This window comes from Taudactylus pleione, unplaced genomic scaffold (genome assembly GCF_031769625.1).
Source record: "Taudactylus pleione unplaced genomic scaffold, aTauple2 ptg000021l, whole genome shotgun sequence".
NCBI classification, from domain to species: domain Eukaryota; kingdom Metazoa; phylum Chordata; class Amphibia; order Anura; family Myobatrachidae; genus Taudactylus; species Taudactylus pleione.
In genome coordinates, this window is record NW_028284423.1 from 8370 (window position 1) to 152548 (window position 144179).

A 144179-nucleotide genomic window follows, 5' to 3' on the forward strand; every position below is an offset into this window, starting at 1 on the left:
GCTACATTGTACATACACTGCACAAGTACCAGCCAACCATTGTTGTTCTTGGTGTATTCAAAAAGACATCCATATTTATACGTTTATAATGCATTTTTTAAAACTATATCTATAAAGTGAACAATATTTCTTCTCCAAATACATATACATTTTTATTAAAGTATCTTTTGTAACCTGGATAAATATTACACTTGCTAGTCACATGCAGAAAACAAGTGAGTACTTGACAGACAGCGGTTCTGAGCTGCTCCTCTCATGGCACCTATCTGGTTCAGTATAGGATAATTGGGCTTCTGTCTCACAATTGCAACACACACACTTCAATTATCTTTAATTTGACTGCTGACACACAACTAACCAAATGACAGGAATGGGGCAGATCAATATGTGATTAATGGAACTGTAAAGAAAGGCTATGCGTTTGGGTAGAAAAGATTATAAAAGATGGGCGTGTGTAGCAAGATGTAATGTTTGGCACCCATAGTCAGATAACATGTCTGTCAGTCTGAACAGGGGATATGATGAATGGTCGCCCACTGCCAGATGTGGATCAGTCGGACATGCTGAAAGATTTTTCATGCCCAACCGTCCAGCCATCGGTCGAGGTCATACATAATGATCGGGATGATAATTGCATAATGTATGCGTGGATTAATGCTGGGCATACATTATACACTTATCTGGCCAATCTGCCAGTTATCAGTCAGATAATTGTACAGTGTATTTCCAGGAACAAAATTATTGGTCTGTCAGACATGACGAATCATCCAGGATGTCCAACAGATGCGATCATTTGAGAGCTGAATGTCGGCCACATCTAGCAGTGTATGTTGCCCCGGGCCGTACGCCCAACATTTCTGGGGTTTCTTTACAGAGGAGGAACAGGGAGATGTCTCCTCCCCAGGGGAGCAAAGCAGATATCGTCTGACTATACACTGACATATCTCACAGTGTATAGCCACAATATCTGCTGGGTGTCAGCTGTCAGACATTTTATTATTATTATTATTATTAACAGTTTCTTATATAGCAAAGCATAGTCCGTTGCGCTTTACAGATGGAAATGTCTGACATTGTATGCCTAGGAAAAGGCATACATAGGAAAAGAAACTCAATCAAAAAGAGATACACATCCTCATAAAAAGACATATTGCATGCCAATAGAATAGTTCGAAAAGCATTTTATTAAACATATCATCACTGGGTCATTCCATATCGAGTGGACTAGGGGTCCCCATTTGACCATCGATTTTTATGAGAAGATTGATATAGATTATATATATATCTATATAGAACTAACTTTGATAAAGTTTCAGGTCACAGTATACAATAGTAGTGGAGTTGTGGTCCTGGTAGTGGAGGTAGGTGAAATTGTCACTGACTCCACGTTGCACAATCAGCAATGTTGAAGTAATTGCTGTGGCAGATCTATGAGAGCAATAGCTGTGAAAGTGCACATGCTTATACAACTTTTCGTGCAGATTTAAACATTTGCTGCCACAAGTCTTACAAAAAAGTACTTTTTTGACAGTATGAGGCCAAAGTAGGCCAAAAAATCATGTGTAAATTTTTTTCTGGCGTTCAGCTGCCCAGATCTCCAAAGAAAAACATTACTTTAGTATGACATTAGTATAGCTAACTATCCAAGAGGACACCATACAATCAGAAAATAACAGACTTTACTTAGTTCCTGTGATAATGTCATCTAAAAATTGTGAGTTCAATTTTCCGCCACCTTTGAAGACCAATAGCAAAAAAGTATAACTGATTTTCTTGAAACAACATTCATTAAAAAGAGCAGACTTTAAACTACAACATATATTTTTTCTGGATAGGCGTATTGCCTCAGAAGGGAGAAAACAGGCTTTAAATTTAGGTAACTTTTGGCTTACGCAGTACTTAATTTCTATGTACAACGAGGCATGTATAAATGGCTCTAACTAGAAGGCAATGAGAGCTTGAATCTTGTAATTAGGCACAGCTACACAACTTTTAGTGCTCATCTTAAAATTATTTGGTCTAATAAAGACTTTTCGTTAAATTAAGATGAAAGTTATCAAAACAAAATCGGTCACAACTACTTTGTCAAGATTTAGTTTAAATTGTTAATTTGCAATAAAAACTTTACAAAGGATTATGGGGTGGATTCAATCAGAGGCGAAAAGTCGCAGGCGGCGAAATGCATTTGCTGCTGCAATCTTGTTGCCTCATTCGCCTGTTTGTACGCAGTTATCGCGCACTTTCACAATGCGCGTTCCCACTTTTCGCCCTATTCAATTGCAAAACAGGTGAAAACAGATGTCCGAATGCAGCAAATGCGAAACTAGCGAAAAGGACAGTCTGTACCCCATAAAAGGCCTGACTGACCCTGGAAATCAATATAGAAGTGTATTAATAGACCTAATAAAATATTTTGTGTTCTTAGGACAGAATTCAATTGTATCGCCCCTCTACCCGTCCAACAGGAGTCTGAGTTGAAATGGGTGAAAAGTGACCTGTTTGGGCGCCTAAACAGCACTTTTAGCGATCACGCCCAGCACTTTGGTTGGGGATAGCCATTCTACGTGGCTAAATCCGACCTTTATGAGCGTGATCACCTCGAAAATGGGCATCAATTGAATAGCGCCCCGCGATCTCCTGTCACTTTAGAAAGAAGATTGGGCGTGCAAAAACAATTGAATACTGCCCTTAAATTGAGTCAATGGGCTGTTATTTGCATAAGTGTGGTAAAAAGATAAAAAGCCATTTCTTTTGAGAAAAATATTTGATGTAGTTAAATTGGGGGTTCATTTAAATGGGTACTAGTTTATTTTTTTGTCTGTAAAGTGCATTATAATGTTTTTTAAAACCACCTGCAGCAGCCACCTGCAATCCTATGAACACCTGTCCCATTCATACAGCTCCCCAAAAGACCAGTCCCAGTACTTTATACCCATTTTCAAACACTTTTTAAATCTTCACCCAAAAATGACATCTTTTTTAGGGTGAATCAAGATAATTTTTTTTTTATGTTTTTGCCAAATTAGTCATTAGGAGGTGGGGGAGGGTTTTCTGTGTCCAAAGGGTTCTGAAACAAGTCCCCACATTTTTAGACAAAAATAGGGATTTCGCACATCTTTTCTCCTGCCTTTGTGTGGTGAAACTTTTTCGCCTGCTTTTACCTATGGAGTTTTCGCACATGCGACATGCAAAAACGTCCTGGAATTGAATAGGGTTATATTTCGAAATGAGGCCAAAACATCACATCGGCGAACGCTTTTTGCCTCTCACTGAATCCGGCCCTAAGGATCAAATAGGGTTGAGGTTACCAGAACATTAAAAAAGGGCAGACTAGATGGGCCAAGTGGTTCTTATGTGCTGTCAAATTGGATATTTCCCACAAAATTATATCACTGCTAATTACTAGTGGTTATTTTGTTTAGATGATGGAAACTGATACACTAGACCAGTGGTTCCCAAACTTTTTTGAATCATGGCAGCCTAGTGCATCAGCACCCCTAAGCCAAAAGTTTGTTATTGAGAAATTCACCAAAAAATATAGTGAAGTAGTACAGTCAAGTAAATGGTGCTTACCGGTCATCCTTAGGTTTTGTTATATAGTGGTGGACAGGTTTGTGCTTCTGTTTGTGCACATATTTACATTACATTGACCATAAAGAATTTGATTTGGTGCTGGACCACCAACCTGAGACACCCCAGGGTGCCATGGCACACAGTTTGGGAACCACTGCACTAGACTATTATGTTAAAATGTAATAACTGTCTGTAGTAGTGTCTTTCCTCTGTGATATGCTATTGTATGATTATTGTGTGCTGGAAATATTGGTATTTTTTTTTCTGTAATTTTATGATGTATGTTTAAAACTGACAATAATGTAATAAAAAAAGACTTTATTAAAAAAAAAATTCTAATAGTGAAAGTTTAAAGAGCAATATACTGTGCAATTCTCACCCTGATCAGCTGATTATTGCAAAATGCATGGCTGCAACCAAGCACCAATTGTCGGGAATTCAAAATCTGCCAGCATACCCAACAAATGCGATAATGTGTGCTTGGATATACTCATCATCAGACAGATCAATTATCTGACAGTGTCTGTTGGTGAATTTTAGCTGACAGTGTATGACTACTTTTACACTGCCATGAGTTCACACATGCACACAAGAGCGCTGATGGGTGCTCAGGGATGTGAATGGATCCATCGTCACACTCTGGAATTCCTTCCAGTAGGGGCCACCGGGAACGAACGTCATATTTTCCTACAAAGCAAGCTCCGAACATTTTCATATACAAATAACTATTAGGGCTGCGCAATCAGAATTTGATGGTTATGTTATCAGAAAGGTATATAACAATAAATAAAATATTTCTGAAAACGCTTTTGGTATTAATATTAAAAATTCTGCAGTTTTAATATCACCAATACAAAATATACAATAAAAACCTACAAAGAAAAATACACATGAATGATGTAAATGATATACAATACAAATGTAACAAAAAATAACTGCTGCTACAAGGTTGCCAAACGGCATAAAATGTAACCAATTATATCTCTTCTACATTTATGGTGCATACACACGGTCAGATTTTTCCTTCAGATCTGAATGATAACGATTTAAAAATCGTTCAGTTGTTCATATCTGAAGGAAAATCTGACATACTTGAACGATGGACGATCAACGATGCGCGTTCCCGTTTGTCAGATAACGATATCTGACATCTGATGTGTTTGCAGTCAGACTTGGACGATTCCATTCATTTTAATGCAAAAATCATTCAAATCTTTGGTAAAATCGTTCACCTGACAAATCTGACCGTGTGTATGCTCCATTACAGCTGAGAAATGTTCAACCTCATTCAATTCCACCAGTTTAATAAGTTGAAAAAAAATGGTTTTAGTCCCTTTGGCGTGCACATAGTGTGATTGCCAAAAATTGGTATATCAAAATGCTACAGTCTACAATAAAGCACTGCGGATTGAAAAAAGTCACTTCTATAGTGCAGTGTCCCCTATGCAACTGGAGCAATGCAATGAAAACAATACCTTTATAGTGGGAGTTACTGCAAGGGTCTTGTGCAAAACTCCAACAGGGACGAGGTGAAACGCTGTCTCCTGAACCATATATGGGAGTGTGCTGGACTCTCCGTGTCAATGCCGCTGCTGTCCTCCTGTGTTGTTGTAAAATTACAGGTGGAGCGATAGGTAGACTTCTATGAGTGTGGCCGGAGCTTCTTTGCTGTATAAACTTTACAGTCTCTTGTTATACTAATCGCTTCAGTCTCCCTCTTTCGTATGTCCGTGGATCATGGAGACAGAACCAAGTCAGCTGTAATTGGGATTTGAATTTTGGCCTCCGGACGTTTTCAGCTTCTGGACTTTTTTTTTTTTTTTTTAAGATGGGCCACTAATGATGAATAGGCCTGTTACTTAAAACAAGGGCAGCCGACAGCTCTGCCGGGTCCAGGTACAGTGAGGGGGCATGGCCAACCCAGGGAGGTGAAGCCAGACCCAGCTCCTTACAAGGGGGCACAATCGCTACCCTCCCCACACGTAATGCAGGGCGAGAGAGGACAGACTGCTACTGCAGCAGCCTCTCTCCCTAGCTCAGCCCACAGCGTGCCAGCAGCGTGCATGTTGGGCTGGGAAGATAGGACGCTGCAACAGCTGTCAGTCCGCTCTCTCCCTGCCCAAAGTAAAGTACTGGCGGCGGTGAAGAGCAAGGGTTTGGGCTTAAGGAGCGGGCTCCTGCCGGGCCCCTTCAACAGGCCTGGGCAAAAAGAATTTGCTCCCCCTCCCTCAGATGGCACTGCTTAAAACATGCTGAAACAAGTGCTTCGGCATGTGTAACGGGCCCATGAGCGATGATGAATAGGCCCCGTAGTGACTATATAATATTATACTGATATGTCATAAATTAACTTTCGGCTGAGTCGTGAAAGGAATAATATGAGATATGGCAAGAACTTACCCTTGTTATCTCTATTTCTACGAAGTCCATAGGGTTCCACAGGATACCTTGGGGGTATAGGTGTGACGTCAGTCGCAGGGCACCAAAGAGTTAAGCTTTCAGCCTCCCAGGATGCACTAGGTCCCCCTCCTATACCCCGCCCCCAGGCCAAGGCACCTCAGTTAGTTACCAAGCCATAGGCCGGAGGAGGAGAAGGAAGAGAGAGAACAAAGATCTGGACACATACAAGAATCACATTCTCACCAGAGGGAGACGGAAAACCGGTGACCAGAGCAAAGCCCATCTGCAGCACAGGTGCGACAGGGCGGGAGTCCTGTGGAACCCTATGGACTTCGTAGAAATAGAGATAACAAGGGTAAGTTCTTACCATATCTCATATTTTCTACTTCAGGGTCCATAGGGTATCCACAGGATACCTTGGGGATGTCCCAAAGCAGTATCCTTTAAGGGTGGGGACGCTCCTGTGCAGAAAGGAGAATCCGCCGCCCGAAGGAAGCATCCTGAGAGGCGAAGGTGTCAAACCTGTAATACCTCACGAAGGTATGGACAGAAGACCACGTAGCAGCCTTGCAGATCTGAACTGCCGAGGCACCACGTCAAGCTGCCCACGAAGGACCCACAGACCTAGTGGAATGAGCCTTCAGAGAAGGAGGGACCGGTAGGCCTTCATGAAGATAAGCTTCAGAAATAGCCATACGGATCCAGGCTGCCAAAGTTTGCTTTGAAGCAGGCCAACCCTTTTTACAGAAGCCATAGAGGACAACAAAGCGTCCGACTTCCTAAACAAAGAAGTGCGGTCCACATAAGTCCTTAAGGCCCGCACAACATCCAAAGAGGCCTCACCCACGGAAAGACCCGGTGAGTTAAAGGCCGGAACAACTATTTCCTCGTTAACCTGAAACTGGGAAACAACTTTGGGGAGAAACTCGGGCCGAGTGCGGAGCACTGCCCTGTTCCCATGAAAAAAACCAAGAAAGGGGGTCTACAAGAAAGAGCCCCTAACTCAGAAACACGTCTGGCTGAAGCAACGGCCAGAAGGAAAACAGTCTTAGCTGTTAGCCATTTAATATCCACTGAGCCCAGTGGTTCAAACGGCGGTCCTTGGAGAGTCCTCAGGACCACAGCCAAATCCCAAGGCGCCACAGGTGGAACAAAGGGCGGCTGAATACGGAGAACACCTTGCATAAAGGTGCGCACATCCGGGATTGTAGCAATCCTACGGTGAAACCAGACAGATAGGGCCGAAACCTGTACCTTCAAAGAAGCAAGGCGAAGCCCATGATCTAGTCCCGCTTGCAGGAAGGCGAGAATCCGAGACAGACGAAACTCCCGCGGTGCATAACCTCTCGGTCGACACCACTGGAAGAACGTATGCCACACGCGATGGTATACCCTCGCGGAAGACGGTTTCCGAGCTCGTAACATGGTACACAGCATAGAGCTGGCAAACCCCCAGGACCTCAGCATGGCCGTCTCAACAGCCACGCCGCCAAAGACAGCCGAGTCAGGTCCGGGTGAAGACAAGGACCCTGAGACAGAAGGTCCGGTCGTAGCGGCAACCGCAGAGGACTGTCCACGGACAGACCCTGAAGGTCTGAGAACCAGTGCCGTCTGGGCCACGCGGGAGCTATCAACAGGAGCGTCCCTCCTTCCTGTTTGAATTTCCGGATTACCCGTGGAAGAAGGGAGACCGGAGGGAACAGGTATGCGAACCTGAACGTCCACCGGACGGACAGAGCATCCACCAGAGACGCCCCTTCGTCTCTTGTGCGAGACCCGTACACCGGCAACTTGTTGTTGTGCCGGGACGCCATGAGGTCGATTTCTGGAAGACCCCACCTGTCCACCAGTAGTTGAAAAACGTCCGGGTGCAGGGACCATTCCCCCGGATGAACGTCCTGGCGACTTAGAAAGTCCGCCTCCCAATTTAGCACTCCCGGGATGAAGACCGCTGATATGGCCGGAAGATTGCGCTCCGCCCAAACCAGGATCCGAGAGACCTCTACGAGAGCCGCCCGACTGCGAGTTCCTCCTTGCCTGTTTATGTAGGCCACGGTGGTAGCATTGTCCGACTGGACCTGCACCGGGTGACCCTGGAGAAACCGCTGTGCCTGCAGGAGAGCATTGAAGACCGCACGGAGTTCCAAGATATTTATTGGAAGCTCCGCTTCTGTCGGTGTCCACCTGCCCTGGAACAAGTGTGGACCCGAAACTGCTCCCCAGCCCCGAAGACTGGCGTCCGTTGTCAACAGGACCCAATTTGGAACCCAGAACGGACGTCCCTTGTTGAGGTGGGTCATCTTTAACCACCACGCAAGGGACAGGCGAACCTCCGGGGTGAGCACAATCGTCTGGAACTTCAGAGACTGAGGCAGCCCGTTCCACTTGGACAGGATCAGGTGCTGCAGAGGTCTAGAGTGAAACTGGGCGTATTCCACCATGTCGAACACCGACACCATGGAGCCCAGTAACCTCATCGCCGAGTGTAAGGACACCCGGCGGCTGTGCAGACAACTGCGCACCCTTGACTGTAAAGCAGAGATCTTGTCCTCCGTCACGAAGATCCTTTGCTGTCCCGAGTCCAATAAGGCTCCAAGATGCAGAATCCTCCGAGACGGGATTAGAGTGGACTTCTGCCAGTTAATTAGCCAGCCGTGCCGTTGCAGCAGTGCAATGGTCAGGTCCAAGTGGTGTAACAGGAGCTCTGGAGATCCTGCCACCAATAACAGGTCGTCCAAGTACGGCAACATGCGGACTCCTTGCAGCCGCAGAGAAGCCGCCATGACCGCCATAGCGTCCTGTATGTCCAATGACACCATGTAGTCCCCAGGTCCAGCGCCAGAATGATGGACCGTAGGGTCTCCATCCGAAACTTCGGGACCCGCAAAGACTTGTTGAGTGCTTTGAGGTTGAGAATCGGACGATATGACCCATTGGGTTTCTGTACCAAAAATAGATTTGAATAGAAACCCTGGCCCCTCTGGGAGAATGGAACAGGCACTATAACTCCAGCCTGGAGCATAGTGTGCAATACCTTCCGCAGCTCCGTAGCCTTGTTCCGGTCTGATGGTAGACCCGTGGTGAAGAATCGAGCCGGGGGTCTGTGCCGGAAGGAGAGGGCGTACCCGTGAGAGACCACCTCCAGAACCCAAGTGTCTGTCGTAGTGAACGACCAACACCGGGAGAACTGCAGCAGGCGGCCTCCCACCCTGGGATCCCCCAAGGGGAGACCCGGACCGTCAGGCCGCAGGCTTGTCATCTGGCTTGGGGGCCGGACGTCTGGTACTCCATGCCTGTTTCCGGGGCTTGCCCGATTTCTTAGGGCCAGCCTGTCGAGGAAACGACTGTGGTTTGGGCCTGCCCTGGGCCCTAGATGACCGAAAGGACGATGGTCCAGAACCAGAAGGAGCAGCGGCCGACGGGAGACAAGCAGATTTGGCTGCCGCCAGCGTGGCCACAATCTTATCCAGATCCGGACCGAAGAGAACTTCTCCGGTAAACGGCAACGCTTCCAGACCTTTCTTGGATCTGCGTCCGCCTTCCAGGATCGCAGCCACAAGGTGCGACGAGCAGCTACCGCTGCTGAAGAAATTCTAGACACCAGAGTACTAATGTCTAGAGCCGCCTCGTTGATGTAGGTGGCCGAATCACGGAGATTGCCAATCAACTCCGCTTGTTCGGCCGGACAGTCGGATTCAAAAGAAGCCTCTAATGAATCCGCCCAGCGCTCCATCGCTCTGGCAACCCAGCAAATGGCCATAGCCGGCCGTGCTGCCCCCCCTGCAAGGGAATAAGCGGACTTCAGGCAGATTTCTACCTTGCGGTCCGTAGCATCCTTAAGGGAGGACATGGATGGCATCGGCAATGTGGCACTACGGACAAGACGGGTCACGTGAGAATCCACCTGTGGAGGGGATTCACACTTAGCAAAATAATTATCCGCGAACGGATAAGCCACCGCCAGGCGTCTCTGCGGCTGGTATCTTTTGCCAGGTTGTTTCCACGCCTCCTCTAAATGGTCCACCAACTGACCCGAAAGAGGAAAGACTGTGGCATCGCCCTTCACATCTTTGAAAAAGGCATACTTAGATTTAGCCGCTGGGGGAACTTCGTCCTCAATCACCAAGGCTGTGCGGACCGCCCGAATAAGTCCAGGAATATATACTTTGGACTTAGCATCAGCGTCCTTAGTATGGAAAGGTTCCTGATCGTAAGGATCCAGAATCTCCCCATCATCAGACGTCCCTTCGTCATCCTCATAAGGAGCGGACAGAGACGCCACCGGCCTTTTATGAGGCCGCATCACAGACTCCCCTTGCAATACATCCGACAAGTGCTGTAAAGAACTCGTCAGGGAGTTAACCCACGCTGGCTCCTGAGAACCCGGGAGCGGGGAAATAGGGAGACTGTGGGGTACCACCAATTGTCGTGGGAACCCCTGCATGGGTGACGACACCACAGACTGCTGGGACAAACCCATCGGAGTAAACGCGGGCTGCGGAGCTAACTGGCCCACTAAAGCTGTTAACGCCTGAGCGAAACAAGCCCAGGGCGGCTCCTGTACCGGTGCTGTAACCGTAATAGGCCGCGCCATGGACAACACTGCCGGCAAAGGCCCTCCGCGCTACCCTCCCCCTCCGCTAACGGTACTTTGCACGTGGTACACTGTAGCCGGAGGGGAAAATCACTTTCAGACATGATGGCACCACGTATGTGACCTCTCTCACCAATTAAGTATTAAATAGGCGAGAGACCACCCTGCAGCACCGCACCGCAAGGGCTTTAGCAGAAAGAACAGGGACAGTAATAAAGCTGACAGTTTAGAGAAGAAAAGATTACAGGCAGCAGCGCTAGCACAGTCACATACAATGCAGAGAAATAACAATTCCTGCACTAACAGCGCTGATCACTCAACTACACAGACACAGGGCCTGGTAGGACACAGCGCTGCATACACAGACCTGAGCCACAGCGGAGGAGAGGTATGCGGGGGGACCCAGACCACGATGCTTCCTTCCAGACTTCCAGCAGCGTTCACCATGCGTTGCAGAGAAGATGGCCGCCGAGGAGCAGAGAGAAGCTGGCCTGGGGGAGGAGCGCTGACACAGGACCAGTCAGCACAGTGCAGAGAGGGCTGTGTGCAGCGGGGGAGGCGCCGGCTGTGAGACAGGGAAGGCGCGCTCCCCTGGCATGCATTTAACCCCTGGGACGCCGCAGCGCTACCGCTCTGCTGCGGTCCGCTGTCCCAGGGGGTAGTGGAAGCGCAGGTTGGTCGCCTGGCTCCACGCTGCAGCCAGTCCCCAGGGAGCCCCCTGCCTGGGGACTTAGGACCATGTGATCAGCGGGGACCCACCGCGGGACCCCGCTGCTTACCTCTGTCCCCCTTGAATCCGGCCATGGTCCGGAGCATCTGGGGTCACCGCTAGCTGTGACCCCAGACGCCCACCAGCATCCCCGGATCAGTACCGGCGTTCTGGTACCGGCGGGGTGTAGGGAAGACAGCATGGACGTCAGGACTGACTGTCCATGCTGTTCATCCAGTTGTGCAGCCACAGCTGCATGAAGAATAAGCTTCAGGGGCTCTTCTAGCCCCCACTCCAACAGGTGCACCCGACTCCGGCCGGGCACCAAACTAAACTGAGGTGCCTTGGCCTGGGGGCGGGGTATAGGAGGGGGACCTAGTGCATCCTGGGAGGCTGAAAGCTTAACTCTTTGGTGCCCTGCGACTGACGTCACACCTATACCCCCAAGGTATCCTGTGGATACCCTATGGACCCTGAAGTAGAAATATAATTATTAGCTATGTATCAGATATCCTGCCCATGCTTAATAATCCCAGCATGGTTTTTGTCTACTAAGACCTCAAAATTGACATTAATTGTACCATAATTTAGAGCAAATCCATTTCTTTGTGGAAAATGTAACAGTGGAATGGTGGCTCAAACACAGGCATGTTGCAACCGTTTTTAGGGCGTAACACAGCCTGTGCCTGCAATCCCGTACGCAGTAAAAATGGCGTCTCAATTCCCAAGGCCATATTATGCGAACATAGGGTTACTCAGCAGGCTGATTATCGACTAATATGTGGCCAAGTCTTTGTACATAGTCACTAGGATTTGCGAAGCCGCCGGTGGCCGTCTCAACAAAAACCCTGGCAGCTGCGGCATTTGCGTATTTTTGCACAGCCACAGCGTACAAATTCACAAAAGTGGTGTCATTAGCGTACATCTGTGAATCAGGCAATATATTTCCTGACAAGTACAAGAATCATGACTGCAACCCATACACATCCATTAACCATATGCTGTGAAGGTGCTAGCTCCGGGACAAGCTTTCACATGCAGCGGCCAGCACCAGCACTCCTCCAATACTTGTCGGATGACAGCTCCTGCACATTTGGAAGACATCCCTTTAAAAGTAAACTAATGCTGCATGTAGATTAGGGGTGGGCAATAAGCAGCCCCCCAGCAGTTGTAGAACTACATATCCCAGCATGCCTGCCGCAGTTTTGCTATTTGACCATGCTAAAACTGTTGCAAGGCATGCTGGGATGTGTAGTTCAACAACAGTTGAAGGGCCGCTTATTGCCACCCCTGATGTAGATGCACCAACACTGAACTTTTACCCTTTTGCTTTCCATTTGACTGCAGGAACCTTGTCATTAGCACCTGCGCGGAAGGGACACAGTACAAATCAGAAGACTTAACTATTCTTTACTCCAACTCAAACATAGACATAGACATTCTCCTTGTAAAAGAAAGACCTTGTCCAAGACAATTACCTTCAACAATATAGGAGGTGAACGATTTAGTGTTCATTTTAGGTCCGGCGTAGGGCAGGGCGTCAAACCATAAAAAGGGCCCTAAAGGGGGAGTAGCCACAATAAAAGGATGCAAATCTTTAAGACATGCCCCCTTTATATCACTCTTGGGGGGGAGGGTGCCCAGCACTTACAGACATGCTGGGCTATCCCCAAGCTCTCCCCTCTCTGTGAATAGATGTTGTGCGCATGGTATCTATTCACCGATGGCGATTGCTGCACTGCAATTTTTACCACCCGCAGAACACTGCAGCCCGTAGCTAGGGACAGCATCCATCCTATTGTTTTAGTAGGGATGCTAGATTAGAAAAGCGCTGTTATGCTGTATTTTATATTATGCAAACTTTAATCTCCTTTAGATAATATTAAGTGTTTTTAGCTACATTGCAGCAGGTTGGGTATGGGAGGCCAGCAGTCAGGAGGCCGGCCATCAAAACACTGACAGTGGCATCCTGATGCTTATGGAGCCCCTGTTGGGATTCTAAGTATACTAACCCTCCCCCCTTCACCCCTAACCTTCCCTTCCTGCATCCTAACCCTCCCCCCAACACCATAACCCTCCCCGTTAGGTTTAAGCACTAACCCTCGTCCCTCAGTGTATAAACATACCCCCCCCCAGTGGTGCCTAAACCCCTTGTACACAGCCTACCCCTCACCTCACTCCCCCCCCCCTTGCAGCCTGACCCCAACTCCCCCCCTGCCCCGGTGGTGGCTAAACTTAACCCCCCGTGGTGTAAAGCTAACCCAGCCCGCTATACTCACGTTCGGGTTGCAGGGATCCACATCTCAACTGATGTCGGTATTCCAGCGCCGGTGTTCTGGCTGCTGGTCGGGATTCCGGCGCCGGGATTTCGACTGATGGTATCCCATGCGGTGGCCAATTAACTACATCCCATTGCAGCTATTTGGGTTGTAATATATGTTAAATTCCCAGCACCATGTCACTTATTCTACTTTTTTTCTTTTAAGTCAGGGAAAAGGTAATCTAACTTTTATACTCTAATAAGTAGTTATTAACAGTCCAGTCTGTAATTTTCAAACTCTGATTTGGAAAAAAAAATAAAGAAAAAGATCAACCAACTGCTACAAGTTAAACAAAATTTGTCCACGCGTTCCATTTTATTAAATAAGCAAAACTATCTTATCGATAGAAGGTGAAGTGCCATTGCTTTCACGGTGGCAATCAGCAGTATAACAGAGTTTGTTTAATCTAGGTCTATCCTGGTTCTTTACGTCACTTCCTTTTCCTTATCTATACTGCAAAACAGAAGTCGTAAACCTGACCGTAATCTATTAAAACACCACAATTTTCAAATAAAAGAAATAAGTTTAAAGTATAACTATAATTAAACCTTAAAACATATGTCTAATTAAAGTACAATCTGCATGCAGACCAGAAACCCTGAAGCGAACACCTTATCTGCCTGTAATACCCCTTTTCCACCTAAATTCCGGGTCTGACCCGGAGTTGGAACAAAGTTCCTATCCGGATCAGACCCGGAATTTTGCTGGCGCTGACTCGGGATATTCCCGAGTCAGCGCCACTCACACCGCAGTCGGGTCTGCATAGACCCGGCTTTTGCGGAGTGAAAGTGGACGCTTGGAGATGATGTCATCTCCAAGCGCCACTGAAGCCGGACCAATCGGCCGGCTAGCAGCGCACTCCAGGTCTTCGTGACCCGAAGTGCGCTGTTCCCATAGCAGGGTTTCACGGGCTACGCCCGTGTTAAACCCTGCTAGTTACCTGGGTTGGATTGCCGGGTCACTCGACCCGGCGATCCAACCCTCTGCCCTTTTACACCAGGGAGCTGCCCGGGTTAACCCTTCAAAAACCCGGGTTTTAGCTCCGGTGTAAAAGGGGTATTAGTGAATTCTTGTATAAAGACATTGCAAGACATGGTCAGACACAATATATCAAACAAAAATGGTTGTTTTTATCTAAAATCCTCAAACTACACTTCAGGGTTTTAAATATAATAAGAATACTCAGACTTTGTTAACAAATAGACTTATCTCCCACCTGCCTAATAAGCTCCTAGTTTTCCTAATTTCTATAGAGAATTAACCAAAAGAAGTGTTTCATTACTCCACCATATTGCTCTGCAATTTGTTATATTGTGATGCTTTGCTATGTACACAGCATGCAGGAACATACTGTATATAAAGGAAAGAACTCTTGCAGGCCGTACCTCTCAGCAGCAATTCCCCAATGCCGATCATCTGTGGACGCCGATGATCAGCGATTTCTCGGGGAGCTACAAAACACAACATGTTAAAAATCCCCAATTTGCCCATTCCGATTATTTCTGGGTTGGAATTGGCAAAGTGAGACTGTCCAAAATATTGGATGTTGCCGATCACCTGACCGGAGCATCGTCAGAACGGGCAATACCTCCAATTGGGTGCAGGGATATGGGCCCAATAACTCTCAATTATTTATTCACTATGATGGTCTGATTGAAGAATGATCGCAATCGAGATTTAGTACAATAAATGCTCATGAAAAAAAAAATTAAGACACAGATCTTTGATTCTAAAAGTAATTTAGAGGATGTAATAAATGTCATGTGCATGGAAGTGCATGAAATTTACCTGTCAACACTAAATTAAAAGTTGTTAACTTATCCAATGGAGAGTGCGCTTCCATTTTCAGTGTGATGCACTGTAAGTAGTTATACAAGCAAAATATTTTTTATACCTCTACACGAAATTAAACAGACATACCAGTTTCATGGTTGGTCATCAGTAAATCCAAAACACAACTAAAAACTATGGACTGATTAATGCATAGATGAGATCCTATGCACAATAAGTACACAGATGAAAAAGTTACACTGCTGTGTTAAGGTTCTCTACTAAATTCAAATCTATAGAATAATTACACTATTGTTCTCTTCAAAGCAGACATCAAGGGGCAGTTGCACTACTGTACCCAGACCGACACAAGAGGTATGTACAGTAATATAAAGGTGTCACATGTACATGGAATAGACACTGCTGTGCCCAGACCCACATGAGAGGTGTGTACAGTAATATATGTGTTCCCTTGGTCACAAGTACATGGAGTGAGACACTGCTGTGCTCAGACCTAACATAACAGGTATGTACAGTGTATGAGTATACAGTAAATGCGGTCCTGGTCACATGTACAGTACATAGAGTAGTGACACTGCTGTGCTCAGACCCCACATGACAGACAGGCATGTACAGTATAGGTAAACCCTTGGTCACATGTACATGTAGTGCCACTGCTAGCAGCAAGCCAGCAACACTTCTGTGTAGCAATACAGTATCAGACACGTGACAGGGAGTCCCACCTTTCGCAAAAGACATTGATCATAGGTATAACCGTGCCTCTCCACACCTGTAGCCCGCACACAGGTGCATCCCGCCTACCTGTTGCGTCACTGTGTGCACATATGGAGTACATGAAACCCCCTCACCTGCTAATTACGGTGTCTCGCTTCCCCCAAGTCTTGCTGCACACACCAGTCTCAACCCCACCCGCGCCTCCACTCCAGCCAGCTGAATGACCCTATTACTCCGGCATAGACAATTCTCACAAGCACCCGGAAGCGGAGCCGCTCTCGCCGCAGCTTACACGTCTATGATCCGGATACCTGTCATTGTAAATGCTACACGAAGCCTGTTTCCCTCTACCAATATGGCGGCGAGTAATACCAGTCAGTACGGGTGTTTGCCCTCTGCTGGGCGGATGAAGTATTGTTTACTGACTGGAGTTTTCAGTGAGTTAGTAATGTTTGAGGTTTTGTCGTCTCTCTTTTTTGTATTTTACCTTTCAGGAAGAGCTGTGTACAGTGTCGGACTGGGGCATGAAGGGCCCACAAGGGAATGCAATGGCAGGGGCCCGGGTAGGTGTGGACATCAAATGGAGGGGTGTGGTCATCCCACATTATTATAATTTTGGATAGGCACTCCTAATAGAAGGTTAAATGCCTGGCTGCCCGTCCACAATAGTAGTAATATGCATACAAGTCAGGGCGGCACATCTGGGACATACATACTCATGTTAAATACACTCAAAGAGCCATAATAAGATCTGAAGTTTCAGGTCTTTAGTAGGGTTGGGCGTCAAGATTCTGAGCGCCGGTATCCCGACAGGGGGAGGTTAGGTTTAGGGAGAGGGGAGGGTTAGGATACTTCCCGACAGGTGTCGGTATCCTAACCTTTCCCCCTCCCTCCCCACTGCCTAAACCTAACCTGCCCCTATTGCCTAAACCTATCCACCCCCACGCACCCTAAACCTAACCCTTCCCCCTTAGTGCCTAATCCACCCGATAGTTCCTAAACCTTAACCTTTAATAACCCGTTTTCAAGGAATGACCTTTACAAAAGATGTCATCTTACCATTAATAGTCCCCAGTGTGATCACATGTCCGGTTGCCCACATCTCCAGCCAGCAGCATCTGACGCACTTCCGGGAAAATAAACTAGAAGTGTGCAACCAATGATGCACCCGTTGTCTGGCGACCAGACAGCGCTGCTAAAAGTGACCCCCACCACCTGAACTGAACAAAAACAAAACATACCATAAAAAACATGACAATAAAATCCCATGAGCAGTCAGAATCACACGAATAAGAAAATCAAGCAATTGCATGTATACATATAAATAATGCTAATTTTATAGCTAGAAAAAAATCAAAACAAAAGAAAACCTGTCTATCAATAAAAAGACAGATAAACAGATAAACCATATATCAAATATAACTCTGACCTAACAGAGACATTTATGAAATACTGTGTCTACATCAGCCAGGCTCACACTCACTGTGACAGAGAGCAGACAGGTAGCTGTGCAGGTGAAGGAAAGCACTGCATTAGTCTGTAGAGAGGAGGGGGCGGATCCTGGCTCCTCTGTGTCACGTGGTCTCTGTGTCTGGGCGCTTCCTGCCTCCTCCACCTCCATCCTGCAGCAGCCCGGGTGCTTCCAGCATCCTGCTCAACCTCCCCCCCTGCAAAAGCCTGTGTGCTTCCAGCATCCTGCTCCACCCCCCCCCCCCCCCCTGCAGCAGCCTGGGCGATCCCACCAACACATCCCTCCCCACAGCAGCTTGGACTTAATCAGCTGCTTCCCAGGCTCTGCTGCTACAGACTCCTCCCCCCCGTTGACGGTGAGTGACGTCACCTGCACCGCTGATCCAGAAAATGGAATCAGTGATGTTGGGCTGATGCAGGGTCAGACAGTGCAGAGAGACTGACGCCCTCTGCCCTCACTCATATAGTAACAATCTTAATGTGCCTACACACTTGTCAATTTTTTACACGATTTGTCCGATTCCAATGAATCGTGACGACAAATTGTGTAAAATATGCCCAAATCGTGAGTTTACACTCACGATTACGATGCCGATGCGCGTCCCCGCTGGTCGTACATCGCATCTTCTGATCTGCCGTGCTGTAGGGCAGATTTGCCAATCTGGGGCACAATGTGCCGATCATGAGTACTTTTTAACTCACGATTCATCGTACATTGCGTACTTGACTGGCAGATCCCTGTACACACCCAATCGCCATGTTGTGCAGCATCATGATTTGATGAAGGAAGGACGCGATTTGAGAGCCTGCACACCCAAGTCTGGACTTATTTTTTTGGTGAGTATATTGCTGCTGCATTGATGCACTACCAGTGTCCACCAATGTGAGCCACCCACTGTCCCCCTATAAATGCATGACCCAGCCACCACACGCTTATATAAGGCAGTGGTGGCTGGGTCATGCATTCTACACCCTGTCCCCCAATGTGAGCCACCCACCTACCCACTGCCCACCAATGTGAGCCACCCACTGTCCCACTATAAATGCATGACCCAGCCATCGCACGCTTATATGAGGCGTGCAGTGGCTGGGTCATGCATTATACACCTTGTCCCCCAATATGAGCCACCCACCTACCCACTACCCACCAATGCGAGCCACCCACTGTCCCCCTATAAATGCATGACCCAACCACCGCATGCTTATATGAGGCGTGCGTTGGCTGGGTCATGCATTATTCACCCTGTCCCCCAATGTGAGCCACCCACCTACCCACTGCCCACCAATGTGAGCCACCCACTGTCCCCCTATAAATGCATGACCCAGCCTCCGCTTGCTTATATGAGGCATGCGTTGGCTGGGTCATGCATTATACACCCTGTCCCCCAATGTGAGCCACCCACTTACCCACCAATGTCACAGCTCACCTATTAAATACCTAGAAAATATGAAAAGACCGCAAACATATTAAAAAACGATAAACAAATATATTACAACACCATAAACAAATATAATAACATCCTGTAAAAAAAACAAAATACCATAGCAAACATATTACAACCCTGTAAAAAAACATATTAAAATACCATAGCAAACAATACAATCCTATAAAAAACAAATATATTACAACACCACAAACAAATATTTTACAACACCACAAACAAATATATTACAACACCATAAACAAATATAACATCCTGTAAAAAAACAAATTAAAATACCATAGCAAAAATATTACAATCCTGTAGAAAAAAACATTAACATACTATAGCAAACATATTACAATCCTATTTAAAAAACAAATTGAAATACCATAGCAAACATATTGCAATCCTGTAAAAACTACATTAAAATACCATAGCAAACATATTACAATCCTATAAAAAAAGACCAGCTCAGTAGTCAAAGAAATGGGGAGCTATTTAAATCTGGCTCCAGGTGAGAGCCAATGAGAAGCTGCCACATGGCAGCTTCTCATTGGCTCACGGCCCGCGATTGGCTGGGGCAACTTGGCAAGTGATTCTATACTGCAGTGCAGCCGGGACCCAACATTCCTGGCTACATGCTAGAGCTTCTGCCGTCGATCGAGATGTGTCCCCAGCGGGACACATCTCTACACAAGTCCGCTGCTGTTCCAGTGAAGTGGCGGCGGAAAGTGACAGATCAGGAGCTGCCTGGATGAGAGGACTGGCCGAGCCGCCGCACTGCCAGGAGGAGTACATGGGGAGACGGCCAGGGACACAGTTTAGTGGCCGCCAGGATGGGAGGGCTGGCTGAGCTGCTGCAGTGCCATGAGGAGCGGTGGGGGGGGGGCACGCTACCCGATAACTGCTGGCCACAGTGATCGGAACAGTGCAGAGGGACCGGGAGTCCAAGCTCCAGAGACACAAGCCCCAGAGAGCTTTCGGCTCTAACAGAGCCGAAAGCACTCCCACTGACATCACTTGTGATGTCAGTGAGGCTGGCCCCAGACGGTAGGCGTTCCCATGGGAACGCCTCCGTCTGGGCAGCCACGCCCCCAGCCCGCCCACCAAAGGTGGCGTGCTGTCACTCAACATCGACAGCACGCCCCCTTTGGTACGAGACCCGGAGCGATGGAGTGCCCGTCGCTATCCAGGTCTCGCGTATGCGCACGACGGAGTCGGCTCCGACGTGCGCATGTGCACTGGCCTACCAACGACCCGGTTGCGAGCGCACAGAGAGGTGTATATCAGTCCTGGAAAGTCCATAAATATAGAATACATTAATAAAATTTTAATATTATTAAAATAGAAGCATAAAAACAAGTGAAATAAATAAGAGACAGACCAAGAAAACAAGGGATTAAATATACAATAAATTACCCAATGAAATATATAAAAAACATTTTTATAAAAAAACTTTTGTGCTCAAATATATCTCAAGTTTGCAGAAAAGCTCATTAGCTCGGAGACGAGACAGCACCTCACAAACATGTTGACAATGACTTGCTATATCTTCAGAGAATATTAGGATATCGTCCAAATACACCACTATGAATTTATAGAACAGATCCTGGAAAATATGATTCCTGTATTTTTGAAATACAACTGGGGCGTTGCTTAATTCGAAAGGCATAACTAAGTATTTGTAGTGGCCATTTCGAGTGTTAAAGGCCGTTTTCCACTTGTCTCCAGGTCGGACTCTGATTAAATTGTAGGCCCTCGCGAAGATCTAGGTTAATGAAAATCTTTGCCCGCTTAATTCGATCAAAGAGTTCTGAAATCAGGGGTAGCGGGAATCAATACTTGATGGTAATTGCATTCAGGCCCTGGTAATCGATGTATGGACTCAAACCCCCATACTTTTTTTTTAACAAAGAAGAGACCCGCTCCAGCAGGAGATTTAGACTCTCTGATAAATCCACGTTCCAGGTTCTCTGTAATGTATTCAGTAACTGCCTGGGATTCGGGAAGTGAGAGGGGAAAAATCCTTCCACGAGGTGGGACCTTTCCAGGCAATAAATCTATAGCGCAATCCCACTCCCGATGGGCAGGAAGCGTCTCAGCGGCCTTTTTGCTGAACACATCTCTGAAGGACTGGTATGGTGCCAGAAGCTGATATTCCGATGAGACAACGGAGGTCCGAATGCAGCAATGAGGTGGTTTGACAGATAATAAACAAGACCCTCAGCATCGAGAACCCCATGACAATTTTTGCGGCTCTCTCCAGTCCAGGACAGGGGCATGCTTGCGAAGCCAAGGAAGACCCAGGATAACAGGACTTTCGGCTGATGGGAGGATATAGAATGTTATTGATTCCCGATGAAGAACTCCTATTTGCATGGTGATTTCTGTCATCTGAGAATGAATGTTAGCCATGGGAAGTTTATTTCCATCCATACCAATGATGCCAAGGGGTTTTTGCAGCGGCATGCTAGCAATACCTCAGTCTTGGACCTTTTTAGCCATGATGAAATTGCCATCGGCACCTGAATCCAAAAAGGCTTTGACTTCTTCACAGGAATCTCCCACGACCAGGGTTACATTGATGGAAAACTGGGAAGTAACTTGATTTTTTGGGGTGTATTTAAACGCACCTATACTGACCACCCCTCAATCATTTAGGCCTTCTCGTTTCCTGGACGCTTTGGACAGCCAAAGAGGAGGTGGCCTGATTCGCCACAGTACAAACAAAGTTTATTCTTGAATCTCCTTTCTCTTTCAGCGTCAGGAAGACGAGATTTTCCAATCTGCATGGGTTCTTCTGGTGACTCAATAGGTGCCGTGAATCGCGGAGCCAGCTTAAAGGTGAAGCGACGAGATTGTCCCTTTTCTCATGCTCTCTCTCTGTGACGAAGGTCTACTCGGATACACAAGGAGATCAAGTCATCCAAGGACGTTGGCAATCCCTGGATGCAAGCACATCTTTAATTTAATCTGACAGTCCCTGCATAAATGCGGCAACCAAGGCTTCATTGTTCCACCCCAATTCTGAAGCAAGGGTTCAGAACTGTACGGCATACTGTCCCGCAGATTGATTCCCCTGCTTCAGTTGCTAGATGGCCGACCCTGCGGAGGATACTCACCCAGGTTCATCAAAGACCTTCCCGAAAGGCTCTCAGGAACTCGGCACTGTTGTTGACAAGTGGATCATTTCTTTCCCATAATGGAGAGGCCCAAGCCAATGTCTGACCTGACAATAGCGAGATTATGTAAGCCACTTTAGTACTGTCTGAAGAGAAACTTGCTGCCTGGACTTCGAACTGGATCGAGCACTGGTTCAGGAAACCTTGACAGCCTGTCTGTTCCATCATACTTTGTTGGATTCGGAATCCGTATTGGTGCGGAAGTCCCTGTGGCTGGTGCCGTAGTAGATGGACCTGGTTGTACCGAAGGTGCTTGAGCGACACCGACTTGCTGCATCAGTGTCTGCAAACACTGCATAATCTGAGCCTGGTCTTGTTCTTGCTTCTCGACTCTAGCAAGTAGGTTCTCGAGCAGGTCCCGTGGTAACGGATTACCAGTAGCATCCATGTTGTTGGCCAGAGTATTCTGTCACAACTCTCGGACAGAATGTGGATGCAGCTTTTATTTAGGGAATTGGCTAGACCTATGCCTGAGGCGCGGAGTCTAATGTGCCGGCAGTATTCACCAGGGACCCTCGCAAGAAGGTATGGGCTTGGCTGCATCTGACACACAGGTTAGGTTCCCCTATACAGGTACTGGTGGATACAGGATCAGGTGCAGAAGAATAAAAGTAGTCGACAGACCGGGTCAGAACCAAACGCACGAGACGGTACAAGGGAGCAGACGTAAACAGGTCACAGGAATCAGCCGAGGTCAGAACCAGATATCAGGAGCAGTACAAGGGGGCAGACAAAATCACAACAAGCCAAGATCAGGATCAGGATAACAGGTAAGTGCAAGGAACACTGGAGTATGGAATGAAGCCTATACTCTGGCACCTGTCTGGTGCCAGAGGCTTCCTCTTATAGAGAAAGTTCAAATTTTGCAGCAAACGTGTACCTTAAATATTTTTGCAGGGCGGTGCGCACGCTCCTAGGAGAGCCGTGGCAGCCTACAATCCAAGCCGGCATGCGGGGGACCAGCACTGGAGTCTGCTGCCCGCCACAGACTCCAGTGCTGCCGGACCCGGTAAGTGGAAGCCGGGGTCCGGCACACTGTGACAATAACCTTGGGATCTATTATAATTTTAGGAGTTCCTTTCTCCTAAATGGGTTTCTTTTGTTCACTTTATATCCCTAAGATTTTTTCTCTTTTAACTTTTATCTATTATCCTTGTTAATATTTCTTACGATATCTGTCTCTGCTTCTTTGAAGTCTTGTAGGTCTTTAAAAGGTTGGATCATAGTTTGTAGGTGTCAATCAAGACACCTAAAGTACTTCTATCTTTGAATATTAATTCAATTAATTGGAAATAACAATTCTTTAAAACGATGTTCCATTCCTTAAAATTTTCATTGGATGTAGTAAATGAAGGCGGTTTGTGATTAATAGATCTCCCTGATACCTTTCTAAAGTAATGATCTCCCACCAAATATGATTTTCTTTTAAAATAGCATTTTCCTATTTATGCAATACAGTACTAAGATCTTCATCATTCACATTATCCCCTTTCGTATTTATAAAAAAAATATCCCTTATTAGGTCCTATTTTCTCTATATGTAAACAGGTGAAATAATTAATACAATATCAGAAAAAAACAAGGATATCTATACATTGCGCAAGCACACCAAATTAGCAGCCTGTAAATCCAAGGAGCCTTCACCAAACCCCTCTAACAAGTGTAGAAAAATAAACTGAATCACAATGGCGCTTATAGGGAATTAGCATACAGAGGTGCAATATAATGTAGTTTCCAAGTCCAATCACCACAGATGGGTAATCAATCAATTCTTACTCTTCAAAGTAGGGGTGTGCATCGGCCACTTTTCGTGTTTTGCTTCTCGGATCTGGATCTTTCTTTGTGTTTTAAATCTGGATTGGTTTTGCCAAAACCACCCTTCCGTGTTTTGGGTTCTGGGTTTTGTGTTTTGGATCTGTATTTTTTTTTTTAAAAAGCATAAAAACAGCTAAAATCACAGAATTTGTGGGTTTTTCTGCTCCTATGCTATTATTAACCTCAATAACATTAATTTCCACTAATTTCCAGTCTATTCTGAACACCTCACAATATTGTTTTTAGTCCAAAAGGTTGCACCGGGGTAGCTGGATGACTAATCTAAGCGACACAAGTGGGCGGCACAAACACGTGGCCCATCTAGGAGTGACACTGCAGTGGCAGACAGGATGGCAGTTTGAAAAACTAGGCCCCAAACAGTACATAATGCAAAGAAAGAAAGAGGTGCAAGATGGAATTGTCCTTGGAAAATTACAACCCACCCTTATGTTGCATAAACAGGACATGCACACTTCAATAAACCAATCATTTCAGCGCCAAGGTCTGCTACACGACTATGGCTGAAATGATTGGTTCGCTGCACCCCATGAGCAGGTCGCGGTCCTTTGGCCAGGTACCCAAGCCCTGTTGGAATAGAGACACAATACCCATGGCCCAGAGAGAATATGCCTGGGTAGGCACTAAACAATATACTGATGCGGTGTAATAGCCCCTTGACACGTAGATCACTAGTAATGTAGATATTCAAGTGGAGATGGACTCACGGTTACACGAGGAAGCACCAGAGACAGGAGGCACACAGGTAGAGATGGTAATACACTGTTGCTATACGGATAATCACCAGAGACGGGAGGCACACAGGTAGAGTTGGTAATACACTGTTGCTGTACAGATAATCACCAGAGACGGGAGGCACACAGGTAGAGATGGTAATACACAGATGCTGTAGCGATGGTATAGGAACCTGGACCGGGAACTCAACTATAAAGCACTAGGAGACAACCATTGTTCAGGCAACTTCCTGTAACCTGTGGGGCAGCTATATATGCAGGGGAACCCTTTGATAGGTGCACAGTGTCAGCTGATCACTCACCTATCCTGGGATGGAGATACTATCACATGGGCCAACTGTCATGGCGGCGCCCAGGTCCGGAGTTGCAATCCCAGACACCGGCCCACCCGGAAGCCACTGCACGTGGGGAGAATGCTCAGCTTTTCCCCCGCCACCGCGCCAGCTGCCTGACCGTCCGGGATGTCAGGGGAAGCCGGCGGGATGGTAAGAGAGAGCCGATCCCCGGCTGAGCCCTGACAGTACCCCCCCCTTTCAGGGTGGGCACCGAACACCCATCAGGCTTATCTGGAAATCTCCTATGAAAGTTCTGAATTAATCGCGGAGCATGTACATCAGAGGCTTTGATCCAGGCCCTTTCCTCGGGGCCATAGCACTTCCTATCAATGAGATATTGAAGGGTGTTAAATCAGTGCCGGGAATCTAGAATACTTTCCACCTCAAATTCAGTACCTTATAACATTTTTACTTGAGGTAACTTGGGAGAACAATTCTGAAAACGGTTAAGCACCAAAGGTCATAAGAGAGAAACGTGAAAAGTATTTGAAATCTTAATTTGAGGAGGAAGTTCCAATTTATAAGCTACCGGACTGATCACCTTGAGGACACAATATGGTTCAATAAAGCGTGGGGCGAGTTTCATAGATGGTACTCTTAACCGAATATTCTTGGAGGATAACCAAACCCTGTCCCCAACTCTCAACAGTGGAACAGCCAATCGTCTCCTGTCCGCAAATTTCTTGTAATTTTTAGAAGATTGTTTTAATGATCTATGAATCTTACTCCACAAAACTTAAAAAGATTGGATATCTTTGTTTACTGCTGGAACATCCATAGATGGGAGCCTTTGGAAATCTGGAACTCGAGGGTGTCTTCCAAAGACGGTAAAAAAAGGAGTGGATTTAGAGGAAGAGTGATACCTATAATTGTGAGAAAACTCTGCCCACGGTAGGAGATCCACCCAATCATCCTGAGAGGATGACACAAAGAGCCTAATGAAGGTCTCCAGCTCTTTATTAACCCTTTCAGTTTGACCATTCGTCTGTGGGTGGTAGGCAGAGGAAAACTTCAGTTTAATTCCACATGTATTGCACAGGGCTCTCCAGAATTTGGCTACAAATTGAACACCTCGGTCTGCAAGGCCGTACAATCTGAAAATATCTCGAATAAAATTTTTTGCTAATTGAGGAGCTGATTGAAGGCCAACCAGTGGAACAAAGTGTGCCATTTTAGAAAAGTGGTCCACGATTACCCATACCGTGTTATGCCCCTTGCACCGAGGTAGTTCAGAAATAAAATCCATTGAAATGTGGGTCCATGGAGCAGCTGGAATTGGTAAGGGGCGTAGAGGACCAATCATCTTCCTACGAGGTGTCTTATGTTGGGCGCATTTAACACAAGATAGGACAAATTCTCTGACATCCTTCTTCATGGTATGCCACCAGTAGGATCGAAGTAGAAATTGATAGGTCTTGGTAATTCCGGTGTGACCAGCAAACAGGGTTGCACGAGCCCAAACCAATAATTTTTTACGTAAATTAGAGGCCACAAAAATTTTCCCAGGTGGTGGAGACACTATTTGAGTAGGAGCAAAAACAATTGGGTCAAAAATGGAGCGAACTTGAGAGTACTCCTCCTCCAACTTGGTCATAAAAGAGCGTGATAATGCGTCGGCTTTTTTGTTTAAGACTCCTGGATGAAACTGAAGTTTTAAATTAAACCTAGAAAAAAAGAGTGACCATTGAGCCTGTCTGGCATTCAACCGATGTGCAGTTTGAAGATAGATCAGATTCTTATGATCTGTAATAATTGTGACTGGAAATTTAGCCCCTTTAAGGAGGTACCGCCATTCCTCCAAGGCTAATCGCATAGCTAAAAGTTCTTGGTTGCCTATAATATAATTCCTCTCTGCAGGAGAAAATTTACGGGAGAAGAATCCACAGGGATGGGTTTTCCCATCTTCGGCAATTTGAGATAATACCGCCCCTACTCCAACAGAGGATGCGTCCACCTCTACAGTGAATGGTTTGTCTATTTGAGGCTGGCAGAGGATTGGGGCTCTGGAGAAAGCAGTTTTTAATTTTTAAAAGGCTTGTACTGCTGGAACAGACCAATTAGATGGGTTGGCTCCTTTTCTCGTAAGGGAGGTAATGGGTGCCACCAACGTAGAAAAGTGTGGGATAAACCTCCTATAATAGTTTGCAAATCCTAAGAACCACTGGGTGGCCTTTAATGAAGTAAGCAGAGGCCAGTCAGAAATTGCTTTTAATATGTCAGGGTCCATCTGAAGACTTTTTCCGGAGATTATATGTCCCAAAAAAGGTACCGATGTTTGATCAAAAATACATTTGGAAAGCTTTCCAAAAAGGTGATGATCACAAAGGCGGGACAATACCTCCCGTACATGATGACGATGGCTCTGTAAATCTCTGGAAAAAATGAAAATATCATCGAGATAAATTACAACAAATTTGTGAAGAATATCCCGGAAGATCTCATTGACATAACCTTGAAATATAGCTGATGCTTTGCAAAGACCGAAAGGCATTACAAGGTACTCGAAGTGCCCATCCTTGGTATTAAACACGGTCTTCCACTCGTCCCCAGCCTTAATTCAAATCAAGTTATAAGCGCCACCTAGATCTAGCTTGGTGAAGACCCGAGCCCCTCAGACTTTGTCAAAAAGTTCGGAAATTAAAGGTAAGGGGTACTGGTTTTTTATGGTGATTTGGTTTAAGCCTCGATAGTCTATGCAAGGACGGAGCCCTCCATCTTTTTTCCCTACAAAAAAGAAACCTGCCCCTGCAGGAGAAGAAGATGGCCGGATAAACCCTTTAGCAAGATTTTCCTTTATGTATTTTGCCATGGCAGCGGTCTCTGGAACGGACAAGGGGTAAACACGACCACGTGGAGGACTTTTCCCAGGAAGTAAATCAATTGCACAATCCCATGGTCGATGCGGAGGAAGTTTATCCGCTGCTTGTTCACAGATACGTCAGCAAAATCTTGATAGATCTCAGGCAAACAAGGTTGAGAGGGGTGTCTTGAAGATTCCGAGCAGAGGAATTTCTCCACAGTGCTAGTAACTGTTGCTTGGTTACATACAGGAATTACCTTAGTCAAACAATTTTGAAAACAATGTGAACCCCAGGGTAGGATTTGCATTTTATCCCAGTGAAAGACAGGATTGTGGCTTTTTAACCAGGGCAATCCTAATACTAGCTCGTAGGAGGATTAGGGCAATACAAAAAATTCCAGCATTTCCTGGTGCAGACAACCAATTTGGACAGCCACAGGATGGGAGAGAGAATAAATGGGGTCCCCACCAGAGTTTTACAATCTAAACCGGAGAGTAGCAACTTATTAGGTAGGGGGACGACTGGGATACCTAAAGTTTGAATCAACTTTTCTGAAATAAAATTACCAGCGGCTCCAGAATCAATTAAGGCTTGGATCCTTCTTGTCCTGGACTTATGGGAAAGCGACACTAGTAAAAGACTATCCGATATTTGGGATGGCTTGAGAATGACCCCCAACTGAATGCTCCCTACTTCAGTCAGGGTCTCGCATTTCCCGCAAGCAGAGGACAATTCTTTAAAATGTGGTTAGGGGCAGCGCAGTAGATACACAATTTATTTTGGAAACGTCTATTGCGTTCTGCCGGAGTGAGTTTGGTCCTATTGACTTGCATCAGTTCCTCCTCACTATAGCCGAAGTGGGCATAGGCGGATTTGCAGATGGAGAATGAGCTGGTAAACGTTCACCTCTTCCCCTACTAGCCCACCGCTCCCGGTGACGAAGGTCAATTTGAGGCAGAGAGAAATAACGTCAGCGAAGGATTCTGGCAAATCCCTGGAGGCAAGTTCATCCTTCATCCTCTCAGAAAGTCCATGAAGGAAGGATGCCTTAAGGGCCTCCTCATTCCATTTTAATTCAGATGCCAGGGTCTGAAACTGGACAATATACTGTCCTACGGATCAAGTACCCTGACGCCAACAAAGTAGATCAGAAGATGCTGACACAGAGCGACCTGGCTCATCAAAAATTCTCTTAAATTCCAAGACAAATTGTTCATAGGTAGATACGATGGGATCGGCCCGTTCCCATAGAGGGGAGACCCAATCTAATGCTGCCCCAGTTAACAAGACATTCAAATTGGATCTCGCATTGTTTAATGAATCCTCGGCGCCGCCTAGGATCGCCGTCAAACCTCTCTGGGGTTGCCAACTGGAGTTGGGGTTTGAGAATTGGAGCCCCCAGAGGAGGAACCGGAGAAGAGGGTGCAGGGACTGCAGCCGGAGGAGCCGGAAGACTAGAAGCCAACGTGGTTTGAATAGAAACCAGCTGCCTCGAAAGCTCCTGTAAGTACTGAGCCACTTGTTGTTGGGCCACCTCTTGGTTGTCTATCTGAGATACAACTCTTGTAGGGACCCAGTACCTTGGGTCCCCGCATCCTCCATTGGGCCTGAACAAACTGGCATGTCTGAGACTGGGATGTGGGATGCGGTGGGCCTTGGTTATGGTGTGGAAGCGGAGACAAGGGGCCTGGATATATGTTCTCCTCATCCACAGGTCTTGAGTGTTGGAGAGACCTGGGCAAAGGTCCGGAGTCTAACCCATGGGATGGTGTTCGTCAGTGACCCCTCCAAGCGGGATTTGGGCTTCCCTGCACCCCGTGAGCAGGTCGCGGTCCTTTGGCCATGTACCCAAGCCCCATGGGAATAGAGACACAATACCCATGGCCCAGAGAGAATATGCCTGGGTAGGCACTACACAATATACTGATAGTGCGGTGTAATAACCCCTTGACACATAGATCACTAGTAATGTACATATTCAAGTGGAGATGGACTCACGATTACACGAGGAATCACCAGAGACAGGAGGCATACAGGTAGAGATGGTAATAAACAGTTGCTGTACAGATAATCACCAGAGACAGGAGGCACACAGGGAGATATGGTAATACACTGTTGCTGTACGGATAATCACCAGAGACGGGAGGCACACAGGTACAGATGGTAATACACTGTTGCTGTAGCGATGGTATAGGAACCTGGAATGGGAACTCAACTATAGCGCACTAGGAGACAACCGTTGTTCAGGCAACTTCCTGTAACCTGTGTAGCAGCTATATACCCAGGGGAACCCTTTGATAGGTGCACAGCATCAGCTGATCACTCACCTATACTGGGATGGAGATACTGTCACATGGGCTGACTGTCATGGTGGCGCCCTGTCCGGAGTTGCGATCCCAGACACCGGCCCATCTGGAAGCCACTGCATGCGGGGAGAATGCTCAGCTTTTCCCCCGCTGCCGCGCCAGCTGCCCGACCGCCCTGGATGTATGGGGAAGCCGGCGGGACGGTAAGAGAGAGCCGATCCTCGGCTGAGCCCTGACACGAATGAAGGGCTTCATCCACAAGTCCCACATGCCAAACGGAATCGCTCCTTCATAGCTCCTCCTTCACTTTCTCCAGCTGCTTCTGCAAAAGCTTGATGAGGGGAATGACCTGACTCAAACTGGCAGTGTCTGAACTGACCACGCGTGGCAAATTCGAAGGGCTGGAGAACCTTGCACAACACGGAAATCATTCTCCACTGCGCTTGAGTCAGGTGCATACCCCTCCTTTGCTTATGTCATAGGTGGATGTATAGGCTTGAATGGCCTTTTGCTGCTCCTCCATCCTCTGAAGCATATAGAGGGTTGAGTTCCACCGCGTCACAACCTCTTGCTTCAGGTGATGGCGGGGCAAGTTCAAGAGTGTTTGCTGGGCTCCAGTCTTCGGCACGCAGTAGTTGAATGGCGAAAGTGGCTAGAAATTTTTTCGGGCCACCCAAAGCATCTCCTGCACGCCCCTGTCGTTTTTCAGAAAATTCTGCACCACCCAAATTATTGTGTGAGCAAAACATGGGACGTGCTGGAATTTGCCCAGATGTAATGCCCGCACAATATTGGTGGCGTTGTCAGATATCACAAATCCCCTGGAGAGTCTAAGTGGGGTAAGCCACTGGGCGATGATTTCCCTCTCTAAGAGGTTGTCGGCGGTGTGCCTCTTACTGAAACCGGTGATGTACAGCGTAGCCTGCCTTGGAACGAGCTGGTGTTTCTGAGCTGCTGCTACTGGTGATGCTGCTGTTGTTGCTTTGTAAGGTGATACATCTACTCAGTGGGCTGTCATAGTCATATAGTCCTAAGTCTGCCCTGTTCCACTTGTCCACATGTCCGTGGTTAAGTGGACATTGGGTACAACCGCATTTTTTAGGACACTGAGGACACTTTTTCTGACGTCTCTGTACAGTCTCGGTATCGCCTGCCTAGTGAAGTGGAATCTGGGATTTGGTACCAGGGACACACTACCTCCATCAATTGTCTAAATCCCACTGCACTAATGGTGGATACCGGATGCACGTCTAACACAAAGGCCCTGATACAGAGCCGGACGCTCTGACCAGAGCGCTCGCTCTGAATCAGGGCCCACCTCCATTAATATGGAGCATCCTCCTGGACGCTCGTATAGCTGTGGGTCACCACCCACAGCATATACGAGCGTGCAACAAGATGGTCGCGATGGTCAAGACCATCGCGACCATCGAAACTGCAAGCAAAAGCCTGCGGTTGGGTTTTTCAACCGCAAGGCCAGGAGTGATTTTGGCTCTATCAGAGCCAAAATCACTCCCACTGACATCACTAGTGATGTCAGTGGGGCCGGCTTCAGACGGTAGGCGTTCCCATGGGAACGCCTCCGTCTGGCAGGCACGCCCCCGGCACGCCCACCAAAGGGGGCTTGCTGTCAGTCACCATCAACAGCACGCCCACTTTGATGAGACACTCCGAGCGAAGGAAAGTCCTTCGCTCATCGGGTCTCGCGCATGCGCATGACGGAGTTCCCTCCGTCGTGCGCATGCGCAGTGGGGACCATCGACCCACTTGCGAGCGGACAGCCGCTCGCGAGTGGGTCTGAATGAGGGCCAAACATAGCAGTCAAGGCCTCAGTTATCCGTTTTGCTTCAGGGTGACTGCTGTCGTACTTCATTCTCCTCGCTAAGGACTGTTGGAGGGTCAATTGTTTAATAAAAGTAGTGGTGTTCCTACTTCCTCTCTGGGATGATGACTCACAGCAGCAGTGGCAGCAGTAGGCGTAGCAATGCATGATCCTCCGGAGGAATCCTGAATAGGAGAGTCAGTCATGCCAGTGACATGGCCTGCAGGACTACTTCCGATCCTGACTAAGGAGGAAATTGATGAGGAGGGAGTTGACGGTGTGGTTTGCAGGCGTTTGGATACAACAGGACAAAGGGATTTAGGTGTCCCTGGACTGCTTACGGTCTTAGCCAAAGTTTTTGAACTTGACAGTAACTTTTTATGAATGTGCTGCAGGTGACGTATAAGTAGGGATGTTCCTAGGTGGTTAACGTCCCTACCCCTAGTTATTTCACCTTTAAATATGGTACATATGGCAAGACAGTTGTCTCTCACGGAGCCTGATTTAAACAAACCACATCACCATCAGAATCCTCCTTGTCAACTTCCTTCTCAGCGCCAGCTACACCAGTATCCTCATCCTGTTGTACTTCAACAGTGACATCTTCAATTTGAATATCAGCAAGTGGACTGTGGGTGCTCCTTTCAGCACTTGCAGAGGGCGTGCAAATGGTGGAAAGAGCCGCCTCTTCATGTCCAATGTTGGGAAGGTCAGGCATTGCAACCACCGCCACACTTGGACTCTCCTTGGGGATTTGTGATTTCTTCTTAGAACGTGCAGTTCTTTGCTGTGCTTTTGCCAGCTTAACTCGTTTCATTTTTGTAGCGGGAGGAGGGCTTCCATCGTCATGTGAAGCTGAACCACTAGTCATGAACATAGGGAAAGACCTTAGCCGTTCCTTGCCAATCCGTGTCATAAATGACATATTGGCAAGTTTACGTTTCTCCTCAGATGATTTAAATGTTTTTTTTAAGGTCATTTTCCTGAACGTTGTCATTTGGGATTTTATATGCCCTCTACTATGAGATTGGGCATCGGCCTTGGCAGACGATGTTGATGGCATTTTATCGTCTATGTTATGACTAGTGGCAGCAGCTTCAGCACTAGGAGGAAGTGGTTCTTGATCTTTCCCTATTTTATTTTTATCGGACAAAGTATGGTCCTCCATTTATGTTATATTGATATATACGTGCGGCTAAGGCGCACACAAACACAGAAAAGAAGAATTTTTTATTTTTTTTGGAGTGCACTTGGGGGTTACACCACCCTTTAACAGACGAGCCAGCCAGCCCTTATCACACAGGCGCACGCTTGGCGCTGCTACTTTGTTGATGCAAGTGCGGCTACTGCGCACACAATTCGCAACACAGAAAAGAAGAATTGTTTGTTTTTTGTGGAGCGCACTTTGGGGGTTACACCACCCTTTAACAGACAAGTCAGCTGGCCCTTTACTTATGACACAGGCGCACGCTTGGCGCTGCTACTTTGTTGATGCATGTGCGGCTACTGCATACACATTTCACACACAAACACAGAAAAAAAGAATTGTTTATTTTATGTGGAGCGCACTTTGGGGGTTACACCACCATTTAATAGATGAGCCAGCTGGCCCTTTACTTATGACACAGACGCACGCTTGGCACTGCTCCTTTGTTGGAGCGCACACAATTCACAAACACAGAAAAGAAGAATTTTTATTTTATTTTGAAGTGCACTTTGGGGGTTACACCACCCTTTAACAGACTTATGACACAGGCGCACGCTTGGCGCTGCTCCTTTGTTGATACACGTGTGGCTACAGCACACAGAGGGCCTGATTCAGAGACAGAGGCTCTGAACGAGCGCTCTCTCTGAATCAGGGCATTTTTTATTTTTTTTGTTCGGCCTCCTGGCCACTCGCATAGCTGTGGGTGACCACCCACAGCTATTGCGAGCGGCCAAGTTGATGGTCGCGATGGTCAATACCATCGCAACTATCGGACTTGCGACGAGACCCTTGCGGTAGCATCTCGTTGGCCACAAGCCCCAATGAGCTTCCGGCTCTAAATAGAGCCGGAAGCTCACCACTGACATCACTAGTGATGTCAGTGGGGCTGCCCCAAAACGGCAGGCATTCCTTCGGGAATGCCAACGTTTGGCCATCCACCCCCCTGCCCGTCTACCAAAGGGGGCAAGCTGCCAATCACCATCGACAGCTCGCCCCCTTTGGTGCGAGACCCAGAGTGACGGAGCACCAGTCGCTAGCCGGGTCTCGCGCATGCGCACGACGGAGCTGGCTCCGTCATGAGCATGCCCATTGGGCAAACATCGAGCACTCAGCGCTTGCGACAGGGTCTGAATCAGGCCCACAATTCACAAACACAGAAAAGAAGAATTTTTTATTTTTTTTGGAGTGCACTTTGGGGGTTACACCACCCTTTAACAGACTTATGACACAGGCGCATGCTTGGTTCTGCTCCTTTGTTGATGCATGTGCGGCTACAGCGCACACAGTGCCTGATTCAGAGCCGCTCGTAAGCGGCCGCTCGTTCGCTCCGAGCGATGTTCGCACATCTGCGCATGCGTATGGGTCGTAATGCACATACGCCAACCAGTCATTGCGGTCGGAAAACGTGTGTTCGCAAAATTGCGAGTGCCTGCTAATTTGAGTGACAGGATGCGACGTTTGTGGGTGGTAACAGGGGAAGGTGCCTGAAAACGGGGAGTGGAGATCCGAACGCAGGCATGCCAAACGGTCAAAACGGGCGTTTTAAGGGTGTGCATAATTAACAAAGCAGCATCATCGACCACGTCACTTGGTTGTTTCTTAGCCTGAACTGTTCGCATGATTGTGGTAGGAAAATCCAACCACAAGCACTGCGAGCAGTTCAGACGCCTTTCGATGTACTCGATTAATCAAATAAATAGCGGAGATGATGTAGGATGCGAGCGGCCAGGGGGCGTCTTTACAATATAGCGAGCGCATGTTTCGTTCGCTCGCTCAGACATAGAGGCGTCAACAGAACGCAAAGAGCGAGCGCTCAATTTAAATAGCCGGCCCCTTTTTCTGAATGAGCGAGCGCAAATAGCGTCCGTGTCTGAATCAGGCCCACAATTCACAAACACAGAAAAGAAGAATTTTAAATTTTTTTTGGAGTGCACTTTGGGGGTTACACCACCCTTTAAGAGATGAGCCTGCCGGCCATTTACTTATGGCACAGGCGCGCTCTTTTGTTGATGCACGTGCAGTTTCAGTGCACACAATTCACAAACACAGAAATAAATTAATTTTTGCACTTGGATGGAGCACCCCTGATGGACAGATCACCCCCTGGACAACACTACAGCACCCCTTTAGGACTACAGCCTTTATGGGACACTGCACAACACAGCCCAGCCAGCCCCTATAGACTTTTGGAGTGGACACAGCCCCTATGGACAACTGACTGCACAAGACAGTCCAGCCAGCCCCTATGGACAATAGCAGCACAACACAGCCCAGCCAGCCCCTATGGACTTTGGAGGAGTGGACACAGCCCCTATGGAAAACAGCAGCACAGCACAACACAGCCCAGCCAGCCCTAACTCCCACCCTCCCTCTTCACTGTCCACAGCCGGAGTGAGAAATGGCGCCAACACGGGGAGCTTTTATAGACTCAAAAACCCGCGAGATCCGGAAGGCGGGATGATGACGTTTTGCCTCGATTTCAGTTCCGAGTCAGGTGGGAAAACCCGAGCCGCACTTGGTTCCTGAATCGGGGGATGCTCGGGGGGGTTCGGATTTCTGAAATCCGAACCCGCTCATACCTAGTTGAAATGTTTTTTAATGTTAGAAACATAATGTCTGCAGCTACTAACAGCATTAAAAGCTTCTGTGATGCCAACCCACATTTGTTTCTTTCTGGCCAGTGGGGTACAGTGTGAACACTGGTACTATAGCATGTACCAGTGCTGGGTTCTCTTCATAGGTGAAGTGAATATTGCGCCCACAGCGCATCTTCCCATGCAAAGGACCAGCAGACTCAGCCTCCTCCACCGCCTCCTCTTTATCCTCCCCCTCTTCATTTTCCTCCTCCTTCTCCACCTGTGTGTCTTCATCCTCCTCCTGTGATTCCTGGTCAGACAATCATTCCTCCTCATGATGTCTGTGGCTCTGCCTGACAAACACCTCCTGATCCTCCTCCTCCAGCCTCTGCTGAGCTCCCCCATCTCTCCTGCTTGCTATGCTGCGTCATTGTGTCTGTAGACCACACCTCTCCTCTCATTCACTCAGCTCCTCACTCCCTATAACAGCACAAAATGGTGGCTCAGGGGTTTATATAGTGTGTGTGATGCCTAAGTCATGGGCCTTTGCCCTGCCAATGGGTGATTCTCTTTGGGTCAATATGCTTACTGAAATGAATCTCACATTCCGGTTGGTCTAAAATTCGCGGCTTTTCCTGGGAGTTTTCTTGCGAGACGTCGCATGTGGCTGAAATATTGCTACTTATTACATACGCGATTTGAGAGTGATACTCGCAACTTTAAAACCTTTGATGAGGTGTGAATCCATATGTGCGAATAAACTCACACCCTATTACATTTGGTCCCATATGTGAGGCAGCCCAAAGCAAAGGTTCAGCAATAGATGGGCAAATAAAGTATAATGGCAGGATCCCATAGAGTGATAAGAGTTCTATCACTAGAATATAAATGCAATAGTAATAAGGACCGGAGAACTATGATAGTATAGGTCATCATATAATGCCAGGCTTTATAGCATGATCAGGTGTACCTTACTTATATTGGCTCATAGTGGCATGCATTGGCTCAGGGGCATGATGCAGGAACTGGTGTGTATGCGCCTATACACACAGGAGAACAGCAAATTTGTTTACTGACACTTTATGGTAACAAAGATCAATAGATGAACCTACAGCACTGAACTGAGAATGAATCCTGGTATAAATCTAGAAGTAAACACAAAATAGGGGGATTCTGAGCTAAGTTATAGAAAAGCTGCTTAATCAGGGAACAAGTGGAGGAACAGTTGCTAACCTGCAGGCAATACATATAGTCTAGAAACAATTCACATGTATATTTATTAAGAAAAATGCTCAAATGCAATAAACATGTTGCAGTAATCTAATGAAACAGTAAAAACAACATAATTTAGCTTTTTGAAAGCAATGACAATCAACAAGTACACAAGACAATAGTTAATAAAGTATGTTAAAATATATATTTAGATTAATTGATCTCAATTCTAGAAATAAATGTAGACCGCGGAGTTCTTTACCCAGGTTATCAAGTATTACTGATGGATATGTGTCAATGGCATTTTAACTTAAACATTAATTTATAAGTAATGGATTTCCGGTTACAAGTAAACTTTTCGAATCACAGGATTCAAAAGATGTGATAAATTTTTACTCTAATGGTGCATCTGTAGATGTACACAATTATGATTAGTTCAAGGAGGATATTTATAAAAGCTTGGAGAGAGATAGAGTGGAGAGAGATAAAGTATGAGCCAATCAGCTCCTGTCATTTTACACAGATAGGAGCTGATTGGTTGGTGCTTTATCTCTCTCCACTCTATTCGATACAGCTCCACCTTAATATCAATCAATAGTATTTGTCCAAAACACTCTAGCGGCATCTCGCTGAATGAGTGGGATGGTCAGTGCTGTTGTCTTCTCCTCGCTGTTCCCGGCAAGCAGGGAAGAGGCAGACTAATTATGAACCCAAGATGGCCGATGTGAATTTGCTCTATTCCAATACAGCAGTTTGACATAGGCTGCCACCAGGGCCGGCAGTACCATTAGGCAGCTTAAAGCAGGTGCCTAGGGTGCCGGGACCTGTGGGGGCATCACTGAGGCTGATTAACACTAGCATCTTATTGTACTGAATGTTGGCCACGGATACTGTAGGTCGCTGTGGCCCCGCCCCCTTACTTCACTAGTTCTGGGTCCGGCTGTTCTTATGAGACAGTGACATGGGATTTGTATCAAACCTCGGAGGGAGATAAAGTGGAGAGAGATAAAGGGGCATATGTACTAAGCCTTGAAGAGTGATAAAGTGGAGAGTGATAAACTACCAACCAATGAGCTTCTAACTGTCATTTTTTAAACACAGCCTGTCACATGGCAGTCAACAGCTGATTGGCTGGTAATTTATCACTTTCCACTTTATCACTCTTCAGATTAGTACATCTCCCCCAAAGTACCAACCAATCAGCTCCTAACTGACATTTTACAGGCTATGGTTGGAAAATGACAGTTAGGAGCTAATTGGTTGGTATTTTATCTCTCCACTTTATTATCTCTCCAAGCTTTGACACATCACTCCCAGTGTCACTGAAAGTGCTGTGCAGCAACAGGAAGCCAGTCAGTCTGTGTCACAACCAGGGTTTCTCGGCATGGTGGTTGACAGGTATTACCTGTGAGGTCACTGTGGCGGGGGCATCTGGCGGTGATGCTGGTGTGTGTGAGGGGCATTGGCTGTGTGTGGCTCTGCGCGGGCATGCTGTCATGTTGGGCTGGTGAGGCCTCGCAGTGCTTCCGTTCCGTTTGGCATTGCCTCCGGCAATATGTGATTTGCTCGCCCAATCCTGGTTTCTCACATGCTCTCTCTGGCCAGTCATGGCACAGCACTTGGTATTTAGGGAGGTTCAGAGCCTCACTTCATTACCAGTGCAACGTGTTTCTCAGCATAGCTGAGAGAGAGTTCCCTGTGCTCACCACCTGTTACCTGTGAAACGCTACCTGACTGCCTGCTTGTCTGCTTCAACCCCACTGGACTACCCTGCATCCTCCATTACCTTCCCCTTGCCTGAGTACCTGAGTCCTGCTGTTCACCCTGCACCTTGCCTCCACTGATACTCTGCTGGCTATTTCTTCCTCAGTCTGCATTCTTCATTAACCAGTCACTACCTGGACATTTTCCATTGCCTGTCACTAGCTGGACTTTTTCCTATTTGCCTCACTACAGCTCCCAAGTGCACTTTAGTGCTATACCCAGACTTTCTGTTTTACCACATTCATGTCTGTTAAGCCACTCATTTACTTTTAAATCTGCTTCAGTGTCTGCTCCTATTACCACGCCGGGTCCACAACAAAACCAGAACCTCACAGTTTGCACTGGCCCCATGGATCTGGCCACGGAACAGGAGTCTGGAGTAGATTTATTTTGGTGCATTCCTGGCCGTCTGGAAAACCTGCAGACTCCTCAACTTTTAAAAAGAAGTTACCGGTGGCCATCCATGAAGGCTGATGTGCTGGAGTTTATTTCCTCATGTACCTCATGTGCTCAGCATAAGTCTTCGCATCAAGCCCCAGCTGGCGAATTGTTGCCCCTGCCTATTCCATCACGTCCATGGACGCATCTCTCCATGGACTTTGTAATGGATTTACTGAACTCTCAGGGTTACACCACCATCTGGGTTGTGGTAAACTGATTTTCGAAAATGGTCCATTATGTACCTCTAAAGAAACTGCCTACTGCTCCTGACTTGGCTCATCTGTTCATCCAGCACATATTCCACCTCCATGGACTTCCTACCGAAATAATTTCTGGTCGTGGTACGCAATTTGTGGCAAAATTCTGGAGAGCCTTATGTTCTGTTCTACAAGTAAAGTTGAACTTTTCCACGGCCTATCACCCTCAAAGCAATGGATCCACAGAGAGGGTCAATCAAGACCTTGAGACCTTCCTAAGGATCTTCATGTCATCATCCCAAGACAATTGGTCTGAGTTGCTACCATGGGCGGAATTTGCACATAATGCCTCCTACCATTCCTCTACTAATCAAACCCCATTTCTGACTGTCTACGGTCTTCATCCTCGGATTCCTGAATTCTGAAGCCTGCCTGTCTTTGATGTTCCTGCTGTGGAGGATACGAAGATTTGCATCTCATTGGTCACAAGTACGTATTGATTTGGAGAAGGCGTCCTCTTGCTACAAACTTCAGGCAGATAGGAGACGTAGGAAGGTACCTTACATGCAAGTTGGAGACCAAGGGCCTGATTCAGAGCCGCTCGTAAGCGGCCGCTCGTTCGTTCTGACCGATGTTCGCTCATCTGCGCATGCGTACGGATTGTAATACGCATGCGCGAACCAGTCAGTGCGGCCGAAAATCGTTTGTTCACTATATAGCGAATGCCTGCTACTTTGAGTGACAGGAGGAGGCATATGTGGGTGGTAACAGGGGAAGGTGCTTGAAAACAGGGAGTGGAGATCAGAACGCAGGCGTGCTTAAAGGTCAAAACGGGCGTTTTAAGGGAGTGCATAATTAAAACAGCAGCGTCATTGACCACGTCACCTGGTTGTTTTATAGTCAGAACTGCTCGCAATATAGCGGTAGGAAAAACCAACCACAAGAATAGCGAGCAGTTCATACGCTGTTCGATGTACTCGATTAATCTAATAAATAGCGGACATGACGTATGGTGCGAGCGGCCAGGGGGCGTATTTTTCTAAATTACAACCGCAAGTTTTGCTCGCTCGTTCAGACTTAGAGGCGTGAACAGACCGCAATGAGCGAACGGTTCATTTGAATAGCCACCCCTTGTTTCGGAACGAATGACCGCAAATAGCGAGCGGCTCTGAATCAGGGCCCAAGTCTGGTTGTCCACCCGGAACCTCTGCCTTAGAGTACCTTTGATGAAATTTGTTCCCCGGTTCATCGGACCCTTCTCCATCACAGAAATCATCAAAAATGTGGCGTATCGCCTTCAGTTATCCGCTTACCTAAAAATTCCTAACTCATTCCACATCTCCCTCCTGAAACCCCTAATCTTGAACAAATTTCGTAAGGTCCTTCCTGTTCCTCCCCGCATCCAGACTGAGAGAGGCTTGGAGTACGAGGTCTCTCAGGTCCTGGATACTCGTATCCGCAGGGGACGACTACAGTATCTCCTATTTTGGAGACACACACAAAATAATGGGGCACTGGGGGATGTGCTCTGCAACCAAACCAATGGGCGAGAGTCAATTCAGCGCAAAGCTGAATAGCCCCGGGAGGGAGCTTTGGGAGCTATTCAATCCAGGGTTGCCAACATTTGGCTTCCTCCTTCCAGGAGGGAGTGGTCGGGCAACCACATGGGGGGGCATGTCACGGTGAAAATGGTGCGTGGCCTGGAGCATACCACGCCCCCTCTTCACAATGCAAGATTATTGCCATTGTGAAGCAAGGGGACGGGGCTAGGATGACGCAATTCAGCGCAAATTGTGTCACCGCCCCCCCCCCCCCCCGCTGCCGGGGTTTATACAGCTGGCTCGCCTGTCTTTCCCGGGGTGCCGGGAGCGGCACCTGATTTTTGGGAGGCTCCCGGACGAATCGGGAAGGTAGGCAAGTATGATTCAATCAGAACGCTGTTAAGTCGGAGAATGACGTTTCTTGCGACTTAACCTGGGTGTTTATTTATGAGAACCGACATTCTCCGACTAAAGTGTTGTCCACGAGGCTGTTAGTGTTTCGCTAAGCCGACAAACAGATGCGTGGCCAGCACTTTTGTTGGATTTCTCTTGAGCACCTCCAGGAGGGGTGCAAGAAATCTTCTTGCACCAAACATTGCGCTGAATTGAATAGCTCCGGGAGCTCCCTCCCGTGGCTATTCATCATCACTTTGAATTGAATCACGGTCAATGACAGCTGAGATGCACTGTAGATAATATAGCATCCGGCTGCTATGCACTGTGGGCAAATAAATCCTGTCCTGTGTCCCTCTCCAATAGACAGCAAAAATTTAATGCGCTCATATGGGCCTTAGGCGCGCAAATATTTTTCCCTTGTCTATGTGTGTGTATATTTTTGGGGTGGGGGGGCGCCGTTCTTCTTCTTGCCTAGGAACATCCTCCCTTATACGTCACCTGCAGCGCATTCATAAAAAGTTACTATCAAGTTCAGAAACTGTGGCTAAGACCATAAGCAGTCCAGGGACACCTAAATCCCTTTTTCCTGTTGTGTCCAAGCGCCTGCAAACCACACCATCAACTCCCTCCTCGTCAATTTCCTCCTCAGTCAGGATCGGAAGTAGTCCTGCAGGCCATGTCACTGGCATGACTGACTCTCCTATCCGGGATTCCTCGGGAGGATCCTGCATTGCTACGCCTACTGCTGCCGCTGCTGCTGTTGCTGCTGGGAGTCGTTCATCATCCCAGAGAGGAAGTAGGAACACCACTACTTCTTTTACTAAGCAATTGACCCTCCAACAGTCCTTAGCGAGGAGGATGAAGTACGGCAGCAGTCATCCTGAAACAAAGTGGATAACTGAGGCTTTGACAGCTATGTTGGTGTTAGACGTGCGTCCGGTATCCACCATTAGTGCAGTGGGATTTAGACAACTGATGGAGGTAGTGTGTCCCCGGTACCAAATCCCATCTAGATTCCACTTCACTAGGCAGGCGATACCGAGAATGTACAGAGACGTCAGAAAAAGTGTCCTCAGTGTCCTAAAAAATGCGGTTGTACCCAATGTCCACTTAACCATGGACATGTGGACAAGTGGAACAGGGCAGACTAAGGACTATATGACTGTGACAGCCCACTGGGTAGATGTATGGCCTTATGCAGCAACAACAGCAGCGTCACCAGTAGCAGCATCTCAGAAACGTAAGCTTGTTCCAAGACAGGCTACACTGTGTATCACCGGTTTCAGTAAGAGGCACACCACCGACAACCTCTTAGAGAAACTGAGGGAAATTATCGCCCAATGGCTTACCCCACTTAGACTCTCCTGGAGATTTGTGATATCTGACAACGCCACCAATATTGTGCGGGCATTACATCTGGTCAAATTCCAGCACGTCCCATGTTTTGCTCACACAATAAATTTGGTGGTGCAGAATTTTCTGAAAAACAACAGGAGAGTGCAGGAGATGCTTTGGGTGACCCGAAAAATTTCTGGCCACTTTCGCCATTCAGCGACTGCATGCCGAAGACTGGAGAGCCAGCAAACACTCTTGAACCTGCCCCGCCATCACCTGAAGCAAGAGATTGTGACGTGGTGGAACTCAACCCTCTATATGCTTCAGAGGATGGAGGAGCAGCAAAAGGCCATTCAAGCCTATACCTCCACCTATGACATATGCAAAGGAGGGGGTATGCACCTGACTCAAGTGCAGTGGAGAATGACTTCCGTGTTGTGCAAGGTTCTCCAGCCCTTCGAACTTGCCACACGTGAAGTCAGGCCCTGATTCAGAGCCGGACGCTCTGACAGAGCGCTCACTCTGAATCAGGGCCGTCCCTCTGGTTTTTTTTAGCGAGCGGCCATGATGATGGTCGCGATGGTCAAGACCATCGCGACCATCGGGTTTGCGACGAGACCCTTGTGGTAGGGTCTTGTTGCCGCAAGCCCTAAAGTGCTTTCGGCTCTACCAGAGCCGAAAGCACTCCCACTGACATCACTTGTGATGTCAGTGGGGCTGGCCCCAGATGGTAGGCGTTCCCATGGGAACGCCTCCGTTTGGGCAGCCACGCCTCCGGCCCACCCACCAAAGGGGGCGTGCTGTCACTCAACATCGACAGCATGCCCCCTTTGGTATGAGACCCGGAGCGACGGCTAGCCCGTCGCTATCCGGGTCTTTCGCATGCGCATGACGGAGCCGGCTCCATCGTGCTCATGCGCACTGGGCCAACATCAACCCGCCTGTGAGCGCTCGGCGCTCGCGAGCGCGTCTGAATCAGGCCCTCAGTTCAGCAACTGCCAGCTTGAGTCAGGTCATTCCCCTCATCAGGCTTTTGCAGAAGCAGCTGGAGAAAGTGAAGAAGGAGCTAAGACGGAGCGATTCCACTCGACATGTGAGACTTGTGGATGAAGCCCTACACTCACTTTGCCAGGATTCGAGGGTGGTCAATCTATTGAAATCAGACCACTACATTTTGGCCACCGTGCTCGATCCTAGGTTTAAAGCCTACGTGGTGTCTCTCTTTCCGGCCGACACAAGCCTGCAGAGGTGCAAAGACCTGCTGGTGAAAACACTGTCAGCTGAAGCAGAACATGACACGTCAACAGCTCCTTCTTCATTTTCTCCCGCAACTGGGGCTGCCAGGAAACAACTTAGGTATCCTAAGCATCCCGCTGGCTGTGATGCAGGGCAGACAGGACAGGACCAAGTTTGGACATCTGGTTCGGACTGAAGGACCTGGCAACAATTTCTGACATGTCTACTGTCACTGCATATGATACTGTCACCACTAACAGAATGGTGGAGAATTACATCGGTGACAGTATCCAAGTAGGCATGTCAGAAAGTCCGTATCTGTACTGGCAGGAAAAAGAGGCAATTTGGAGACCCCTGTACAAGCTGGCTCTATTTTACCTAAGTTGCCCCCCCTCCAGTGTGTACTCCTAAAGAGTGTTTAGTGCAGCTGGGAACCTTGTCAGCGAAATACGTAGGAGGTTGCTTCCACAAAATGTGGAGAAGATGATGTTCATCAAAATGAATTATCAATTCTTTCAGGGAGACCAGCCTCCAGAAAGTACAGAGGGACTTGTGGTGGTGGATTCCAGTGGGGATAAATTAATACTCTGTGAGGATGAGGATGTACACAACAATGAAGAGGGTGAGGAATCGGTGGATGAGGAGGATGAGGATGACATCTTGCCTCCGTAGAGCCAGTTTGTGCAGGGACAGATTAATTGCCAGCTTGTTTTGTGGGGGCCCAAACGAACCAATAATTTCAGCCACAGTTGTGGCAGACCCTGGCGCTGAAATGATTGGTTTGTTAAAGTGTGCATGTCCTGTTTATACAACATAAGGGTGGGTGGTAGGTCCCAAGGACAATTCCATCTTGCACCTCTTTTTTTTCTTTGCATTATGTACTGTTTGGGGCCTAGTTTTTCAAACTGCCATCCTGTCTGCCACTGCTGATGAGAGTCTACGAATGCTGCACTCGGAATGCAATTGCTGTCAGGAGGCGTCCTGCTCCCTAATATTTGCTGGACGATATTGCACAGGCTTCCTTGCGCCAGTACAATACCATCCACATCTGAATCAAGCTCTTAGTGAATCTTTTACCTTACAATGGTCTAATAAAATGTAGGCTATAAATCCAGGGGAAATTTCACGCTCCATCATTTTCCATTGCAAATGTGCTTAGACTGCAGCACAATGAAATGGCAACAACACATAAATGGCAATGTAATCATTCTGAGTGTGAAATTTACAGCAAAATAGCTGAGAACTACAGAAGTCTGTGAGGACTGAAATCTCTCTTATAAATGAACCTGAATAAAGTATTGATTGTTTGATCGGTTCCATAGCAAGCTGCTAGTCGTCAGTAATAAGTCTGGCATTGATCAATATAATAGTTCTTAAAACACTAGCAGAAAACATACCGTACAGTTCCAAAAGCTCTGCGCTTCATCCATGAGTAGTTACATTAGCTTATTAACCACTTAACTGGCAATTTTTTTTTTTTTCAAAAGACGCCCCCAAAATTGTCAGTTTTTTTTTTTAGCAAATTATGTAAATAAGAACTATTTAAAGTTAAACATGATTCAATATAATATTTTTAACAAAAATGTAAAATTACATTTAAATAGTGAATAATTACATAGGGGCCTATTCATCATCATTTTCCCCTGCAATTGTTAAAATTTAGTATTCGGGCCATTCATTAAGAAGGTGAAGCACGAGATATCACAGATATCTCCTACTTACCTTCTGTTTTCGGAATGGCCCGCTGTCCCCATACACTAGTATGGGGACAGTGGGGCTGATTCAGACCCGCTGGCGAGCGCAGGACGCTCGCAAGCGGGTCGATGGTGCCCTACTGCGCATGCGCACGATGGAGGGAGCTCCGTCGTGCGCATGCGCGAGACCTGGCTAGCGACGGAGTAGCCGTCGCTCCGGGTCTCGCACCAAAGGGGGTGTGCTGTCGATGTTGATTGACAGCACGCCCCCTTTGGTGGGCGTGCTGGGGGCGTTGCTGCCAGATAGAGGTGTTCCCATGGGAACGCCTACCGTCTGAAGCCGGCCCCACTGACATCAGTAGTGATGTCAGTGGGAGTGATTTTGGCTCTGATAGAGCCAAAATCACTACAGGGCTTGCAGCAGCGAGACCCTACCGCAGGGTCTCCATCGCAAGCCCGATGGTCGCGATGGTCTTGACCTTCGCGACCATTATCATGGACGCTTGCTATAGCTGTGGGTGGTCACCCACAGCTATGCGAGCGTCCAAGAGGCCGCTCCATTTTCAGGTAGGAGGGCCCTGATTCAGAGCGAGCGCTCTGGTCAGAGCGTCCGGCTCTGAATCAGGCCCAGAATTCATCAAGCTCCGAAAATATGATATTTTCGGAGCTTGACTGCGGGGGCATTCGCCAGGCAGTGGATGAATCCGGCTTCACAATCACAGTTGGCCGCTGCTGCTGCTACTATGGATGTCACGGCTAGTGCCTTGCTAGTGCACTGCTGAACGCAGCGTAGGACCCATTCTGCGAGTGTGCAGAATGGGTCCTGCTAACTCGCTTGCAGACTGTCATTGATTGACAGTCTGCTACTGTTTGTGGGCGGGGAGGGATGCGGCGATGCCCTCTGTTTCTCAACTGAGATTTCCTGGCCTATTCCTCTAAACTGCGGCGGCCCCCCATGTGTCACCGCAGCCGGCCGATGTTACGCAGATTATCCAATGCTGCGTTGGACAACACAGCTCAGATAAGTAATGCACAGGAGACGTGATGCCTCCTGCTACATTACCATATCTGCAAGGGTCGCAATTGCAAAGCTGCCTGTGTGCTGCTTTGCAATAACAATCCTTGCAGAATCAGGCCCTGTGTTTGTGCATCTGAAAAACTTCATGGTTCATGGTTTACTGCCTTAGGTGTGACCCTCAGTCCCTCCCCTCCCTCCCCTCTCTCTAGGCGGCTGCAAGGCAACAGGGTATTTTGCTACCTCTGATTGGCTCTCACTGTCTCAGAGAGCCAATCAGTGTGTAGCCCTGGCCATGCAGCAGCAGTCACCAGTGACGTAGAGAGGCCGGCCGTAGCCAGGCGAAGGGAGGTGTAGCCACACCCCCTTAAGATTTTTTATTTACTTATTTTTATATTTTTGCAGCGCCAGTGCGCTTTGGAGGGGCCGCTGTGAGCCCCTCAGCCAGGTGCAAAGCAAGGGGGAGCGCGATCAGTGTGATTGCCCCCCCATAGGCATAGGAGACTGCTGCGGCTGCTCCTCAGTAGCCACGAGCAGTCTCGCACTGCAGCCCAGCACACAGCAGCATGTGCTGGGATGCTGTAATTTAAGAGGGAGGCGGGGGCGGTGCCGGACTCGGCCCCCTGCCGGGCCCTCCCCAGCAGCCCAGGCCCTCCCCAGCAGCCAGGGCCCAGGTAATTAGTACTCGCTCTCCCTCCTCTCTGCACCCCTGGCAGTCACTTACAGACACACACAGACAGTGAGCAGGTCCCAGTGTCAGCTGTGACACAGCAGCAGCAGCAGCGCAGCTGTGGTAGTATTTCTATCTCCTCCTTGTCCCTAGCTCTGCCTGTCTGGCTCAGCTGTTTATTGTTATTGCTCTGGCTCCGAGCCCTGCCCCTGTGCCCTGCCCCCAATCCCGCCCCTTGACTATTCATATAAATATAAGTTAGTTACCATCGCATCAAAGATTCAATGCTGGAAGCCCTGCCATCATTTAATGGTGATCTTCCGATGTCCATACCTTCCTCCCTTTCCTTGACAGCCGGCCAGCCCAGGGTTCAAATACCGGGCAATGTATTATATATGGCAACGCAGTAGAAGGCTTCAAGCCCTCCCTGCACTGCCCAGTTTCTTGGTGACTCCTCTGCACTGTGTGATGTCATGCTGCACCAAAGTGGCCAACAGCCGCCTAGCAGCATCAGCTCCGTGAACTTCAGCACGGGAGATCGTGACAGGGCTATCCTGCTGCTGTCTTCAGATCGGGGATGACCTGCTAGCTGCCGCTACTAATCAAGGATTGGGTGTCCATGTCCTGCAGCCTGTCCATGTCTGTGTCTCAGTGCACTGTCACTGAATGAATATTTTAATAATTATATGTATTTTTCAATTAGTGATATATGTATTGTGATATATATATATATATATATATATACACATATAGTATACAGCGGGTAAAATAAGTATTGAACACATCAACATTTTTCTCAGTAAATACTCGTATTTGTAATGGGGCTATTCAGGGGCTGGTTGGCAACTTTTAGCCTGGGGGGCAAATGCAGTCAATTGGCCCCAGCTTTTCTACCAACTTGCGGCAATGGCAAAACAGATATGGCATAATAAAACTGCAGGCTTGGTTTATCTGATTACCTCCTCCATTGCATCTAATTGCCTTTGCATAACTTTCTGATTGCCCTCTCCATTGCCCCCTGCATAGCTCTCTGATTGCCACTTCATGGCTGTCTCATCAAGTCTTTAATGCATATCTCCCTGATTGCCCCCTTCATAGCTGCCTCGAGTGTTTCCTGCATATAATACTGAAACCCTCACTATAAACACTGACCCCATCACAGCTCACTTACTGACCCCCTTACTACCCCCTCACAGCTTACACTGACCCTCTCACTGCCTCCCTAACAGCACTCATTGTCAACCTCGAAGCACTCAAAATACATTGGTCCCGACAGGAAAAAAATAATACATTGGCCCCCACAGAAAAAACAAACACATTGCCTCCTACAAGAAAAAAACAAGCAAACAAACACATGGCCCCACACAGGAAATAATGACACAATGACAGGAAAAAATAAAACATATTGGTCTCCACAGAAAAAACCACATTGGCCCCCACAGGAAACCTTACAAGATAAAAAAACAAACACTTTGGCCACCACATGAAAAAAAAAACACAGATTGGCACCCACAGGATAAAAAGCATATTGGTCCCCACAGGAAAAGAAACAAACACATTGGCCCCCCCACAGAAAAACAAACACATTGGCCCCCCACAGAAAAACAAACACATTGCTACCTAGAAGAAAAAAAACAAACACATGGACCACATATGAAAAAATAAAACACATTGGCCCCCATGAAAAAAAGAAAATAAAAAACAAACATATTGGCCCTGACAGGAAAAAGAACAAATACATTGGCCCCCACTGAAAAAAACACAGATTGGCCCTCACAGGAACAAAATAAAACACATTGGCCCCCACAGGAAAAAAATAAAACACACATTAATTGCCAAAAGCCCTCCACAGAAGACTGTCAGTAGCAAGAGAGCGATGCTCCCAGTACCTCCCTCACCATCAGTCGTGGACGGCACCGTTCCATTCTTCTTTTATAGTGGCAGCGGCACTAGCTGCAGCCTCAGTGTCTGCAAGAACAGGTATGGTATTTTGCCGTGTGAGAGAGTCTGTGGTTACAGGTCTAGTGGGTGATAGGGTGAGAAAATCTGTGCTGCAGGTCTGGTGGGTGATGGCAGGGGCTGATTGGGAAGCAGAACCAGCCCGTGAAATTTCTGAAGCAGCCCTTAATGAGGGAAAACCCATGGAAACCAATCAGCTTCTACCTATAACTTTATAGAAAGAATTTGATAAACGCAACCTCAAAGCTGATTGGTTGCCATGGGCAACTTCTCCACTGGCTCACTTCTCCACGCTTTTCACTGCTTTATACATCTACCCCATTATGCCAAATCCACCACTTCCCTCCAGAAGAGAGAAGGTTCCAAGCTGGTACAACACCCACCCACAGCTGTATGGGTGTTAATGCTACACAGCTATAAGCGCAGTACACACAAAGTTCCTCCAATTAATTTACCACAATAGTCTTGATTTTCAACAACCTACACACAGTGCTGCTGTCACAAGAGGATAGGAGTCTCCGGAATTTGTTGAGGAGCGCTGTAACTGAAGTTACCTCAGTGCATTCACTCAGAGTTCCACCCCAGGAGTGGGCCACACTCCTGCTTTGATTGTGTGATGGACACAGAGGGGGAGCAGGTCTAAGATACATGGTCTGAGCAGAGAATGAGGCTCCTTGCAATTGGTGGAGGAACAGGGTGCTGTCGCCATTATTGCTTTGGTGGCGGGAGACTGAGACAATGGGGAGAGATGTGGGGGGGAGAGAGAGAGAGACATGGAGCAGGAAGACATGTGGGGAGAGAGAGGGACATGGAGCAGAAAGACGTGTGGGGAGAGAGAGAGATGTGGAGGTGAAAGACACATTTGGGAGAGAGGAAAGTTGAGAAGAAAGACGTGTGGGGAGAGAGACATGGGGGAGAAAGAGATGTATGAGGGACAGAGAGAGAGAGGGACTGAGGATGGGGGGGAGGTATATTTCCCCTTGTGTTTATGTACCTGGAAGTGACGTGAATTGAGGGTGGAAGTGCGGTTTCCTGCCCATGCAGTCCACCAATAAAAGAAAGTTGTCTGCTCGCCACGCCTTGGGCTCGGTGGCTTGCTACAACATTATATTCCCCCTCTATGCCCACGTGGATAATAGGGAATGACGTTGGACAGTGACTGATGGCGTTGGGGTACAACGACTGAAGGGGATCTATCCACTTCCGGGGGGGTGGGAGTGGGGGTTAGAGAGGAAAAAAACTGCAAAAGCTAGAGACCCAGCAGGTCCAGAATACTAGTATAATAAATCATAACCCAAAATATCAGTGTGTGCTGTGAACTGTTATTTGTCATTATTTATCAAAGTACAGTCCCCTCTCCTCTATATAATAATACCACATATCAGTGCTGAGGGCTGTGTCATTCCTCTTCATACAGTATACTGTATCACTGTACAGTCACCTTTACTCCATATAACACTACAAATCAGCAGAGGTGTAACTAGAGTTAATGGCGCCCATGGCAACTGAAAAAAACGGTTCCCCTTGAAACTTGTGCTTTCAAATTCTTAAATTTTTTGCTCCAATAAACATGCTGTACACTGGAATGGGAATAGGACAGGGAGGCATACCACATGCCACTCAGACCTCCCACCCACTCACTTTTCTCATGTCTCTCTGTATATCACACGGAATGCCACCACAGGCCTTCCCACAAGCATGTAACAGATCTCCCCACATGTAACAGAGGCATTTAACACATGTACTCCACACATCATGTAACACAAATGCCACAGATCTCCCCACATGTAACAGAGGCATTTAACACATGTACTCCACACATCATGTAACACAAATGCCACATGACTCCGCCCCCCCTCCCCATAGCAATATCAGCAGCCCCCTTAGCCCCCATTATCAATGTCTCTGCTCCCCCCCAAGCTGTGTCATCAGCCCCCTCTTTTCAGATTTATCTGCCCCCCCCCCTCAAGTTCTTACCTGTATCCTGTGTGGCTGGGGCAGGTCCTCCTACTCATGTAGCGCTGCACTCTGGCTGTCTGCTTCCTCTGCAGATGCTCTGCCTCAGACAGGAAGTGAAAGTAAACAACATACTCTCTGTCTGAGGCTGAGCACGGGGTCTCTGGTGTGCTGCGGCCTCACGATGTCTCCTCCTGGCTGGTTCAGAGGAGCGCTAAGCATGAGGAGGAGCCAGTCACCAGTAAGTAAGTAGGGGATGTGCTGCTGTGGCCATACAGGCTGTGCCGCCCAATTAAGATGGATCTTCATCCTTAGCCTGCACAGCAGCTCACACATGTGACCACGGTACACAGCTCAGCTTCCGCGACCAGTGCCCACTGCCCTAAGCACGGCCGCATCACTGTAGCTATACCCGCTCCTCCCCATCTTGGCGCCCCTGGGTCTGCATGGATAGGTGTGGTGGGTGACAGGGTGAGAGTCTGCAGGGACAGATGTAGTGGGTGATAGGGTAGAGTCTGCATGGTCAGATGTGGTGAGTGACAGGTTAAAGTCTGTGGGGACAGGTGTGGTGGGTGACAGGTTAGAGTCTGCATGGACAGATGTGGTGGGTTACAGGGTAGAGTCTGTGGGGCAGGTCTGATCACAGTCCCCGTCCACCCCAGCCCCTTCAATGTCCACCTCTGACAGCACTCCCCCCTTAAATACACTCTCCCCCCTTCAATAACCACATCACAGTACCCCCCCTTTCAATAACCACAGGATGGCACCCCCCTCCTTCAATAACCACATCAGAACAACCTACCCCGCTTCTATAATCTCCTCACAATATCCATCCTCCCCTTCAATATTCACCTCCCAGCAGCCCCACCACCGCCACAAGTAAACTTACCTTCTTTACTTTGGAGACTGACACCCCTGCAGTGGTGCGGCCGCAGACCAGCCTGTCCTGATGTGACATATTGGCAGGATGCGCTATTGATCGCAAAATTAATGCGCTGAATAACAGCCCCTATCTGAGCGTTCTAAAGAAAAATTTGCCGGAATGCATCAATCAGTTTATGTCAGAGAGGTATAAGCGGTAATTGTATCTTTTTGCGATTGTCACCTGGCTGATGGTCAGAAGCTAGTGCGCATGCACGAGGTTGGGCTTTACAGTCACTCTATTTATCGGCACAGTGTGGTCAGCTGTGGCATTAAGGCAATAGTACATCCCATCACGCACCTGAGGTCTGAGAGAGAGAGAGGAGCTCAGGGAGGCGGAGCTTCCTGACTGCTCAGATAGAGCAAGAGCGGCTAGAGCTCCCTGCCTGCCTCCCGCAGCAAACTATGTACAAGCGGGGCGGCCCTTGAGCACTTAAATTGTACCGACTTGGGGGGCATATGGCACCCTGCCCCCAAGCCCAGCCCGCACCTGGTACCAGCCCTTGGCTAGGTGCAAGAGATCCGTCAGAAACAGACTTCCCTTCCCTGTACGTACAACTCACAGAGCTTTAGTTACATGCCTATGACACTACCATGAAACTCCCACAAATCAGGGCAGTTATGTCACCACCCAGTTCCCGCCCCAAAACACCCTACTTCACTGAAAGACAGATCCAGCAAAGTTTTGTCAGACTCAGAATAGGATGGGGATAAGCACATTTTTTTTAATTTACATCTGTGCATGCACTACATGTAATAACTCACCATCTATGCTTGTGAACAGTGGCCCTGATTCAGAGCCGGACGCTCTGACAGAGCACTCGCCCTGAATCAGGGCCGTCCTTATCTTTTTTACGAGCGGCCTCCTGGCCGCTCGCATATCTGTGGGTGACCACCCACAGCTACAGCGAGCGGCCAAAATGATGGTCGCGATGGTCAAGACCATCGCGACCATCGGGCTTGCGACGAGACCTTTGCGGTAGGGTCTCGTTGCCGCAAGCCCTGGAGTGCTTTTGGCTCTATCAGAGCCAAAATCACTCCCACTGACATCACTACTGATGTCAGTGGGGCCGGCTTCAGACGGTAGGCGTTCCCATGGGAACACCTCTATCTGGCAGCAACGCCCCCAGCACGCCCCTGGCATGCCCATCAAAGGGGGCGTGCTGTCACTCACCATCTACAGCACGCCCCCTTTGGTGCGAGGCCCATAACGACGGCTCGGCCGTCGTTATTCGGGTCTTGCGCATGCGCACGACGGAGCCACTCAGCACTCGCGAGCGGGTCTGAATTAGGCCCAGAGGCCCTGATTCAGAGCCGGACGCTCTGACAGAGCGCTCACTCTGAATCAGGGCTGTCCTTCTCTTTTTTTAAAGCGGCCTCCTGGCCGCTCGCATAGCTGTGGGTGACCACCCACAGCTATAGCAAGTGGACAAAAAGATGGTCGCGATGGTCAAGACCATCGCAACCATCAGGCTTGCGACGAGACCCTTGTGGTAGGGTCTCGTTGCCGCAAACCCTAGAGTGCTTTTGGCTCTATCAGAGCCGAAAGCACTCCCACTGACATCACTTGTGATGTCAGTGGGGCCGGCCCCAGACGGTAGGCGTTCCCATGGGAACGCCTCCATCTGGCCAGCCACGCCCCCGGCATGCCCACCAAAGGGGGCGTGTTGTCACTCACCATCGACAGCATGCCCCCTTTGTAGCGAGACCCATAGCGATGGCTTGCCCGTTGCTATCCGGGTCTCGCGCATGCACTCGACGGAGCCGGGTCCGTCGTGCTCATGCGCACTGGGCCAACATCGACCCGATGCGAGCGCTCAGCGCTCGCGAGCAGGTCTGAATCAGGCCCAGAGATCCATCTGCCTCAGAATCAGGCCCATTATGTAGATAGATTAGATCAGAGCTCTACACACAGCCTCAGGTTAAGATCACAACAGACAGAACAGCACCAGATATTACACGGGCCTATAGATGCACATGACAGCTGCCCTTTGTATGCACAATAAGTGGGCATGACCACACATCAAAGGGGTGTGGTCAGTGCTAGTTGTCGGACCAGAATTTTTCAAGTTGTTTTTAAAAATCAACTGAAGAAGTCTGTAACTGAGACAGGTCACAGGGAACACAGGAGAGATGGGTGGAGATTACATGAGAAAACAAGGCTTAGTAAGAGAAAGTGACAATCTGGAGAGAAGTTAATGATTAGAAGTAAAAAGGAGTCAGATGAAGAGCATAGGTGAATCAATGCTGGAGTATGTGGTATTTCATATAGAGAATCAGTGGTGGGCACTAAGTATAAGGATTAACATAGTAGTCTCTCATGTAACAAATATAAGATCAATGTACTTCACTTAAAACATGGTCATATAAGTTGCTACAGTGATCATGCCACATGTGGTGTAAGATGTATCCTGCTTCCTTGTTCTCCCCAACATTTCAACAAATATAGAAGATGTGGTAAAAGCTCTGATGCTGGTTACATTGACTCAGAAATAAATTAATCATATTGCAGGAGAATGAAATGCTACTCTGCGTCTGATGCTGACCCACATGAATATACTGTTTCAAACCTAGCAGTAAGATGACTTGCTTCTTAAAGTGGCAGTAGACTGTTTAGCCAAAATACTTGATGTGTCAACATGAAACAAGAAGTCTGTCCAGACCAGCCTCTGGTTTGGAAAGATTATGTAATCCAATGATTTGGACCCAAGAGAGTTGCTGGAGGGACAGTGTGTAAGCATCCTGACACCCACCGCTTTTAGGTGGAGATGCAAGCTTCCCTAGGTAAAAATAATGTGATAAATTATGGTGCGTACACACGGGACGATCGACAACGATAACGATATCGTTGTTCGATCTCCTGGGTGTGGTGGATGATCGATATCGATCATCCAGCACACCATGTACCTACCAACCACTATAACGACCCGCGATCAATGATTGTGGGTCCCTATAGTAACTTGCTCGATATTGAGCAAGTTGACCTGCGTGCAAGGCCGATGGACGATATCGCTATTGTCCATACGTGGCCGCGCATCATTGGTTGTCTGTGAATTTGTAGGGACGTAAAAATGAACGATTTAAACAATGATGCTAATGATATCGTTATCGCTCAAAACGCGCATATATATCGCTCCGTGTGTACGCACCTTAAGAGTGCAAAAAAACGGTATTGTGTGTAATATTGTCAGTTACTATTCAGTGAGTGCTATTCCTAGGCTTACTGCATACCTCCCAACATTTTACAGTCCCATGTAGGGAATATTTGTGCGTGACGAAGGCATGGCCTCGTACCAGTAAGGCGATGCCCCCTTGTGTGTGATGTTTTGGGGGCATGATTGCATGTCTCTGATTTAGAAAGATTATGTAATTCAATGATTTGGACCCAAGAGAAGTGGCTGGAAGGACAGTATACAAGCATCCTGACGCCCACCGCTTTTAGGTGGAGGTGCAAGCATACCTAGCCCTAGGTTTAAAAATAAATAAATAAATAAGGGCCTGATTCAGATTTGGGAATAGAGTAAGATAGAGCAAGTAATAACTGTGGACCCAGACAAACCATGTCGCAATGCAAGTGGTGCAAATACATAAACATTTATGCATGTGGGGTGAATACTGGCTGCTTTTGCATGTATCCCACAAATGCTGGGCAGCTTTATTATTACACTGCAATTTAGATTTAAGTTTGGACACACCTCACAAATCTAAATATCTGCACATTTTACATCTACCACAACCTGCAGTACAAAATGGTTTTACCAAGATGCACAGTTACTTGCTCTTTTTACTCAAACCTGAATCAGGCCCTAAGAGTGCAAAAACCAGAATAAAGTGTGTAATATTGTCAGTTACTATACAGTGAGTGCTATTCCTAGGCTTACTGCATACCTCCCAACAGTTTACAGTCTCACGTTGGGAATCCTTGTGCGTGACAAAGGCATGGCCTCGTACCAGTAAGGCCATGCCCCTTTCTGTATAATGTTTTAGAGGTAAGACTGTATGACACCCCCATTTCTCGTCATGCCTGGCTGCTTGCCTAGCACTCTGGGAATTGCTGGGCAGCCTCCAACTTCTTCATGCACAGAGGGCCTGATTCAGAAATGGATGCAATGCTGATATTGACGCAGAGTGATCGTTAGCCATTGCGCATGCCTGTAAGCTGCACTGCGAACGCGCAGCAATTGAATTACGATTATGCTTACACAGTGGATTCAGTCGCAAAGTAGGTAACAATATTAGAAATGAACCTCTATATACCCCTGCCTGTACCTTCTAAAATCCTTCCTATAAACCTCTAAGGATGATGCTAATTTGCATACGCAGTCACACCATAAATAAAGACTTAGACATAGAACCTGTGGTTCCAAAGCACAAGTGATATTCAGGTAAAAGTTCAGACAGTTACACGCAATTGATCAAGACACAATTTAGGCGCAAAAGTAAATCATACAGACCACAAGTACAGTATACGTACGCAGGCGCTTCTGGACCCAGAGATAGGCTTCAGCAAGAGACCCCTCGTCATTCAGCATTCAGCACGAAGACTCCCAAATAGTGTCCGTGCACCCATACTTATACCCCCCCAGTATAAACAAGACAAAAGGTATGTCTGTTGCTGATGTCATTGGTTCTCAGAGGTGAAGCATCTGTTACAGTGCATCTAACAGGCTGGTTCAAACAGACTTTCCCTGCCTCTAACAGCTAGGGGTCTTCCTCCTCACGCCTTCGTCAGCATCCTAACAGTTGAATCTAAAATATACATTTTGGTTGCTTGTAGGTTCTGCGGTCCATAACTCAAGAATGCATGATGCGATCTCCTCATCGATAACACCAGAATACTGTGGAAAGAGTACGCATCAGAACAACTCCAAGAATGAAGTGTTTATCTTGTATAATTCCTTAGTTAACAAATATCTTTATTTCTTAGCATTTAAACTAATTGAACCTTCTTGAATCATACACTTTAAAGCTTATTGAACCTTATGTATGAATATGAAATGTGTGGGTATTCGGGGTTTGATATAAAGACATATTAATGTGTGTATGAAGATGGGTGCATTTGATTCTAACATTTTAGCAGCGTGGCATGCTGGGCTGGGTAGTTCTACATGTCCTGTCAGCAAGCCCCCCCATCTTTCCTGTGTTCAAAGGAAAGATACCTCTTTTGTCCTCCTAGACTCTTCTGTGAAATACAAATGTATTATCACCTCAAGCTGTGAAGTTTTTGGGACCATCCTGTCTAGAGTTCAGACAGATCCAATTGTGTATATCAATGCCTGGATTATACTACAATTGTCACAACTGTACTTTATCTGCATCAAGGGATTCCCAATTTGTATGTAAAACTACCCATTGTCTATTTCTATTTACTTTTACTCAGAAAGCTTGTTTTTCCAGTTGCCCTTGGTCTTAGCTCCTGAGTTATAACTTGAAATGACGTTGGTCATAAAATGGCGTCTTGCAGATTCTTGTTTCTAAAATGGAGTCTAGCTGCCATTTCCAAGATGGTGTCGCGCACGCTTCAATTTTAAACTGATCTTGTCTCAGCTAATAATCCAGCTTTGACATAGGTGACAGGTAATCAGTGTTTGGGGGAAGTAATTGGGGGTGGTTAGAAAAATGCAGGCATGTCAGACTGTTTAAACACTGTTTTCAGGGCATGCATATGTAATGTCCCTATTACCTCTGTAAAGGGTCACCAGGTTACCAACTCCTATATAGTCTACTGTACCCCCCCTTAACCTCCCTCTAAGTGGTGTACCTTTATTTTATCAGTGTCTCCACCCAAGTATTGGTTGTCGGTATGGGCCTACTTGGGAAAACCCATAGTACATATATATAGGACTTGCCTATGTAAGCCCAAGGATACACTCAAGTATTAATATTACTCCCTATAGTGTAGTGTGTAGAAGGGGCATGTTAGTTAAAAACAATATTATAACACAAATACATCTGTTCTTTATTCTGTTGTGATACTTGCATCACACCTCCAGGTAAGTAAACACAATTACATATAGATATAAAGTTCTTTATATTGACAAAATTCCAAGTAAATAAGAACATACATTCACCTCATTATATGACATAACAGTGTACTGTGTTATATATTGACATACATGTTTATCTGAACAATGCAGTAACATCATGCATAAATAATAACAAAATATCAATGTAGATATCTTCCTAAATACTAAGGCCCTGATTCAGAGGCACTCGCTATTTGCGAACACTCGCTCTGAATCAGGGTGGGTCGTTTTTCTTTTTCCCCCGGGCCTCCAGGCCGCTCGCTAAGCTGTGGGTGACCATCCCCACCAAAGAAAGAAGTACCATATAAACTTCCTGTAAATACACGAAATAGATATACCTGTATACATATATTATAGAAGAGCCATGTCATGAATACAATTAATACATATACTTTACATCACAAATTGTACATTTATAAATATTACAATCATTTATAAGTACATTACTTATTTTAACGCTTAGCCAGGGTTACACATAAATTAGCCATCCTAGCTTGCAGCAGCAGAGCCCTCTGCGTGTCTGGAGACCCCTTATGTCTGCGACACCTTAGACTTACTCAGAAGTCTAATGGCCGCCTGGTCTGCATTCGATGTTTCCGGTTTTGTACGTGAGCGGCGGATGTGAGATGAGTTCAATGGGCGTCTCTAAGCACTGGGCGGAGAGTGTCATTAGCATATATTCACAATTGCGATCTGTGATAGATCGCTGCTGTGATGGCATTAGTGTCCATTTGTGTGCATAGCAGCATGTTACAGTGTCCCCCCCCCCGCCAGTGGGGCACTGCGCTCATGGGTGGGACAAGTGAACAGTGAATGAGAGCTGAGGTGGCCCATCTTCCTTGTCAAAGTTACATGTGTTTTATACATTTTTCACCTTTGGGTGGTACATAGGGGCCATTACAACTTTTGCTATGGGGCCTTCAAATACCTAGTTACACTCCTGGTTTGGAGGTACAGTCAGGTGCATAAATATTGGGACATGGACAGAATTTTCATATTTTGGCCTCTATTCACCACCACAATGGCTTTGAAATTAAACAAACAAGATGTGCTTTAACTGCAGACTTTCAGATTTAATTTGAGGGTAATTACATTCAAATCAGGTGAACGGTGTAGGAATTACAACGGTTTCTATATGTGCCTCCCACTTTTTAAGGGGCCAAAAGTAATGGGACAAACTAAACAATCCTAAATCAAACTTTCACTTTTTAATACTTTGTTGCAAATCCTTTGCAGGCAATTACAGCCTGAAGTCTGAAACGCATAGACATCACCGGCGCTGGGTTTCATCCCTGGTGATGCTCTGCCAGGCCTCTACTGCAAATGTCTTCAGTTCCTGCTTGTTCTTGGGGCATTTTCCCTTCAGTTTTGTCTTCAGGTCAGGGGATTGACTTGGCCATTGCATAACATTCCACTTTTTAGCCTTAAAAAACTCTTTGGTTGCTTTTGCAGTATGCTTCGGGTCATTGTCCATCTGCACTGTGAAGCGCCATCCAATTAGTTCTGAAGCATTTGACTGAATATGAGCATATAATATTGCCCGAAACACTTCAGAATTAATTCTGCTGCTTTTGTCAGCAGTCATCATCATCAATAAATACAAGGGAACCAGTTCCATTGGCAGCCATACATGCTTCGCTGATGAGGTGGTATGTTTTGGATCATGAGCAGTTCCTTTCCTTCTGCATACTCTTCTCTTCCCATCACTCTGGTACAAGTTGATCTTTGTCTCATCTGTCCATAGGATGTTGTTCTGGAACTGTAATGGCTTTTATAGATGTTGTTTGGCAAACTCTAATCTGGTCTTCCTGTTTTTGAGGCTCACCAATGGTTTACATCTTGTGGTGAACCCTCTATATTCACTCTTGTGAAGTCTTCTCTTGATTGTTGACTTTGACACATACCTCCTGGAGAGTGTTCTTGATTTGGCCAACTGTTGTGAAGGGGTTTTTCTTCACCAGGGAAATAATTCTTCTGTCATCCACCAGTTGTTTTCCGTGGTCTTCCGGGTCTTTTGGTGTTGCTGAGCTCTCCAATGCGTTCTCTCTTTTTAAGAATGTTCCAAACAGTTGATTTGGCCACACCTAATGTTTTTGCTATCTCTCTGATGGATTTGTTTTGATTTTTCAGCCTAATGATGGCTTGCTTCACTGATAGTGACAGCTCTTTGGATCTCATATTGAGAGTCGACAGCAACTGATTCCAAATGCAAATGTCACACCTAGAATCAACTCCAGACCTTTTACCTGCTTAATTGATAATGAAATAATGAGGGAATAGCCCACACCTGTCCATGAAATAGCTTTTGAGTTGATAGTCCCATTACTTTTGGCCCCTTAAAAAGTGGGAGGCACATATAGAAACCGTTGTAATTCCTACACCGTTCACCAGATTTTGATGAAATTACCCTCAAATTAAATCTGAAAGTCTGCAGGTAAAGCACATCTTGTTTGTTTCATTTCAAAGCCATTGTGGTGGTGAATAGAGGACAAAATATGAAAATTCTGTCAATGTCCCAATATTTATGCACCTGACTGTATGTTGCTGGTGTTGAACATAAGAAAATTTTATATAGAATTCAAAAATATATATATAGTCAGTAAACCGGCGCTCCATAAACAACTTAGGTATACTTGCCTAGGTGTCTTCCAGAGTAAACCAAACTCCTTTATAATGTATGCAAGTCGGCACTCCAAGGACTCAAACAAGGAATAAACGACAAGTGGTGTCAAGTTTATATATTATATAAAAAGATTAAATTCTATATACGAGTAAGAGGGGTTTAGTTGAGTCATACGCAACTCCGGCATATCTCCACATGTGACTGAAAGATTGTAACTGGGTATAACAGAATGTCTGCAAATAAACAAAGTTCAGAGAGTGCAGGTCAACAGCAGATCTATGCAGAGTTGTGAATCCGAATAAATACATCCTATTTTGTTACACAGAGATAGAGCTAGTGCCATTGTGCTCTAATAATTATGATAGCGATAAAACCAAGAATATGGATAGGGGCAGGGCAGTGGCATAGCATACAACTCTGCATATCTACACATTTAGTTGTGTCTTTGCAAAGTGAGTGTTAAGGTGGGTACACATCTGACAGATGGGGTAGGGGGTAGGTAGGGGGCGTGACCTAATCACGGAAGGCATGGTCATGCCCCCTTAAAAAAAAAATTGCGGCGCTGGGGTGGGTGGCGCTGTGTGCCCCTCAGCCCAGCGCACAGCCAATGGGTGGCGCGAGCAGCGTGATCGCTCCCCCCTTTGGCATAGGAGACTGCTTGGGATGTTGCTTTGCAGCTTCGGACAGTCTCCCAGTGCAGCCCAGCACACAGCAGCGTGTGCTGGGCTGCTGTGGATGGGGAGCTGTGCTGGACCCGGGTAAGTAGTACCCGCTTGCCCCTCCTCCCATCTCTGCACCCCTATGTACGGGCGATCGGCTGATCGCCCGTACACACTTGCCGATGGACAGATATGTCTGCAGACATATCTGTTCATTGGCTGTGCAGCACAGCCAATGCAATATATCTGTGAACAACATTGTTCACAGACATATCGTCTTTACACACTGGCCGACAGGGGCACGATATATTGGATGATCAATTGATTGTCCAATATATCGGCCAGTGTGTACCCAGCTTAATTGTGGACGACTTGCATTAAACTCTGCATCGACCTCAAATGTTTAAACATTAGGATTTATTTTTCACTGATTTATATAGACTGGATATAGGATTTCTGAGGACTGTCGATAGGTTTTCTTCCACCACTCTAATTAAATGTCCAGCATAAATCAATTGATTTTTCTTCTCCCTAATATTTCCTCCTTGGTGGGCAGAGAGTGATATTGCACCCACTGGGATAGGCATCAGGGAGATTGCTAGACTCTCAGGTAGTCAGGTTGATCATCCACTATTATATGGGGTATCCCTGACATACAGGTATGTTTTTCAGGCTGCAGTTTGTCTCCAAGGTGTGTATGCAAATAGCAAGCAGTGCGGGGCTCACAAGCAGTGCGGGGCTCACAAGCAGTGGGCCTCCTTAGCTCCCCTGTGGGCCTGTTCAAGCTTAAGAACGACGGCAATGGTGGGGGCTAGGTGCAGGTATTGCCATTGCTATTATGACTGTACCACCTGTGTTCTAAAAATAAAAGATGGACTTGCTTCATTTCAAACGTGATCAGATCAGAGTGCATACTGAAGTGAGTCTGCCACATTTCACTATGGGCCTGAATCCTTGATTTACACTACACAACTGCATACTGTCATGGGTCACAGTTACTAAGATAAGCTAATGTCTTCCAAAGCATAGCCGAATATAGGGACGCCCACTGCTGCCTTCTCATATCCATCCGATGACGTGCAACAGCATAAACATCGGTACTATCAATGCACATCGGCCAGTTATGAAGCTCCTACGTCAAGTCTGACCAGCCGCAAAAACTGCAGCTCTCCTGACATGCAGAGAGCTCTCATGTTGCAAAGGAGAACGCAACGGCTAATTTATGCACGCGTATGAAACGGCGTTTAAACATACATGCCTGCGTTCTTCTAACCACCCTCGTTACCACCCCCATACACTGACTACCTGTCATTTTGCGAGTGGTTCCTCTATATGGCCATAATCGCATCGCAATCGTTACGCATGCACAGTGCAGCATTCACACATACGCAATAGCAAACAATCACTTCATCTATGACAACTGCGGCATTGCATCTGTCTCTAAATCAGGCCCTCTGTACACAATGTCGAAATATACGCAGTTGAGTGATTATCAGAGTTAGCCGCAATGCACGGTGATTGAATTGCTTTCAAATATGACGATGTAGTAAGGATTTATTCGCAAGTAATTGACAGACAGGCAGTTTTGTGGCAAGTAACGGAGTGGCGGCAATAACTTGGATGGGTCGTGACCGTTTTTGGGGCGTGTATCTGCCTACATCTGTAATCCCATATGCAGAAAATATGGCGTCAGCGGCCATTCTGCACGACCATAGGATTACTGAGATGGTCAATTATCAAAGGATCTGTGATTACCCTGCGCTTCTGTACACACTTGATTGGATCTATGATGCCGCCGGTAGACCTCTCAATACATTTCCGGGGGGTTGCATGCATTAGCATATTTTCGCACAGCAGCTGCGCACAGGATAGCATCTACGATGCATTAGCATTAACCACCAAAGGTACAAATGCATCCCACTAAAAGTATAGAATGAGGCGTGGTTTACACCACTTCTGAGCAGATGGAAGAATCGGGTCTCTATGCCCATCAGCTTTTTTCCATTTGGGTGCAAAAATCACCTGTCTGTATTAAGCTAAGCATCCTCTGATTTGGCCAACACCTTCCATTGCCAAGTTCACAATTTTGAATCCCGCAAGCACCACCATTTCGGTCTATATAGGCAAGCAGATATCCAGAAAACCAGGTGTACAAGTGTTGTCACAAATAGCACTGTGGATTTGCACAATTGCAAAAGAGCATTTTTTGGAGGTATTCACAATTATATATCAGAAGCAAAAGACATTTGTATGAGAAGGGTAATAGGGGGATTCAGTTTCAATAGAGGGCAACTGGTAAATATGATATTGCCTACAGCTGGCGACATTTTATAATAGTTTCAGGGGAAACTATGCTGTGGTTGGAGATGATAATCCTAAACCCATCACATATGCAAACCTGTCAGCAGACCACTAAATCCCTGTTAAGTTTACTAAATTTCATTAAAACATAGTTTATGTCAATAATTATTAGCCTCTAAAGTCCAGAGAAAAGGGTGAATGATGAGAGGGGATTAAGGGAATCATGAGTCAAATAAATGACATACTATTACATTAAATAGAAGGTAAAAATGACCCTGTCCAAATGAGTTTACAGTCTAAAGCTGGGTACACATTTAACGATGTGTACCCAGCCAACCTATTGTGCGACGGGACCTGGCGAGGGTCCCAGTATCAGCAAGTGCATGCACACTTGCCAATGTCAGGAGCGACATCGCGACGATGGGGGCTGCTTTCAGAAGCATGGCCCTAGCTGACGATGTCGCCCAGATGGGACAACATATCGTCTAGTATGTACCGGCCATAAGAGGTGTGGGGAACTGCAATTAGCATACAGAAAAAAGGAATTGTATTGTGCTAATCACCAGTAATGTAGATGTGGGACTTGTCAGGGAAAAAAACTTTCAATCCTGCGACCTTACCTGGAAATTGGAACATCTCCTACAATGGAAGAAAACAAGGTACAGTAAGTAAAAATGTTGTTTAAAAATACCTAATGACAAACACTTTAAAAATACAGAATTATCAGGTTTTTAAACTAATGAAACAAATATTGGTGTTATTTTAAACTACTGTATGCCAATACCACCTGGAGGTAAATGAAGAAAAGCAGCCATAAAAAAATAGACCAAGTTATACTTTATTTAGTCTTTATATAAACATAACTAAAGTTTTTTCTTTTCTTTTTATTCTTTTTATGGGCGGGGGTGGAGGATTTAAAATAAAATAGAAAAGCAAAAATACAGCGCATATTGAAACAATTTTTATTGTTACTTTTTTTGTATTGTAATATTTAGGATATATGGGAGAATTCTCTTTCAAATTAGAAATGCATCTGTATTTATTTTTTGTAATATGCACATACTTTAGTATACTACAATATGATTTTATATAAGTGTCTCTGTGTGTGCCCAGTCTATAAAGGAGCAGTGAGACATACAGTATGCGATGAGGATCGTAGAAGGTGGACAAGACATAAAAATGCTAAAGACAAAAGTATTTATAACCAGTAATCCAGGTGCTACAAAATTTCTTTTGCATGTAGCTGTTTCAACAAGCCCAGAATGAATTACATCACTTCCTAAACACACACATGAATATATCTCCTAGATGAGAAAAAGTTCACAGATAAATTGAAAGGAAACAGGAAATGTTGAAGCTGCCTTGAGAAAGACTTGCAGACAAATAAAAGAAAGTACAGAGGATCAGGGATCAGAATTGGACAGTGATATGCAGAGAAACATTTGCAGTATTTCCTTTGCCCTCTTACTTTCTGCTGGAGTATTCAATGATGGTAAGTGCTTGTGCAGTCTCATTGTGTAGACCTATGTCTTAACCTGTGGGGACTGGCAGATTGCTTAAACAGAATTTAATTAGGTTTCCAGACTATACATTTACATGTGGGATTGTTCTTCTAAACATTCTCTGTAAACAGTTAAAACAAAACTGTATCAGTATAGTATTTTTACCAAAGCACACTTCCTCCCTGCCTCCCTACTTGGAAGCACTGGTAGTAGGGAGGGGCACATATATTAGGTTTACATGTGTGTCAGGACACTTGTGGGTCACAGATACAAATATGTCAAAATTGTATGTGATTTGCAAATGGTGCCCCTGTTCTAAATATATTTAATTTTATTTTATTTTGGAGCAATTTAATACATTTAAATGTCAATGTCCTGTTAAGGACAGTGTTACAAGGCTCTTTGTATGACTGTGTTTTTAAACATACAATCATACATATTTTAATCTTAATTTACTGACCAATAACAATCATTGCAATATCCTGTATAAATTTCATATAGCCACTCCAGCCACACAAAGCATTAGTGGGCTATTATCCTAATATTGATATGTCTTATCCAAATTAATTTGTTCCAGTGCTTTAAAAATATAAAATTAAGGATCTTTCTTGTTGACTGTGTGTTAAATTCGCAATGTAACATTTTTAATAACCTTTGATCTCCTTTTCCCTGCACTCATTTACGGGATGCAATCAGGAAGCCGACGGTCGAAATGCCGACCGTCGGCTTCCCGACTGTCTGATCCCGGTAGAGGTCTAATGATAGACGTTGAAATCCCGACGCCTATCAATATCCCTACAGCGGGAGCCCAGCGCCCGGCATACCGAACAAAGGTAAGGCAGGCGCGGACAGCTGCGGGGGGAACTTAGGGGTAGGTACCCCCCGGGAGAGCTAGGGTTAGGCTAGGGGAAGGGGGGGTTAGGGTTAGGCACCCCTGGGGGGAGGTTAGGGATAGGCACCTCCTCAAGAGACTTAGGTTTAGGCTGCGGGGAGGAAGGGGGTTAGGGTTAGGCACTGGGGGGGCTGTAATAAATACTGATACCCTCATTTACATGCAGTACACTCACATAGGTAGTGGTAAGTGTAAATATAAGTAGTGTCGTTTTTGTGTGTGGATTAAGAAACATAAATATTGGTGCTAGTTCTACTTTAATGTCTACATGCAATATTATCACCATTTTAAGTGTAATAGCAGTTGATTTATATCTAGTTAAAGCTGATAAGCATGTCTTCACATTTATATGTTGCCAGTCTACTGAATATATACATACTATATATATAATACATGCAACAATGTCTATGGGCCTGATTCAGCAAGGACTGCAGTTGCTAATACGCAGGCAATCGGACAATTGTTGCATTCTGCGCATGCATATACATTGCAGTGCGCGTGCATGAACTGGAAACTGCGATTGGGATTGGCAGTGATTACGCAGACCCATCGCAGAGTGATTGACAGGAAGCGCCGTTTGTGGGTGGTGACGGGGGGCGGTCGGAGAAACGCCAGCATGTCAGTGCATTTCAACGCCATTGCAGGGGCATGCATAATTAGCCACTGCAAATCCGTATGCAGCTTGAGGCCTCATAGCTTGTGATGAAGTAAGCAATTTCTGAGTAATGTGCAAGTGTGCATGAAGGTGCGATGGTTCTTGATTGTACCAATGTTTTTGCAGTCTTGCTAAACATTAGGAATGTGTGTATTTCTGTAGTGATTACACTACACTTCCTGGCGCTGGTTTTATATAATAAATAATATTTTGTACACCACCAGCTGCAAGTAAAGGGTCTAGTTAGGACCCAAAAAATGTCAAAAATGAAAAGGTCTTTTATTTACTGTGCATAGTGGTATGCAAATAACATTTGATAATCAAATTGATACACAGATCTGGTGTTTGCTTGCTAATAATACACAGGAGGCTTACACATATAAAATTAAAATAGTTTAATCAAATCTGGATAATAGACACCTAAATTGAATACAATTCTATAATCACATTGGTATAAAAGAATATAGATTCTAGTGCAATAAATAGCCTGGTGAAATAGTATATTGAACTTGTATGCATACAAAGCTAGTCAATTCTCACTCTTGGGATAAATAAATTGATGTTCCCAACTAAAATGCAACAATGTTAATGTGGTAAAAAGCAAATGAGTTGCAATAAAAACAAAAATGTAGCAACAATATTGTTCTCACAAATCAGCCTGTGAATAATACTCCGCAGCAGTGAGTAATCAACTGGTGCCCCAGTGATACTCACAATGTCTCTGCCTTTGAATAATAGGTTACCTCGATCCAATAGCCATCCTATAACTTCTGGTACTGGTTCACTCACATCTAATTTGTCACATTTTGTAGATGCTCACTTACAGAATCACGTCACTAATTTACAATCTCACATCAAAGATCACATCAAAGATACTAAACATATATTGCAAAAAGTCTCTGAAATGCGCTGGACAAGAGGTGGGGTGGGGGTTTCTCACCCTTGATGTCCAGGCACTTTATACTAACATTCCACATCAAGCAGGTATTGAATCAGTAAGATACTATCTGGAAACTGATGTCAACTTGGTAGTAGAACGACGGGAATTTTCTTTTTAGGCCATTTTGTTCATCCTAACACACAATTATTTTCTTTTTGACAACAATTATTATTTACAAGCACTTGGAATGGCCATGGGGACCAGGTACGCACCTAGTTTTGCGAACCTCTACATGGGCCGCCTTGAAGAACAACTTATATGGGCGGGTCCATTTAGAGAGAACCTGATCCTTTATGGCTGTTTTATTGATGATTTGTTTATTATATGGGAAGGGGGTCACTCACGAGCACTGGAGTTTGTCAATTATTTAAACACCAACACGTTTAATCTTTCCTTTGCCCACACTTTTAGTTATGAATCAGTCAATTTTTTAGATATCGCATTCTCAGTACAAGATTATACTATTGTTCCATCTAATTATATAAAACCTGTTGGAGCAAATAATTATTTGCACTACCAAAGTGGTCACTACAGACCGTGGATTAAGAACATCCCAAAAAAATCAAATTCTGAGACTTAGGCGCAATTGTGCTAGAGATGATGATTTTCTTTTACAAATGGGGAAGATGATCATCCATTTCAGAAGGAGAGGTTATCCAGAACAATTGTTGGAAAACGCAAAAGATGATGCTCAATCGATCAATAGATCGAATCTCCTTAAAAAGGAAAAGAAAAAAGGAAACAACATGTATAGTAAAAGGGATGAGGACGGCAGTGTCAAAGTATTTTTATTGCAATTTAAATTGGATATAATTATTATTTAGAATTATATTTATTATTATTTATAGTTAGAATTTGTATTATTTACTTGGTTAATTTTTATTTGCTATATTTTTAGTTTGTATATTATTAATGAATATCAGTTTATTATAAACATTTTAATGTGATTATAAATATAGATATTTTCATGAGATTGTAGTATTCTAACTAGAGTGCTAATGCACAATAGAATGGATTCAGGTGCAATACATTAAACAGTCAATTAAGGTGATTTGGGAGAAATATAAGGAGACAGTATGGACTTGAGTCTCCAGTCTTGAGAAAGTCCCGGTAATCGACGGGACGAAACGGGTTGGCCCTTGTCCTCCTATCACGCATCACTCCAGATCAGCCTGTTGCCGGTTATTCGATCCGGTCACCCGATCCAGCCTTGGCTCACATGATTCACACCGACGGTGCTGAGCCTACTATTTCCCCATTGCTGCGGACCATTATATCCTGCACGGACACATTGCAGGATCACCAGCGGCACTTGCCGCCTTACTACTGTAGCTGATTTCAGCCACGATTACCGGCTGCCTGCTCCTGGTCGGACGCTGTCCTCCAGTCCACGTGAATGCTGGTTGTCAGAAACTGCTTATTATTACCGCGTCCACCTCCTCCAGTGATACCAGCTACCCGCTCCTGTCACGGACATTCCCCTTGGTCCACAGGATCAATTACCACAGCGGCATTGATTATTGTTCATACACAGAGGAAGGTACCAGGATTTGGATACTTTGTGGGGCCGTGTCCATTGCAGTGAATTGAGATCCACAGGTGGAAACCTGCATGGCTATTGTATCGAGGTAACCTATTATTCAAAGGCAGAGACATTGTGAGTATCACTGGGATGCCAGTTGATTACTCACTGCTGCGGAGTATTATTCACAGGCTGATTTGTGAGAACAATATTGTTGCTACATTTTTGTTTTTATTGCAACTCATTTGCTTTTTACCACAGTAAGAGAGTAACATTGTTGCATTTTAGTTGGGAACATCAATCTATTTATCCCAAGAGTGAGTTGACTAGCTTTGTATGCATACAAGTTCAATATACTATTTCACCGGGCTATTTATTGCACTAGAATCTATATTCTTTTTATACCAATGTGATTATAGAATTGTATTCAGTTTAGATGTCTATTATCCAGATTTGATTAAACTATTTTAGTTTTATATGTGTAAGCCTCCTGTGTATTATTAGCAAGCAAACACCAGATCTGTGTATCAATTTGATTATCAAATGTTATTTGCATACCACTATGCACAGTAAACAAAAAAGACCTTTTCATATTACGAATGTGTGTGTAAGATAAGTGGGCGTCCTTATGTATTGCGGCGGCATTGCGATTGCAATGGATTAGCAGACTATCGCAGTTGAACTGCGTGCGTAATCGCTATTGCATTCACAGTTGCGATCCGTAATGAATCAGGCCCTATGTACGAGTTTAAAGCTTTGACTTATGCTGAGCATACACTAGCAGACATTTTATCTGGCAGCCTGACACCATGCAGATATCACAGGCATATACTGGGCTCTATTTATTAACATTATTTTTACTAAAAGAAAGTGAAAAAGGGTGTTTTCACACCCTTTTCACATTATTTTAGTATCACCTATAGTTATTACAGGGCAATTGGAGTAGAATTCGTAAAATTCTACTCCAACCCCTAAGTATCACTTATTTTTAGTAAGCAGATTGCATTTCCCATAATTGTAATGGGAAATGTGATCCGACCAAAGTTACTAAAAATAAATTGTAAAAAAATACCGGGGAAAGCCCTGTGAGGTGGCGTTATCCAGGGTCTCCCCCGGTTACCGGACTCCTACTCTGCTCTAACAGGGAGAGCAGAGCTGGGAATTGGTCCCTGTGATCAGCTGTGTGGTCTAAACAGACCGCAAGCTGATTACTGTAAAAAAAAGAAAAAAAAAAATTTTTTTACTTACCTGACTCCAATGACCAGTGATCGGGCCTCCGGTGATGTCTCCCCTCTGGTCAGCTGGTCTCCCATAGTGCACTGCGGCCCGATCATCAGGTGATCGGGTCCCAGTGCAGTATGGGAGATCACCTGATCGGAGGCATGGAGGACATCACCGGAGACCCGGATCATGCAGGTAAGTGTAATTAAGGGACAGGGGGGTCGCGGGGGGTGGGGCTTAGTGCCATGGGCGGAGCTTACTGCCTGGGGGGGTGTAACAGTGGCGGCCGGTCGGCGCATGCGCGGGCACTTTGTTACGGTATTTTTTGGGACAATACTGTGACTAGTGTGCGGAGGGGATTCGCAGGGACAGAGCTTTATCACAAGCTCTGTCCCTGCAAGGGATTTGTAGTAAATCCCTGTGACATTGCCTGCATTCGCAATGCGAATTCAGTCGATAATATCACACTACAATCTGCATTCAATATGCGGATTGTAGTAAATAGAGCCCACTGTGAGATATCTCAGTGTATTGGCCCCGAACTCTGCGCTCCTCCCCTGGGGAGGAGAAATGTTCCTGTTCGTTCCCTGCGAAGGAACAGGGAAAATGTCCGTGCACCCTTCACCCATATTTTTAATACTTACCACCCCGCTGCTGGAATCTCAGGTCGGCGCCAGTATCAGCTCTTTCAAAATCACCTGGAAAATGGCCGCCAATTTCCCGGGTGTTTTGTGCATGTGTAGTAGGGAAAACACCGGGAAAATGGCCACACGGGCCCCTGGGTCAAGGGGGGGGGCACACGGCACACCCTGCACCCATATCTTTAACACTTAGCACTCTGCTGCTGGAATCTCACATAGGCGCCAGTATCAGCTCTGTCAAAATCGCCTGGAAAATGGCCGCCATTTTCCCGGGCATTTTGCGTATGTACAGTAGGGAGAACACTGGAAAAATGGCCGCGGCGCCATCTTCCCGGTGACCTGCGCATGCGCATTAGACTCTGGACACACTCCAGGTTCGCTTCCCGGGTGACTGGAACATACTTGCCAACTCTCCCTGATTGACAGGGAGACTTCCTGAAATAGTAGCAGTCTCCCTGACTCTCTGAAGCGTCTACCAATCTTCCTGATTGCACCTTACCCCCATTGTTTTTTATATATATAACAGCTAAATGGAGTTATATGCATTCAAATGGGATCATTAGTATAATTTCCCTGCATTAGATATAAGGCACAATGATCCCTATGGCTACAGGCATTTTCTGAAAAGTGTCAGTGTGTTTTCAACAAATAGATCTTACTAACTGCTTTGGGGCTTGTTTATATTTTTTTATGATGTAAGTCACTTTTATGACACACTTCTCAGAAGTAGCAGTACAGTCCACTTTACCACCGCGCTCATAGGTGCTGCTTTCACAATCTCCCTGAAATGCTTTTTCAAAAGTAGGCAAGTATGGACTGGACCCGGGTCAAGCCGTTTCCACTTACCAAAATTCAGAATAGAAGCGTGCTCATGTGCAATAACCCGGGATTTTGAGTCTAGTGGAAAAGGGGTATTATAGTCGAGACCCCAGCATTAGAGTACCACAACTTTAGTCACGTCAGGAAAAAGATCCATTATAATTTCACAGCGATTTCCACCTTGTGATAGTATTCTGCTCCTCTTTTCCCCATTGATTTTTCCACTCAAAACTGTTTGAGATTAATGTTTTAATTATTGTTAAAGTAATTTTTTTTCATATCTCATTCAGCCCAGGTTATCCAATTTAGAAAGTTAATTAAGGGACAGAATGGAAGGATAATGAAGAAACAGAATGGAAGGATAATTAAGGGACAGAATGGAAGTATAACATTTGTACATGGTGGAATCTATATATGACCCATTAGGCTGTCACCTGTAAATGATTAAATTATTGAACCACAGTCTTAAACTGGCCATACATCTAAAGGCACCCATACATCAGCAATTGATTGCAGCAATTCTGCAATTTGCAATCGATTGTGTATAAAAAAATCTTTCCCTTTTTCAATCGATTGTGGCAATTCTGCAATCAGTAATCGATTGAAAAAGGGAAAGATTTTTATACACAATCGATGGGGGCCTTAGGTCTTATCTTTCCAACCACCCAACCCCACAATAATACATGGGGGAGAAACAATATCAGTGCACATAACGTGCGCTGATACCACTTCTCCCCCATATCGCCAGGTCATACATCAAAGCGTATGCAGCAAATGTCAATTTCTAGTTAATGTTGTTAAGAATCACTTTTATAAAATAAAAATCATTACTTTGTTTCTGCACCTGTCATAGGTGCATTAATGTTTACAGATGCAGAGACAACCGGGACATTACTGGACAGTACATACCTTCCTTCTACACCTGATACTGACCAAACTCTATTTCCCCCCACTGAGGGGGATTGGAATGACACAGATATTGAAGTGACTGTACCACCTGAAGATTCCCCATTAGATGTAACTACTATCCTGATGTATGCTTCCCCAGCTGTTATATTGGTCCTGCTAATACCACTAATTATTTTTATTGTTATAAAGAAGAGACGGAAAAAGGATAAAGAAGGTAAAATGTATTATAAACTTATTGAATACTTTTGGAGTGTGGTGGCAGATCCTTATGACTTTATGTTGAGATGTGTAACATGCCTGCATAGGAACTGAAAGTTAATCCAACTCACCTGCAACATACTGAGGTGAAGAGAGTGTTGAGACATGCCATAGTAGTTCTATAGAAAGGTTCTGCATGCGTATCTGTGGGATTAAAAAAAATAAGGGAATTTCTTCATTGGCTTTTGGAAATAGTGGGGGGGCAGATGTACTAAGCTCTGGAAAGTGATAAACTGGAGAGTGATAAACTACCAACCAATTAGCTCCTAACTGTCATTTTTGAAACAGCGTCTGTAACATGCCAATTAGGAGCTGAGTGGCTGGTAGTTAATTACTTTCCAATTTAACATTTTCCAGAGCTTAGTACATCTCCACCAGAGAGAGAGGTAGCTGGTTTGTGTATAGTGTGCTGTAACCATATAGGGGTCTATTTACTGAGCAGTGTTAGGAGACAGAGTGAAAAGTGATAAGAAAGTGATAAGGTGCCAGCCAATCAGCTCCCAACTGTCATTTTTCAAACACAGCTTGTGAGAATATAGTTGGGAGCTGATTGGCTGGCACCTTATCACTTTCTTATCATTTTTCACTCTTTCTCCTAACACTGATTAGTAAATAGACCCCATAATGTGTTTCACACCGCTGTTACTCCCAGCGGCACGAGCATGCTGCCGAACACTTAATTTTGGGGCCTACAGGTAGCAGTCATCCATCTCTGCCACCTCACAGATGCAACTCTGAAATCCTCATTGTTATAACACGAGCCCGTATGCCTTCCCCAAGCTTGACACAGCAAAACATTGGAACCACTATAGTCCACCAGTGATATGCAGTCGCGATGCTACAGGGATTCCCCAAAACTGGACCTAAATTTGCTTACAAACAACAGACTGGCATTTGTGGCGCACACACATAACATAACCGAATAGCCGGCATATAGATGTAACTCTATTGTTGCTGGAGTGTGTTATAAAGTGAAGAAAGAGATTACAGATTATTTAATGAAACACATAAAATGAAAACAGAATCTCTTAATGGAGAATCAGACCTAATACCAGAGTCACGCCGCCTCTCTCCAATCCCGGGCTGGCGAGGAGTCAGTCCTGAAGTCCCAGAATGCATCAACACGTTTCGAAGTAGTCTCCTTTCTAAAGGAAAGGTTAATTTCTAACAAAATAAAAGTCTAGTTAAAGGGTAAAGTAATTCTATTTTTAAATAAATAAACAACAAAACAGAAAACCTTGTCCCCATTAATCGCATACCAAAACAAAACATCTCTATCTTATGAAGGACACTTAAAGCTGATAGAGGCAAAACATATTATTTTTTACTGAAACTGGCCACTAATTGTTGTTTTACATATCTCAACCCGTGTTTGAAAGTGGCAATAATGCTGGTAAAATGCTTGCAAGATCAATTCCCCTCCAGTGTTATCCTTGCAATTAATGATCAGTTGGGTTCAAAGCCATAACAGGTCTTAACAGTGCCCTGTGCTGGCCCTACCCCCTTTGTGCATGACATTCTGGCAGCTGTACACACAGCAGGGTGACTGCCTGTAACATCCAAAGGATGCTACTGCCAGCACTGTCACATTGATACTGGCTACAGGGTGCCACTTTGGCTCTAACTGGGTCAGTCGTTAACCAATCCTAGCAAAAATGAGAAATGTGTTGCTGGGTTTTACTTGGCACTTTACACTAAGGAGTCTATTTACTAAGCAGTGTTAGGAGAAGTGAAAAGTGAAGAGCGAAAAGTGATAAAGTGCCAGCCAAACAGGCTGTGTTTGAAAAATGACAGTTGGGAGCTGATTGGCTGGCACCTTATCACTTTTCACTCTTCACTTTTCACTTCTCCTAACACTGCTTAGTAAATAGACCCCTAAGTCAGTCATAGGGCTCGATCCTATTAAGTGTTAAGGGGCAAATCGCCATTGCAACAGTGTGGAAGGGATGGCAACGGCACCACAACTCGTCCCCTCGCGATTCAGTCTTACCTCAAACTCCCAGATGTTTGGACGCAGTCCAATGAGTACTGCATATATCCACACTTACTTGCGCCACAAACTTATTCGCGGTTAATAGGATTGAGTCCATAGATGCTTGGGACTCCATTTCATACCGAAACTTACTGCCAGCTGCTTACTGAGTTTAGTTAAATGCCTGTGGCCAGGGCTGCAACTAGGGGGGGCTGGAGGTGCACGTGCACCGGGTGCGCCGCTGTACCCGGTGCCAGGCTCCAAGCCGGACGTCCGCTGGTAATATTTATTACCAGCGGGCGCCCGGCTCCTTCTTTGCAGCGACGCGGTGTAGCCGGAGGCTGGAGTTCTCTCCCGAACTCCAGCTTTCAGCTCTCTCCACGGGCACTATGGGGGAGACATCATGACGTCTCCCCCATAGTTCCGAGGAGCAGCCGGCGGACCGGACTGGACGCTGGATGCAGGAGCAGGGTTCAAGGTAAGTATTTTTTTTTTAATAAGCTGCACTACAGGGGCATTATTATGGGGGCATGGGCATTATCACAGGGGCATTACTATGGGGCCATGGGCATTACCACAGGGGCATTACTATGGGGGCATGGCCATTACCACAGGGGCATTACTATGGGGGCATGGGCATTACCACAGGGACATTACTATGGGGGCATGGGCATTACCACAGTAGCATTATTTTGGGGGCATAGGCATTACCACAGGGGCATTACTATGGGGGCATAGGCATTACCACAGGGGCATTATTATGGGGGCATGGGCAATAAGGGGCATTACTAATGGGGCACAAGCACTACAGGGGCATTATTATGGGGGCATGGGAATTACCACAGGGACATTACTATGGGGGCATGGGCATTACCACAGGGGCATTACTATTGGGGCATGGGCACTACAGGGGCATGAGCACTACAGGAGCATTACTATTGGGGCATGAGCACTACAGGGGCATGAGCACTACAGGGGCATTACTATTGGGGCATGGGCACTACAGAGGCATTACCACAGGGGCATTATTATGGGGCATGGGCATTACTACAGGGGCATTATTATGGGGGCATGGGCATTACAAGGGCATTAATATGGGAGCATGGGCTCTACAGGGACATTACTATGGGGGTATAACATATGGGCATTACTATGGGGGCATTACAATATGGGCACTACTACAGGGGCATTGCTATGGGGCATTACTATGGGGGCATTATCATATGGGCACTATTACAGGGGCATTACCTCAGGGGACATTACTATAGGGGCACTGCTGCAGGGGGAATTACCAGGGGGGGATGCCAAATTACTGTCATGTCCCTGGTGACAAAAATCCTAGTTTCGGCCCTGCTGTGGCATATTCCTTAGTATCGGCATTTAAGAAGACTACTCTGCGAGATCCAACGACGTCCTACTCCTTAGAGGTATAGAGGATTGTACAGTTAATGCAATCTATAGATGGTGTAAGTGTTACAGTGATAAACATCAGTAAGCTAAGCTTACTGATGTTTGTTAAATACGGAATGGAGGACATAACCTCTTTTCTTAAATGGAACCCTCAATATGATATTAAGGAATATCTATGTTCTACTCGCATGCTTAGAGGTGGAGAGCTTTAATCTATTACAATGGGTTTTCAAGTTATACTGTAATCTCTCACTGCCAAGCTACCCAGTACTTTTGGGTTACCAGCAGAGTGGTATATATCCCAAATAGAGTTATCCCCACCCCTTGAACTATTAAATAGGTATAAAGTAGGGGTGAGCGGGTTCGGATTTCTGAAATCCGAACCCCCCCGAGCCCCCCCGATCCGAGTCCGATCCGAATCAGGCTCGACTTTTCCCGCCTGACTCGGATCTGAAATCGAGGCAAAACGTCATCATCCCGCCTTCCGAGTCTCGCGGGTTTTGGATCCTATATAAGGTACCCACGTCGGCGCCATTTTCTCACTCGGCTGTGGACAGTGAAGAGGGAGGGTGGGAGTTAGGGCTGTGTAGTGTAGTGTAGTGTAGTGCTGCTGTTGTCCACTACTTCAAAGTCCATAGGGGCTGGCTGTGTTGTGCTGTGCTGCTGTTGTTAATAGGGGCTGTGTCCACTACTTCAAAGTCCATAGGGGCTGGCTGGACTGTGTTGTGCAGTCAGTTCTCCATAGGGGCTGTGTCCACTCCAAAGTCCTGTGCAGTGTCCCAGTCCTAAAGAGGTGCTGTAGTGTTGTCCAGGGGGTGCTCTGTCCAACAGGGGTGCTCCCCCCAAGTGCTAAAAAAATAATATATTTTCTGTGTTTGTGAATTGTGTGCGCAGTAGCCGCACGTGCATCAACAAAGTAGTGCCAAGCGTGCGCCTGTGTCATAAGTAAAGGGCCGGCTGGCTTGACCGTTAAAGGGTGCTGTAACCCCCAAAAGTACACTCCAGTCCAAACCTAAAAAAAATTATTTTCTGTGTTTGTGAATTGTGTGCGCAGTAGCCGCACGTGCATCAACAAAGTAGTGCCAAGCGTGCGCCTGTGTCATAAGTAAAGGGCCAGCTGGCTTGACCGTTAAGGGTGCTGTAACCCCCGAAAGTACACTCCAGTCCAAACCAAAAAAAAAATTATTTTCTGTGTTTGTGAATTGTGTGCGCAGTAGCCGCACGTGCATCAACAAAGTAGTGCCAAGCGTGCGCCTGTGTCATAAGTAAAGGGCCGGCTGGCTTGACCGTTAAGGGTGCTGTAACCCCCGAAAGTACACTCCAGTCCAAACCAAAAAAAAAATTATTTTCTGTGTTTGTGAATTGTGTGCGCAGTAGCCGCACGTGCATCAACAAAGTAGTGCCAAGCGTGCGCCTGTGTCATAAGTAAAGGGCCGGCTGGCTTGACCGTTAAGGGTGCTGTAACCCCCGAAAGTACACTCCAGTCCAAACCAAAAAAAAAATTATTTTCTGTGTTTGTGAATTGTGTGCGCAGTAGCCGCACGTGCATCAACAAAGTAGTGCCAAGCGTGCGCCTGTGTCATAAGTAAAGGGCCGGCTGGCTTGACCGTTAAAGGGTGCTGTAACCCCCAAAGTACACTCCAGTCCAAACCAAAAAAAAAATTATTTTCTGTGTTTGTGAATTGTGTGCGCAGTAGCCCCATGTGCATCAACAAAGTAGTGCCAAGCGTGCGCCTGTGTCATAAGTAAAGGGCCAGCTGGCTTGACCGTTAAAGGGTGCTGTAACCCCCAAAGTACACTCCAGTCCAAACCAAAAAAAAATTTATTTTCTGTGTTTGTGAATTGTGTGCGCAGTAGCCGCACGTGCATCAACAAAGTAGTGCCAAGCGTGCGCCTGTGTCATAAGTAAAGGGCCGGCTGGCTTGACCGTTAAAGGGTGCTGTAACCCCCGAAAGTACACTCCAGTCCAAACCAAAAAAAAAATTATTTTCTGTGTTTGTGAATTGTGTGCGCAGTAGCCGCACGTGCATCAACAAAGTAGTGCCAAGCGTGCGCCTGTGTCATAAGTAAAGGGCCGGCTGGCTTGACCGTTAAAGGGTGCTGTAACCCCCAAAGTACACTCCAGTCCAAACCGAAAAAAAATTATTTTCTGTGTTTGTGAATTGTGTGCGCAGTAGCCGCACGTGCATCAACAAAGTAGTGCCAAGTGTGCGCCTGTGTCATAAGTAAAGGGCCGGCTGGCTTGACCGTTAAAGGGTGCTGTAACCCCCGAAAGTACACTCCAGTCCAAACCAAAAAAAAAATTATTTTCTGTGTTTGTGAATTGTGTGCGCAGTAGCCGCACGTGCATCAACAAAGTAGTGCCAAGTGTGCGCCTGTGTCATAAGTAAAGGGCCGGCTGGCTTGACCGTTAAAGGGTGCTGTAACCCCCGAAAGTACACTCCAGTCCAAACCAAAAAAAAAATTATTTTCTGTGTTTGTGAATTGTGTGCGCAGTAGCCGCACGTGCATCAACAAAGTAGTGCCAAGCGTGCGCCTGTGTCATAAGTAAAGGGCCGGCTGGCTTGACCGTTAAAGGGTTCTGTAACCCCCAAAGTACACTCCAAACCAAAAAAATATATATTTTCTGTGTTTGTGACTTGTGTGCACTGTGGCTGCACGTGCATCAACAAAGGAGCAGCGCCAAGCGTGCGCCTGTGTCCCATAAGTAAAGAGCCGGCTGGCTCATTTCTTAAAGGGTGGTGTAACCCACAAAGTGCACTACTCTCCAGCAAAAATAAAAAAATATTTTCTGTGTTTGTGTGCGCCTTAGCCGCACGTATATATATCAATATAACATAAATGGAGGACCAAACTTTCTCTGATAAAAATAAAATAGGGAAAGATCAAGAACCACTTCCTACTAGTGCTGTTGCTGCTGCTGGGAGTTGTTCATCATCCCAGAGAGGAAGTAGGAACATCACTACTTTTACTAAACAATTGACCCTCCAACAGTCCCTAGCGATGAGGATGAAGTACGACAGCAGTCATCCTGAAGCAAAACGTATAACTGAGGCCTTGACTGCTATGTTGGTGTTAGACGTGCGTCCGGTATCCGACATTAGTGCAGTGGGATTTAGACAATTGATGGAGGTAGTGTGTCCTCGGTTCCAAATCCCGTCTAGATTCCACCTGCATCCTCAAAGCAGCAGCGACAAGCGTGCGTCTGTCTGTTAAAGGGTGGTGACACCCTCAAAGTGTGCTACACAAACAATTAAAATATTGTTCTTTTTTTTTCTGTCTTTGTGAAATGTGTGGGCTGTAGCCGCACCTGCATCCTTAAAGCAGCAGCGACAAGCGTGCGTCTGTCTGTTAAAGGGTGGTGACACCCTCAAAGTGTGCTACACAAACAATTAAAATATTGTTCTTTTTTTTTCTGTCTTTGTGAATTGTGTGGGCTGTAGCCGCACTTGCATCCTCAAAGCAGCAGCGACAAGCGTGCGTCTGTCTGTTAAAGGGTGTTGTAACTCTCAAAGTGCTCCAAAAAATCAAATAATTTTTTTTAATGTGTTTGTGACTTGTGTGCGATGTAGCCACACTTGCATCCTCAAAGCAGCAGCGACAAGCGTGCGTCTGTCTGTTAAAGGGTGGTGACACCCTCAAAGTGTGCTACACAAACAATAAAAATATTCTTTTTTCTGTCTTTGTGAATTGTGTGGGCTGTAGCCGCACCTGCATCCTTAAAGCAGCAGCGACAAGCGTGCGTCTGTCTGTTAAAGGGTGGTGACACCCTCACAGTGTGCTACACAAACAATTAAAATATTGTTCTTTTTTTTTCGGTCTTTGTGAAATGTGTGGGCTGTAGCCGCACCTGCATCCTTAAAGCAGCAGCGACAAGCGTGCGTCTGTCTGTTAAAGGGTGGTGACACCCTCAAAGTGTGCTACACAAACAATTAAAATATTGTTCTTTTTTTTTCTGTCTTTGTGAATTGTGTGGGCTGTAGCCGCACTTGCATCCTCAAAGCAGCAGCGACAAGCGTGCGTCTGTCTGTTAAAGGGTGTTGTAACTCTCAAAGTGCTCCAAAAAATCAAAAAAATTTTTTTAATGTGTTTGTGACTTGTGTGCGATGTAGCCACACTTGCATCCTCAAAGCAGCAGCGACAAGCGTGCGTCTGTCTGTTAAAGGGTGGTGACACCCTCAAAGTGTGCTCCACAAACAATAAAAATATTCTTTTTTTTTCTGTCTTTGTGAATTGTGTGGGCTGTAGCCGCACTTGAATCCTCAAAGCAGCAGCGACAAGCGTGCGTCTGTCTGTTAAAGGATTACATCGGTGACAGCATCCAAGTAGGCATGTCAGACAGTCCGTACCTGTACTGGCAGGAAAAAGAAGCAATTTGGAGGTCCCTGTACAAACTGGCTCTATTTTACCTGAGTTGCCCCCCCTCCAGTGTGTACTCCGAAAGAGTGTTTAGTGCAGCCGGGAACCTTGTTAGCGAAAGGCGTAGGAGGTTGCTTCCACAAAATGTGGAGAAGATGATGTTCATAAAATGAATGATCAACTCTTCCAGGGAGACCAGCCTCCAGAACGTACAGAGGGACCTGTGGTTCCAGCAGGGACGAATTAATACTCTGTGAGGATGAGGATGTACATAACACTGAAGAGGGTGAGGAATCTGTGGATGAGGAGGATGAGGACGACTTCTTGCCTCCGTAGAGCCAGTTTGTGCAGGGACAGATTAATTGCCAGCTTGTTTTGTGGGGGCCCAAACGAACCAATCATTTCAGCCACAGTTGTGTGGCAGACCCTGGCGCTGAAATGATTGGTTTGTTAAAGTGTGCATGTCCTGTTTATACAACATAAGGGTGGGTGGGAGGGCCCAAGGACAATTCCATCTTGCACCTCTTTTTTTTCTTTGCATTATGTACAGTTTGGGGCCTAGTTTTTCAATGCCATCCTTTCTGCCACTGCAGTTTCACGCCTAGATGGGTCACGTGTTTGTGCCGCCCACTCGTGTCGCTTAGCATAGTCATCCAGCTACCTCGGTGCAACCTTTTGGACATAAAAACACTATTGTGAGGTGTGAGGTATTCAGAATAGACTGGAAATGAGTGGAAATTAAGGTTATTGAGGTTAATAATAGCATAGGAGCAGAAAAACCTACAAATTCTGTGATTTTAGCTGTTTTTATGCTTTTTTTCAAAAAAATACAGATCCAAAACACAAAACCCAGAACCCAAAACACGGAAGGGTGGTTTTGGCAAAACCAATCCAGATCCAAAACACGAAGAAAGATCCAGATCCAAAACCAAAACACAAAACACGAAAAGTGGCCGGTGCACACCCCTAGTATAAAGATACTTTTCAGAGAAATATTTTGCCTGCTTTAATGAGAGAAGCTTTAAAACTAATACTAAAACCCTAAAACTGTAGAAGACCTACAAAAGGTAAGTCTTATTGTTCATTGCTATAAGTAAGATGAATGCTAAGATACTTGCAAAAGACAAGTAATCTATATATTAATAGCAGAAGGATGACTATTATGAGTGACATATTTCTATGATGTCATTGTCTGAGCAGGGCACATCATATACCAAATTACAGGTCTTATCTGTAGATTTGCAGAAAAATGTTGACGTTGTAATTGGTTGCTTTGTTTTGGAGTTTCGCCATTTAAAATGTATCACCTTTGTGCGCTGGAAAATGTGACAGTTGATGAACTCTCCCTGTGCACCTGCTGGATGACCTGGAACATCGGACCTGCTGGGTGGCCTGGAAACTGTGTCAGTTACTGAATTCTCCCTGTGCACTTGCTGGGTAACCTGGAACATGCCTAGAGGCCGACCTTGAGGACATCGACATGGTGGAAACCTTACAGGTCGCCCAAAGGGTGCAGTTCAAAGATTTTAAACAACGTATAACAAGATTAACTGATATGATGCTTGCATTGGACATGACCTATTCGCCACAATACTAATTTTGGGGTCCTATGGACATGCAAATGTGTGAACTGTGGTGCCTTGCACTTCTTGGTAATAGAGATCTATGGCTATTTTTCAGAGTGCTGTCACAATGGAAAGGTTTTGTTGCCCAATGTGGTTGTTAGACAATATTTAGCAGAACTCTTCATGACAAATACCCTCAAATTATGGACACATTATCTCCATAATATCCATAGTAACTAATATCCATAATATCCTCCACAACTAAGGCGGATAGAAGATGATCTTAACCAGGGCCAGATTAACAATGGGGCGGATGGAGCTACAGCTCCAGGCCTCCACATAAAAATAGGCCCATTGTCCTGACAACATGATGTTGACTGGCCATCTGCTCTCCACACGGTCAGCCCTAAATCATAAGTAGTAAAATTGTATTTCTTTTTACCTCACAAAATGAAGGATTTTTTTTCCTTTACATATTTAGGGAGACATTGGAGCAGAGAGTATAGGGGGTACACGCCCACATGGCACTGGACACACCCACACAGCACTGGTCACGCCTCCTCTGCTTCTCATAATAGGCCCTTGGCCATTTTCAGCTCCAGGCCCATGTGGCCATCAATCCGGCCCTGATCTTAAAACAAAAATGAAACTATATTTTTTCACATTTCCCACTTATACACCCGCGGAAAAGTTTTGCCTGCACGACTTGACGCCAACATCGCGTGCTTTGGACGTGGAAACTTATTGTGCATGTCCCCGCTGTTCGCCATAGGGAAATCAGCCTGAACCCGCCAAAAAGATGCACTAACATTGGGTATCAATGTAGATGTGTCCGAAAAGCCCTAATAAAACCGTTTGGGGTACTTTAGTTATTTCAACAGCTTCTTATTAGCGTCTTTGCACAAGTGGTGAAGAATGGCATTAAGCAGTATATTTTGGTGAAAATAAGTAGTCCTGTCAAGTTTGGGGTACTTGAAAATGGGTGCAAGCATATTTTATATGTCTCAAAAGTGAACTTTTAAAAAACATGAAAAACCACCCTCATAAATACACCTGCAATCCCAAAAACACTTGGCCCCTCCTTACATCACCCCAAATAGGCAATATCACTAGTTTTTACGCTTGTCCGACCACTTTTTACTTTTTTGGGGGTATTCTTATGTTTTTCCTAGGGATTTTTTTTACATAGTTGTCCTTTGGGGGCTGTCCCAAGGGTTCTGAGTGGTTTCCCCACCTTTGCACCCCAAAAAAAAATGTTGCATTTCTTTTCTCCTGCTGTTCTTAGGCAAAACTTTTTCGCCTATTACATTGCATAGACTTTCCGTGTAGGTGAAAACCCGCTGGAATTGAATTTGGAGATAAGTTCTGACCATGGCAAAATCCTCCGATCCGCGTTACTTTTCTGTGGAAAATGTTTTTTCGCTTCTAATTGAATACGGCCCATAGTAGGAATTGGCACTCCCTAGTTTCTGGCTGCTCAAATTCAACATTCATAGCACTAGTAACAGGATCAAGGTGGCTGGCTAACTTCCAAGTTTAGCAAAATCCCCAGCTTTATGGCAATATATAAACATTCCACCACCGAAATTGGGGTCATTTTCAGTGCATGGAGGGACACCTATAAACTAGTATGTGGTAATCAATCTTATTCCACTTTACCTCTAACATGAGATAATGGAGTTAAATTCACTTGCAAATTGATGCTGTATTAATGTTTTCGCACAGCTACTCTTTCAGAGAGCTACTTTCATGACTCCTTACATCTGAATTTCATGTTTCCCCCACAGCCTTTTACAATATTCTCAAATCAATCATGCATTGAAAGCACAATTCATAAATTTCGCGCCCTTGACTCAAACATATTGGAAGACTCTTAGGCTGCAATTCAAATGTTACAGATGTCCTTTGCTGGGCGTCTATACTAATAGGACCTTTGACTGAGCAAATCAATTGTTTCTCTGTTTGCACGCCCATTAGTAGTTATCGCGGCCACAAGCACCAGGTTTATCTGCGCACATCGGCTAAACCCATCTAAAGAAGTGGTTTGGGTGCCCAAACTACTATCAGGGCCCCCACAAAACCAGGCTTTGGACACATTTCTTCTCACACCTCAGGAATTTGCAAGAAATGTGTGTCTCCGTATCTTTAGGTGTCCGAATGGAGCAACAATTGAAATGCTCCATCGGATGCCTATTCATATAGACCCCAGCAGGGGGCGTCTATAACAATTAAATTCCCCCTTATTGTCTCTTTGGTCAGACTAAACCATTATCTGTCACTTATTGTTGACTAATAAAGTCCAGTAAGCTTCTTATTTTCAAAACCAGATCACAATGGGTAAGTTATCAAGAACTGGAACAAATGTTTGAGTTACCCATTAAATAAGTTATAAGTACAAGAATTGACACAAGTGTTTATTATACTTCAAAATGTTTATTTCATGAAACTCCTGGACAACCCAACATGTCAGTGTTGTTCTACAGAACCTGACAAATTTATACATAATATCTGAGATTTTGTCCAAATCCAAACATATTGGAGAACATGCTACACACCTTTTATCTAACATTAGACAGAAAGGTTCCATTTACTCACTATGTTTTCTAGAATTAGAAATGATGATCTAGTGACATTAAACTTTTCCCGTGAACCTTTGATACAGTCTTTGTTTTATGTATGGCTAAATTTAGGCAGAAACTTGAAACCTGCATCTAAACCATTTAGCTCCCAATATAATTATTTAATAAGGAATCTCCAGTGCATGAGATCACATATTACTGTAGAGCAGTGTTGATGATTTGTTTTGGTCCATTTAACTGTGCTTGCCATCAGGTGAGGGTCTGTAGTGGAACTGCAGGTTTCTGCTTGCTTTTTCAGGGTGCAGAGTTTGCTTGGGGTGGAACCTCTCCACATAGTCAGAGCCACTTCTTGCAAACCTCTTTTGCTAAGATGAGGCTTCCTTCCTGGGACCCTTAGACTGCAGCGAAGCTGTAGCTCAATTTACTACCTCATCCTAATGCAGGAATCTGTAGTGCTAATGTGGGGGTTTGTGCCTCTGCAAGCATAAATCTGTGCGACCCATTGATTTTACACCAGCCGACATCACGTCGTCTTAAGTATCTGCACTTACATCAGCCCAAAGGAGATCCTTCAGAAACAGGGTTCCTTTCTACATGCACCCAACTCAGAATCACATGCAGTATTACATACACGTCGATGACACTCCCACGAGAACCCATGTGCTTGCATAGTCGCTGCCCAGTTGCTGCTCCAAAAAGCCCAAATTTACAGAAAGACAGATCCAGCTAAGTTCTGCCCATCTCAGAGTATTTCGGACATACACAAAGATGGGTGAATTTGCATCTGCACATGTGCTGTATGCAAAAACTTGCTATTGGCACCAATGCAGAGAGATCCGTCAGACACTGAGCGGTCTATTTACTAAGCAGTATTAGGAGACAGAGTGAAAAGTGATAAGGAAGTGATAAGGTGCCAGCCAATCAGCTCCCAACTGTCATTTTTCAAACACAGCCTGTGAGATGACAGTTGGGATTTGATTGGCTGGCACATTATCACTTTCTTATCACTTTTCACTCTGTCTCCTAACACTGCTTAGTAAATAGACCCCTGAATCAGGCTTAGAGTCAGAAACTAAAGTTACAGTATCTGCTTTCTGAAGTGCAATCTTATTACTTGTACTTCTAGAGAGGGGATTCCATATATATATGGGGTTCTGAAGAAATATTCAACATTATTTGGTTATTGTAGATTTGTAAGCCCAAGCAGTGAAGCCCAAGCAGTGGGGAAAGCAAGACATATCTAAGACAGGGACTCACAACGTAGACAACATAATTGCAGACATGAAAACAAAGGGTTGGGAGGGCTCTTCTCATGACTGAGTTAACAGTCTAATAGGAAGAGAACACAGCTGAAGTAAGAGGAGCGAGTTTGGCTCAGTGGAGATTGGGACAGTTATGTGGTTGCATTAGTGAATGTAATATAGGTCTAAGTAGGTTGAGCTCCAATAAAGAGAGCTTTTTTCAGAGAGTGTTTAAAGAGTTGAATGCTGTGAGAAAGTGTTATAGGGCGTGGTAGGGATTTCCAGAAATGGGTAGTGCCACAGGAGATAGTTACCAAAGACGAGGCAAAAGTCAAGGTAGATTTAAGAGAGGAAGGGTATTTTCATAGGAGATTAGAGATGTATGAAGGATGGTGGTTGTCACACGCTGCCCTGGAGACCCCAGAATCAGACCCCGCCGCTTACCTTTACGGGTGCTGACCCGCGCTGTCTTCCGGCTCCCGTGCTGTACTCCTCTCTCAGGACGGTCTCCTCTGTTGTCCTCTGAAGGGTCCCGCTGCTGTGCTGCTTCCACGCCGGCTCCTGCTGATCGCTGGTCTCCGCTGGTTGCATCTGGGAAGCGCTGTCCTCTGGTCCATGGGTGCGGCCATCTTGGATTGCCCATGTGACTCCGTTCCACCAATGAGGAATCTTCTCCCTCTTTCTCAGCCTGTCAGCTCTCAGCGTCTACTATAAAAGGATCCCCAACGCTGACACAAATTGCCAGTGCAACTACTTTCTTAGTTCTACTAAGTGAGCCTTCCCACTGCGCTCCAAAGGTGTTCCCTGCTAGTATTCACCTCCCAGCTATCAACGTCTCCACACGGCTATCCAGCCGCTCCACGTAGCCACTCAGCTACCAACGCCTACCCACGGCTATCCAGCCACTCCACGTAGCCACCCAGCTACCAACATCTCCACACGGCTACCCAGCCACTCCACGTAGCCACCCAGCTACCAACGTCTCCACACGGCTATCCAGCCGCTCCACGTAGCCACCCAGCTACCAACGTCTCCACACGGCTATCCAGCCGCTCCACGTAGCCACCCAGCTACCAACATCTCCACACGGCTATCCAGCCGCTCCACGTAGCCACCCAGCTACCAACGTCTCCACATGGCTATCCAGCCGCTCCACGTAGCCACCCAGCTACCAACGTCTCCACACGGCTACCCAGCCGCTCCACGTAGCCACTCAGCTACCAACGCCTACCCACGGCTATCCAGCCGCTCCACGTAGCCACCCAGCTACCAACATCTCCACACGGCTATCCAGCCACTCCACGTAGCCACTCAGCTACCAACGTCTACCCACGGCTATCCAGCCGCTCCACGTAGCCACCCAGCTACCAACATCTATCCACGGCTGTCCAGCCGCTCCACGTAGTTTCCAAGTTATCACGCTACCTCTCCATTCCTCAAACTCCTATCAGTTCGCTGCACCCTCTAATGCGGAGAAACTTTATTAGGCCAAGTCTCCTCCAGCGAGCGTCTGCGCCAAGTAATACAGGTCCAAGGCCCAGTCCGGGAACACAGCTTCCAAATCCCACGATTGTGACAGTTTGCACTGGCCAGATGGACTCGGCAAGTGGTCAAGGATCTGGGGTAGATCCTTCGCAGGATGTACTATCTCGTCTGGAAAGACAGGAGACCTCTCAGGCCCAGTTGATCCAGTTCATCCAAGATATGTCGTCACGCTTGGACAACATTCAGTCCTTATTGGCTCATCCCGCTCTCGCTGGCTCCCAAGCCGCCTCTCCTCCTGTGGTGTCACCTGTTCCCCCGCTTCTACCTCCTGCTCGTCTTCAGCTTTCCCCTCCGAGCAAGTTCAATGGCAACCCAAAATTATGCAGGGGTTTTTTAAACCAATGCAAAATCCAGTTCGAGCTACAATCCGCCAATTTTCTGACAGCCAGAACCAGGGTGGCATATATTATCTATCTGCTCTCTGGCCAAGCACTTGACTGGGTCTCGCCCCTTTGGGAAAAGTCGGATCCTCTGCTCTCCAACTATTCCGAATTTATTTCCACATTTTGCAAGATTTCTGACGAACCGGGACGAACCACTTCTGCATCAGCTGATATTCTACACCTCCGTCAGGGTAGCAGGACCGTCGGTCAATATGTAGTCCAGTTCCAAACTCTGGCCTCAGAACTCAATTGGAACGAGGATGCTCTCATCACTGCCTTCTGGAGTGGCCTTTCAGAAAGACTCAAAGACGACTTAGCTTCCCGTGACCTCCCAACCAACTTGGACGGTTTGATTTCCCTTTGCAACAAGGTGGATCTTCGTCATAGGGAGCGTGCCTTGGAAAGAGGCAGACTTGATCGCAGAAGGCCACGTCCAGCTTCCCGTTTACCCTCTCCTCCTATGGGCAAGGAACCCATGCAGGTCAACCGCTCTCGTCTATCAGCTGAGGAACGACAGAAAAGGCAGAGACAGAACCTCTGTATGTACTGCGGATCTTCTCAGCATTTAGTTAGATCCTGTCCCATCCGTCCAATTCGTCCGGGAAACGCCTCCTCCTAACTTATGACAGAGACGTTAAGTTAGGAGTTGCCATTGAATCACATAGGAAGTCTGATTCCACCATCCAGGCTCATTTAAACTTCCTCGAGGTTCCAAAGCTGTATTAGCTCTTCTAGATTCTGGAGCAGCAGAGAACTTTGTCACTACGGACTTTGCCCAGAAACATCAAATCCCCATAGAAGCGTTGCCTCGAGTCATCACTTTAACCGCCATCGATGGTAGTCGCATTACTAGTGGAATCATCACCCATCGTACAGCACCACTTAGACTTACCATTGGAGTGCTCCATACCGAACAACTGTCCTTCCTAGTGATTCCCAAAGCCTCTCATTCTTTAGTCCTCGGACTACCCTGGCTACAGAGACATTCACCACAAATCGATTGGACCACCATGCAAATAACCTCTTGGGGTCCCAATTGTTTCAAAGGCTGCCTTCAGCGGGTAGTACCTGTCTGATCTTCCGTCTTACAGGATTCTAATAATCTGCCCAAAGCTTATGGTGGTTTTTTTGATGTCTTTAGCAAACAGAGCAAGGATCTATTACCTCCCTATCGTGATTGGGACTGTCCCATAGATCTCATTTTCGGAAAGAATCCTCCTAGAGGCCGACCCTACCCTCTATCTCTCCCTGAGACTCAAGCCATGTCAGAGTACATCAAGAAAAACTTAAGTAAAGGCTTCATTCGACCTTCCACGTCTCCAGCCGGGACTGGATTCTTCTTCGTAAAAAAGAAAGACGGGGGGCTGCGCCCGTGCATTGACTACCGGGGCCTTAATGAAATAACTATTAAGAATCGCTACCCTCTTCCTCTCATAACGGAGTTATTCGATAGAGTCAAGGGATCCACAGTTTTTACCAAACTCGACCTAAGAGGGGCCTATAATTTAATTTGTATCCGTCCAGGTGATGAATGGAAAACGGCCTTCAACACCAGGGATGGGCACTACGAATACCTCGTTATGCCCTTCGGCCTCTGTAACGCTCCAGCCGTCTTCCAGTTTTTCGTCAACGAAATCTTCCGGGATCTTTTGTACAAGTGTGTGGTCGTTTACTTGGACGACATTTTGATTTTTTCTCAAGACCTCCAAACTCATCGAGACCAGGTGAAAGAAGTCCTTCTGAGGTTGTGGTCCAATCAACTTTTTTGCAAATTAGAGAAGTGTCTCTTTGAAGGCTCTACTGTACCATTCCTGGGGTACATCATCTCCGGAACAGGCCTTCAAATGGATTCTTCAAAGCTACAAGCCATTCTTGATTGGTCTCTTCCTTCTTCCTTAAAAGCCATACAAAGGTTCTTAGGATTTGCCAACTATTATCGCAAGTTTGTGAAAGGTTTTTCTACACTGGTAGCTCCTATTACCGCCCTCACCCGTAAGGGAGCAGGTCCAACTAAGTGGCCCGTCGAAGCTACCTCGGCATTTCAGCTCCTTAAGCAAGCCTTCATCTCCGCTCCCATCTTAAAGCAACCGGATTCCACCCGGCCATTTATCCTGGAGGTGGACGCATCCTCTGAAGGTGTCGGTGCTGTGCTCTCCCAGCGGTTTGAAGATGAAAAACTTCTTCCTTGTGGTTTCTTTTCCTGGAAGATTTTGCCTGCAGAAAACTACACCATCGGAGATCAAGAGCTACTCACCATGAAACTAGCCCTCGAAGAATGGCGATATCTTCTAGAAGGAGCTCACTACCCCATTACCATTTTTACAGATCACAAGAACCTTCTTTATCTTAAATCTGCAAATTGCTTGAACCCTCGTCAAGCCCGGTGGGCAATGTTTTTCTCCAGATTTAACTTCAAACTCTCCTATCGCCCCGGCTCACAAAATCTCAAAGCCGACGCACTCTCCCGTTCCATGACAAGCAACCCTGATCTACCCATGGAACAGCCCCAACCAATCCTAAATCCCGCTTTCTTCGCCTCTACCAAATTATCTTCTATACCCCCGGTTGGGAAGACTTTTGTTGCTCCAGAACTCCGCAAGAGGTTGCTGCATTGGGCCCATGCTTCCCGGTTCTCTGGACACTTGGGTATGTATAAAACCCTTGAATTCATCCAGCGGTCCTATTGGTGGCCTTCGATGAAAAAGGACATCAGGTCTTACGTATCGTCATGCATCAAGTGTGCCCAACACAAAATACCTCGGCGGGTTCCACACGGTCAACTCCAGCCTCTAGCAATTCCATTTAAGCCATGGACTCATCTCTCTATGGATTTCATCTCTGATCTTCCTCCATCTCAGGGCCACAACACCATTTGGGTTATCGTGGATCGCTTTTCCAAAATGGCTCATTTTGTACCTCTTACTGGGCTTCCGCCTGCACCTCTACTCGCCCAGAGTTTTATAAAAGAGATCTTCAAGCTCCACGGCCTTCCTCAACAGATCATCTCCGACAGGGGAGTACAGTTCGTAGCGAAATTTTGGAGGTCACTCTGCTCAGCCCTTCAAAGAAAACTCAAATTTTCTACCGCTTATCACCCCCAGACCAATGGTCAGACCGAAAGGGTCAATCAAGACCTGGAACAGTTCCTGCGCACTTTTGTCTCCTCCTCCCAAGATGACTGGATTGAACTTCTTCCTTGTGCCGAATTTGCTCACAATAATCATTTTCACATGTCCACCAACTCAACTCCTTTTTTTTACAGTTTTTGGTCATCATCCTCGAGTGCCAGATTTCCCTCTTCTTCCAACATTAGATGTCCCTGCGGCCAAGATGTCTCTTCAACGGTTCTCCAACATCTGGGAAAAGATTTGTTCCTCTCTGACTAAAACCTCAGCTCGGTACAAGAGATTTGCTGACCGCCATAGACGAGCAGTTCCCAAGTTCCAACCTGGGGATATGGTCTGGCTCTCAACCCGAAATCTAAGACTCCGAGTACCCTCAATGAAATTTGCCCCGCGGTACATTGGTCCATTCCCAATCGTCAAAGTCTTGAATCCTGTGACCTACAAGCTAAAACTTCCTCCATTCCTTCGAATTCGAAGCTCTTTCCATATTTCTCTTCTAAAACCACTGGTCTTAAACCGATTTCAGAAGGTCCTTCCCAAAGCTTCTAGTGTTCAAACACAGCAAGGAGAGGAGTTCGAAGTTGTCAGAATCTTAGATTCCTGTTGTCAATACAATCGTCTTCAATACCTCATCGACTGGAAAAATTATGGTCCGGAAGAACGAATCTGGATAAATGCCTCCGACGTCCATGCGCCCTGTCTGGTCAAAGCGTTCCATATGAAATTTCCTCATAAACCAAGGAAGTGTCCGGTGGCCACTCTTGAAGAAGGGGGTACTGTCACATGCTGCCCTGGAGACCCCAGAATCAGACCCCGCCGCTTACCTTTGCGGGTGCTGGCCTGCGCTGTCTTCCGGCTCCCGTGCTGTACTCCTCTCTCAGGGCGGTCTCCTCTGTTGTCCTCTGGAGGGTCCGGCTGCTGTGCTGCTTCCACGCCGGCTCCTGCTGATCGCTGGTCTCCGCTGGTTGCATCCGGGAAGCGCTGTACCCCCAGGCCATGGATTTGGCCATCTTGGATTGCCCATGTGATTCTTCCGTTCCACCAATGAGGAATCTTCTCCTTCTTTCTCAGCCTGTCAGCTCTCAGCGTCTACTATAAAAGGATCCCCAATGCTGACACAAATTGCCAGTGCAACTACTTTCTTAGTTCTACTAAGTGAGCCTTCCCACTGCGCTCCAAAGGTGTTCCCTGCTAGTATTCGCCTCCCAGCTACCAATGTCTCCACACGGCTATCCAGCCGCTCCACGTAGCCACTCAGCTACCAACGCCTACCCACGGCTATCCAGCTGCTCCACGTAGCCACCCAGCTACCAACATCTCCACACAGCTACCCAGCCACTCCACGTAGCCACCCAGCTACCAACGTCCCCACACGGCTATCCAGCCGCTCCACGTAGCCACCCAGCTACCAACGTCTCCACACAGCTATCCAGCCGCTCCACGTAGCCACCCAGCTACCAACGTCACCACATGGCTATCCAGCCGCTCCACGTAGCCACCCAGCTACCAACGTCTCCACACGGCTATCCAGCCGCTCCACGTAGCCACCCAGCTACCAACGTCTCCACACGGCTATCCAGCCACTCCACGTAGTCACTCAGCTACCAACGTCTACCCACGGCTATCCAGCCGCTCCACATAGCCGCCCAGCTACCAACATCTATCCACGGCTGTCCAGCCGCTCCACGTAGTTTCCAAGTTATCACGCTACCTCTCCATTCCTCAAACTCCTATCAGTTCACTGCACCCTCTCATGTGGAGAAACTTTATTAGGCCAAGTCTCCTCCAGCGAGTGTCTGCGCCAAGTAATACAGGTCCAAGGCCCAGTCCGGGAACACAGCTTCCAAATCCCACGATTGTGACAGTGGTGTTGCGGGATTTGTTGGTAACAGTGAGTAAGTTGAATTGGATTCTGGAGGACATAAGGAACCAGTGTAGTGATTTTTTAAGTGGTGCAGCAGTAGAGGAGTGGCGTGAGGTACAAAACAGAGGACAGAGTTCAGTGTGATACCAGGGTATTAGGCTAAGGAGAATGAGAAAATTGTGGAATTAATGACAGTGAGGGAGACTTCAAGGGAAAGGGTCACATTGGAAGGAGGGAAAATTATAGTTTGAGCTTTAGGTAGCGTTGGGACATCCAAGTGGACTGGGCAAATAGACAGTTGGTTACAGAATACAGTACAGTAGGGGAAAGGTCAGGGAAGGAGAGGTAGAGTTGGGTATCATCAGGGTAGAGGTGGTACTGAATGAGAAAGTTATCCCCCAAGAGAAAAGGTTTACAGTAAGAAAAGCACAGAGCCAAGTAAAAAGCTTTATTGAACTCCAAAAGTGGGAGTGTAAGGAAGAATGTTTCAGTGACAGCCACTTAATAGGTAGAAAGTGAACCATGAAAGAATTAAGGGAGAGATTTATCAAGGCTTGGAGAGAGATAAAATGTAGATCGTTCTTGTGACTATACCATGGAATGTGATCTTGGATTGTGGCCAACTGTAACCGAAGAGATACGGGATTACCGGTATAGGAAAGGGAGTGATGAGCGCTGCTATGAAATGTTACCATCATAATCTCTACTCAAGTGGATGAAAAGCAGAAGCGATATATTTGCACTTCCATATTTCACTGTTGTCAGCCAAATGGAGAGATGAAATAGAAAAACTGTCTGTGCTATTCACCAAGCAAAGGTAAGGCATTTTGTTTTCTGCGTAGACTGTTTTTATCAGATGATAATGCCTTTGCAGCAAATGGTCACTCTGATTGGAAAAGTGCAGCACAACGAATGTCAGCACATAAAACCAGCAAGGCCCACAGAGAAGCTACTATCACCTTTTGCCACAGAACAAAGGATTCTGGCAGTGTAAATACCCTTCTGGTTAAGCAATGCCAAGCTGAACGGGCTTCTGCAAAAGTTGACCTTCAAATAATGAAAATTGTGATCACTTCAAAATATTACAGTAACAATTATACCTCCAAAATGTGTTTTCTTGAAAAATTCTACTCCTGCAATAAAAATTATGAACATAATTCTTCAGGAAACCCTCAACATGGATATAGGGCTATGTACTATTGTCTAGTACCTAACGTACCAGGCAGTGGCGTAACTATAGATTTTTATGTCCACCTCCAAAAAAATTTCTGGCACCTCCCCGCCCGCCATGGTATTTTGGTAAAACTAATACAGGCCTGTTTCTAGGCAATTTGGCTGCCAGTGCAAACAGTTAAAAATGCGCCCCCACCTCTCATAGACACTTTACATTATTTGTCATGTTCCTCCTTATAGTAATACCCCTTACACATTATGCCACACACCGTAATGCCCCTTACACATTATGCCACACTCCGTAATGCCCATTACACATTATGCCACACGCCGTGATACCCATTACACATTATGCCACACACCGTAATGCCCACACATTACGCCACACACCATAATGCTCATTACACAATATGCCACATACATTTTTGCCCCTGACACCATTTTATGCCTGACAGTAAGACTACTAATTTCTTTTAAATTTCCTGCTCTTTGGGGTTCCATGCTCGTTTCCAGGGATTTCATGCTCGTTGTCAAGGGTCTGATACTTGTTGTCAGGAGTTTTATGCTCTGGGTTTCATGGATTTTATGCTCATTGTCAGGGGTTCCATGCTAGTTGCCAGAGGTTTCATGCTCATTGTCAGGGGTCTCATGCTCATTGTCAGGGGTTTCACGGGAGAAGGTGCAACTTTCTGAATCTTTTCCAGGCATCGCTAGCATTCCCGGAACTTCCGGGTAACGATATGAGCTATGTGCTGCCCTGACAGATGCTAGGGGTCCAGTAGGATTTCTAGAATTGTCTCCTCCTAGGTGGTGGCCATTTTTGGAGGGATGTTTTCAGCAGATTCCATGCAGACGGTTAGTCCGCATGGAATCTGCAGCCCCGAAGCAACTGCGTCCCCCAAGCCACCACAGGGTCTGCGGGTGGCTAATGTTACACCCCTGGTATTAGGATCAAGCTGTCAGTTGTAGTGGGTTGAAAGACTGAAGTACCGGAGGAGGCCCAAACACCTGAAAGCCTAGGGCCTTGCAAGAGTGAGTGAAGCACCATCTATGACTGGACTGGTAAGAGTTCTGATTTAGAATACCATGACCCAGATTCAGATTTTCACAAAATCTTAAGACTTTCATTTCTTATGCAATAAATAATAAAAATATATATTTTTTTATTTTCAGATGCGCCAATAAGTGAAGATATTAAAAGGTAAATTTTTGCTATACAAGTTATTTTTTATGCATAATGATTTTATGCAGTGTATCATTGTGCCTTTTGTATTCCACATAACAGAACAGGAATTGTTCATTTACCCGAGGGATCTGTATCAGGTTACAGTGCACATATTCATTCAACATAATCTCCCTGAGTATCCCTCCAGCCTTCCGTTGCTGTAACATTTACCATTCCTCTCCTACTTAGCTCAGTGCTTATTACGGAGACCTGACAAAGAAATATTACTCCTCTGTAAAGCAAAAATTAAATCTTTAATAGAAAAACTGAGCAGATTTAATAAGCTGCTATTAATGATACATGTGTGGTAGTAACACAGTACAGCAAATATTAGATGTTATGGCATCATCAGCATCATGGCTACTGGTGACTGATGACAATGGACCTGATTCAGTTTGGATCACAATTGCAAACATCAATGCAGCAGAGTGATATTTATCCTGTGTGCATGCGTGTATGCAGCATAGCGCATGCTCACGATCGCACTGCAATCGCATTGCGATGACACTTGAAAGCCAGCGAACACACAGAAATGATTGACAGCTAGCGAGCATTTGGAGGAGGTGACAGGAGGTGGTCTTAAAAATGCAGGTGTGTCTTGCCGTTTGCACCCCATTTAATAGGTGTCCATAATTTAGCCAGTGCGATCACATCCGCAGCACAGGAGCTCAGTGCGTATGCAGAGACTCGCAGAATTAGAGACAGGCCAGACTAGCCACAAGTGGTTGACGGTGGCCGATGTTCCTGATGAGTACGCTGGTCTGCATGTGCATGGGCGTCTCAATGCACGGATAAGGTTGTGGCTACATTAGCATATATTAGCAACTGTGTTCTGTTAGGATTCGCAGATGCAATTGCAATTCAAGCTAAATTGGGCCCAATGTCTTTATTTCAATTACAACCAGAGTCGTAACCAGTGGTCCTGGCGGCCGGCGCAGGCCACACCCACCTGTGTGACATCATACGGATGGGACGAGGCCACAAATGCCGGAAAGTACAGCAATGCCCTGAGCATCCTGTAATGGCACTGGTGTGCACGCCTGAAGCGTCCTAAGGACGCTTCAGGTGGCACTGCTGCAAAGGCAGGGGCCGTGGGTGAGCGGCAGTGCCGCCTACAGAGCTCTGCGCTCTGTGCAGCAGCACTGCTCGCACACCCTTAGTTACGGCCTTACTTACAATTACCCTGAGGTTTACACAGACATAAATGCCTATTGATAGTTTTAAAGACCAGCATTTAGTTACTAATAATTAACATTTATTTATATAGCACCAGATATTAAGCAGCGCATTACAATCATAACAGGTAATACTGGTCGATCCTCCACAAGTGGCAAATAATTATTATTATTGACTGGTGATATTATTTAAGGCAGCACAGTGCTCTGCTGTGCCAGACAGCGCATACAAACTGCAAGGACAAAATAAGTACAAAAATAAAAAATAAAGAAAAGGGTAGAGAGATGTATTAGGACATTTTGTGGTATTAATGGATAAAATCAAAGTCCGATTTGGATATAATGCAAGCATTTTGGTATTGTGTCTAGTTGCCAAATAATGCAATGAGATGGCAACATACAGATCATATTATCACCACATTTAACATGTCTGAATCCATTGGATTATTATGAAACATTAGGCAAATTTTTGTGGTTTTTATGGAACATTATGGACATTTTCGGGATTTTTATGAAACATTTAAGCTAATACAAGATATGTTATTATGCTAATTATGTTAATATGTCTGTACTACTGTGTACTATTTTGTGGTATAAACAGCTATTAAATAGTAGACACAAGCGGAAAGTATTCTTGTAGACACCCCACCGGGATATACCAGGAGCTTGGGTTTATTGCAGTGAAGCAGTTTAGTACAGCCATACTCACAGCTACATGCATACGCAGAGGAGATTGTGTGGAGCACGCAGCGGACCATCCAGTCATGTATGAAGGCGGTGCAGCTGAATATAACAGGTCCCCTACGGAGCTAACTACTACATGTCTGTGTAGTACAGTGGCGCTCAAACACAGTGATCCAAGATGGCGCCGCACATGTACCTAATGGTGGCCATCTTGGTGAAGGATAGAAGTTTCAAGTATGGAGCATCATGGTGGTAGCGCAGTAGCAGGTGCATGGTCATCTTACACCCCTGACTAATATGTGCATAGACAGAGATAATTATGTTAATCTTGTCAAGTAGCATTTCTGTTCAAGATATACAGGTCCTCATAAATCTGTCCTGTCCTTTTCTCCTGTATTGTCTGATTGCAGGGACTGGTGAGCCATTAGTCAGAGCAGTCAGGCAGCATATCAGGATGAATGAGCTGCACTCTGATTTGTTGCCAGAGTGCCACACACTGTAATGTGTTGCTTACTTGATCCATGCCTCATTCCGTGAGACAACATGTCACTGCTGCTGTCCAGGAGCCATTTTGTCTTCTGCACAGGATAGGCAAGTAGAGACTCTCTAGTGATGTGTTTGTATGTGTGTTAGGTGATTATTAACATTGCTCTGGGTTACACATATTGGTGTTAAAATAGGTCCAACCTTTATCTGGGGGAGAATCAGCTGTTGGTCAATCATGAACTTCAAGAGTGCTGGGGGTCATACATGATCTGGAGGAGAATAAGGCACTTCCCCTCTATGATCTGGCTGCTCCTCCATTGGCATGCTGCCACTTTGCGTGGGTACAAGTTATCAACTTGATACATGACTGGTAATAACTATGTTTTGTAATATACACTTACTGTGCATGGTGCTATGGGCCTGATCCATCTTGGATCGCAGTTGCAAAGATGCACGCAATTGGTCGATTGTTGCGGTCTGCACATGCGTATGCATCCCAGTGCGCGAACTAGCAATTGCAAACAAAATTGTGTTTGCAGAGGCTACACAGACCCAGAGCAGAGTAATTGACAGGAAGTGCCGTTTGTGGATGGTGACGGGGGGGAACTGTGGTGGTCGGCCAAACGCACGTGTGCCAGTGCATTTCAATGCCGTTGCAGGGGCTAGCATAAATTATCCACTGCGTGGCCATAAGCAGCCATAGCACTGATAGCATGCGTGGCTGGTAGCAATTTCTGAGTAAGGTTATAGATTGTTTTGCTATGTTCCCCTAGTATACGGATGTGAGTAAGGGGAAGTGGGCGTCCTTATGTAAGGATGCAATCGCAATGTGAATGCAATCATTTAAATGGCACCGCTGGTATTAGCAACTGCGGTGCGTGTGTATAAGCAGAATTGCGATCAGTAGTGAATCAGGTCCAATGTCTTTTATTACACTACCAACCACTGGCGGCTCCAGAGGGGGGGCTGCAGCGCAGTTCAAAATTCAAATAGGGGAGTCACACCAACTGTCATTTCAAACAAAGCTAAATATCGCTGGCTGGGACTTACTGGCAGTTGGTATGACTCCCCTATTTGAATTTTGAACTGTGCGCAGCCACTGGTTGGTAGTGTAATAAAAGACATTGGACCTGATTCACTATGGATCGCAATTCTGCTTATACGCAGGCACAGCAGTTGCCAATATCAGCGGTGCTCTCTGGAACCTCCAATGCTACCAACCCTTTGGTTATCTCCATTAACAATAGCATAATATAATTTGTGCACCGTATTCACTCTAGATAAACACATACTTGCTTGATTTATTGATCATTAGTGCTACTATTGTAAAGGTTGCTTGTAGTAGAGGACAAAAGTTATTAAATTTTCACACTTTACTTTTCCTTTGCCTTTAGCATAAATGAAAACCAGTTATGTTTTATTGGATTGTGCCATAAGACTCCTGACTCTAATATTCCTGGCACTCAAAATATTAAGAAGGTGATAACTATGCAGCAAATATGGAAGGCTTCTTCCAGTTAGGTGAATTGCTCTGCAATTTACTATGCTTGCAGAGCTTCTTATATATTTATGGAACATGAGGTCCTGAAGACACGACATTTTCACTGCATGTTTATAGGGGATGGAGTTATCAGAACGGCGGACGCAGGGGCAGAAGTATGGGAGACAATGGAGAAGCCTTCCACCGGCGCCAGCACTGAAGTGGCACCTCCTCCATCACCCATAATATATTCACTCCACTTAGGGCTGTAAATATGGGGGATAGGGGGGCACAAAATGATTGCTTGCCTCCGGGCATCTGGGATGAACTTATGCCACTGGGCGGATGGCATGCCACCGTTCTGAATCCCGACGCTGAAAGTCAGACACGGGACTTAAGATAGACATCGAAATACCGACGCCTATCTTAATCCTGAAGACGGAATCCAGAAGGACACCAGCCCGAACTAGGTAAGTGCGGGGCGCCCTTAGCATTAGCTGTGGGGGGGAGTGTTAGGTTTAGGCAGCGTCGCGGTGTTAGGTTTTGTGGAGGGAGGTTAGGGTTAGACAACCCTAGGGGAGTGGGTTAGGGTTAGGCACCACTGGGGGGGTTAGGGTTAGGCACTAAAGGATTAGGTTTAGGCACGAAAGGGGGAGATTTAGGTTTAGGCAGTAACGGGGAGGATTAGGGTGCGGGGTGGGGAGGGTTAGGATTAGGCTACCTGATGGGAGGGTTAGGGTTAGGTAGAGAAGGGGGAAGGGTAAGTATACTTACCCGACCCCTGCCGGCATACCAACCATCGGGGTGCCGCTGTCGGTATTTTGACAGGAGGCATCCCGACAGCCGGCATTACATACCGATTCCGTTTATAGACCTGTGGTCAGTGCTATGAATTATTGACAATGTACCTTTTCTGCTTTTCTTTTTGTCAGTCCTATATTTGAAGAGGATACCCCATCAGTAATGGAAATCGAGATGGATGATCTTGACAAATGGATGAGCTATATGAGGAAAGGAAGTATGTATTATGTTCCAGCTACTTTTAATTTGCCGTCATCATGTCCTATTTATCTGGCCTCCTCATCCTAACTTGCATACATACATAATTTCTATAATTGCCTCTTTATGATGTCCTTTTACAGCCCTTATATACCCAGGGGGTGTAATCCTGCCTCATCAGATAGTAGGATAACATTGTCACGGCCAGGGTATTTCAGCATGGTGCAAGGCGGGTGTTACCTGTGAGGTCGTTGTGGCGCGGGCTGTCTGGTGGGGGGCTTTGGCTGCGCGCGTTGTTGTGCGGGCCTGTTGTCACTCTGCGCTGGTAAGGCCTGGCGGCGTCTCCGTTCCGTTTGGCATGGGCGCCGCCATTTTGCCTTCTGGCCATGTGATGCGGCTGGCCAATCCTGGTGAGTCACATGTTCCCTCCGGCCAGTAACAGCACGGCATGGGGTATTTAGGAAGGTTCAGTGCCTTCCTTCTTTGCCAGTGCAACGTGTATCTCAGCTTAGCTGAGAGGGAGTTCTCTGTGCTTATCCTGTTCCTGTGAAATTCGCAGTCTGCCAGTCTGCCTGTCAGCTCCTAGCTTCCGCTGGACTACCCAGCTTCCTCCACCACCCTTGCCCATACCTGAGTGCCTGAGCCTACTGACATCCTGCTCATTTGCCTTAGTTCACTACCTACATACCTGGCTTATTATTGTCCTGCATCACTACCTGCATACCTGGTTGATTATTCCAGTCTCACTACCTGCACACCTGGACAGTTCTAATTGTTTCTGCTTGGACATTAACCCATTACTCCCACCACAGAACTCTAGTGCATGTTTATATATACCTGGACTTTTATTTACTGCCATATTTTATGTCTACTCAAGCACATATTAAAAAACCTAGTATTATATTCAAACCCACTTCTGTGATCGCTCCTGCTACCACTCCGGGTCCACAAACAACCCAGAACGTAACAAACATGCTATGCTGCAGTTCATTTGCTTTGCTGTTTGATAATTTTTTGCTGAGTGATATTATCTTGTATGAATCTGTCAGAAATGTTGCTAAACTATAATGATTCATAACCGTAACTTTGTTGAAGAAATGTGCCAATATATGTTTCGTTTTACTAATATCAAATTGCCAATCACCACATACCACATCCGGTATCATTTTATTTTTAACTGAAGTACTGAAATAAAAGACAGCATGACTGGTGATGCACTAAGTGATTACACCCTGTGGTATATTGCATGTTGCTAGCATAAATATAATGTAAAAATTATACCTATATCTATACTGAATTCATATTTTTATAGTTTAACTCATTAACAAAACTCATAAAAACTATTGCACATAAAAATAAATACTAATTTCCTTATTTAAATATATATACATTTTTGTGTGCATAATGTATATACAATTTAATACACAAATGGCCAATGGTGTCCATAAACGCCTCACATTTTGACACTAATTTACAATTGAGCACTATTTTGTGAAATATGTGCCGCAAGATTGCACTCTTGTGAGTCGTTTGTGGCTTAACATACTGTATTGTGACAAAAGCACTGGGGAAGTTGTTGATGGGAGTTATATATACCCCAGTTTCCTAGCTTCTGTATGGTAATTATCTCGGTAATGAGCAGCCTCAGTTGCCAGACCACCTATGAGTGGCTGATAAAAAGGTGTCAGTTTCCCTGGGCAGCCTCTCACTACCTGGGGAGCAGGCTGACAGACCTGTTGAGAGACACTGCTATAGCTTTATAAATTTTAGGGGTGAGCGGGTTCGGATTTCTGAAATCCGAACCCCCCCGAGCCCCCCCGATCCGAGGCCGATCCGAGTCAGGCTCGACTTTTCCCGCCTGACTCGGATCTGAAATCGAGGCAAAACGTCATCATCCTGCCTTCCGGGTCTCGCAGGTTTTGGATCCTACATAACGTACCCGCGTCGGCGCCATTTTCTCACTCGGCTGTGGACAGTGAAGAGGGAGGGTGGGAGTTAGGGCTGGCTGGGATGTGTAGTGTAGTGTAGTGTAGTGCAGAGTAGTGTTGTGCTGTGCTGCGCTGTGCTGCTGTTGTCCATAGGGGCTGTGTCCACTACTTCAAAGTCCATAGGGGCTGGCTGTGTTGTGCTGTGCTGCTGTTGTCCATAGGGGCTGTGTCCACTCCTCCAAAGTCCATAGGGGCTGGCTGTGTTGTGCTGTGCTGCTGTTGTCCATAGGGGCTGTGTCCACTCCTCCAAAGTCCATAGGGGCTGCCTGTGTTGTGCTGTGCTGCTGTTGTTCATAGGGGCTGTGTCCACTCCTCCAAAGTCCATAGGGGCTGGCTGTGTTGTGCTGTGCTGCTGTTGTCCATAGGGGCTGTGTCCACTCCTCCAAAGTCCATAGGGTCTGGCTGGACTGTGTTGTGCAGTGAGTTGTCCATAGGGGCTGTGTCCACTCCAAAGTCCTGTGCAGAGTCCCAGTCCTAAAGGGGTGCTGTAGTGTTGTCCAGGGGGTGCTCTGTCCATCAGGGGTGCTCCCCCCAAGTGCAAAAACCCCCCACATATTTTCTGTGTTTGGGAATTGTGTGCGCAGTAGCCGCACGTGCATCAACAAAGTAGTGCCAAGCATGCGCCTGTGTCATAAGTAAAGAGCGGGCTGGCTTGACCGTTAAAGGGTGCTGTAACCCCCAAAGTACACTCCAAACAAAATAAAAAAATATTTTCTGTGTTTGTGAATTGTGTGCGCAGTAGCCGCACGTGCATCAACAAAGTAGTGCCAAGCGTGCGCCTGTGTCATAAGTAAAGGGCGGGCTGGCTTGACCGTTAAAGGGTGCTGTAACCCCCAAAGTACACTCCAAACAAAATAAAAAAATATTTTCTGTGTTTGTGAATTGTGTGCGCAGTAGCCGCACGTGCATCAACAAAGTAGTGCCAAGCGTGCACCTGTGTCATAAGTAAAGGGCCGGCTGGCTTGACCGTTAAAGGGTGCTGTAACCCCCAAAGTATACTTCAAACAAAATAAAAAAACATTTTCTGTGTTTGTGAATTGTGTGCGCAGTAGCCGCACGTGCATCAACAAAGTAGTGCCAAGCGTGCGCCTGTGTCATAAGTAAAGGGCCGGCTGGCTTGACCATTAAAGGGTGCTGTAACCCCCAAAGTACACTCCAAACAAAAAAAATATATATTTTCTGTGTTTGTGAATTGTGTGCACTGTGGCTGCACGTGCATCAACAAAGGAGCATCGCCAAGCGTGCGCCTGTGTCCCTTAAGTAAAGAGCCGGCTGGCTCATTTCTTAAAGGGTGGTGTAACCCACAAAGTGCACTACTCTCCAGCAAAAATTTAAAAAATATTTTCTGTGTTTGTGTGCGCCTTAGCCGCACGTATATATCAATAGAACATAAATGGAGGACCAAACTTTCTCCGATAAAAATAAAATAGGGAAAGATCAAGAACCACTTCCTCCTAGTGCTGTTGCTGCTGATGGGAGTTGTTCATCATCCCAGAGAGGAAGTAGGAACACCACTACTTTACTAAACAATTGACCCTCCAACAGTCCCTAGCGAGGAGGATGAAGTACGACAGCAGTCATCCTGAAACAAAACGTATAACTGAGGCCTTGACTGCTATGTTGGTGTTAGACGTGCGTCCGGTATCCGCCATTAGTGCAGTGGGATTTAGACAATTGATGGAGGTAGTGTGTCCCCGGCTCCAAATCCCGTCTAGATTCCACCTGCATCCTCAAAGCAGCAGCGACAAGCGTGCGTCTGTCTGTTAAAGGGTGGTGTAACCCTCAAATTGCGCTCCACAAACAATAAAAAAATTCTTCATTTTTTTCTGTCTTTGTGAATTGTGTGGGCTGTAGCCGCACCTGCATCCTCAAAGCAGCAGCGACAAGCGTGCGTCTGTCTGTTAAAGGGTGGTGTAACCCTCAAAGTGCTCCAAAAAATAAAAAACTATTTTTTATGTGTTTGTGACTTGTGTGCGATGTAGCCACACGTGCATCAGCACAGTAGCAGTGCCAAGCGTGCGCCTGTGTCATAAGTCAAGGGCCGGTTTGGACATCTGGTCCCGACTGAAGGACGTTCCAACTATTTCTGACAAGTCTACTGTCACTGCATATGATACTGTCCTCAAAGCAGCAGCGACAAGCGTGCGACTGTCTGTTAAAGGGTGGTGTAACCCTCAAAGTGCGCTCCACAAACAATAAAAAAATTCTTCATTTTTTCTGTCTTTGTGAATTGAGTGAGCTGTAGCCGCACCTGCATCCTCAAAGCAGCAGCGACAAGCGTGCGTCTGTCTGTTAAAGGGTGGTGTAACCCTCAAATTGCGCTCCACAAACAATAAAAAAATTCTTCATTTTTTTCTGTCTTTGTGAATTGTGTGGGCTGTAGCCGCACCTGCATCCTCAAAGCAGCAGCGACAAGCGTGCGTCTGTCTGTTAAAGGGTGGTGTAACCCTCAAAGTGCTCCAAAAAATAAAAAACTATTTTTTATGTGTTTGTGACTTGTGTGCGATGTAGCCACACGTGCATCAGCACAGTAGCAGTGCCAAGCGTGCGCCTGTGTCATAAGTCAAGGGCCGGTTTGGACATCTGGTCCCGACTGAAGGACGTTCCAACTATTTCTGACAAGTCTACTGTCACTGCATATGATACTGTCCTCAAAGCAGCAGCGACAAGCGTGCGACTGTCTGTTAAAGGGTGGTGTAACCCTCAAAGTGCGCTCCACAAACAATAAAAAAATTCTTCATTTTTTCTGTCTTTGTGAATTGAGTGAGCTGTAGCCGCACCTGCATCCTCAAAGCAGCAGCGACAAGCGTGCGTCTGTCTGTTAAAGGGTGGTGTAACCCTCAAATTGCGCTCCACAAACAATAAAAAAATTCTTCATTTTTTTCTGTCTTTGTGAATTGTGTGGGCTGTAGCCGCATCTGCATCCTCAAAGCAGCAGCGACAAGCGTGCGTCTGTCTGTTAAAGGGTGGTGTAACCCTCAAAGTGCTCCAAAAAATAAAAAACTATTTTTTTTATGTGTTTGTGACTTGTGTGCGATGTAGCCACACGTGCATCAACACAGTAGCAGTGCCAAGCGTGCGCCTGTGTCATAAGTCAAGGGCCGGTTTGGACATCTGGTCCGGACTGAAGGACGTGCCAACAATTTCTGACAAGACTACTGTCACTGCATATGATACTGTCATCAAAGCAGCAGCGACAAGCATGCATCTGTCTGTTAAAGGGTGGTGTAACCCTCAAATTGCGCTCCACAAACAATAAAAAAATTCTTCATTTTTTTCTGTCTTTGTGAACTGTGTGGGCTGTAGCCGCACCTGCATCCTCAAAGCAGCAGCGACAAGCATGCGTCTGTCTGTTAAAGGGTGGTGTAACCCTCAAAGTGTGCTCCACAAACAATAAAAAAATTATTCTTTTTTTTCTGTCTTTGTGAATTGTGTGGGCTGTAGCTGCACCTGCATCCTCAAAGCAGCAGCAACAAGCGTGCGTCTGTCTGTTAAAGGGTGGTATAACCCTCAAATTGCGCTCCACAAACAATAAAAAAATTCTTCATTTTTTTCTGTCTTTGTGAATTGTGTGGGCTGTAGCCGCACCTGCATCCTCAAAGCAGCAGCGACAAGCGTGCGTCTGTCTGTTAAAGGGTGGTGTAACCCTGAAAGTGCTCCAAAAAATAAAAAACTATTTTTTATGTGTTTGTGACTTGTGTGCGATGTAGCCACACGTGCATCAGCACAGTAGCAGTGCCAAGCGTGCGCCTGTGTCATAAGTCAAGGGCCGGTTTGGACATCTGGTCCCGACTGAAGGACGTTCCAACTATTTCTGACAAGTCTACTGTCACTGCATATGATACTGTCCTCAAAGCAGCAGCGACAAGCGTGCGACTGTCTGTTAAAGGGTGGTGTAACCCTCAAAGTGCGCTCCACAAACAATAAAAAAATTCTTCATTTTTTCTGTCTTTGTGAATTGAGTGGGCTGTAGCCGCACCTGCATCCTCAAAGCAGCAGCGACAAGCGTGCGTCTGTCTGTTAAAGGGTGGTGTAACCCTCAAAGTGCGCTCCACAAACAATAAAAAAATTTGTCATTTTTTTCTGTCTTTGTGAATTGTGTGGGCTGTAGCCGCATCTGCATCCTCAAAGCAGCAGCGACAAGCGTGCGTCTGTCTGTTAACGGGTGGTGTAACCCTCAAAGTGCTCCAAAAAATAAAAAACTATTTTTTTTATGTGTTTGTGACTTGTGTGCGATGTAGCCACACGTGCATCAACACAGTAGCAGTGCCAAGCGTGCGCCTGTGTCATAAGTCAAGGGCCGGTTTGGACATCTGGTCCGGACTGAAGGACATGCCAACAATTTCTGACAAGACTACTGTCACTGCATATGATACTGTCATCAAAGCAGCAGCGACAAGCGTGCATCTGTCTGTTAAAGGGTGGTGTAACCCTCAAATTGCGCTCCACAAACAATAAAAAAAATCTTCATTTTTTTCTGTCTTTGTGAATTGTGTGGGCTGTAGCCGCACCTGCATCCTCAAAGCAGCAGCGACAAGCATGCGTCTGTCTGTTAAAGGGTGGTGTAACCCTCAAAGTGCGCTACACAAACAATAAAAAAATTATTCTTTTTTTTTCTGTCTTTTTGAATTGTGTGGGCTGTAGCTGCACCTGCATCCTCAAAGCAGCAGCGACAAGCGTGCGCCTGTCTGTTAAAGGGTGGTGTAACCCTCAAAGTGCTCCAAAAAATAAAAAACAATTTTTTTATGTGTTTGTGACTTGTGTGCGATGTAGCCACACGTGCATCAATACAGTAGCAGCGCCAAGCGTGCACCTGTGTCATAAGTCAAGGGCCGGTTTAGACATCTGGTCCGGACTGAAGGACGTGCCAACAATTTCTGACAAGTCTACTGTCACTGCAGATGATACTGTCCTCAAAGCAGCAGCAACAAGCGTGCGTCTGTCTGTTAAAGGGTGGTGTAACCCCCAAAGTGCGCTCCAACCAAAATAAAATAATATTCTTTTTTTCTGTGTTTGTGTGTGAAATGTATGCGCAGTAGCCGCACCTGCATCCTCAAAGCAGCAGCGACAAGCGTGCGTCTGTCTGTTAAAGTATTACATCGGTGACAGCATCCAAGTAGGCATGTCAGACAGTCCGTACATGTACTGGCAGGAAAAAGAGGCAATTTGGAGGCCTCTGTACAAACTGGCTCTATTTTACCTGAGTTGCCCCTCCTCCAATGTGCACTCCGAAAGAATGTTTAGTGCAGCCGGGAACCTTGTCAGCAAAAGGCGTAGGAGGTTGCTTCCACAAAATGTGTAGAAGATGATGTTCATAAAAATTAATTATCAACTCTTCCAGGGAGACCAGCCTCCAGAACGTACAGAGGGACCTGTGGTGGTGGATTCCAGCGGGGACAAATTAATACTCTGTGAGGATGAGGATGTACACAACACTGAAGAGGGTGAGGAACCGGTGGATGAGGAGGATGAGGACGACATCTTGCCTCCGTAGAGCCAGTTTGTGCAGGGACAGATTAATTGCCAGCTTGTTTTGTGGGGGCCCAAACGAACCAATCATTTCAGCCACAGTCGTGTGGCAGACCCTGGCGCTGAAATGATTGGTTTGCTAAAGTGTGCATGTCCTGTTTATACAACATAATGGTGCGTGGGAGGGCCCAAGGACAATTCCATCTTGCACCTCTTTTTTTACTTTGCATTATGTACTGTTTGGGGCCTAGTTTTTCAAACTGCCATGCTGTCTGCCACTGCAGTGTCACTCCTAGATGGGCACGTGTTTGTGCCGCCCACTCGTGTTGCTTAGCATAGTGATCCAGCTACCTCGGTGCAACCTTTTGGACATAAAAACACTATTGTGAGGTGTGAGGTGTTCAGAATAGACTGGAAATGAGTGGAAATTAAGGTTATTGAGGTTAATAATAGCATAGGAGCAGAAAAACCCACAAATTCTGTGATTTTAGCTGTTTTTATGCTTTTTAAAAAAAAATACAGATCCAAAACACAAAACCCAGAACCCAAAACACGGAAGGGTGGTTTTGGCAAAACCAATCCAGATCCAAAACACGAAGAAAGATCCAGATCCAAAACCAAAACACAAAACACGAAAAGTGGCCGGTGCACACCCCTAATAAATTTAAATGCTGTTTTGTGTGAGTTGGACATTAGTTCCTCCCACCCTTAGAGAGATAGACTTATGTTTAGTTAAAGTCAGATGGGCTAGGATTTACTTTTTTGCTTTTGTTTATTTTGCAACACAAATAAAACTAAAGGTGCGTACACACTGAGCGATTAAACTTAACGATAATGATACAGTTCGTATCATTACCATTCATATCGTTCATTTTTATGTAATTACCAACCTATCAACGACCAATGATGCGTGTTTCCGCATGGACGATAAAGATATCTTTCATCGTTCATGCATGCAGGCCAACTTTGACGATATTATCAACTTGTTCAGAGATGTGGCAGGATGACTTCACTGAAAGATGTCTTTGAAAGATCTTTGAAAGCAAAATAATTATAGATGCAATCGTATCAAAAAACAGAAATTTAATACAGATATTTCATACATTTAAACACACCATCGATGTCGCATAAGTTTATTACCATAACATCGATGTAAAAAAATAACAATTTCAAAATAGTGGTAGAATGGTGATTCATAAGAAACATCGAAGTCCTAAGGACTCGTTTAAACTTCTAGGAGCAATAGTATCGAGGGTAAAAATCCATTTACTCTCCCTCCTCATGAAAATTTTATTTCTATCCCCCCCCCCTCAACAATGGAGGAACGTGATTAATAATTATAGCTCTGATGGACGCTACCCCATGTTTGTGCTGAGCACAATGACGAGCTAGTGGCTGTTCACTAGTCCCCTTTTCTATGGCTTGTCGTATGGCGGTGCGTTGAAGTGCCATCTGCTCTTTGAATTGACGTTGGGTCTTACCCACATACGACAAGCCACAAGGACAAGTGAGCATGTAAACTACATGAGTGGATGAACAAGTTAATGCAAAATTGATTTTATATCTTCTGCCAGTGTGGGGGTGACTAAAAGAATTACCAATTAGAGTACTACAAGTTACACACCCCAAACAGCGAAAGCACCCCATTTTAATACTCAAAAAATGCGTGGGTCTTTGCTGATGGCTTAAATCAGTAATAGCTAATCGGACAAGATGATCTCTAATATTTCTGTTCCTAGTAAAGCAAGGTAACAGCTTCGAATTCTGCAGAGCAGGAAGCTCACGATTACTATTTGGATAGGCCACCACTCTTTGACCCTTTTAACTATTTGTGTACTATTTTTGGTAAACTGATTCACCCAGGGAATATAAACATTATCTTTCCTATCACTTTTGTTAGTGTTATGCACTAACAATTTATCATGTTAAATGTGAAGCACCTTGTTTTTAATTAATTCCAATTCATGATGCTTATATCCTCTATGCACAAATTATTCCACCATTTCTTGCAATGCTCGTTCTACATAATTCTCATTAGATGTAATTAGAGGTAACCCCCTCCTTAAAGGAAGGGGATGAAAACTATAATTTCTTAATATTGTATTTCTGTCAGTATTTTTCCTATATAACGATGTCTTCAAGGTACCATTATCACAAGAAATATGCTTATCAAGAAAATGAATATTAGTCGGGCTCATGTAATAGGTCAATTTAACAACACTGTTTGAGGCATTCTGTTTATAAGTATAGAAATAAGGTCAGACTCTGGTCCTACCCAAAAAATGTTTATGCTTATAGAATAGCAATTGTTCAACAGAATACATAAAGGCATTGGCATACGATGGGGCCACAGAGGACCCCATCGCACACCCCGCCATTTGTAAATAGTGTCTGTCCTCAAACAGAAAATAGTTTCTAGTGAAAACCAACATCGGTAGTTTAATAAAGAAGTCCACAGGTGGACTAACATATTCCGAATCAACCATCAGAAGTTGTCTAACAGCCTCCAAACCTGCATTATGAAGGATGTAGAGGCTGGTGATATCAGCCGTGCACATGATCACAGATTGTCACACTATACTTAGATCCCTCAAAATCAACAATAAAGCATTGGTGTCTTTTAGATAAGATGGGAGATGCTGAATACATGGATTAAGTAGAGAATCCAAATACACAGACACAGGATGATACAGGGACCCATGGGGAGATATAATTGGGCACCCTGGTGGATCCTGTGCATCCTTGTGTAGTTTAGGCAGAGTGTAAACACTCTGATAGGCACTGGCTTATGACGTCATATTCCTGCAGCTATAGCGCGCGGTGTTGGCATTCATGTGCCTGTGTCTTGCAGGTGAGTGTTATTTCTCTAATACTTGTGGCTATATATGTCTATTTGTATCATTGTGTTATTGTAACCTGTTGCCCCTGATGAAGGGGGAGACCCCGAAACATTGGCAAATAAAGGACCATTTTAAAAGATTAAACAAGTCTACTGAGTGCCGTCCTGTTCACGATTGATATGGAATGACTATGGGAGTTTGGAATGGCACCTTAGCAAGTACTTTGTTTTCCCTACATGTGAGTGCCGGGTTCTACTGCCTGTGTATTTTTGACTGAAGATCTGTGGATTTGGGGCCTGATTCAGAGCTGCTCGTAAGCGGCTGCTCGTTCGCTCCGAGCGATGTTTGCCCAACTGCGCATGCGTACGGATCGTAAAACGCATGCGCGAACCAGTCAGTGCAGCCGAAAATCGTTTGTTCGCTAAATAGCGAGTGCCTGCTATTTTGAGTGACAGGAGGAGGCATATGTGGGTGGTAACAGGGGAAGGTGCTTGAAAACGGGGAGTGGAGATCCGAACGCAGGCGTGCTTAAAGGTCAAAACGGGCGTTTTAAGGGTGTGCATAATTAATACAGCAGCGTCATTGACCACGTCACTGAGTTATTTTATAGCCAGAACTGTTCGCAAAATTGTGGTAGCAAAAACCAACCACAAGAATAGCGAGCAGTTCATAGCCTGGTCGATGTACTCGATTAATCTAATAAATAGCGGACATGACGTGATTTGATACTCTTTAAGAAAGAAAAATTGCATAAAGTACAATTAGTTTACGAGCAGAGACAAGTTTACTCACTACCACATAAAACGATCGACAAAAATTCTTCAAAAATAGACATACATGTCCTAGATATAGGGAATTGGAGGGCTCTAGTACCTCACAGAGTGAATCCGAGGCTGGTTCATCAAGTTCTTTCACTAATTTGATCCCTTTAGGGGTGCAAACATGCTCTATGGTGCAAACCCCAAACGTAAGAGGACGAGGAGGCCCAAGCCGCGCTGGGCAGACAGTGTGAGCCCCTCCTCTCCCTCCCCCATCTCTGCTGGAGGCAGGCAGCACAGCCCCCCGGGGAATTGGGAGCAAGCCCCACCCCCATGAATACCCTGCCCTCAACAGTACAAATAGCAGAGCCCTGGCCTCCTATATATATGTGTATGTGTATATATATATATATATATATATATATGTAAGTATGTATATGTATATATGTGTATATATATCTATGTATGTATATATGTGTATATATATATATATATATATAAAATCTCTAGCGGGGGTGCGTGGTGGTCTGGAGTTGTTCCCGAGGGGTCCAGCTTGCATTGCAGGGATTCAGCAGCACCAGGGGTGTATTTATAATGGGTGCAGGGGATCCCGCACCGCAGACCCTCCTGTAAGAATGTCTTTAAAATTGCCATCATGTGCAGTACAGGGTAGATGGCCACTGCGGTTATTTTCCCTGTGACCTGTACATGCGCTAAAGTCTCTGGGCACACTCTAGTGCCAAGAGTCTATAAGTGCGGCGCTGGCCGTGCACTGCTCAGTGTGCAGCTGGCTGCCAGATGGACGGAGAGGAGGGGGCTCGTGTCAGAGACTGTACACGGGCTCCCTCCTCTCTAGAAACGTCCATGAGCGGCGCACAGGGCAGGGTGCGCGGGTCCAGTGGCGGGGTCCGGCAGGGGTGTGGAAGTGTCCATTGGCATCCGCAGGGTGGTTCCGATGCTGTGGAAGAGAAGTAGCTGGTAAGAGAATGGCTGCAAAGCCACTCCCATGCCGGCAGTCATTGGACAGTGACATCATGACACTAGGTCACGTCATGACGTCTAGTCTACTAGGGATGGCCACTGACCATCGATGGTTTGCAAACCGATGTTAATGAAACATTGGTGGCTGTGGTCTCAAACAATTGATGGTTTCAATTGATGGTTAAACCCATCAGCTATCGATGGTACAGCTGTCAATGGCCATCATTACAGTATACCATAAGAATTGCTATTTATATCGAATACAATGTTTAAAATAATATTTTTTTATAATCGTGTTGGATAAGTTTTAAAAAGATGTTCTTGACCTAATTCAGTCATAAAAAAAAACGACAATTTCTGAGTGGTTTTTGGAAAAAAAAATTGTCAGTTAAGTGGTTAAGGAGGGGGTTACCTTACTCTCAGACTAATGAGAATGATGTAGAACGAGCATTACAAGAAATGGTGGAAAAATTTGTGCATAGAGGATATAAGCGTCATGAATTGGAATGAATTAAAAACAAGGTGCTTCACATTTCACGTGATGAATTGTTAGTGCATAACACTAACAAAAGTGATAGAAAAGATAATGTTTATATTCCCTGGGTGAATCAGTTTACCAAAAATAGTACACAAATAGTTAAAAGGGCCAAAGAGTGGTGGCCTATCACAAATATTAATCGTGAGCTTCCTGCTCTGCAGAATTCGAAGCTGTTACCTTGCTTTACTAGGAACAGAAATATTAGAGATCATACTTGTCCGATTAGATATTACTGATTTAAGCCATCAGCAAAGACCCACACATTTTTTGTGTGTTAAAATGGGGTGCTTTCGCTGTTTGGGGTGTGTAACTTGTAGAACTCTAATTGGTAATTCTTTTAGTCACCCCCACACTGGTAGAAGATATAAAATCAATTTTGCATTAACTTGTTCACCCACTCATGTAGTTTACATGCTCACTTGTCCTTGTGGCTTGTCGTATGTGGGTAAGACCCAACGTCAATTCAAAGAGCAGATGGCACTTCACCGCACCGCCATATGACAAGCCATAGAAAAGGGGACTAGTGAACAGCCACTAGCTCGTCATTGTGCTCAGCACAAACATGGGGTAGCGTCCATCAGAGCTATAATTATTAATCACGTTCCTCCATTGTTGAGGGGGGGTGATAGAAATATAATTTTCATGAGGAGGGAGAGTAAATGGATTTTTACTAGGGGTGTGCACCGGCCACTTTTCGTGTTTTGTGTTTTGGTTTTGGATCTGGATCTTTCTTCGTGTTTTGGATCTGGATTGGTTTTGCCAAAACCACCCTTCCGTGTTTTGGGTTCTGGGTTTTGTGTTTTGGATCTGTATTTTTTTTTAAAAAAAGCATAAAAACAGCTAAAATCACAGAATTTGTTGGTTTCTCTGCTCCTATGCTATTATTAACCTCAATAACCTTAATTTCCACTCATTTCCAGTCTATTCTGAACACCTCACACCTCACAATAGTGTTTTCATGTCCAAAAGGTTGCACCGAGGTAGCTGGATGACTATGCTAAGCGACACGAGTGGGCGGCACAAACACGTGACCCATCTAGGAGTGACACTGCAGTGGCAGACAGGATGGCAGTTAGAAAAACTAGGCCCCAAACTGTACATAATGCAAAGAAAAAAAAGAAGTGCAAGATGGAATTGTCCTTGGGCCCTCACACCCACCCTTATGTTGTATAAACAGGACATGCACACTTTAACAAATCAATCATTTCAGCGCCAGGGTCTGCCACACAACTGTGGCTGAAATGATTGGTTCGTTTGGGCCCCCACAAAACAAGCTGGCAATTAATGTGTCCCTGCACAAACTGGCTCTACGGAGGCAAGATGTCATCCTCATCCTCCTCATCCACCGATTCCTCACCCTCTTCAGTGTGTACATCCTCATCCTCACAGAGTATTAATTCGTCCCTGCTGGAACCACAGGTCCCTCTGTACGTTCTGGAGGCTGGTCTCCCTGGAAGAGTTGATAATTCATTTTATGAACATCATCTTCTCCACATTTTGTGGAAGCAACCTCCTACGCCTTTCGCTGACAAGGTTCCCGGCTGCACTAAACACTCTTTCGGAGTACACACTGGAGGGGGGGCAACTCAGGTAAAATAGAGCCAGTTTGTACAGGGACCTCCAAATTGCTTCTTTTTCCTGCCAGTACAGGTACGGACTGTCTGACATGCCTACTTGGATGCTGTCACCGATGTAATCCTTTAACAGACAGACGCATGCTTGTCGCTGCTGCTTTGAGGATTCAAGTGCGGCTACAGCCCACACAATTCACAAAGACAGAAAAAAAAAAAGAATATTTTTATTGTTTGTGGAGCACACTTTGAGGGTTACACCACCCTTTAACAGACAGACGCACGCTTGTCGCTGCTGCTTTGAGGATGCAAGTGCGGCTACAGCCCACACAATTCACAAAGACAGAAAAAAGAAGAAGAATATTTTAATTGTTTGTGTAGAACACTTTGAGGTGTCACCACCCTTTAACAGACAGACGCACGCTTGTCGCTGCTGCTTTAAGGATGCAGGTGCGGCTACAGCCCACACATTTCACAAAGACCGAAAAAAAAAGAACAATATTTTAATTGTTTGTGTAGAACACTTTGAGGTGTCACCACCCTTTAACAGACAGACGCACGCTTGTCGCTGCTGCTTTAAGGATGCAGGTGCGGCTACAGCCCACACAATTCACATAGACCAAAAAAAAAGAACAATATTTTAATTGTTTCTGTAGCACACTTTGAGGGTGTCACCACCCTTTAACAGACAGACGCACGCTTGTCGCTGCTGCTTTGAGGATGCAAGTGTGGCTACATCGCACACAAGTCACAAACACATTAAAAAAAATAGTTTTTAATTTTTTGGAACACTTTGAGAGTTACACCACCCTTTAACAGACAGACGCACGCTTGTCGCTGCTGCTTTAAGGATGCAGGTGCGGCTACAGCCCACACATTTCACAAAGACCGAAAAAAAAAGAACAATATTTTAATTGTTTGTGTAGAACACTTTGAGGGTGTCACCACCCTTTAACAGACAGACGCACGCTTGTCGCTGCTGCTTTAAGGATGCAGGTGCGGCTACAGCCCACACAATTCACATAGACAGAAAAAAGAAGAAGAATATTTTTATTGTTTGTGGAGCACACTTTGAGGGTGTCACCACCCTTTAACAGACAGACGCACGCTTGTCGCTGCTGCTTTAAGGATGCAGATGCGGCTACATCGCACACAAGTCACAAACACATTAAAAAAATAGTTTTTTATTTTTTGGAGCACTTTGAGAGTTACACCACCCTTTAACAGACAGACGCACGCTTGTCGCTGCTGCTTTAAGGATGCAGGTGCGGCTACAGCCCACACATTTCACAAAGACCAAAAAAAAAAGAACAATATTTTAATTGTTTGTGTAGCACACTTTGAGGGTGTCACCACCCTTTAACAGACAGACGCACGCTTGTCGCTGCTGCTTTGAGGATGCAAGTGTGGCTACATCGCACACAAGTCACAAACACATTAAAAAAATAGTTTTTTATTTTTTGGAACACTTTGAGAGTTACACCACCCTTTAACAGAAAGACGCACGCTTGTCGCTGCTGCTTTAAGGATGCAGGTGCGGCTACAGCCCACACATTTCACAAAGACCGAAAAAAAAAGAAAAATATTTTAATTGTTTGTGTAGAACACTTTGAGGGTGTCACCACCCTTTAACAGACAGACGCACGCTTGTCGCTGCTGCTTTAAGGATGCAGGTGCGGCTACAGCCCACACATTTCACAAAGACCAAAAAAAAAAGAACAATATTTTAATTGTTTGTGTAGCACACTTTGAGGGTGTCACCACCCTTTAACAGACAGACGCACGCTTGTCGCTGCTGCTTTAAGGATGCAGGTGCGGCTACAGCCCACACAATTCACAAAGACAGAAAAAAGAACAATATTTTAATTGTTTGTGTAGCACACTTTGAGGGTGTCACCACCCTTTAACAGACAGACGCACGCTTGTCGCTGCTGCTTTAAGGATGCAGGTGCGGCTACAGCCCACACAATTCACAAAGACAGAATAAAGAACAATATTTTAATTGTTTGTGTAGCACACTTTGAGGGTGTCACCACACTTTAACAGACAGACGCACGCTTGTCGCTGCTGCTTTAAGGATGCAGGTGCGGCTACAGCCCACACAATTCACAAAGACAGAAAAAAAAAGAACAATATTTTAATTGTTTGTGTAGCACACTTTGAGGGTGTCACCACCCTTTAACAGACAGACGCACGCTTGTCGCTGCTGCTTTGAGGATGCAGGTGGAATCTAGACGGGATTTGGAACCGAGGACACACTACCTCCATCAATTGTCTAAATCCCACTGCACTAATGTCGGATACCGGACGCACGTCTAACACCAACATAGCAGTCAAGGCCTCAGTTATACGTTTTGCTTCAGGATGACTGCTGTCGTACTTCATCCTCATCGCTAGGGACTGTTGGAGGGTCAATTGTTTAGTAAAAGTAGTGATGTTCCTACTTCCTCTCTGGGATGATGAACAACTCCCAGCAGCAGCAACAGCACTAGGAGGAAGAGGTTCTTGATCTTTCCCTATTTTATTTTTATCTGAGAAAGTTTGGTCCTCCATTTATGTTATATTGATATATATACGTGCGGCTAAAGCGCACACAAACACAGAAAATATTATTTTATTTTTGCTGGAGAGTAGTGCACTTTGTGGGTTACACCACCCTTTAAGAAATGAGCCAGCCGGCTCTTTACTTATGGGACACAGGCGCACGCTTGGCGCTGTTTCTTTGTTGATGCACGTGCAGCCACAGTGCACACAATTCACAAACACAGAAAATAATTTTTTTTTTGGTTTGGACTGGAGTGTACTTTCGGGGGTTACAGCACCCTTAACAGTCAAGCCAGCCGGCCCTTTACTTATGACACAGGCGCACGCTTGGCACTACTTTGTTGATGCACGTGCGGCTACTGCGCACACAATTCACAAACACAGAAAATAATTTTTTTTTAGGTTTGGACTGGAGTGTACTTTCGGGGGTTACAGCACCCTTAACGGTCAAGCCAGCCGGCCCTTTACTTATGACACAGGCGCACGCTTGGCACTACTTTGTTGATGCACGTGCGGCTACTGCGCACACAATTCACAAACACAGAAAATTATTTTTTTTTGGTTTGGACTGGAGTGTACTTTCGGGGGTTACAGCACCCTTTAACGGTCAAGCCAGCCGGCCCTTTACTTATGACACAGGCACACGCTTGGCACTACTTTGTTGATGCACGTGCGGCTACTGCGCACACAATTCACAAACACAGAAAATAATTTTTTTTTAGGTTTGGACTGGAGTGTACTTTTGGGGGTTACAGCACCCTTAACGGTCAAGCCAGCCGGCCCTTTACTTATGACACAGGCGCACGCTTGGCACTACTTTGTTGATGCACGTGCGGCTACTGCGCACACAATTCACAAACACAGAAAATAATTTTTTTTTAGGTTTGGACTGGAGTGTACTTTCGGGGGTTACAGCACCCTTAACGGTCAAGCCAGCCGGCCCTTTACTTATGACACAGGCGCACGCTTGGCACTACTTTGTTGATGCACGTGCGGCTACTGCGCACACAATTCACAAACACAGAAAATTATTTTTTTTTGGTTTGGACTGGAGTGTACTTTCGGGGGTTACAGCACCCTTTAACGGTCAAGCCAGCCGGCCCTTTACTTATGACACAGGCACACGCTTGGCACTACTTTGTTGATGCACGTGCGGCTACTGCGCACACAATTCACAAACACAGAAAATAATTTTTTTTTAGGTTTGGACTGGAGTGTACTTTTGGGGGTTACAGCACCCTTAACGGTCAAGCCAGCCGGCCCTTTACTTATGACACAGGCGCACGCTTGGCACTACTTTGTTGATGCACGTGCGGCTACTGCGCACACAATTCACAAACACAGAAAATAATTTTTTTTTTGGTTTGGACTGGAGTGTACTTTGGGGGTTACAGCACCCTTTAATGGTCAAGCCAGCCGGCCCTTTACTTATGACACAGGCGCACGCTTGGCACTACTTTGTTGATGCACGTGCGGCTACTGCGCACACAATTCACAAACACAGAAAATAATTTTTTTTTTGGTTTGGACTGGAGTGTACTTTCGGGGGTTACAGCACCCTTAACGGTCAAGCCAGCCGGCCCTTTACTTATGACACAGGCGCACGCTTGGCACTACTTTGTTGATGCACGTGCGGCTACTGCGCACACAATTCACAAACACAGAAAATAATTTTTTTTTGGTTTGGACTGGAGTGTACTTTCGGGGGTTACAGCACCCTTTAACGGTCAAGCCAGCCGGCCCTTTACTTATGACACAGGCGCATGCTTGGCACTACTTTGTTGATGCACGTGCGGCTACTGCGCACACAATTCACAAACACAGAAAATATATTATTTTTTTAGCACTTGGGGGGAGCGCCCCTGATGGACAGAGCACCCCCTGGACAACACTACAGCTCTCCTTTAGGACTGGGACACTGCACAGGACTTTGGAGTGGACACAGCCCCTATGGAGAACTGACTGCACAACACAGTCCAGCCAGCCCCTATGGACTTTGAAGTAGTGGACACAGCCCCTATTAACAACAGCAGCACAGCACAACACAGCCAGCCCCTATGGACTTTGAAGTAGTGGACAACAGCAGCACTACACTACACTACACTACACAGCCCTAACTCCCACCCTCCCTCTTCACTGTCCACAGCCGAGTGAGAAAATGGCGCCGACGCGGGTACCTTATATAGGATCCAAAACCCGCGAGACTCGGAAGGCGGGATGATGACGTTTTGCCTCGATTTCAGATCCGAGTCAGGCGGGAAAAGTCGAGCCTGACTCGGATCGGACTCGGATCGGGGGGGCTCGGGGGGTTCGGATTTTAGAAATCCGAACCCGCTCACCCCTAATTTTTACCCTCGATACTATTTGCTCCTAGAAGTTTAAACGAGTCCTTAGGACTTCAATGTTTCTTATGAATCACCATTCTACCACTATTTTGAAATTGTTATTTTTTTACATCGATGTTATGGTAATAGACTTATGCGACATCGATGGTGTGTTTAAATGTATGAAATATCTGTATTTAATTTCTGTTTTTTGATACGATTGCATCTATAATTATTTTGCACTCATAATGTGATGTAATATTATCCTCTTATATTACAATACAACATAATGTAATATAATACTAACCTTATAATATATGGTGATTGAATTTATGGTGTATGGATTTGTCTTTCATATGTTGATGATCATTTTGGTCTGATACATTTTTATATTGTGTATAATCCTTTTATTTATTTTTGTGTTATATGTGTCTATTTAAACAAGTGTTAATTCATTCAACCTAGTATTGTTTGTTTATAGCAAACATATACACATAGTTACACTCTGGCAGGCACCGGCTTATGACGTCACATTGCCGCGGCTATAGCACGTGGTGTTGGCGTTCATATGCCTGTGTCCTGCAGGTGAGAGTAATTTCTCTAATACCTGTGGCTACATAGGTCTGTTTGTATCATTGTGTTATTGTAACCTGTTGTCCCTGATGAAGGGGGAAACGTTGGCAAATAAAGGACCGTTTTAAAAGATTAAACAAGTCAACTGAGTGCCGTCCTGTTCACGATTTATATATATATATATATATATATATATACATATATATATATATATATATTATATATAGTTACCCCAAATGGGCGGCACTCAATAGACTTCCAAAAGTAAATACAACACTTTATTCCAGGTACAACCTTTATTTTTGTTTTCAGGCAGTCGCTTGTCTACACTGGAAGAAGAAAAACTTTTCACAGAAAGTAAGGCGCTTTGCACTCAGCTACCACAAGATGGCTCTGTATGAAGGAAGATTTCAGTGGTCAAATTAGTTGGGAACTTCTGTCAAAATAATTAGAGATGAAGCTGGAGGTGTCTAGGATGAACGTATACCATATAACTATTTTTTTTTTATTTTTTTTTGCTGTATATATTTTTATATGAACTTATCTACACTTATAACTGCTATTTCATAGAAAAGAGAAAAGTGAGATCCAAATAGAAATGTCACTTTGTGGTACTCGTGGAGGGTGCATGACTTTTCTACAAAATGTGACCTGGGAGAAGTGAATGAAAACTTGGTTAAACCATCCTGGACCCCAAATAAGGCTGTCAGTGTCCTTAAGGAAAGGACTGGAGTTTTTTTTTTAAAGGTGTCAAATGGCTGATTTTTGCACTTTTTTATTCATGGTGGAAACAAGTGTTCTTCATCAAATTAAAGTTTTCCCAGCATTTTGGGGTATAGAAAAATGTTTGTATTGTATTTTTTTATACAAGTTTGTAAATAGTTGAAATAAACACTTTTACCTCACATCTGCTTTAAAACCTCCTCTCCCGTCAATAAATCTCCGTATACCTGTCCCACATCATTTACACCTCCACATACCTGTCCCACATCAGTTACACGTCCACATACCGATCCCACATCATTTACACCTCATCATACCTGTCTCACATCATTTACACCTCATCATACCTGTCTCACATCTTTTACACCTCATCATACCTGTCTCACATAATTTACACCTCCACATACCTGTCTCACATCATTTACATCCCTCCATACCTGTTCCACATAATTTAAACCTCCTCATACCTGTCCCACATCATTTACACCTCCACATACCTGTCCCAGATCAGTTACACATCCACATACCTGACCCACATCAGTTACACATCCACATACCTGTCCCACATCAGTTACACCTCCACATACCGATCCCACATCATTTACACCTCATCATACCTGTCTCACATAATTTACATCTCCACATACCTGCCCCACATCATTTACATCTCCACATACCTGTCTCACATAATTTACACCTCCACATACCTGTCCCACATCATTTACACCTCCACATACCTGGCCCACATCAGTTACACATCCACATACCGATCCCACATCATTTATACCTCATCATACCTGTCTCACATCATTTACACCTCCACATACCTGTCCCACATCATTTACATCTCCACATACCTGTCTCACATAATTTACACCTCCACATACCTGTCCAAAATCATTTATACCTCCAACATACCTGTCCCACATCATTTACACCTCCACATACCTGTCCGACACCATTTACACCTCCACATACCTGTCCCACATCATTTACATCTCCACATACCTGTCTCACATAATTTACACCTCCACATACCTGTCCCACATCATTTATACCTCCAACATACCTGTCCCACATCACTTACACCTCCACATACCTATCCTACATAATTTACACCTCCACATACCTGTCCCACATAATTTACATCTCCACATACCTGTCTCACATAATTTACATCCCCACATACCTGTCCCACATAACTTAGACCTCCACATACCTGTCCTACATAATTTACACCTCCACATACCTGTCCCTTATCATTTACACCTCCACATACCTGTCCCACATCATTTAAACCTCCACATACCTGTCTCACATCATTTACATCTCCACATACCTGTCCTACATCATTTACACCTCCACATACCTGTCTCACATCATTTACACCTCATCATACCTGTCTCACATCATTTACACCTCCACATACCTGTCTCACATTATTTACATCCCCCCATACCTGTTCCACATAATTTACACCTCCGCATACCTGTCCCACATCATTTACACCTCCACGTACCTGTCCCACATCAGTTACACATCCACATACCGATACCACATCATTTACACCTCATCATACCTGTCTCACATCATTTACATCTCCACATACCTGTCTTACATCATTTACACCTCCACATACCTGTCTCACATCATTTACACCTCCACATACCTGTCCCACATCACTTACACTTCCACACACCGATCCCACATCATTTACACCTCATCATAACTGTCTCACATCATTTACACCTCCACATAACTGTCCCACTTCATTTACATCTCCACATACCTGTCTCACATAATTTACACCTCCATATACCTGTCCCACATCATTTACATCTCCACATACCTGTCTCACATAATTTACACCTCCATATACCTGTCCCACATCATTTATACCTCCAACATACCTGTCCCACATCATTTATACCTCCAACATAGCTGTCCCACATCATTTACACCTCCACATACCTGTCCCACATAATTTACAACTCCACATACCTGTCTCACATAATTTACACCTCCACATACCAGTCCCACATCATTTATACCTCCAACATACCTGTCCCTCATCATTTACACCTCCACATACCTATCCTACATAATTTACACCTCCACATACCTGCCCCACATCATTTACATCTCCACATACCTGTCTCACATAATTTACTCCTCCAAATACCTGTCCCACATCATTTACACCTCCACATACCTGTCCCACATCAGTTACACATCCACATACCGATCCCACATCATTTACACCTCATCATACCTGTCTCACATCATTTACACCTCCACATACCTGTCCCACATCATTTACATCTCCACATACCTGTCTCACATCATTTACACCTCCACATACCTGTCCCACATCATTTATACCTCCAACATACCTGTCCCACATCATTTATACATCCAAAATAGCTGTCCCACATCATTTACACCTCCACATAACTGTCCCACATCATTTACATCTCCACATACCTGTCTCACATAATTTACACCTCCACATACCTGTCCCACATAATTTATACCTCCAACATACCTGTCTCACATCATTTACACCTCCACATACCTATCCTACATAATTTACACCTCCACATACCTGTCCCACATAATTTACATCTCCACATACCTGTCTCACATAATTTACATGCCCACATACCTGTCCCACATAACTTACACCTCCACATACCTGTCCCACATCATTTACACCTCCACGTACCTGTCCCACATCAGTTACACATCCACATACCGATACCACATCATTTACACCTCATCATACCTGTCTCACATCATTTACATCTCCACATACCTGTCTCACATAATTTACACCTCCACATACCTGTCTCACATCATTTACACCTCCACATACCTGTCCCACATCACTTACACTTCCACACACCGATCCCACATCATTTACACCTCATCATAACTGTCTCACATCATTTACACCTCCACATAACTGTCCCACTTCATTTACATCTCCACATACCTGTCTCACATAATTTACACCTCCATATACCTGTCCCACATCATTTACATCTCCACATACCTGTCTCACATAATTTACACCTCCATATACCTGTCCCACATCATTTATACCTCCAACATACCTGTCCCACATCATTTATACCTCCAACATAGCTGTCCCACATCATTTACACCTCCACATACCTGTCCCACATAATTTACATCTCCACATACCTGTCTCACATAATTTACACCTCCACATACCAGTCCCACATCATTTATACCTCCAACATACCTGTCCCTCATCATTTACACCTCCACATACCTATCCTACATAATTTACACCTCCACATACCTGCCCCACATCATTTACATCTCCACATACCTGTCTCACATCATTTACTCCTCCAAATACCTGTCCCACATCATTTACACCTCCACATACCTGTCCCACATCAGTTACACATCCACATACCGATCCCACATCATTTACACCTCATCATACCTGTCTCACATCATTTACACCTCCACATACCTGTCCCACATCATTTACATCTCCACATACCTGTCTCACATCATTTACACCTCCACATACCTGTCCCACATCATTTATACCTCCAACATACCTGTCCCACATCATTTATACATCCAAAATAGCTGTCCCACATCATTTACACCTCCACATAACTGTCCCACATCATTTACACCTCCACATACCTGTCCCACATAATTTATACCTCCAACATACCTGTCTCACATTATTTACACCTCCACATACCTATCCTACATAATTTACACCTCCACATACCTGTCCCACATAATTTACATCTCCACATACCTGTCTCACATAATTTACATGCCCACATACCTGTCCCACATAACTTACACCTCCACATACCTGTCCTACATAATTTACACCTCCACATACCTGTCCCTCATCATTTACACCTCCACATACCTGTCCCACATCATTTACACCTCCACATACCTGTCTCACATTATTTACACCTCCACATACCTGTCTCACATTATTTACACCTCCACATACCTGTCCCACATCATTTACACCTCCACATACCTGTCCCACATCATTTACACCTCCACATACCTGTCCTACATCATTTACACCTCCACATACCTGTATCACATCATTTACTCCTCCAAATACCTGTCCCACATCACTTACACCTCCACATACCTGTCCCATGTAATTTACTTATCCACATACCTGTCCCATGTCATTTACACCTCCACATACCTGTACCACATCATTTACTCCTCCAAATACCTGTCCCACATCACTTACACCTCCACATACCTGTCTTACATAATTTACACCTCCACATACCTATCCCACATCACTTACATCTCCACATACCTGTATCACATCATTTACTCCCCCAAATACTTGTCCGATGTAATTTACACCTCCACATACCTGTCCCAGATCATTTACACCTCCACATACCTGTCCCACATAATTTACACCTCCACATACCTGCCCTACATCATTTACACCTGCACCTACCTGTCCTACATAATTTAGACCTCCACATACCTGTCCCACATAATTTAACCCATTATTGAGCTTTTTAAAGAATTCACCTAAAAACTGTCTGTACTGGCCAAATGATGCTATTTAAAACCCCTCCCCATGATTATTTATTGAGAGGGTTGTGCCAGAGACTCTACACTGTGTCCCAACATTTTTACCTTTAAAATATTTCCTCTGTAAAATAAATGGGAGTTTGGGACTGGATTGTAAATGTAATTCACCGTTCTAGTTTGCAGGACCCTAATTGGATTCACCACAATATTTGAACTAAAGTAACCCAGCATTTACATTGTTTACTACTGTTAGTATGCCAGTTTATTCCATTAGGATCTATCCCTTCCAGGACAATAGTAATTTATATTATAAATTAGTAAAAAATAAAAAAAATAGTTTTATGATTTCATGTGTTAACATTACTTTGACATGACAGTAGTACTTGTCCATAAACTCCACATATTAACAGGTAACTAAAATTGTGCTGCTACCCTGTGGCTCTCTAGTTTCATCTCAAAGTAACCACCATCAATATCTGCTAAATATAAAAAGTATATTCAATGATGCAACAATTCTCATTCATTGCTATTCTGACACATATTTGCTTACTGATGCCTGAACAATTCATCTTGCAATGACCCTTAGAGGCTTCTCTGACTTCTACTATAGTTACAGATTGTCTTCACATAATGTTTAATTGTTTTTACCTCTACCTTGCCAGCCTTTCGATGGATACTTACTAATCCCTACAACTTTAGGTTTCCTCTATTACCTTTGCAATTGATAATGATTCATATTTTTAATGATCACTTCTCCGTATTGTCTATATTTTTATGAATGATTATTGTAAACAAACAATGTCTTGGCCAACATTGTTACAATGCTTGAGAAACCACATGTCATATTAGGCAAGTCCTTATTATGTGTCTGAAAAACAGCAGCAAGAGAGACTGGCACCCACATTGTATTTCCAGACAATTTGCAAACCTCCTGCCTTCTCCATGGGATTCATTAAAGACAAAATCAATCATTCCATCTAGAGTGCACCCCTGTTGCTAGGCAATTATTTTATAAAGATTGCTGGAGCACAGGCTGGCGCATAGTCAATTGCATCCTGTATAGCATCCTTCCATTAGCATTGTGCTGCCTTGCCGTCTCTGGACCAGGGAGAAATGCCAATAAGAACACAGTGCCTCCAATGCATACACTGCTTAGTCTTGTTTTTCAACAGCAGCCAGAAACGCTTCCACACACAAAATATATCTCTTGTTTTATCACAGAGACAGACTGATCAGCTATACATCATATGTGGTGGGAAATGTAATCCACACTAGACAGTTTTGTTATGATGATTTAATGCTCTAAATATGTCCAAAGCAGGTCTGTAGCCCCTTGTAGCACAGTTCTGTTCACAAAAATCAATTCACTACAGGAGAGATTGATTAATTTGTTGGATGGACCTCTGGGGTTAGCTAAGGTAGCATTTAAAAAAAATTGATTTGAAAGTGTTAGATAGAAATCTGAAGGACATCTTCCGCTGACACCCAGGATAGTCCTAGTATCTAAGAATGTGTGCCTGGAAATATCTGCCTGTCGCTGTACCTGGCGGCAGGACAATGTTTGTAAGCTCATGCCTGCTTTATAAATTATGATTTATTTGAATGAAAAATATTTAAATACAATAGTATTGAATGATTATATCCAATGCATTGTTATGTCCAAGGGATTCATGAATTATGTAAATTTAGAGTGCGCACAAATGTACAGGGCCCGATTCTGCGAAGCATGCAATGCTTTATGTATTTTAGTGAAGGTTAGATATTAATAAGTGTAAATGAGTAAGTTTATTATATTTTGTGATATCATTATCTAATATAAGGTGGTATTGGATGGCTAGTTACTTTTTAGTTTTTTTAGTTTCGTCATGTCAATAGTGATCTTCATTGATCTTTAAAGTTTTTACTGTTATGTTCCCCACTTAGCAAGTGAAACATGTTACTACATTTAATATTGTATATACACCACGCCTCTAAGGGTTATATTAACTAATCACCCCCCCCCCCCCCCAAATGGTAACCAACCAGTGGCGGCTCCTACCTTATGGAGAGAGGGGGGATGCTCAGCTGCCATTGTTTTTGGGCGTAATTGGGTGCGTTCATTGCGCATTCCCCACCAAAGTAACAGGGAACAGGAGGATAGGGAAAAACACACATGTGCACAAAACCTGGCTTCTAGGGACTGCACCGGCTGCAGCCCCTAGAAGCAAGGTAGTGCTAGCGTACTCATTGCAGACATGGCTTCTCTTTCGAAGTGCTTTCTGCTAACCATAGTCCGGACTGGCAGTCCCAGGGCGAGAAAAATTCTCCCCATGGTACTAACAGTCCAGGGTGTAACTAGCAGAGAGCGCTTCCAATGGGAAGCTTACCAGCTACCAGTGCTTGGACTAGGAGACTGGGGGGTGTGGTTGATTTTACTGGAGAAGGAGGGGGGTTTAAAATCCACCACTGGAGCCCAAACCTTGGCCTCTTAGTCAGGCTGGTATTGTCCCCCGATTTTTTAGTAATCAGCACTAGGCTGAACCAGCCACACCCTTCATTCTTCAGTTTATTACTCACAAATCCATGTAAACACGACTTCTAAATTACATGTATCATTCACGATCTTGGCAACACAAAAAAACGCTGCTGCTTTTCCGGGAGGCCCACCGCAAATGAGAGGTCACTCAGGGACACTCTTCATAGGAATGAGGCCGAGCTAATTGGTTAGAGTGTGGGAACATAGGGAGTGTGTCTCCCTGGCCCTGCTATAATGTCACCAGCTCTTAGGGAGCCGAGCTGATTGGTTAAGAGTGTGGGAACATAGGGAGCATGTCTCCCTGCTATAGTGTCACCAGCTCTTAGGGAGACATGCTCTTAGGGAGCATGTTTCCCTGCTATAGTGTCACCAGCTCTTAGGGAGCATGTCTCCCTGCTATAGTGTCACCAGCTCTTAGGGAGCATGTCTCCCTGCTATAGTGTCACCAGCTCTTAGGGAGCATGTCTCCATGCTATAGTGTCACCAGCTCTTAGGGAGCATGTCTCCCTGCTATAGTGTCACCAGCTCTTAGGGAGCATGTCTCCCTGCTATAGTGTCACCAGCTCTTAGGGAGCATGTCTCCCTGCTATAGTGTCACCAGCTCTTAGGGAGCATGTCTCCCTGCTATAGTGTCACCAGCTCTTAGGGAGCATGTCTCCCTGCTATAGTGTCATCAGCTCTTAGGGAGCATATCTCCCTGCTATAGTGTCACCAGCTCTTAGGGAGCATGTCTCCCTGCTATAGTGTCCCCAGCTCTTAGGGAGCATGTCTCCCTGCTATAGTGTCCCCAGCTCTTAGGGAGACATGCTCTTAGGGAGCATGTCTCCCTGCTATAGTGTCATCAGCTCTTAGGGAGCATGTCTCCCTGCTATAGTGTCCCCAGCTCTTAGGGAGCATGTCTCCCTGCTATAGTGTCCCCAGCTCTTAGGGAGCATGTCTCCCTGCTATAGTGTCCCCAGCTCTTAGGGAGCATGTCTCCCTGCTATAGTGTCCCCAGCTCTTAGGGAGCATGTCTCCCTGCTATAGTGTCCCCAGCTCTTAGGGAGCATGTCTCCCTGCTATAGCGTCACCAGCTCTTAGGGAGCATGTCTCCCTGCTATAGTGTCACCAGCTCTTAGGGAGCATATCTCCCTGCTATAGTGTCACCAGCTCTTAGGGAGCATGTCTCCCTGCTATAGTGTCACCAGCTCTTAGGGAGCATGTCTCCCTGCTATAGTGTCCCCAGCTCTTAGGGAGCATATCTCCCTGCTATAATATAATCAGCTCTTAGGGAGCATGTCTCCCTGCTATAGTGTCACCAGCTCTTAAGGAGCATGTCTCCCTGCTATAGTGTCACCAGCTCTTAGGGAGCATGTCTCCCTGCTATAGTGTCACCAGCTCTTAGGGAGCATGTCTCCCTGCTATAGTGTCCCCAGCTCTTAGGGAGCATGTCTCCCTGCTATAGTGTCCCCAGCTCTTAGGGAGCATGTCTCCCTGCTATAGTGTCACCAGCTCTTAGGGAGCATGTCTCCCTGCTATAGTGTCACCAGCTCTTAGGGAGCATGTCTCCCTGCTATAGTGTCACCAGCTCTTAGGGAGCATGTCTCCCTGCTATAGAGTCACCAGCTCTTAGGGAGCATGTCTCCCTGCTATAGTGTCACCAGCTCTTAGGGAGCATGTCTCCCTGCTATAGTGTCACCAGCTCTTAGGGAGCATGTCTCCATGCTATAGTGTCCCCAGCTCTTAGGGAGCATGTCTCCCTGCTATAGTGTCACCAGCTCTTAGGGAGCATGTCTCCCTGCTATAGTGTCACCAGCTTTTAGGGAGCATGTCTCCCTGCTATAGTGTCACCAGCTCTTAGGGAGCATGTCTCCCTGCTATAGTGTCACCAGCTCTTAGGGAGCATGTCTCCCTGCTATAGTATCACCAGTTCTTAGGGAGCATGTCTCCCTGCTATAGTGTCACCAGCTCTTAGGGAGCATGTCTCCCTGCTATAGTGTCACCAGCTCTTAGAGAGCATGTCTCCCTGCTATAGTGTCCCCAGCTCTTAGGGAGCATATCTCCCTGCTATAATATAATCAGCTCTTAGGGAGCATGTCTCCCTGCTATAGTGTCACCAGCTCTTAAAGAGCATGTCTCCCTGCTATAGTGTCACCAGCTCTTAGGGAGCATGTCTCCCTGCTATAGTGTCACCAGCTCTTAGGGAGCATGTCTCCCTGCTATAGTGTCCCCAGCTCTTAGGGAGCATGTCTCCCTGCTATAGTGTCCCCAGCTCTTAGGGAGCATGTCTCCCTGCTATAGTGTCCCCAGCTCTTAGGGAGCATGTCTCCCTGCTATAGTGTCACCAGCTCTTAGGGAGCATGTCTCCCTGCTATAGTGTCACCAGCTCTTAGGGAGCATGTCTCCCTGCTATAGTGTCACCAGCTCTTAGGGAGCATGTCTCCCTGCTATAGTGTCACCAGCTCTTAGGGAGCATGTCTCCCTGCTATAGTGTCCCCAGCTCTTAGGGAGCATATCTCCCTGCTATAATATAATCAGCTCTTAGGGAGCATGTCTCCCTGCTATAATATAATCAGCTCTTAGGGAGCATGTCTCCCTGCTATAGTGTCACCAGCTCTTAAGGAGCATGTCTCCCTGCTATAGTGTCACCAGCTCTTAGGGAGCATGTCTCCCTGCTATAGTGTCACCAGCTCTTAGGGAGCATGTCTCCCTGCTATAGTGTCCCCAGCTCTTAGGGAGCATGTCTCCCTGCTATAGTGTCCCCAGCTCTTAGGGAGCATGTCTCCCTGCTATAGTGTCACCAGCTCTTAGGGAGCATGTCTCCCTGCTATAGTGTCACCAGCTCTTAGGGAGCATGTCTCCCTGCTATAGTGTCACCAGCTCTTAGGGAGCATGTCTCCCTGCTATAGAGTCACCAGCTCTTATGGAGCATGTCTCCCTGCTATAGTATCACCAGTTCTTAGGGAGCATGTCTCCCTGCTATAGTGTCACCAGCTCTTAGGGAGCATGTCTCCATGCTATAGTGTCACCAGCTCTTAGGGAGCATGTCTCCCTGCTATAGTGTCACCAGCTCTTAGGGAGCATGTCTCCATGCTATAGTGTCCACAGCTCTTAGGGAGCATGTCTCCCTGCTATAGTGTCACCAGCTCTTAGGGAGCATGTCTCCCTGCTATAGTGTCACCAGCTCTTAGGGAGCATGTCTCCCTGCAATAGTGTCACCAGCTCATAGGGAGCATGTCTCCCTGCTATAGTGTCACCAGTTCTTAGGGAGCATGTCTCCCTGCTATAGTGTCACCAGCTCTTAGGGAGCATGTCTCCCTGCTATAGTGTCACCAGCTCTTAGGGAGCATGTCTCCCTGCTATAGTGTCACCAGCTCTTAGGGAGCATGTCTCCCTGCTATAGTGTCACCAGCTCTTAGGGAGCATGTCTCCCTGCTATAGTGTCACCAGCTCTTAGGGAGCATATCTCCCTGCTATAGTGTCACCAGCTCTTAGGGAGCATGTCTCCCTGCTATAGTGTCACCAGCTCTTAGGGAGCATGTCTCCCTGCTATAGTGTCCCCAGCTCTTAGGGAGCATATCTCCCTGCTATAATATAATCAGCTCTTAGGGAGCATGTCTCCCTGCTATAATATAATCAGCTCTTAGGGAGCATGTCTCCCTGCTATAGTGTCACCAGCTCTTAAGGAGCATGTCTCCCTGCTATAGTGTCACCAGCTCTTAGGGAGCATGTCTCCCTGCTATAGTGTCACCAGCTCTTAGGGAGCATGTCTCCCTGCTATAGTGTCCCCAGCTCTTAGGGAGCATGTCTCCCTGCTATAGTGTCCCCAGCTCTTAGGGAGCATGTCTCCCTGCTATAGTGTCACCAGCTCTTAGGGAGCATGTCTCCCTGCTATAGTGTCACCAGCTCTTAGGGAGCATGTCTCCCTGCTATAGTGTCACCAGCTCTTAGGGAGCATGTCTCCCTGCTATAGAGTCACCAGCTCTTAGGGAGCATGTCTCCCTGCTATAGTATCACCAGTTCTTAGGGAGCATGTCTCCCTGCTATAGTGTCACCAGCTCTTAGGGAGCATGTCTCCATGCTATAGTGTCACCAGCTCTTAGGGAGCATGTCTCCCTGCTATAGTGTCACCAGCTCTTAGGGAGCATGTCTCCATGCTATAGTGTCCACAGCTCTTAGGGAGCATGTCTCCCTGCTATAGTGTCACCAGCTCTTAGGGAGCATGTCTCCCTGCTATAGTGTCACCAGCTCTTAGGGAGCATGTCTCCCTGCAATAGTGTCACCAGCTCTTAGGGAGCATGTCTCCCTGCTATAGTGTCACCAGTTCTTAGGGAGCATGTCTCCCTGCTATAGTGTCACCAGCTCTAAGGGAGCATGTCTCCCTGCTATAGTGTCACCAGCTCTTAGGGAGCATGTCTCCCTGCTATAGTGTCCCCAGCTCTTAGGGAGCATATCTCCCTGCTATAATATAATCAGCTCTTAGGGAGCATGTCTCCCTGCTATAGTGTCACCAGCTCTTAAAGAGCATGTCTCCCTGCTATAGTGTCACCAGCTCTTAGGGAGCATGTCTCCCTGCTATAGTGTCACCAGCTCTTAGGGAGCATGTCTCCCTGCTATAGTGTCCCCAGCTCTTAGGGAGCATGTCTCCCTGCTATAGTGTCCCCAGCTCTTAGGGAGCATGTCTCCCTGCTATAGTGTCCCCAGCTCTTAGGGAGCATGTCTCCCTGCTATAGTGTCACCAGCTCTTAGGGAGCATGTCTCCCTGCTATAGTGTCACCAGCTCTTAGGGAGCATGTCTCCCTGCTATAGTGTCACCAGCTCTTAGGGAGCATATCTCCCTGCTATAGTGTCACCAGCTCTTAGGGAGCATGTCTCCCTGCTATAGTGTCACCAGCTCTTAGGGAGCATGTCTCCCTGCTATAGTGTCCCCAGCTCTTAGGGAGCATATCTCCCTGCTATAATATAATCAGCTCTTAGGGAGCATGTCTCCCTGCTATAGTGTCACCAGCTCTTAAGGAGCATGTCTCCCTGCTATAGTGTCACCAGCTCTTAGGGAGCATGTCTCCCTGCTATAGTGTCACCAGCTCTTAGGGAGCATGTCTCCCTGCTATAGTGTCCCCAGCTCTTAGGGAGCATGTCTCCCTGCTATAGTGTCCCCAGCTCTTAGGGAGCATGTCTCCCTGCTATAGTGTCACCAGCTCTTAGGGAGCATGTCTCCCTGCTATAGTGTCACCAGCTCTTAGGGAGCATGTCTCCCTGCTATAGTGTCACCAGCTCTTAGGGAGCATGTCTCCCTGCTATAGAGTCACCAGCTCTTAGGGAGCATGTCTCCCTGCTATAGTATCACCAGTTCTTAGGGAGCATGTCTCCCTGCTATAGTGTCACCAGCTCTTAGGGAGCATGTCTCCCTGCTATAGTGTCACCAGCTCTTAGGGAGCATGTCTCCCTGCTATAGTGTCACCAGCTCTTAGGGAGCATGTCTCCATGCTATAGTGTCCCCAGCTCTTAGGGAGCATGTCTCCCTGCTATAGTGTCACCAGCTCTTAGGGAGCATGTCTCCCTGCTATAGTGTCACCAGCTCTTAGGGAGCATGTCTCCCTGCTATAGTGTCACCAGCTCTTAGGGAGCATGTCTCCCTGCTATAGTGTCACCAGCTCTTAGGGAGCATGTCTCCCTGCTATAGTGTCCCCAGCTCTTAGGGAGCATATCTCCCTGCTATAATATAATCAGCTCTTAGGGAGCATGTCTCCCTGCTATAGTGTCACCAGCTCTTAAAGAGCATGTCTCCCTGCTATAGTGTCACCAGCTCTTAGGGAGCATGTCTCCCTGCTATAGTGTCACCAGCTCTTAGGGAGCATGTCTCCCTGCTATAGTGTCACCAGCTCTTAGGGAGCATGTCTCCCTGCTATAGTGTCCCCAGCTCTTAGGGAGCATGTCTCCCTGCTATAGTGTCCCCAGCTCTTAGGGAGCATGTCTCCCTGCTATAGTGTCACCAGCTCTTAGGGAGCATGTCTCCCTGCTATAGTGTCACCAGCTCTTAGGGAGCATGTCTCCCTGCTATAGTGTCACCAGCTCTTAGGGAGCATGTCTCCCTGCTATAGTGTCACCAGCTCTTAGGGAGCATGTCTCCCTGCTATAGTATCAGCTCTTAGGGAGCATGTCTCCCTGCTATAGTGTCACCAGCTCTTAGGGAGCATGTCTCCCTGCTATAGTGTCACCAGCTCTTAGGGAGCATGTCTCCCTGCTATAGTGTCCCCAGCTCTTAGGGAGCATGTCTCCCTGCTATAGTGTCACCAGCTCTTAGGGAGCATGTCTCCCTGCTATAGTGTCACCAGCTCTTAGGGAGCATGTCTCCCTGCTATAGTGTCACCAGCTCTTAGGGAGCATGTCTCCCTGCTATAGAGTCACCAGCTCTTAGGGAGCATGTCTCCCTGCTATAGTATCACCAGTTCTTAGGGAGCATGTCTCCCTGCTATAGTGTCACCAGCTCTTAGGGAGCATGTCTCCCTGCTATAGTGTCACCAGCTCTTAGGGAGCATGTCTCCCTGCTATAGTGTCACCAGCTCTTAGGGAGCATGTCTCCCTGCTATAGTGTCCCCAGCTCTTAGGGAGCATGTCTCCCTGCTATAGTGTCACCAGCTCTTAGGGAGCATGTCTCCCTGCTATAGTGTCACCAGCTCTTAGGGAGCATGTCTCCCTGCTATAGTGTCACCAGCTCTTAGGGAGCATGTCTCCCTGCTATAGTATCACCAGTTCTTAGGGAGCATGTCTCCCTGCTATAGTGTCACCAGCTCTTAGGGAGCATCTCTCCCTGCTATAGTGTCACCAGCTCTTAGGGAGCATGTCTCCCTGCTATAGTGTCACCAGCTCTTAGGGAGCATGTCTCCCTGCTATAGTGTCCCCAGCTCTTAGGGAGCATGTCTCCCTGCTATAGTGTCCCCAGCTCTTAGGGAGCATGTCTCCCTGCTATAGTGTCACCAGCTCTTAGGGAGCATGTCTCCCTGCTATAGTGTCACCAGCTCTTAGGGAGCATGTCTCCCTGCTATAGTGTCACCAGCTCTTAGGGAGCATGTCTCCCTGCTATAGTATCAGCTCTTAGGGAGCATGTCTCCCTGCTATAGTGTCACCAGCTCTTAGGGAGCATGTCTCCCTGCTATAGTGTCACCAGCTCTTAGGGAGCATGTCTCCCTGCTATTGTGTCCCCAGCTCTTAGGGAGCATGTCTCCCTGCTATAGTGTCCCCAGCTCTTAGGGAGCATGTCTCCCTGCTATAGTGTAATCAGCTCTTAGGGAGCATGTCTCCCTGCTATAGTGTCACCAGCTCTTAGGGAGCATGTCTCCCTGCTATAGTGTCACCAGCTCTTAGGGAGCATGTCTCCCTGCTATAGTGTCACCAGCTCTTAGGGAGCATGTCTCCCTGCTATAGTGTCACCAGCTCTTAGGGAGCATGTCTCCCTGCTATAGTGTCACCAGCTCTTAGGGAGCATGTCTCCCTGCTATAGTGTCATCAGCTCTTAGGGAGCATGTCTCTCTGCTATAGTGTCATCAGCTCTTGGGGAGCATGTCTCCCTGCTATAGTGTCATCAGCTCTTGGGGAGCATGTCTCCCTGCTATAGTGTCATCAGCTCTTAGGGAGCATGTCTCCCTGCTATAGTGTCATCAGCTCTTAGGGAGCATGTCTCCCTGCTATAGTGTCACCAGCTCTTAGGGAGCATGTCTCCCTGCTATAGTGTAATCAGCTCTTAGGGAGCATGTCTCCCTGCTATAGTGTCACCAGCTCTTAGGGAGCATGTCTCCCTGCTATAGTGTCACCAGCCCTAGCTGGTTTAGCATTAGTGCTTGTTATTTAAAAACAGGGGGAGTGTCACTCCATTTGTCCCTACTATTTTTAAATACCAGCATAGGCCTAGGGCTGGTTATCATGTGGAGGGTTGGGGCTCCCACATTATTTTGTTTCCATTTGTCCAGTTTTTAACAACAGACCCTTGATATCTGTCACTGGTTGACAATGGACTCTTGGCGGTTTGACATCAGGTTTGCGGCGGGAATGGGGATTCAAAACCAATGGGCATCGATGGTGGATTTAAATGACAGTCAAAATTGATACTTAGTAAATACTGTTACTATACACATTAAATTGCAGTGGATGACCGGAAGGTTTTAACTGACCGCAAAACAGATGCTTAGTAAATTTAACCCATAGACTTCTGTTTTATACAGTGCATTTTTATTACCACATGATTGCATACTCGAGGATTTGTTGTATTCACTGCATATGAATTGAGCTTACATTTATTACTGTGTCATACCTCCCAAAATTCAGGTTTTGTTTTGTGACTTCAGCACAATGTCCAGAGGTCCCCTATGTTGTGCTCTCCAGTAGACAACCTCCTCTAATAGACTAGACCACAGGTTCTGAAACTCGGTCCTCAGGACCCCAAACAGTGCATGTTTTCCAGGTCTCCTCACAGAATCACAAGTGAAATAATTAGCTCCACCAGTGGATCTTATAAAATGTGTCAGTGAGCAATGAATACACCTGTGCAGCTGCTGGGTGACCTGGAAAACATGGCTTGTATGGGGTCCCGAGGACCGAGTTTGAGAACCATTGGACTAGACAACCTCTGATGAGATTATTTCCATGAGGCTGCTGAGCACCTGGTATCAGGGGAGCATGTGCTGATCACCTCCAATCAGAGCGTAGCCTCTGATCCCTTGTGGTGAGTCTGTTGGGATTGACTCAGCAATTGTATGGTCCCTGCAGCTCTATATATGTAGCTCTATGTATGTAGGGTGGCTGCCTAAACTTTAACTCAGTGTTAGATTCTGGGGCTGGATTGAGAGGCCCTCTAACCAAAAGGGCAGCATATTACGTTAAATCAATACATATAGTCAAGGAAAGAGACACCTATCTGTATTTACATGTCAGCAAGCATTTTAAACAAGTGTTACAAGCTATAACCATCACATCTGACAATAAAGCAGGAAGGGGTTGATGGCCGCAGGGGAAGGCTCAGAAGGGCGCTTATTGCCCATCACTGCTTTAACGTATCCTCCTCCTCCTCCAACTCATCTTGCCATGGCAGGCGTGACAAACAGGCATATTGATTATTGATGGAGTAAAAAAAAACCTTCAAAACACTTTTGTGGTGGGTGACAGATGGGCCCACTAGTTCCCGGGGGGCGAGTCATAATAGGAAAGGCGTGGCCGTGATTCCTACAAAAAAATGGAAAAATATTATTATCTGCACCGCACAAGGGGACACCTTTCAGGAAGATTGGGGGTGGGGGGCGATCAGTGCAAAGCTGGCAGTCTCACTGGACTCACCACAGCCCAGCACACAGCAGGGCTGGGGAAGAAGGCTGCTGCAAGTAAGAAGGAGGGGGCAGCAGCAGATCCAGGCCTCTTCAACAAGCCCAGTCCTGAGAAATTAGTAAACACCCCCTTCCTCAATGGCAGAACATGAGGTGCAAAAATATGCTTTGGAGGGGCAGTGGGTGGCAGGGAGGAAGCACTGGGTGGAAGGGGGTGACTGGAGAGGCAGTGGGTCTCAGTGGAGACAAGGAGAGGCAAGGGGTGAGGCATTGTTCAGAGGAAGGAGAGATGATAGAGGTAAGAGGGGGTCCTGGGCCCATGCCAGAACTGCGTGGCTGGCTCAGCTGTGAGGTGGCTGGCAGTCTGGGGCACTCAATTCCACACTTACAGTCACTTGATATGGCATGGTTACTTGAGAGCCGAGGCTGGCTAGGCACAGGCTGTGTGAGATGGCTGGCATTGCAGGCAGAGGCAGGTTGGTGGCTCCTCCTATCTGTCTTGCCCAGGTTTCCACACTAGAGATGATCAGGAGATTGTGACATCCCCAATAGTAAGAGCAGGACCGCCTCACTCTCAACAACACTCAGGAGACAGATAGCAGGACCCGGGGAGAGATGAAAGGAGGCCCCCTCCTCCTTCATCCTCTGGTCAGACCGCACCACCTAGGCATGGGCTGACCCATGAAGTAGTGACGCAGCGGCAAAATAATGAATCAGTCTGATTATTATAAAGCCGAGGCTACAGGCCCCTTCAAAGCGGCAGACCCAAGGACAATGCAGCAGCTACACCGCCGCTAGTTCCGCCTGTGTCCCCCCTTTCTCGGTGCCCCTGATGGTGCTTAGCTTCTCTCTGGTGGTATATTATGAGAAGAGACATATAATCATACTTGCCTACATTTTATTTATTTTCTCCAGGAGAAGCCCAGAGAGGAGATGCAGCTAACCAGTTTGGGTCAGGGCAGGGCTCTTTATGTCATTAGGCCCCGCCCCATTGTGGTAAAATGCTGGGCCTGTGGGGAGGGGGTGAGGATAAAACAGTGCCATTTGCATCATTTTAGCCCCACCCACTCTCTACAGACTTGTACAGTGTAACATCTTGAGAAAGGGCCACTTGTGCCTGAAATGTTGCTAACTTGCACAATGAACACACCTGGAGAGCTGGGCATGCCCCCAGCACTCCAGGTGTGGTTACAAAAACAGGGGGTGTGACTTGCAGGTTCAGAATATACCGCCAGACCATGCACCTTGCCAGCAGACCACACCGGTGCCCAAAAAATTCTGGATTCATACTTACCAAATGTTGGGAGGTATGGTCAGGGCTGCCAAGAGAAATCCTGGGCCCCCCTTTACAGCCACTTCCCGGTCCCTCCTGGAGGGGGTGTGGCCACAGCATGTTAGGGGCAGGGCTGCACCTCTTTGGGGGGTTGTCTAGCATATGAGTAGCCCTCACCCACAGGAGCATGACATACTTATATATGACACATGGATATATATATTTATACGCAAACATATATAAATATACACAGTATGTATATTTCAAACATGATTAGATAGATATAGCTATCTATATATGATATATATCAGATATATATGGATATAGATTTATATATATATGCTATATATCCAATATATACAAATATACACTACTAGTGATGGATGCATTTTTAAAAATTATATAGAATTTATAGATTTTTTTGAACTTTCAGCAGCAGGTAGTTGCAGCATCATGGACATCCAACTCACAGACTTAGGGCTTGATTCAGAGTTGGGAATAGAGAGAGATATCTCTCTCAACTGATCATCTTGGTGAAACCATGCTGCACTGCAGGTGGGGAAGATTTAAAATGTGCAGAGAGATTTAGATTTGGGAGGAGTGTTTCCAAACTGACATCTAAATTGTAGAGTAATAATAAAGCTGTGCAGTATTTGTGGGCTACATGTAAAAGCATCCAGTATTTACCCACATGCCCAAAAAATTATGTATTTACACCCCTTGCATTGCCACATGGTTTGTCCAGGTACACAGGTAAGTGCTATCTCTCTCTATCCCCAACTCTGAATCAGACCCTTAGTCAGCGGCACGCTTGGCTCTTCCCTTCCCTCACAGACTTCTCATCCACTGTGTCTGCTGTTCTCTGCTCAGTCTGTTGCACCACACAAACAAGGGAGGCACCCATCCAGACTGCCTTTCTGTAATCCCGGACCCTCCCTCCCACTCCCCGCCCGGAGCCTGAGAGTGGTGCCTGGTGCCCGTGCCTGCTGTGAGACTCTGAGAGAGACTCGCGAGATGATGATGCCATTATCTCGAGAGAGCATTCGCTCAGCAGCGGCGCGGCTGCAGTGCACGCTGCTGCAACAAGTAAGTGGCAGCCGCACCTGACCTGACAAGCTGTCCATAACACACAAGACAGTGTCGCCGGTGACCCACCCTACCCCCCCGGCATGATCTACCGCCCAACGAGGATTGCATAAGAATAAAAAAGTAGGTTGGGGGAAGAAAAAAACAAAACGGTAGATTGCTGCTGCGGGCCCGGGTAGTCTGTACCTGCTTCACCCCCCTCTCGGCGCCCCTGGGTATGGTAAATGTGGCAGTTTAGCAGACCATAGGGACGGTTTTTGCTGTCAGAAATGGAGGGGCCTTTGCTACATCCTGGTCTTCACTAATGGAGGGGCCTTTGCTACATCCTGGTCTTCACTAATGGAGGGGCCTTTGCTACATCCTGGTCTTCACTAATGGAGGGGCCTTTGCTACATCCTGGTCTTCACAATTCAAACAAATCAGAATCACTATTTTAGATTAACTATTTAACACGACTGATGCTCAACATTTTACCATTCTGTGACATCTGCTGTAAAATTGTCCAAAACAATGTGAAGTTCGCGCCATGCATTATGCAGAGAATAATTTGGTCTATAATATGTAGTAGTGACCCTAGTTCACATATGCCACAGTGCCCCCACTGGTGATGCAGCTATGTGTAGGGAACCCTGGGTGACTGCCCCAGCTGCCCTGGTGTTAATGTGACTCTGTCTGACTCCCTAAGCTGCTGAGTGACACAAGGATGAGGTGAAAACCAGAGGTAGCAGTACCGAAGGCGGGAGATGAGAGCTACAGACACAATGTGACATGTTATGTCCTAGTATACACTATGTGCGTGTACAGGTACCAGCCGCCCTTGCCACAGAGTGAAGTGGATTGTGGCATCTTCACATGTGCTACCTGTGCACAAGCCATGCTTGTGCTTGTCTAACCCCTGCCTACACCTTTATTAAAGCATAATTACTTAAATTAAGGTACTCTCATATTGCGTAATTAGCAAATTAGGAAAGTGTTGGCACAAAAGGGATGTGTGTCGATTATGTGTCTAGTATGCCAGTTTTATGTTTTTAATTACACCATTTACCAGCACTGTGAGCTGCAGACATATTCATAACACTCCCAAGTTTACAGTTTTCTAAGCAAATTTATGAAACCTAAGTGTGCTATTTAAAGCCCATGAATGCCATGCCAAGCTTGATACACTCAAACCCTTTACCTCCTTTAAATATCAGACTCCTTTTGTAACAAATTTCTGTGCACTCTGCACAGATATGTAACCCCCTGTGATCTGTCCCAATCTGCAGGGATAATATAAGTACCCATAAAATTCTGCTCTCTATGTTTAATGCATAAATGGGTACACAAATAAAAGTCAAACACACAATAGCAGCTTTTAAGCGTGTCCATTGCCTGTTGCATTGATCTCCATTATCTAATATTTTTTCAATAATTATTTTCCAATATAGGTAGAAGACCATTACTTAGGAATAAACTTTCAGATATTCGCATACATTACAAACTGGTGACTTGCTAGTTCCTAGAAATAAAAAATTGTGCGCCCAAATTAAAAACATAAATAGCTTTGAAATGTTATTATTTTTGTAATTGTATTAAGAAATGAGAGGGGGGTATTGTAGTAAACGGTATGTAGTTCACACTATACAAAAAGTAATGCCGCTGTGCATGACCTAGTAAAAAAAAGTGTTATATGACTCAGAAAGACAATTTGAATCCTGCTGTGCTGAAGCCTAGATTGACACTACGAGTCAGATCTATCTCATTACAGTATTATGGTTTGACAAATTAGGTAGAAAATGTATTTGGCTCATTCCTTCCACAATGGCAGTGACAAATTGTATCCCATATGCGATGGACCTGTACACGTCATCTATTTAAGGTATGATCCATTGCTCCTTTGACACAGAACATGAATTTCCATTTCACAAGGATGCTGATAATGTGTTTGTTTATAGCCAGAAAAAAAGTACAAACTGATAAATGTATCTGTCAAACTTAGCCCTGCTTGTACTGGAATCATCATGAAGATGTGACAATCTTTTTCAAAACAAAACATTTTGTCTCATAGCTCTGGGGATTAGCACAGTTTTGCAATGAATAGAATAAAAATTCATAGAATAAAGGTTTAGGGACCTGAAATTAAGTCCAATTTCTCAAGTGTTATACAATGCAATCACAGTAGGGTCTATTCATAAAGAGCATGAAGTGGCTCACAATAAATATCACTATATATTGCCAGTGGCGGTCTTGGGGCCCTGTAGCTTGAACTGGTTATGGGGGCCCCTTTGCAACTAGCAACACTAGGGCAACATCCACCAAGGTCCAAAGGGCCTTGCTGCCCTTGCAAGGAACTGGAGGCCCAAATGATGTAGAGAAACCCCTAAGAGAAACCCCTAAGAGAGAGAGAGAGAGAGACTGCAGATAAAAAGATAGATATATGAGGAAACCCCCCAGAGAGTGAGAGACGACAGATAGATAGATAGATAGATGTAAACACCCCCCAGAGGCAGAACGAGAGAGAGAGAGAGAGAGAGAGAGACAGAAAGAGCGAGAGAGAGAGAGACTGTAGATAGATAACATACAAAACCAAAACTTACTCACTTCCTCTGTAGTATTCCAGCTATTGATCTTCCTGAGTGGGATCTCTGGAATCCCCCTGAGTCTCTCCACCAAGCTGCATGCTCCCCTCTCTGAGCTGCTTGCCATCCCTCAGTCAGCTCAGCTTTCAGTTTGTGGTCAGCACTGCAGGGCCAACTTCTGGAAGATGAGACAGCACAAATGGAGATGGGAGCATTTATTGGCACCTGGCAGTACTGCACTCAGCAGTGACACTGAAAGCAGCTCTCTTTTCTGCGCTCAGCCAACTCATAGGAGCCATCCTCTGGTTGGAGCTGTAGTTAGAGTGTCTGCCGGCCAGTACCGATCAGTGGGGATTTCTGGGTACTCAGAAACCCCCCCTACATGCACTAATGTAGAGCATATTCTAAGGTCAATATTAAGTACATCAACCCATTGGCTTATGATTCTATCACTAAAATAACCTTATTTTAATAACACAAAAAAATTCTTCAGGGCCCCTCTGGGGTTAGTGGCCCTGAAGCTTAAGCTTCATTAGTTTCACAGCATATATGCCTCTGTATATCGCATCACATCAATGCGATATATAGTGTTTAGTAGCCATTCACGTATACTTACCTCTCTGGCATCTTCATGTGCTATCCGGACCCTCCACAATCCCTGGACGCAGTGAGAATACAGACATATCGGGTGCCCAATATGTCTATACTCTCACTGTGCATGTGCCTGCGTCTGAGAGCAGCAGATCACGTGAGACCTGCTGCAAAGGACACTGGGCAAAAGGGGATGGAGCCAGCGCCGGGTGGTGGACAGAGAGCATGGAAGTATGCAACCTCCCTGCTCTGTTCGGCTTGTACAGATTACACCATCCTCAGATGGCGAATCTGTACCGCAGGAGAGGAAGGGAAAGCTGAGCTTTCCATTCTTCTATGAATTACACTCACCATCAGGGGTGTATCTACCCCTTGGTCAGGATGGCACATGCCAGGGGTGCAGGCTGAGGGGGAACGCCGCCCGTCGGTGCCACCCACGGCCAGGTGGTAGATGCACTCCCGACTGTACATAAGTGCTCCCTGCTCATGGCTGTAGTATTTTTACCCATGATGGCAGCTGCAGAGTCTATTTACAGTAGCGCCGGCCCCCGCACTTTAGCCATCCATTGCAGCAGCCAGCCGTCCTTAGCTATCTGTCATCGAGTAGGACAGATGCTGGCACCCTGCTGCTCCTCCCCTCAGATGCAGCTAGACTAAGGGGTATATTTACTAAGCAGTGTTAGGAGACAGAGTGAAAAGTGATAAGGTGCCATCCAATCAGCTCCCAACTGTCATTTTTCAAACACAGCCTGTGAGATGGCAGTTAGCAGGTGATTGGCTGGCACCATATCACTTTTCACTCCGTCTCCTAACACTGCTTAGTAAATAGACCCCTAAGCCCTTGGATCTCTATGATGACTCCGCCCCTGGATTTCTATGATGACTCCGCCCCCGGATCTCTGTCGAGGCTCCATGAACAGCCAGGCACCCCTGATGACATAATGATGTCACTGTAAAGCTCAAACAGGATTAAATAAGGTAAGTCTGCAGGGGATGGGGAGGGGGAACCTTCTAATATAATGGGGCTGGTCTATTAACTTATTAAAGTAGTGGGGTTGAACCATATAATGTAATAGGGTAGGGGACTGAGCTATTCATTTATTGTTATTTTGTGGGTTAGTAATTTAATGTAATTGGATGGAGGACTTGGCTGTTTATTAGTGCGGTGAGGGTTAATAATTTAAGGTAATAGGGTTGGGGGGTGGGTTTTTTATTGGTGTGGTGGGGTTAATTATTTAACAGTGGGTGGGAACTATTCATTTAATGATGAGGTATATTTAATATAATAGTGGTATCTTGCCAATATCTATTAATTTAAGGTGGGGAGGAGGGTAATTTATTAAATATTAATGCTAATTAAGGGCTTTATGGGATGGAATGCTTACTTACTTATCGGGGATTGGAGACATGGAATCACTTGTGATTATATTGATTCCAGAATGGGAGATGTGAAATGACTGAGCATTATTATTATTATTATCATTTATTTATATGGTGCCACAACTGTTCCGCAGCGCCTTACAAAATATATAAACAAATACGTGACTAAAGACTTACATAACAATACAATAGAATGCAAGACAAGGACATGGAAAATATACATTGCTCCAT

General features: G+C 45.8%; 1 protein-coding gene across 2 annotated transcripts; it reads left to right on the forward strand.

The window, feature by feature from the left end:
• The first annotated feature begins 65078 nt into the window (after positions 1 to 65078).
• Positions 65079 to 120774, forward strand: TMEM154 (transmembrane protein 154). Of its 2 annotated transcripts, none has more exons than XM_088447880.1 (5): positions 65079 to 65230; positions 72784 to 73053; positions 95487 to 95514; positions 100296 to 100381; positions 120261 to 120774. In XM_088447880.1, the coding sequence occupies exons 1-5, from the start codon at positions 65167 to 65169 to the stop codon at positions 120347 to 120349; spliced, it is 537 nt and encodes a 178-aa protein (XP_088304006.1). In that variant the 5' UTR covers positions 65079 to 65166; the 3' UTR covers positions 120350 to 120774. The 2 variants fall into 2 exon arrangements, with proteins under 2 accessions (XP_088304006.1, XP_088304015.1); XM_088447889.1 differs by having other exon boundaries at positions 72802 to 73053.
• Positions 120775 to 144179: the final 23405 nt, after the last annotated feature.

Bases quoted from the DNA above. Each gene is read 5' to 3' on its own strand.
- TMEM154 (XM_088447880.1), top strand. From the start codon at position 65,167: ATGCAGAGAAACATTTGCAGTATTTCCTTTGCCCTCTTACTTTCTGCT. The intron at 73,054-95,486 runs GTAAAATGTATT...TTTTATTTTCAG, and splicing joins ACGGAAAAAGGATAAAGAAG to ATGCGCCAATAAGTGAAGAT. The intron at 95,515-100,295 runs GTAAATTTTTGC...TCTTTTTGTCAG, and splicing joins ATAAGTGAAGATATTAAAAG to TCCTATATTTGAAGAGGATA.